The following is a 121774-nucleotide window of genomic DNA, read 5'->3' as shown; positions in this document are numbered from 1 at the left end:
GAATCCCTCCCGCATGGGATCGCAGCCCACGTTGGGGGAAGCGTCAAAAGCCTTTCTTCAGGGATTCTGTTGCTAATGACCAGGGGCCAGACGTGTCTAGCAGGCACTGGGGGTGGGCACGGTAGTAGCCAAGCGCTCGCCCCCAGGCCCACGGTGCCCCGAGAGTCTCTCTGGGCTTTGGGCATTACAGACGTTGCGCCCGCCTGGCACAGAACGTGCTCGGCTTTCTACGCCTGGACTCCTGTCGCCCCCGCGTCCAGCGGCTGCAGCACGACCCTGGTCTTCTCGCCCCTCCTGGGAATGGCAGAGCTGTTTGGCATGGGACTGTGGGCAGCAGGGCAGGGGGCCGGGCACTCTCCCATCGTCCCCGCAGTGGGGCTGCTGGACTCCGCCATGCAGGCACCTGGAAAGGAATCACCTTTTACTAACAGCGAGCAGCAGCGGCCGAGCAGGCTGAGAGCGTGACTCTGCCGTCCACGGGTCAGCCAGGCCTGGCATGGGGACCCCAGCCCTGGGCAGAGCAATCCCTTCCGAGGGGCCATGGGGAATTTTCCTTGTTCACAAGGAGATCGTTTGTACCGTGTTCCCCCTGCAGGCCGCGAGCCCGAGTGAAGGCCCAGTGGGGCTCAGAGGAAAAAACCCGCTGGCCCATTTGGGAGTCAGGTGCTGATGACAAGGGACGCTCTGAGCCTCTGCCCAACGAGCTTGTTTCCTCGCGGGACGGGCACGACGGCAGGACTTGCCACGCAGAGCCATGGCGTCTCCAACTGGCACAGGGCAGGGGCATGCCCAGAGGCAAACCTGCAGGCTGAGGGGCTGGAAGGGCCGGGTCTGGCCTACTCCCTGCACAGAGCACTCAGCGACACGACAAGGACAGTGGGCCAGGAGACCTAGTGTCTCTTCCGGCTCGGGCAGAGCCTCACTGCACCACAGGTCACGTCCCCGCCTCCTGCACCCCGCACCGGGCAGCGGGAGAACAAGCCCGCCCCGCTCAGGGATGATGGCCAGGAGCCGAGAGAGGCCTGCACGGGAGCAGAAGACCACAGCGCAGGACACATCAGACTGTCGAGGGTCCAGGTCAAAATGTATCTGGCCCAGCGCCTGGCCTTGGATCAAACCTTCTCCTCTGCCCCGTCCAGCCCGCCATGGATTCAGGCATCGCTCCCACGTCACACTCATGTAACCTGGCTCCCTTTCTCCCAGTGCCCCTTACTAGCCTGACCCCCAGCTCCCATAGCACTGCCCAAAGCGGCCTTGCCTCACCCTCACCCCAAGCGGTGCCCATGTCAGCCAGTCACCTGCCAGGGTGTCCTGGGACTCAGAGCCAGGTCAGCGCCTGCTGGGAGCTAATCACTGCACGCAGTACAGTGCAGTGCCCCAGGGACGGACGGGCTGAGCCTGCTGTGGGGAGCGGCAGCCTGGCTGGGGGCAGTGCATGGGGGCTGGGCTGTGGAGCTCCAGGGCTGGGACGAGGCCACCAGAGGCTTTGCAAATCCAGGTTATTTTGTGTGGAGCTGAGCTGCATCCAGAGCCCCAGGGTGCGTTTGTGCTTGAACCGGGCCCTAGAGAGCCATGTGCCCAGCTGGTAGAGTTCTTGTGCCCGCCCACCCCAGCCCAGGCTGCACAGGCTGGGCAGGTTATTCCAAAGTTCACTAAAATTTGCACCTGCCTCCAGATCAGCTGGACAGGCCAGTGTCCCAGCCCGGGGAGGCCTGGCCTGGCTGGCTCACTGGTTTGATCCAGCGTGGCCACTCCTGAGGCCAGGCCGGCATGAGAAGGGACAAGGTGCCAGTAATCACTAAGAGGAAGAGACTGGCTTCTTCCCTGCAGCTGCCCTCACTGTCATCCCGCAGCGAGGCGAGGCGAGGCTCCAGCGTGGCTGCGGCGGGGGAAGCAGGCTGCCCTGCAGCCGGCGCCCGTCTCTAGCCGAGCGTCTCACCTGCTCACTGAGGCATGCAGGTGTGCGAGGCTGTACAGGTCTGCGTCGGCCAGCTGGTGCATTGGCAATCAATGGGGAGTGAGGGCTGCACATGCTGGCCCAGCTCCCTCAACCCCTCCCTGCTCGCAGATGCCCAGTGGGACCCATGCAGTGATGCCGCACTCCAGTAGCACACACCGCAGCTACAGGGAGGCCAGCAGCATGCTCGTTGGGCGGCAGGAGTGCTGGCTCGAAGTGCTGGCCAAGGCACATGTTCATTTAATCTGTTCCGTGATAGCCTTGGGAGTAGGGGGGGCAGTGCCATGCTGTGGGGAGGCTGGAGCTCACCCCAGGATCTGGGCAGGCTGCTCCATGATGGCCAGCACTGTTGGTAATCTACAGAGAGCACCGCCTGGAAGAAAGGGGGGGGGGGTGATGCTGGCAGGCCAGGTGCCAGCTCATGCCAAGGTCCCCATGTCTCTATTGGACACTGACAGACCCAGGGCTGGAATCGCTGTAGTTCACGTGGGGGTTAATACTGATCAAATAGGTATGAGGATGATAAGGACGTGTTTGGTGGTTGGCCTCTAGTGAATGCCTGGGAGATGCCGCCTGCATTGATCTGTATTCCATACCATTGGAGTGGGTGGAGGGTGAGCCTCTATGAATCGCCACTAATGAGTGTGAGGAGCTGCTCTTCTGCAGAAGTTGTTACACCCGCTCCTGAAGGAGGAGACCCAGCGATACCAGACAGGCTCTGGTGGGATCCTGCGACTGGAAACTCCTACATCCGGATTGAGAAACTAAACGCTCTCCTGTTCTGCTCTCCTCCCCGTGAAGATGCGTCACCGAGTGGACTCCTCCGTCAGCTGAGTTTGCAGCTGAGAGCATTATGGCCAGAGGGGGATAAAACCCCCAGACAAAAGGAACTAGGTATCTGTGCTGCTTGGACTTGGGGGTGGGGGCGAGGAAGAAGTTTCCTAGGCATAAGCAAGGGATCCCCAGTGCTCAGCCTGGGTTAGCCCTAAAGGACAATAGAGCTTGCTGATTATAGACACCTCTGTTACCCTTTGAAAGCTAAGGCTAGGTCTACACTACAGCGGGGGTCCGACCTAAGATACGCAACTTCAGCTACGTGAATACCGTAGCTGAAGTTGCGTATTTTAGGTCGGCTTACCTAGCGGTGAGGACGCGGGAAAGTCGACCGCTGCCGCGCTGCCGCCGACTCCGCTGCCGCCTCCTGCCGAGGTGGATTTCCGGAGTCGACGGCAGAGCGATCAGGGATCGATTTTACCGCGTCTTCACTAGACGCGGTAAGCCGATCCCCGATAAACCGATTGCTACCCGCCGGATCGGCGGGTAGTGAAGACAAAGCCTAAGACTGTACCTCATTGGTGTGTGTCTCTATTCGCTTGCTTTAACCTTGTAAATAACTCTAGTTTTCTTCTCCTAGGTAATAAATCTTCATATAGTTTATTAGAGGATTGGCCACAAGCGTTGTCCTTGGTGAGAGCTAACATGCAATTGACCTGGGGCAAGTGACTGGTCCTTCGGGACTAGGGGTACCTGACTATTGCTGTGATTCTTGAACTTAAGAAGGGTCACCTGTCAGGGAGATACGCTGCCGTGGGTGGCAAGCCGGAGCGGAGTACCCTGGGGCTGGTGGGGCTCCATGTTCAGGCTGTCAGAGTAGCGGGGCAGTTTGCACTTGGGGCAGTTGGTTGGTTCGAAGTTCAGGGGTTTGTGCCCAGGTTTTTATCAGTCTGCCCTGAGGTTGGCACTCACACTTGGGAGCGCTACGGGGCAGAGGGTGTTCGGTAGCAGGAAGGGGCTGGGACACTTATCCAAGGAGTCGCCAGAGGGGGCTGTTTGGGGACTTTTTCCTGCTCCCGGTCATGGGCTGGGTGGGGAACTCTCCTCCCTTTCCTAGCCGCTGGGTAGGAGCGGGCTCCAGGACTCTCCCTTTGATTGTTCTGCCTCCCCTCCTGGGGAGTCTCCCAGTGGTTTTTTCTCGGTGCTCCCTAGGAGCCTTGGCGGTTCCCAGCCCCTGCTCTAGGGGTGAGTGGAGGGTGCTCCTGTGTCTGGCCTAGCTGGCACCTCACCTAGGCACCATGTGCCCGCTCGTGTGTGTCACAGGGACTCCACAGAGGACAGGATTCTGTTCCAGCCCCAGCGTGGGAGAAAGGCCTGGAGCCGGGGCTCTGGGACCCTGCCAGGAGGGAGGGGCCCAGAGCTCAGGCTGCAGCCCACGCCTGAACATCTACACCGCAATGAAACAGCCCCGCAGCCCGAGTCAGCTGGCAGGGGCCAGCCGCAGGGTCTAAGTGTAGACGTGCCCTGAAGGGCCTGGGGACGCTAACGGCTCTGGCTGATCTCCTGGCCTAGTGCTGCCCAGGAGGGGGCGAGTCCAGGGCTACCCAGAGAGTGCGGTGCCTGAGCAGGCTTCGGGCACCCTAGGCCGCCCTAGGGACCATGGTGCATGTGGCTGGCCCCCAGGAGAGGCCTGGCGGGTGAGGCGTGCGTGCCCGTGGCTGGGGAGGATGCAGTGCTGCGATGCCAGAGCAGGCCGGCCCGCCAGCGTCCCAGTCACCGTGTGCCAGGCAGCACGAGCACTAACACTTGCCGTTTGGCCCAGCGAGGGGCCGGGTCCCGTTCAGTGCTGCCTTCCCCTCTGGCTTCTCAGCGGCAGGTGTCCCCTCGGGCCTCTGGGAGTACTTGGCCTCCATGTCCTCCAGCCAGCCGGTGCTCCACTCCCAGGTGGGAAGGGGAAGGGGCTCCGCTCCAGCCCACGCCGCACCCTCCCAGCGCTCGGGACGGGGAAGGAGCCCATCCAGCGGGGAAGCGGGCGGCGAGAAGTCTGTGGGAAAGAGCAACCCCAGAGTTACGCTGCGAGGCTCAGGGAGGGGGTGGGCGAGAGTCGGTGACCCCAGGGACCCCCGGGCTGGTCTGCACCCCGCCCCACCGTCACTAGGGGTTACACTGGCATGGCAGGAGCAGCAGAAGGGCAGCGTGGCTGACGCAGCGCAGGGCAAAGGGCCAGGCCATTCCCAGTGTTCAGCAGGTGGCGCAGAGCTCGGAGCCCACTCCAGGGGCTGCCAGGGCACGTGCGTCTCAGACCAGGGACGGGCGTGACCCTGAAGCCCGGCCACTGCATGGGGACAAGCCTGACCTCGATGCTCACGTGGCTCCCCCCAGCCCAGGACAGGTGGCCTCGCGCTGCTAGTTGAGAAGTGGTGCTAGGGGCTGACAACACTGCCACTTCACTGGCATCGCACAGGGCTGGTGTCCCATCCATGGCGCTGGCACCGCCAGCTGGCACCTCAGGCAGTCAGGCCCTTCTGCAGACACAGGCCTCTCCTCAGAGCCTGCTCCCTTTGCAGCGTCCTGCAGGGCCCCTGGTCTGCAGCAGCCTCCCGCCCCCTGGCTCCCGTCCAGCTTCACCCTGGGACCAGCTGTGGCCCTTCCCCTCACAGGCACAGTGTAGGTGCGTGCCAGGCACACTGCGGAGCGGCCGCTGGAGTTAGGCTGGGAGTGACGCACAGGGCTGGCACTGCAGCGGGTGCTGGCGGGAGGAGGAGCTGCGCCTTGGGCCAGTGAAGCTGTTTCAGCTGGACAAGGTACAAGCAGCCCGGAGAGGCGCTAACCCAGCTGTTTCCCACTGGGCCCTGCAGGAAAGGCAGCTCCTGGAGCACTGTTGCCTGTGGACGAGGTGTGAGTTGTGTAAACGCGGGTGCCATAGGGCATGGCTGAGCTCAGTGCATCAAATACCCTGCATAGCTCCAGGGCCTCGGTGAGGGGCACATGGGCCCCTGAGAGCCCCCACCTTCAGTGAGGGGCAGGTGTATCCCTGAGAGCCCTCCACCCTCGGTGAGGGGCTGTGATGTTATGAGTATATTATAATATCTCATTGAAAGGTGACAGGGCCAGAAAAAGTTAATTAACTCACAGACTGACCTGACCCATGGCCGAACTTTAGAGATTGGTTAGGAAGATGCGTAAATGAATAGAGCTTTGAAATGCAAGTCTGCATGGTTAGAGATAGAAGGGTAGAGGTTTGCTCAGGGCTTGTGATGTAAGCAAACAAGTGTTGTCTATTGCTACAGCTTTGATTCAAAGATCGAAAAAGGAATATTAACATTTAGGAAGACCCTTGAGTGAAATAGCATTATTGTCTATATGTCTCTTTGACGGTTGTGGTAACCTGTATCTGAACTGTTCAATGGATAAATTGCCCTGTGCTAATTGCCATGATGTTGAGGAGAAGGAAAGTTAAGCCTATTGTTTTCTCAGGCCAAAAGGCTGCTGGAAATGTATAAAAACCCTGGGACACGATCCTTCTTCATCTCAGATCTGCTTTGGGTTTCAAGAGGGGGAAACCTTAAGCCATAAGGATTGAGATCCCCAGTCACCAACTGGAGTCACCCTGAACATGGACATTTGACTATAACCTATGGACTATATCTAAAAGGACTTTTGGCAACTACAAGCTCATCTCTGCTAAGTATCTGAACCTCAAGAATTGAATTCAAGTCTGTATGTATATTGATCTTTTAACCAACACTCTCTCTCTCTCTTTTCTTTTTTAATAAATTGTAGTTTAGTTAACAAGAATTGGCTATAAGTGTGTATTTTGGGTAAGATCTAAGTTATAATTGGACCTGGGTGTGTGGCTGATCCTTGGGGATTGGAAGAACCTTTTCTTTATATGATGAGATAAGATTTTCAGTAATCATCATCATATGTTTCACATGTGTGGCTGGATGGAGGCCTGAGGCTGGGTACTTTAAGGGAACTGCATTATTTGGACTTCTGAGTAACCAGTGAGGTACTATAGAAGCTGTTTTGTGCTGGCTTGGCTTGGTAAATCTAAGTATTGGAATATCCACCAGCTTCTGGGGTTTGTTTGCCCCGTTTTGTTTGCAGTTCACTCTAATTGAGTGACCTCAGCTGGCTCCCACGGGCAGCATCGTCACAGGGGCAGGTGGATATCCGAGAGCTCCTTGCCGAGGGGCTGGACGTAGCTGGGAGCAGTTCTGGGCCCAGTAACTAAGAGAATCATGTGGCTCCCCAAAGAGCTAAGGGGGGGGACACAGGCCCATCTGGCTCTCTAGCCAGCTTGTCAGCGATTCTGGGCAGGATACACCAAGACCGCGCGTCTCGTTTCCTTTTGCTATCTCGTCTGCTCCCACTGCTGTCGTTTCCGGTTAACGGTAGCTAGGGGACCTGGAGTGACAGCGGATTTACTGAAGCCCAGACCCTGAGCAGCAGGCGCAATGCAGTACACGCAGACACCTGAGGCTGCAGTGAGTGGGGCACGCTCTGGCCTGACCCCCCCGGCCGGGGCCCCTCTGCGGGGATGGCGGGCAGCGCATGGGCACAGTTGGGTTCTGCTAGTGTAACGCCAACAGACCCTGGTTGTCAGCGGGCAGGATCGAACTGGGGACCTCTGGAGCTTAGTGCATGAGCCTCTACTGCATGAGCTTAAAGCCAACTAGCTGTGAGCTAAGGCTGTAGCAGACTCATTAATCTCTCTCTCTAAGTGGTCTCGGTGCCACTAGATGGGACAGAACGCCACCCCCAGACGGTGTGTGGGTTACACTAGCAGTGGGTTACTACATGAGCAGCTCTTTGGCTGGCTGGGCAGAGCCGGGGGCATGTCCTGCCTGTGCCTCTGGGAGGTGAGTCAACGCCGCCTGGGGCATCGCAACCAGAATTCCCAACCCCTGAGAACCGACGTCCCCCTGGCGCCCGCCCAGGCTGGGCAGACAGAAACCTGCCTGTGCTGGTCACACAGAGGCAGGGCACAGGCTGTAACGTGCCCCTAATCTGCTAACCTGGGCGAACACCTCCCCGCCGGGCCCCGGACTCCAGGGACCATCAGCCCGCCCGCTGGAGAAGGAAGGCTGCACACCGCATACCGACCCCCAGGAGGCACGGGGCCCCCTGATTGCAAGGCCTCTGGATGCTCTCCCTGGGGGTGCACCTCCGCCCTGCACCTCCCCCTGCTGCCCATACTCTGTGCAGGTCCCTGCTTCTGCCGCTGCAACACAAACTGCTCTTTCCACATCTGGATGAGATGTCTCCCGCCTCAGGGAGAGAGATCTGGGGGGAGAGTGTGTCTGAGCAACCCCCCCACCCCAGCCCCCCAGGGCAGTGCCCCAAGCGTGGGGGCAAGCAGGGATCCCCACGGTGCAATGCAGCATAGGCCCAGACAAGTGCAATAGCCACGCGGGCGTCTGCCCTGCCCGTGGGAGAGCGAATCCTAGACCAGCCCAGCCCAACCTGCCCTGGCCAGCCTGGGGGTGCAAAATCAGGCCCCAGTGTCCTCTCTAAATGCAGCCTCTCCTCATACAGGAGCGGCTGCGCCGAGCGTGCCCCGAGGCTGGGCGCCGGCACACACTGCTGGATCTGTGTGCACAGGCCCGCCCTGACTAGCGCTGTCAGCTCCAGGGTACGGATTTCATGCCAGACCTTGCTCTACTCTGCCGGCCAGCACAGAGCCTGGAGCTGGGGGGACGCCCTGGCCAGCTTGGCCCTGAAGCTATGAGCCCGGCCAAGTCACCCTCCCCACACTGTCACTTTCCCAGGGGTTAGGTGCAGTGGTTCTTCAGAGCCCCCATTAATTAACATCTGCAGCCCCCTCTCCAGGGCAGGCCAAAGAGGTTTGGCAACTGAGCTCTTAGTTAATTGGCATTCTCGGTCCTAAGAGAAACAGAAAACTAACCTGCCCCCATCTGTCCCGGCCCCCCTCCAACTGCCCCCAAGGCCTGGCAGAAAGCAGGGCCTAGTGCAAGCGCTTTGAGCGCCTATCCCCCGGGCTCTCGGCACAGGCACGGGAGGGATCCATGTACCTGGGTAGGCCTGCTCGGCCTCGCTCGGGCTCAGCCCAAAGCAGAAGCTGTCCACGGCCACGGCCAGGGCCTGCGCGAAGTTGGCGTCCACGAGGAAGGAGCCGTCGGAGGAGCTGACCAGGCTGCAGCGTGTGCTGGTGAAGTTCTCCTCGGAGACCGAGCCCCAGCCGTTGAGCAGGGAGCCACCCAGCGAGCCCTCCGCCTCGCTGCGGCTGGACGAGGGCGTCCGGCAGTACCGGTGCAAGAAGGGCATGGACTGACAGCCGCCCCCCTCCGCGTCGGGGTCGTCGTCCTCTTCGGGGGCAGGCCCCGCCCCCAGCTCGGAGCGCAGCGGGCCGCAGATGTACCCGTAGGTGTGCGGGGGGGAGAAGGCGCTCTCCTGCCGGTGCCTTTGGAGAGAGAACGTGGAGCTGGCATTAACGTGGGCAGTAGCCTTAGACGGGAACTCACGGCCTCAGTGCAGAGAAGACTGGGCCTGGGCTCCCTTGGGGGACTCTGATCCCTGCCGCGGCAAAGCCTCGCTCCTGGGGGGGTCACGGCCAGCCCTTCACTTCCCAGTGACACGCAGTCCAGGGTCCCACCCACACTCCCCGGGGCCCATTCAGGGGCCAGGGGCCAGCCCGAGCTTATTGACACGTTCTCAGCCGTCAAACCTGCAGGGTGTGACCCCCAGCTCGTGGAGCGTAGCCGTGACTGAAATGGGGGACACCTGCCTGATGCACTAGAGCTGCTGGGGTGTGAAGCCTGCTGTGGCTCGATGCAATGGGGCTGGGTGCAGGGGGTCTGACGGGGCAGGGTTCGCGTCTTGGCTGACGTCCCCTTAGAGCCGTATGGCTGCAGGTACCAGCTGGTAGGTTTGGTTTTTCAATCCGGCCGGGCTCTGCGCTATGAATTGTCTGGGGCAGGGCTCTGGCCTGCGCTGTGCAGGGACCAGGCGAGATGATTACAGCGGTTCCCTTCTGGCCCTGGCACCTATGAAATAAACCCATTAAAAACACCCTGTTGCTCCTTACAGCGCTGCGGCTGCCCTGACCCCTCACAGCTGGAGCACACAGGCAAGTGAGGGTGAAGATATGTGTGTGTGCAGGCAGGTGTGTGCGGGCAGGTGTGTGAATGTGCAGGCGGGCATGTATGGGTCAGTGTGCAGGCAGATGCGTGTGTTTGTGGGGGTGAGTGTGCAGACAGGTGAGTACACGTGTGCAGGTGTGTGTGGGTGAGTGTGCAGGCGGGTGTGGTGAGTGTGCAGGTGGTTGTGGAGGTAAGTATGCAGGTGTGTGTGTATGCAGGCATGTGCTTGTGCGGGGGGGTGAGTGTGCAGGCAGGTATGGGTGGGTGGATGTGTGCAAGCAGGTGTGTGCATACAGGCAGGCGTGGGTGTGCAGGTAGGTGTGCATGGGGGTGTGAATGTAAAGGTGTGTGTGTGTGTAGGCAGGTGTTTGTGAGTGTGCAGGTGTGTGTGTGTGTGTGTGCAGGTGGCGGTGTGTGCAGGTGTGTGTAAGCGCAGGCAGCTGTGTGTTCGTTTTTCAGATGTGTGTGAGAGAGTGTGCAGGTGTGTGTGGGTGCAGGCAGCTGTGTGTGAATGTGCAGGCAGGTGTGTGTGCAGGTGAGGTGTGTGCAGATGGCTGCGTGTGAGTGTGCTGGTGTGTGTGCAGGTGGCAGTGTGTGTGTGCAAAGGTGTGTCTGTGTGCAGGTGTGTGTAAGTGGCTGTGTGTAAGTGTGCAGGTGCTTTTGTGTGTGCAAGTGTGTGTGTGTGTGTGTGTGTGAGTGTGAAGGTGTGGGTGTGTGCCTGCAGGCGGCTGTGTGTGTGTGCGTGCAGGTGGTTGTGTTTGTGTGTGTGTGTGCAGGCAGCTGTGTGTGAGTGTGCAGGTATGTGTGTGTGAGTGTGAGTGTGTGCGCATGCATGCAGGTATGTGTAGGCAGCGGTGTGTGAGTATGCAGGTGGGTGTGTGTGTGTCCAGGTGTGTGGGTATGTTCAGGGGTGTGTGTGTGTGTGTAGGCAGATGTATGTGTGTGTGCAGGTATGTGTGAGTGTGCAGGGGTGTGTGTGAGTGTGCAGGGGTATGTGTGAGAGTCTGCAGATGTGTGTATGTGCAAGTGTGTTTGTGTGTAGGTGGGTGTGGGTGCAGGCAGCTGTGTGTGAGTGTGAAGGCAGGTGTGTGTGGCTGCAGGTGGCTGTGTGGGTGCAAAGTTGTGTGTATGTGTGAGAGAGAGAGTGTGTGTGTAGGTGTGCGTGTGTAAGTGCAGGTGCCTTTGTTTGTACAGGTGTGTGTGTGAGTGTGAAGGTGCGTTTGTGTGCATGCAGGTGTGTGTGTGTGTGTGTGTGTGTGTGCAGGTATGTGTAGTCAGCTCTGTGTGAGTATGCAGGTGGGTGGGTGTGAGTGTCCAGGTGTGTGTGTGTGCAGGTGTGTGTGGGGGTGTGTGCAGGTAGCTGTACGTGTGTGTTCAGGTATGTGTGAGTGTGCAGAGGTGTGTGTGTGCAGGCAGGTGTGTGTGGCGGTGACTGTGTGTGTGCAGGTGTGTGTTTGGGTGTGTGTGCAGGTGGCTCGATGTGTGTAGGCAGGTATATACGAGTGTGCAGGCAGGCGGGTGTGAGTGTGCGGGTGAGTGTGTGCATGTGTGTGCAGGTGAGTGAGGGTGCGTGTGCATGGGTCTGTGTGAGTGTGCAGGTGTGTGTGAGTGTGCAGGTGTGAGTGTGCAGGGGTCTGTGTGAGTGTGCAGGTGTGTGTGTGTGAGTGTGCAGGTGGCTGTGTGCGGGAGTGTGCCGGTGGCTGTGTGTGCACAGAGGTGTGTGTGTGCAGGCAGGTGTGTGTGGCGGTGACTGTGTGTGTGCAGGTGTGTGTTTGGGTGTGTGTGCAGGTGGCTCGATGTGTGTAGGCAGGTGTATACGAGTGTGCAGGCAGGTGGGTGTGAGTGTGCGGGTGAGTGTGTGCATGTGTGTGCAGGTGAGTGAGGGTGCATGTGCAGGGGTCTGTGTGTGTGTGCAGGGGTCTGTGTGAGTGTGCAGGTGTGTGTGAGTGTGCAGGTGTGAGTGTGCAGGGGCCTGTGTGAGTGTGCAGGTGGGTGTGCAGCCTGCTTGGTGGAGCAGAGGGAGGGTGTGATACGAGGGTGGGTGCAGCAAGAGGTTGTGCCCGGCCACTGGGCCTTGCAGCAGGCTGGGGAGGGGATTCCAAGCTTGGCCGGCGCCTTTACCTCTGGCACTCGGCCTCCGCGCTGAGCTCCAGGTACGCGGCCACCTGGTCCGGTGTCAGCACGGCCTCCCCGTCGTCGCCGAGCGAGGGTGCGGGAGAGGCAGCGCGGTAGGGCAGCGAGGGTGAGGGCAGCACACTCCGAAGGGTGTTCTCTGTGCTTGGCTGCAACTCTCCAGCTGGGAAAGGCCTGGCTGCCTCCCCTCCGTCTCTGCTCCTGTAGGCACAGACACCATCAGTGTGGGGAGCCTGCCATGCTGGGCCCTGGCACATCCCCGTCATGACCTCGCCTGCCCCGTCTCCCCCAGTCCTGCTCAGCACCAGAGCCCCCCGGTCCTCCTTCAGACCCATGGGCTCCCATGGCGATGAAAGGCGCCTCGCTCTGCAGTGTGAAGCCCAGCACTTGTGGCAAACGTCCAGGGGCCGCTGTCAGCTGGGGGTTGGACAAACCCCTCCATCCTCCTAACACAGAGAACACAGTACCTGTTCTTCCGTCCCCAAGGCCGGCAAGCTCAGGGCGCCTGTGGGCCCACTAGCCTGGCCTGTCAGCACCTCCCGCCCCCATACAGAGGGCACTCTCACCCCATGCCTGGAGGGCCGGGGAGGAGGGACCAGGAAGTTCCTAACCACATTTGACACGTAGTTAAATGAATCCTCATGGGAAACGAGAACCAACCTATAGATAGTGAGGGCGGATTCCCACCCTGCTCTGGAACCAACCTATTGACAGCAAGGGGGGATTCCCGCCCTGCTCCGGAACCGACCTATAGACAGCGAGGGGGGATTCCTGCCCCGCTCCAGAACCGACCTATAGACAGCGAGGGGGGATTCCCGCCCCGCTCCGGAACCGACCTATAGATAGCGAGGGGGGATTCCTGCCTGGCTCCAGAACCGACCTATAGACAGCGAGTGGGGGATTCCCATCCCACTCTGGAACCGACCTTTATGTCATTTTAAGCACAAAGAAGGTAGAAGGCAGGGCCTGGCTTTACTCCCCCGTGGCCCCTACACACACTGCCTGTGCCAGCTTCAGGGCTGTGGGGGCAGCAGGTGACAAGTCCTAGGTGCTGCCGGAGGAATGGGCATGGGGGGTGCTGGACACAAGAGTGGTTGTGCGCTCCCCATCAGAGATTTGTGCTTGGTACTCGGTGGGCCGAGGTAACGCTCAAGCACCAGAAAGGAATCCCTGAGCCAACCACCGCCACCATTGGCTCCGAGCCCAGCACGGGCCCCATCCCCATGGGAAGCCAGATGTCAGGACCTGAGCCAGTATGAGAGGGACTGGCTGGGGCAACAGAGTCTGTCTAGCACAGTCTGGCACTCGCCTGCTGTCCAGACCCAGACAACCAGCTGTGAGAGGGGGCAGGAAACACCCCTTCGAACTTCCCACTGCAAGCGTCTCCTGGAGCCCCCGCCCGGCATGATGCCCCCACCCCGCCCGACAGCTCACCCGGCAGGCAAGGCGGGGTAAACAGGCACTTAGCATAAAATCAGAAGGCCCTTACTCTGGCAGCATGCCCTGGCCCTGGGGGCCGTGCGGAGTGGGAGGAGCTGGAGGGGGGGGCAATGTGCCAGTTCCGTGCAGTGAGCCTCTGGACTGCAGCAGCTTGGGGGAGCTGAAGGTTTTCAGCACTTTGGTATCCTCTCCTAGGAATAAAAACATGAGAAAATGATCAGCCAGCTGTCCAGCTCGCTGCCACCCCCCCACCTGCCAATCACCCACCTGGCCCCAGCCCCCTGCCACCTCTCCCAGCCCATCAACCAACTCCCCACCACCCCAACAGGCCCCAGATAACCAGACCCAACCCACCTACCCCAACAAGATACACTGGCTGGAAGCTGATGCTAGACAAATTCAAAAGAGCAAATTAACAGTGAAGGGTGATTAACCAATGGAACAATTTACCAGGAGTCATGGTGGATTCTCCATCACGGGCAATTTTTAAATCAAGGCTGGATGTTTTTCTGAAAGATCTGCTCTAGTTTTAGCAAGAGAATCCAGGGAAGTCCTATGGCCTGGGCTGTACACTCAGATTAATTGATCACAGTGGTCCCAACCAACTCTCCAGCTGCCCAAACCTCCCATCCAGCACCAACCAACGTCCCAGTGCCTCAACCCTTCCATTGGCTCCCAACTAACCAACTCCCCAGCCCCATACTGAATGACTGACCCCCAGCCCTTCACCAAGGCCTCTATCCCCTACTGACCAACTGATCCTCACCCAGCCTTTCACCACATCCCCGGGCCCGAGAAACCAACTGACCCATCAGCCACGCCCCATCAACTTCACCAACTCCCCATCCAATGTCCCAAGCCCTCACCCAACATGTCCACTTACCTGCAACCAACTCTCCAGTCTCCCAAGAGACTGACCTACCTACAGTCACCAAGCAACCAATTCCCACTCCACAAACCACTAACCTACCCACTGGCCCCAGCCCACTCAGGGCTGTCCCTAGCCATTTGGGTGCCCTATGCAGCCCCCCCCCCATGGGGGGCTGTGTGGGGCCCCAGCCCCCCCAGTGTCTGGGAGGCAGGAGCTGTGGGGGCCACTTTTAGGGGCCCCACAGGCCCAGAGTGGCCCAGGGGATTAGTGGGAGGCCAGGAGCAGCCCGCTCTGCTTCCCTCGCCCCGGTCCCAGCCGTGTTGCTCGGGGGAGGGGGTTTGGGGGAAGGGATCCCCCCCCCTGACTCACTGGCAGCGGCGGGAAGCAGAGCAGCCTGGCCCCAGCCTTTCCCCGCACTCACCGGCGGCGGGAAGCGGAGCGCTGCGGCTGGGAGCTGGCGGAGTAGAGCGGGCTGGGGCCAGGTTGCTCCGCTTCCCACCGCTGCCGGTGAGTGTGGGGTCGCTGGGGGAAGAGGTGGAATGGGGGTGGGCCGGGGGCGGAGCAGGGGGGAAGGGTAAGAGGCAGGGCGGAGGGAGTTGTCCCGGGCCCCACACACCCCTAGGGCTGAGGGGTAGGGCTGGTCGCTGGGGCTTTTGCTGCCACATATGCAGCACGCAGCAGCCTAGGGCACCATGAAATTAGGGGCAATTTGGTGCCCCAAATGTCATGGTGCCCTATGCAGCTGCATATGCTGCATATGCCTAAGGATGGCCCTGAGCCCACTAACCTACCCACCAGCTCCCCGCAACCAACTAACCTACCCACCAGTCCCCTAGCCCACTTCCTACCCACCAGCTCCCCGCAACCCACTAACCCTCCCACCAGTCCCGTAGCCCACTTCCTACCCACCAGCTCCCCGCAACCCACTAACCTACCCACCAGTCCCCTAGCCCACTTCCTACCCACCAGCTCCCCGCAACCCACTAACCTACCCACCAGTCCCCAAGCCCACTAACCTACCCACCAGCTCCCCGCAACCCACTAACCCACCCACCAGTCCCCTAGCCCACTTCCTACCCACCTGCTCCCCGCAACCCACTAACCCACCCACCAGTCCCCTAGCCCACTTCCTACCCACCTGCTCCCCGCAACCCACTAACCCTCCCACCAGTCCCCTAGCCCACTTCCTACCCACCAGCTCCCCGCAACCCACTAACCCACCCACCAGTCCCCTAGCCCGCTTCCTACCCACCTGCTCCCCGCAACCCACTAACCCACCCACCAGTCCCCTAGCCCGCTTCCTACCCACCTGCTCCCCACAACCCACTAACCCACCCACCAGTCCCCTAGCCCACTTCCTACCCACCAGCTCCCCGCAACCCACTAACCCACCCACCAGTCCCCTAGCCCGCTTCCTACCCACCTGCTCCCCGCAACCCACTAACCCACCCACCAGTCCCCTAGCCCACTTCCTACCCACCTGCTCCCCACAACCCACTAACCCTCCCACCAGTCCCCTAGCCCACTTCCTACCCACCAGCTCCCCGCAACCCACTAACCCACCCACCAGTCCCCTAGCCCACTTCCTACCCACCTGCTCCCCGCAACCCACTAACCCACCCACCAGTCCCCTAGCCCACTTCCTACCCACCTGCTCCACTAACCTACCCACCAGCTCCCCGCAACCAACTAACCTACCCACCAGTCCCCTAGCCCACTTCCTACCCACCAGCTCCCCGCAACCCACTAACCCACCCACCAGTCCCCTAGCCCACTTCCTACCCACCTGCTCCCCGCAACCCACTAACCTACCCACCAGTCCCCTAGCCCACTTCCTACCCACCAGCTCCCTGCAACCCACTAACCCACCCACCAGTCCCCTAGCCCACTTCCTACCCACCTGCTCCACTAACCTACCCACCAGCTCCCCGCAACCAACTAACCTACCCACCAGTCCCCTAGCCCACTTCCTACCCACCAGCTCCCCGCAACCCACTAACCCACCCACCAGTCCCCTAGCCCACTTCCTACCCACCTGCTCCCCGCAACCCACTAACCTACCCACCAGTCCCCTAGCCCACTTCCTACCCACCAGCTCCCTGCAACCCACTAACCCACCCACCAGTCCCCTAGCCCACTTCCTACCCACCTGCTCCACTAACCTACCCACCAGCTCCCCGCAACCAACTAACCTACCCACCAGTCCCCTAGCCCACTTCCTACCCACCAGCTCCCCGCAACCCACTAACCCACCCACCAGTCCCCTAGCCCACTTCCTACCCACCTGCTCCCCGCAACCCACTAACCTACCCACCAGTCCCCTAGCCCACTTCCTACCCACCAGCTCCCTGCAACCCACTAACCCACCCACCAGTCCCCTAGCCACTTCCTACCCACCTGCTCCACTAACCTACCCAACAGTCCCCATGTAACCCCTTTATCCCCCAGTCAACCCACCCCCTGACCAGGTTCCAGCAGCTCAGCTCCCCAGTGCCTCAGGCTGAAATCCCAAGGAGCATCCGGGTAAGCAGCCCAGCCAACGGACCCTCAGCGACCGCACACAGCGGATACTGAGGCTGTTCGGAGGCCTGGTGGCAGGCAGGCTACATGTGCACAAACGCCTAATCTTTTCATTCAGTGCAATGGGAAGCCCAAGACTGGCCCTGGCAGATGGGAACTGTTGTCCTGTTGGTTGGGGGCCAGCTTGCCGTGGGTCTCTCTCATCTGCCCCCTCTACAGGCTTATGGCTGGCAAGCCGTGCTAGGCCTCCTCCAACCTAGTACAGGCCTTTCCCAGTGCCGATTTCCCCCTGGGACCTTCTCCTCTCACACAGCACAGGCTCTGCCCCACATGCCGGCAGCCTGCTCCCTGCACAGATACATGCAGAAGATGGACGCAATACAAGGGTGAATAACGTGGTCTGTGGCACCAGGGGAGCTAGAGACATGGACCCTGGCCCGAGGCTGCCATTCCCTCCTCTAGCAGCAGGGACCTAAGGGTACATTGCTGACGTCCCTGCCTTGTCCATCTGTGCCTTTAGACTGCACTCAGCCCCCTCCTGCCCGGACCCTGCCAGCCCCTCGCCGAGGCATGAGGATCATGGGCAGAGGCTGCCCCTCGCCCACAAGCCGCCTCCTGAGCTCCGAGGCCGGCTCTCCTCACCCGGCCAGCAGACACTATCTCTTCCACCACCCCGGGGATGCCCTGTCTCATTTCCAATGCAGCTGAAAAGAATTGTCTTTGATGGCCATTCAGGGAGGCTTTGTGTGACACACACACACCCGCCACGGACGGACCATAACTAGGGTGACCAGATGTCCTGATTTTATAGGGACAGTCCTGATATTTGGGGCTTTTTCTTATATAGGCTCCTATTACCTCCCACTCCCGTCCCGATTTTTCACACTTGCTATCTGGTCAGCCTAGAATCATAGAATATCAGGGTTGGAAGGGACCTCAGGAGGTCATCTAATCCAACCCCCTGCTCAAAGCAGGACCAATCCCCAACTAAATCAGCCTAACCATAACTACTGAGGCTGAGGGAACTGGGATTGTTTAGTCTCCAGAAGAGAAGAGTGAGGGGGGATTTGATAGCTGCTTTCAACTACCTGAAGGGGGGTTCCAAAGAGGATAGAGCTAGACTGTTCTCAGTGGTGGCAGATGACAGAACAAGACGCAATGGTCTCAAGTTGCAGTGGGGGAGGTCTAGGTTGGATATTAGGAAACACTATTTCACTAGGAGGGTGGTGAAGCACTGGAATGCGTTACCTAGGGAGGTGGTGGAATCTCCTTCCTTAGAGGTTTTTAAGGTCAGGCCTGACAAAGCCCTGGCTGGGATGATTTAGTTGGGAATTGGTCCTGCTTTGAGCAGGGGGTTGGACTAGATGACCTCCTGAGGTCCCTTCCAACCCTGATATTCTATGATACTGTCCTTTTTGCTCCCTGTGTTATTCCACACAGATGCTGAAAGGCTGTCACTTGGGGAGCAGTGTTTGGCCAGCCCCCGTAGCCGTTCCTATTTGCTCCTAAGCCAGTTGCTAGGTGTTATCTGTCTCCTGTCACTGCCCCCCCCCCCGGTCCGATCCGATCCCAACGGGGGGAACCACATGGGCCCAGAAGAGAGAACAAAGGCACATTAACCACTCGGCACATGGCAGCTCCACCAGCTGTGGGGAAGGAGCGACAAGCAATGAGATTCCTCACAAGGCATGAGCCCTTCTCTCAACCTCAGCTGCTCTTAGCAGATCAAAGCACCTAGGCGATGCTTCTTCACGGTCCCCTGCACCGCAGGCTGGCCGGCCCCTTTGGTCTGTAGGTGTTCCCTGCACTCCTCGGCTTTGCAGAGTGCTCCCCGTCCGCGTGGTTGAGCACCCCGCCCTTCGGGCCTGGGCTCACAGCTCCTGCTCACTGCCAGCTCACCCTTCAAAGCAGGGCTGGGGAATCGTAGTGCCGCCGCAGGTGCGCCCGACGTCTCAGAGCTACCTCCCACCCTTTACAGGCGCCCTACAAATGTGGGCTCCGGGCTCTTCTGTCGGATGACGGAAGGGCTGGGAGTCTCAGGGGCTCAAGGGCTTTTTCTGCTTGTTGGTTACGTTGGATGATCAGCTGGGCCTGGGCCCGGCGGCTCGCTGGGACATGCTGTGAGCGCAGCGACGAGGTGAAGCCGGGTTGATAGGCAGTGAAGGGATTCATATCAGACTCTGTGTTTGGTTTGGTGCTGGGAACCGGCATCCCTAGGCCTCTGACAGCCCCCAGCCTCACCTTGGCGCCATCCAGGAAAGACCAACAAACCAGGGAAGGCCAGCCCTGATGTCTCTACTGCAGAGAAACCCAGGCAGAAACCCTCCCCTCCCCAGGAAACATCCCTCTGCCTGTCCCTGAGCGCCACAGAGATGCACCAAGGACTCTGGGCCGTGGAGTCTCCTGCAGCCACCTTTACATCTGGTAAGTGCCAGAGACTGCTTGGCCTCCTTCCCGTATGAAAAGCCCATTTCCTTGGCATCCCAGCAGCACCTCGCCAGGCTCCAGTGAACATGGCAGCGTCCCTGGCTGGGAGATCCGATGGCACTGATACGCTGTGAGGCTGATCCCCTCGGACCAGGTGTGCCACGGGAGTCTGAGAGGGGGCAGGGGCACTGGGGCCAATGGTGGGTTAGCCAACTGGGGGGCGCCTGGAAAAAATCCACCATGCAGAGGGAGCCTGGAGCCCTGGCCGCCTGCTGGGCGGGATGGGGAAAGCCCCCACGTCCCGACCCCACTCACCGGCAGCAACCCCCCAGCGGCTCTGGTCCCTGTCCCTGGCAGAAACCGCGGGACAGGGGAAGCCCCCCCACAACATCCCCCAACCCTGTCCCCGGCAGAAGCCATGTGATGGGGGAAGCCCTTCACGCAGCAGTCACTGAGCCCATCCCCGTCAGAAGCCCCTGGGTGGGGGAAACCCCAACGCCCCCCACCCTGTCCCTGGCAGAAACCACGGGGCGGCAGGGAAAGCCCCCCACGCCCGACCCCGCTCTCCAGCAGAAGCGCCAGGCGGGGCGGGAGACGCCCCAGTGCCCCGACCCTGGTCCCCTGCAGAAGTGTGGAGGATGGTGGGGGAAGCCCCAGTCCCCGGACCACCCTAAGGCCCTGGGACTGGAGGAGCTCTCACTCCCTTCTGCAGCCCTGGGGCCATGGCATGGGGAGAGAGCTTCTCTGGTCTTGGGGCTGCAGGGGCGGTGGGCAGAAAGGAGCAAAAGGGGGTGGGGGGCTGCAATGGGGGAGCAGAATGGGGGGGACCCTGGGTGGGGCAGACCAGGGGGAAGAGGCAGAAAGGGGTGGAACGGGGGCAGGGCTGCAGGCGGAAGGGGTGGGGAGGGGCCCAATGTTCCCTTTAATTTTCCCATCCATGTGCGGAATGAATTTTGCTGTGTGCACCAATATGGAGGTGATGTGTGGCCGGGGTGGGACCGAGTGGTCCAGCGTGTGGGAGGGGGCTAAGGGCTGGGGCAGGGGGTTAGGGTGCAGGGGGGTGAGGGCTCCGGCTGGGGGTGCGGGCTCTGGTGTGGGGCAGGGGATGAGGGGTTTGGGGTGCGGGCTCTGAGGTGGGGCCGGGGAGATCTCCCTCTCTCCCTGTTGCAGCCCTGGAGCTGGGGGGGGAGAGGCGTGTCTCCTCCCTGTGCCACAACCCCGGGGCTGGGGGAGCCTCAATGCGTGGCTCTTGGTGGCCTCCTGTGTGGCCACGCAGCTTAGCAGGAACTTATGAGGGGCCCTCCACTTGTTCCGGCTCAGGGCCCCAGGAAACCTTAATCCGCCTCTGGCTGGGGCAATGCAGGGCCAGAATGAGCAGCAGAAGGGCTGGATCCTGGCCTGGCTGACCCAAGGCGATGGACACTCAGTTAGACAGGCAGGCAGTGGCGGTGTGGGAGGAGCCCACACAGTTTGAGGGCTGGGGCCCGATAGAACCTGCCGAAGAGACTCCAAACCACCCTGGGACCCCCTCCCGCCAGTCACATTGCCAGGGACCAGGCTGAAGAGAGCTGCCGAAGGGAAGCGTGCCGGCGTCAGACGGGCCCCACAGCTAGCAAGTGGGAGTGGGGCAAGATGCGCAGGCTGGCGCAAAGGCCGTGCGAGGGGAGGCAGAATGTGTGTCCAAAGACCCCCTACAATCCATATAGGAGACAAGGACCACCTGCGGCTGGAAGATACAACAGCACTGGTCCCTCTGCAGGTTTGCTGGAGCCCTGGCGTGGCCTACAGCATTCTTGTTCGTGCCCTGGGCAGGCTGCATCTTTTTGGGCTCTTTGGGGCAAGGGCTGTCTCTCGCTCTGTGGCTGGGCAGCCTCTAGCCACTCCGTAATGAGCTCTGGGTCAGGGATGAAAAGCCCAGGATGTTCTCCCAGAGCGACCGATTCAGCCACAGCCCCTTCCTTGCAGACGCTGCCTCTGGAATGACTGCAGAGGATTTAAGCACCCGGGGCTGGAGGGAAAGGTAGAGGGGACTGCAGAGCTGTGTGGCTCACAAGGATACCTGCTCTCAATGGCAGCCTTGCCTCACCAGGCAACTGCCAGACTCTGAGAAGGCCCTGCAGCTGAGATCAGCCTGTCTGCTGGCGTTCCACCCGGCGTCACGGCAAAGACCAGGCCCAGCCAGCTACACAGCCCCAGACCAGAGAGCAGCTAACCCTGCAAACCCCTGTACCGAGCGCCGCGCCCCAGTGCAACTGCTACCAGATCACAATGGTAGTGCGGTCATTTCACATTGGTGCAAGCATGGGCGCCGACGCCGGGGGTGCTCCGGGGCTCAAGCACCCACAGAAAATACATCGAGGGTGCTCAGCACCCACCAGCCAGAGCTGTTTGGCAGGGCCATCGATCAGCTGTTTTGCGGCTGGCAGGTGGCACTTGGGAGAAGGCGGACAGCAGCGAGCAATGGGTTGGCCGGGGGCGGAGCTGGGGCAGGAAGAGGCGGATCAAGGGCAGGGTGGCGGGAGGGGGCAGGAAGAGGCAGAGTGAGGGAGGGGGCTCAGGGGCAGAGTGGGGATGGGGACTCAGGGTGGAGCGGGGATGGAGCACCCATGGGGAAAAATATAAGTCAGTTTTTGTGGGTGCAATTGACTGCACAGGGGCGGGGTAACAGGCCCCCCAACCTCCCTATGATGCACAGCTGCTCATGCCTCCCCCCCCGAGAGCTGGTTGCAAAGCCCTCAGCAAGGTGGGGCTCCTAAGGGCTCCACATGCCCAGCGATTTGGAGGTTCTCAAAGAATATAGAGACGAGACAGCTGAGCTGTGCCTAGAGCAGAGCCAACAGGCATTGGGGGCAGAGAGTCTGAATCGCTGCTTGGGGGAGCCTCCTCCCTCTGAGGATTTGCACTCCCCTCGGAGAGGCAGCGTGGCCCAGTGGGTAGAGCGCTAGCCTGGCTCTTGGGAGCCCGCCTGGGGGTCAGCTCCCAGCTCTGCCACAGACTGCCCTGGGTGAGTGTCTCAAGCCAGCAGTTCACCGGCTGGTACAGAACGTAGCCGACAGCTGTAACACCGAGCGAGGTCGGAGCAAGGGTTACATAAAAGCTGTGGATGAGTTTGAGACAGGCTCAACCCACCAGCTAAACACCCTCTCTGTCGGGGATCGCTATGGCAGGGGGCCAGAGCTGAGCCTGCCCCCCCCCCCACACGTTTCTCCTGTGGGCCATGGTGCCAGTGCGGGAGCAGGACTATACTGACCCCTGCTGCAGGGGTCTCGTGGCGATGCGCAGACCTGCGGCCGTCACATGACTGTTGGAAGCAAAGGAAGGGAGCCGGGGACCACAGCCACGGTGGAAGGGGCTGAACTGCAAACCAGAGGCCACGTGCCAGCGGCTCCTGTTACTATTTCTGTGCCCTTCACTGCCCTGATTCTGAGCCAAGGTTCCACATCTCACCAGTTTTACAGCGATGCTAACGGGCAGCTTGTCCACGGTCACCGCAGGCCAGGCAGAGCTGGGAGGAGAAGCCAAGTCTTTAAGTCTAAAAGAGCCAAAGCCCAGCTGCTCTGCCACACAGCATTTCCCTTTGTATAACAGCTGGGGCAAGGCCCTGCTTTACTGCTGGAGGGGTTTTACATCACAGCATTGTGAGCTGATGGGACCTGGGATGTTGCAGAAATGTTGGTTTTCTGTTGCATGTTTAGTGGTTGTAGCCTGGTTCCTGGGGCTGTGCCTTGAAAAGCAGGGGTGGGGGCAGACAGTGTTTGCGGCTGAAAGCGCCTGGGGGGGGGGGGGGGAAGACATGCAGGGAGGGACAGCCCCTGCCCGGTGAGCCCCAGGAAGAACAGAAGTGGATTTAATACATGTAGCGCTCTCCCAGTCGACTGGTTGTGCCTGCAGGGGATGGGCTGCCTCAGGGCATTGCTGCCGGGCTGTGAGCGGTTCCCCTGGAGGGCACGACATTGAATGCAGCCCAGCTCAGCAGGGGGCCGACTGTTCCCAGCCCGGGGGCCAGCCCCCCACCACAGGATTTCTCTTTTTAAAAAATATCATGATGTGGGGGTCAGTGTCTGATGTCTGGGGCCTGACTTGGGGTTTGGACCTTGTGGGGCTGAAACCGAGCCAGACCCAGTCTGGACCCATTACTCAGTCCCAGCAGGCGGGCCCAGCAGCCCAGCCCGCCCTGCCTTTGGGGCTGCAAGCCCCACTCCCAGCCACGGGGTGTGCCGAATGGGGGAGCAGCCCTAGTGAGTGGCTGGAGGGGCAGCGCCCAGCATAGTGCCTCCCCCCCCCCGTCCCTCCTGCAGCACTAGCATAGCCACTCTGCATCCCCGTGGCTGGGGGGCAGAGCTAGGGGTGCAGTAGGATGAGCACTGGGCAGGGCCGGGCTGGGGGATTCCCTACTGAAGAGCCCCGGCTGGCGGCTGTGCGTGGGGCGCTGGTGCCCCCTGCTGCCGATTCTCTAGTAGTGCAAGCCCTGGCAGAATGCAGAGCCACTCCGGCTGGTCTCTCCACTGGGCAGTGATGCCCTACGTGGCTGGGCAGTGAGATCTAGACATGGCCGCCCTGGCTGGCTCAGCGCCGCACGGAGCGCAGGAGAGGCAATGGATTTCCAAACTGTTCACAGCAGCCCAGGCATGGGGACGGTCAGGAAGGGGGTAACAGACTCCAGCCCTGCCCCCAGGCGTTTGCCGTCCCCCGGACGGGCCTGGAGCCCCAGGGAGGTGGCTTACAGAATCGCCTCCTTTTCTCCTGCCAGTCTCCTCATCTTGCCCAGGCCTGGATGCTGCCAGCTCTGCCCTAGGCCAGCCCAGGCTGCCATCTCAGAGGTGCCTCTGGGTAGGGTGGCTCTGCTCAGCGTGGTCCGTGGCATTGGAGGAAGGTGTCTGCAGCTAGGGCAAGAGATGCTCCAAGGAAGGAATCCACCTCACTCAGTGGCCAGGGCCAGCAGCAAGAGGCCAGGGACATGCCCCCAGCTGCAGGCCAGATATCCCGCTGTCCCTCGCTGGGGCCCGGCCTGGGATGGCAGCACCTGGCCACGGTTCCCAGTGCAGCTCCCCAGGCCATGCAGACCTCACAAGGCTCCCACACCTTCCCCTTGCTTGCCCCCAGCCTCTGGGAGAGTGGGGCCAGGGCGGCAGAGGGGGACCAGCCCTGGGGGACAAGGTGGAGCAGGAGCATGTGGACAGTGAGGGGGCAAGTGCCGAAGGATGAGGGCAGCTGGGGGAGCCCGAGCGTCTGGCAGTGTGAGGGGGTGGGGGTGGGGTGTACAGAGGAGCAGGAGAGGGGCCTGGGGGTACCCGAGGGGAGAGATGGGGGGCCTGTGAGAGTCCCTAGGGAGCAGCAGAGGAGGCTGAGTCTCCAGGCCCCAGACAAGCCCAGCCTTTGAGTTCCCTGGCCAGGCATGAGCCCCAGTGGGGGCCAAGTAGGCTGGCCCCCGGGCTTCTCCACCAACTGTCGGGGAAGCGATGCCAGCAAATGGCTCCAGCCAGCCGCAGTGTGTGGAGGGGGAAGGCCCTGGTTTCATGGCCAGAGGTTCACGGAAGACCAGGGAATATTACATCCCCTGCCCCCCACCGGAGAGTTCCACAGGGTAACACAGCCCCCCAGAAACTCCCCCACTAATGCAGCCCCCCAGACACTCCCCAGCCCAAGAGCTCCAGAGGGTAACACAGACCCCCAGAGACACGCCTGCTAACACAGCCCCCCAGACCTCCCACTAACAAAGTGCCCAGAGACTCCTGCCACTAATGCAGCCGTCCAGCACCACCTCCTCCGCTAACACAGCCTCCCCCCCAGAGAGCCTTGTAGGCTAACAGCCCCCCGTGCACCTCCCAGACTACGACAGGGCCCCATGGGTGAACCCAATCTCCCCCAAACTTCCTGCAGTGTCCCACAAGGTCCCATAGCACTCACAGGCCTGCAGAGCACCCAGGAAATTCTTCTGCACCCCACTGCTGCCTTGCAGAGCTGGAGTTCCAGGTGTCCTGACCTTCCCCAGCGCCCCTCCCTTCCAGCCCCCAGGCTACTGGGGAAGGGCAGCCTGGTCTGGTGCTGCAGCCTCAGCGCTCTGGGACCAGGGCTGGAGGAGGGTCCGTGGGGCAGGCCGCGGCTTTGCTCACCTTTGCCTGCGTGACGCTTTCCTGAGCTGCTGGTGCTGGGCGCTCTGCTAGGGCTGGTGGAGTATGCCGGGAGGCTGGGTGACAGCACAGGGGTGCTGTGCGCCTGCTGCAGCTCTGGGGGAGAAGGAGAGGAGGGGTGAGCAGTGGGACAGTGGTGGGGAATAACCAGAGCTGCCCCTCTCCTCGGGGCCCCTCTCAGGCCAGACCTGCTCTCAGCTGGAGCTGTGCAGACGGGGGTGAGCCCACTGAAGCCAGTGGTGGTGCCTGGAATCTGGCCCGCGACAGTGGCTGCTGCATTGGACTTGTCACCAAGCATGGAGGAGCCTGTGAGGAGGTTTTGGGCCCAGTCCCCACCCTGACTTCACTCTGTGACTGAGCCTGGGAATCCCCCTGCGCAGTCCCCCCGGCCTGCCCTGCTCTGCCCCCAGCACCGCTGGGACGGGGTGGTGCACGCTGCGCCACAGCTATTCGCTTCCTAGGGCCCCCAGGCTGCCCCGGCTTGGGGTACATCCACACTGCAGAGACTACACCAGCACAGCTATCCCGGCACAGCCGTGTCCCGTAGATGCAGCCAACGTTGGCAGAAGAGAACATTAGCTATGTGTGCAACACTGCCAGGCCAGGTGCCAGCTCACGCCAAGGCTCCCCGGCCTCCCTGACAAATGCCCAGCTGGAAACCAGCCTGGCTCACCAGTGTGTTAGCATTGTTACAACGGACGTTAGAGCTATAATGTGTTCGGTGTTGGGACTTTATGACATGCTTGTGAGTTGCTGCATGTGTTAATCTCACATATAACATCTGTATCCCATGTTATAGGGCAACATTTACGTATTTTCTCTGTAACTAGAGAACCGTTTGCTATGAACCTGCAAAGCCCCGAGTCATGAGGAAGCACGGCCAGGTGTGAAATACTCATTCACCACAAGAGGTGTTATCTGCTGCTCACACAAAAGGTCTACAGACACCAGACAAGCCATTGTGGGACATCAGTGCACGAAAGACTTCGCTGATTGCTCCCCTCATATCCCTGAAGAGTAGACGTGCTCGTCCTATCCCTTCGAACTCTGGGGGAAGGGAATAAAAATGCCTGGCCAGAAGGAACTTTATCTCTATGCTGCTTGAACTGTGCGGGGCAAAGACTTCTAAGGGTACGCAAGAGAGAGGCCATATAGAGCTTGCTGATTATAGAAACTTCTGTTACCTTTTAGAACCTAAAACTGTAACTCATTTGTGTGTGTGTTTACTGCTTTAACCCTGTCCTTAACCCTGTCTTTTTCTTCTCCAATAAATCTTTAGTTAGTTTATTATAGGATTGGCTACAGCCGTTGTCTTGGGTTTGAGATCTGAGGCGTCACTGACCTGGGGTAAGTGACTTGTCCTTTGTGACTGGAGATAACCTGAGTGTTGTGGTTTTTGGTGTAAGGGACCATCTATCACAAAAGCAAGATGGACTGGAGTGCCCAAGGGGACTGTCTGTGACTCCATGGTTAGGCTGTTACAGTGTTGGAGGAGTTCACACTTGTCACTGGGTTGGTGAATTCTAACTGTGAAACACAGCACCAGTTTGGGGTTTGTGCCCTGGTTTGTGCCAGTCTGTCCTGGGTTGGCACTCATGGTTGTGAGCCACTCCAGACAGCCTGACAACGTCAATGGAAGCCCTCTTCTGTCAGCATAGCTGTGTCTACTCCGGGGGTTAGGTGGGCAGAGCTACCCCGGTCAGGGTGTGGTTGGTTCACACCCCTGACTGACGTAGCTATGCCGATATAACTTTCAAGCCTATGAGTCTGTCTACACTGCAGCTGCAGGTGTGTTTGCAGAAAGGGCAGATCTAGCTAGATCAAAGCAAGGTCGGGTAACAGCAGTAGTGAAGCCAGGGCAGCATGGGGGTGGTATAGGCTAGCCCTGCCCACCCAGGACCCCGGGTACATTCTCTGCTGGTGCTGCCGCAACTTCGCTGCTGCTGTTCCCCGAGGTAGCTTCGATCTAGCTAGATCTGCCCGTACTGCAATCGCAGACATCCCCTTACACGGGTGCTGAGCAGGGCCCTGACTGGCCCCAGAGGACAGGGAGGGGCCATGCGGATTCCTAGAGTCATGGATTCGAAGGCCAGAAGGGATCATTGTGATTGTCTAGTAGCTTGGCCAGCGTAGAGATCCCTGAACGTGTTTGCGACTCCATGATGAGCCAAATCTGGCGCGTGACAGGGCAGGATGCCAGTGAGGGACAGGTGTCTGTCGACAGCATCCAGCCATCGTGTTGTAGGTCCTCCGGGGTGTCCTTTCCGTCCAGCTCCAAATCGAAGGTGATTTTTGCAGGGAAGCTGGTAGGCATTCGGAGCAGATGACCGTGTCCCCTTAGAGCGCTGGGCGACTGAGAGAGCGGGACCTGTGTAGCTAGAAAATGGGTCTCTTCATTCAACTTGAGTTTGAACCATTTGATATTTTTGATATTCAGAAATGCTTCATCTGACTGGTGTCCAGCTTCTTTTCAGTCTTGTTTCAGTCCGTGTTTTGTGCATTGCTTGATTACAAATGTTATTGAGCTTACAACACGTGACCATATCACCTCCCAAATGAGCCATGCAACACTGTTCAAACACGGCTAAGGTGTTAATGGAGATCCAGGGCTTCTTAGCCATTTTGGGGACCAAGGACTGTCATAGCAATATGACCACAAAGCTCTTATGGGAGTCAAAGTTGTCACCCTCGAGGAATCTTCTGCCAGGAACAACGTGGCCTCCTTCTATAAACACTTGTGGAGCTCACCCCCAAGAAAGATCTTTCATTTGGTGTGGTCGACTCCAGTTCTGATCAGCTACTCAGTGCAGAGGTGGAGTGTGTGGCACGCTGGAGGGAACATGTCAGCCAGCTGGTAAATACACTCTCAGCTTTGTGGGACCCTGACATTAAGGCTGCTGCTGAGTTGACCCATTCCATGCAAAACGATCCTGGCAAATCCACCAAAATCCACAGAGATGTAAAGACACATAAGGGAAACCAGGCAGCAGGAATCTGTGGCATTCCTGTGGAACTGTTATCTGGGATCTGAAGCCCATCCAGGCGGAGGGAGAACCAGTATACTTTGGCAGTCTCAACCCTGTTTGAGATTTCAATTGCACTGCGGTTTCGAATGCTATTGAATTTTAAGTTGGATCATTTGAATTCTGGTAACCCAATCATCGCTTTGCCTATGCTCGTTAATCTAAGACAGAAACGTGCAGAGACTAATTAGTGGTCGCTGTTGCCAGGCTTGGTAGACCGGTGAGTTCTGCAGTTGCTGATGGACGATTTCCAGCTATGAGAGATTATGAACTCAATCATCTTCTTTGTTCAACCGTCCTTCCTCGACCAAGGAAATCGGTGAATTCGCTTCCTATGAAACCAGGTGTCAGTGGTGCTGAAGCAATGTTTATAGTGGGGGTGTTGAAGGTGGAAACCATGTGTTTGAGTTGTTATTACTACTTCAAGACAGGGGGTGCTGCAGCACCCCCAGCACCCCTAGTTCCAGCACCTAGGCCAGGTGTTCCTAGAGGCCTGGGTCGGAAAGAGCTAGGCTCAGCGCCCAGGCAAACACCAGTTACTGGGCTAGATGACGGGGCACCTGGATGAGGGTCTCTGGAGAAGTCAGAACAAGTGATCCTGATGGACCTTAAATTCTCTGGAACTCTGTAGGGCAGGAGGGACGGGGTGTGACACTGCACCCCATATTCTTCACAGTAATATTATTATGATATGATTATGGTATAATTATGGTGCATTTTGTACCAGATGGGTCATGTGAAGTGTGATAAATGAAGTATGTGGGGGGGTAGCTCCCTTTGATGGACACCCAGCCAGCCAGTTAGCTGTAAAATCCCTCTTGGTAGCTGTTCTCCACTTGCTTTACCTGTAAAGGGTTAAAAAGTCCCCCAGGTAAAGAAAAAGAAAAAGAAAAAGTGAGCACCTGACCAAAAGATCCAATGGGAAGCTAGAACTTTTTAAAATTGGGAAAGAAACTTTCCCTTTGTCTGTTGTTCTCCGGAGAAGGAGACACAGAGCAGCAATGCTATAAGCAGCAATGCTGTGTAAGGCTTGAACCAGGTATAAAAATTCATCTTCCATACCTAGAAGAAATCATCGGACAGGGCATGTTTAAATAGACACGATTAGGTTTATTTCTTTATTTTGGCTTGTGGATCTCCTCTGTGCTAACCCCAGATGCTTTTGTTTTGCTTGCAACCTTTAAGCTGAACCTCAAGAGAGCTATCTTGACGCTTAATTTTTGTAATTATTTCTTTTACGATTTAGCAAAATGCCTAAGTTCCAGATGTATTTTCTTCCTTTTTGTTTTTAATAAAATTTACCCTTTTTAAGAACAGGATTGGATTTTTGGTGTCCTAAGAGGTTTGTGCACATGTTGTTTGATTAGCTGGTAGCAACAGCTAATTTCCTTTGTTTTCTTTCTCAGCTCTTCCCCGGAGGGGGGTGAAAGGGCTTGAGGATACCCCACAGGGAGGAATTCCCCAGTGCTCCTTCCTGGGTCCAAGGGGTTTTTTTTTTGCATTTGGGTGGTGGCAGTGTTTACCAAGCCAAGGTCAGAGAAAAGCTGTAACCTTGGGAGTTTAATACAAGCCTGGAGCGGCCAGTATTAATTTTCAAAATCCTTGCGGGCCCCACTTCTGTACTCAAAGTGACAGAGTGGGGATTCAGCCTTGACATGAGGCGTCATTGGAAAAGTTATGATTTGCTGAATATGATTATCCTATTTGTATGCATGTATCATTTTTGTATCTGAAGTTATGAATATTGACTATGTACCTGTATTTCAATCGTGCTTACGCTTGATGACACCCACAACTAGCCTTTCTGGTACAACAATGAAGAAGCCAGAGAGTGCTGATGGCCCATCAGCAAAGACAATGGACCCTGAAAGAAACTTAACCTTCCTGTGAATGTTCCAGACAGCCTGTAAGTAATGACTGCTATGACTCAGCAAGGTATGCAAGGGCATATGACCAGGCCACATGACTCTGGACTCCATCTTCGGATGTCCGTGTTTTTCCACAAACTGAGTTTGGGACAAAGGGTTCCCGCCATATGTTAAAGATCTGTAAGGCAGTGGGCAGCACAGCTTCGGGGAGAGGTGACCAGCCCTCTGTGGAGAAAGAAGTGGTTCGGAACTATTTAGAAAAACTGGACGAGCACAAGTCCATGGGGCCGGATGCGCTGCATCCGAGGGTGCTAAAGGAGTTGGCGGATGTGATTGCAGAGCCATTGGCCATTATCTTTGAAAACTCATGGCGATCGGGGGAGGTCCCGGATGACTGGAAAAAGGCTAATGTAGTGTCCATCTTTAAAAAAGGGAAGGAGGAGGATCCGGGGAACTACAGGCCAGTCAGCCTCACCTCAGTCCCTGGAAAAATCATGGAGCAAGTCCTCAAGGAATCAATTCTGAAGCACTTAGAGGAGAGGAAAGTGATCAGGAACAGTCAGCATGGATTCACCAAAGTCAAGTCATGCCTGACTAACATAATTGCCTTCTATAACGAGATAACTGGCTCTGTGGATGAGGCTAAAGCAGTGGACGTGTTATTTCTTGACTTTAGCAAAGCTTTTGATATGGTCTCCCACAGAATTCTTGCTGGCAAGTTAAAGAAGTATGGGCTGGATGAATGGACTATAAGGTGGATAGAAAACTGGCTAGATCGTCGGGCTCAACGGGTAGTGATCAATGGCTCCATGTCTAGTTGGCAGCCGGTATCAAGTAGAGTGCCCCAAGGGTCGGTCCTGGGGCTGGTTTTGTTCAATATCTTCATTAATGATCTGGAGGATAGCGTGGACTGCACCCTCAGCAAGTTTGCAGATGACACTAAACTGGGAGGAGTGGTAGACACGCTGGAGGGTAGGGATAGGATACAGAGGGACCTAGACAAATTAGAGGATTGGGCCAAAAGAAATCTGATGAGGTTCAACAAGGACAAGTGCAGAGTCCTGCACTTAGGACGGAAGAATCCCATGCACTGTTACAGACTAGGGACCGAATGGCTAGGCAGCAGTTCTGCAGAAAAGGACCTAGGGGTTAGGGTGGATGAGAAGATGGATATGAGTCGACAGTGTGCCCTTGTTGCCAAGAAGGCTAATGGCATTTTGGGCTGTATAAGTAGGGGCATTGCCAGCAGATCGAGGGACGTGATCATTCCCCTCTATTCAACATTGGTGAGGCCTCATCTGGAGTACTGTGTCCAGTTTTGGGCCCCACATTACAAGAAGGATGTGGAAAAATTGGAAAGAGTCCAGCGGAGGGCAACAAAAATGATTAGGGGGCTGGAGCACATAACTTATGAGAAGCTGAGGGAACTGGGATTATTTAGTCTGCAGAAGAGAAGAATGAGAGGGGATTTGATAGCTGCTTTCAACTACCTGAAAGGGGGTTACAAAGAGGCTGGATCTAGACTGTTCTCAGTGGTAGCAGATGACAGAACAAGGAGTAATGGTCTCAAGTTACAGTGGGAGAGGTTTAGGTTGGATATTAGGAAAAACTTTTTCACTAGGAGGGTGGTGAAGGACTGGAATGGGTTACCTAGGGAGGTGGTGGAATCTCCTTCCTTAGAGGTTTTTAAGGCCCAGCTTGACAAAGCCCTGGCTGGGATGATTTAGTTGGGGATTGGTCCTGCTTTGAGCAGGGGGTTGGACTAGATGACGTCCTGAGGTCTCTTCCAACCCTGATATTCTATGATTCTATGATTCTGTGAAGGCAGGGAGTGACGTCATCTGTTGTTCTTCGCGCCCCACACAAGAGGACTCCGGAAAACACCTGCGGATCAAAGACTGAACTGGGGAAGTGCTGGACTCAGGCTAAGGGATCTCTAGCCTGTGTATGAAAACCCTGGGGCTTCCAAGCTGCAAAACAAGTGTAGCTTGTGCCTTAAGAATCTGCCAACCTGCTCGTATCATCAGCCAGGGTGAGAATTTGCTAATTCATATCCTGTCTTTCTAGTGCTTAGTTTGCATTTTTGTTTATTTGCTAGGTGATCTGCTTTGATCTGTTTGCTATCCCTTTTAATCACTTAAAATCTATCTTTTTGTAGGTCATAAACTTGTTTTCTGTTTTAATCTGAACCAGTAAGTTTGGAATGAAGTGCTTGGGAATCTTAGCTCAAGGGGCAGGGGCTGTTGCATTTCCTGTCCACATTGAGGGGCGAACTCTATGAGCTTGCACTGTACAGTCCCCTGTGCAGCACAAGATGGTATAATTTTGGGTTTGTACTCCGGAGTGGGGGGGGGGGGGGGGCAGTCCTAGGCTGGGAAGCTGGTGGTTATTTTGGCTGTAGCCTCTCTATTGTTGGTTCATGCAGTGGCTGGTCAGACAGCCTGCATATAACTCCAGCTGGGTGTGTCCCTACCTGTGCGAATGCTGGTGGAAGTGTAGGACCGGGAGCAGCACACTGGGAAAAGGATCCCAGGCTCGTGAGTCAGAGGGCTCATTGGTACCCCAGTCCCAGGTGGCACCCCGGGGGGATCCCATCACATGGGGATCTCACTCCACCAGTGAATCCTGCGCTAGAGTGGCCAGGCCAACTGTCCTGGGGTGAGGTGTTGGCTCCCCACAGCATGTAGTGTCCCTGCTGCCCACTCAAGCGCACGTGTCTGGGGCGGGGGCCAAAGTCACTCCCCGGTGCTGCCTCCCCCTCCACTGGACTCTGGATGCACTTGTCTTGGCTGAAATCCCCAAAGGCAGAGCAGCTGGGGCCCAAGCTGCAGACAGTGCCTGGGACGGAGGAGCGGCTACGCTGTCACCCAGCGACCTGCACCCCAGCACGGCACAGCACCCTGGGGCAGCTCAGGGAGGGAGCGCTCACCGCACAGCTCATGGCAAGTAACTAGGGTCCATTGGCTTTCTCTAACCTCCCTGGTGCTGGCTTGTCCCTGAACTCTGGAGATAATTTAATTCCGGCCTCCCTCAGCACCCCTTCCACAGCAGCCTCCCTCTCCCACATTGGCAGCCCCTCTGAAGGCAGTGAGGCTGCTGGGATCAGCACGTGTTTCCCTCCCCGGGGTTTGCCAGGAGCTGGATGCAAGGACAGGGTGCAGCTGGCATGTGGGACAGTGGTGGTGGGTGGCACAGGCTGAGGGGACGCAGGGCAGGGCTGTTGCTGTGGGCATGGGGGGGTGGTACGATGCCAGCAATACTTTGCGCTGCCCGAGGGCTGTTCAGCCATTGGACTCAGAGCACAGAGGTGTGGGGGGAGGGGGAGGGCTCTGGTCCCCACTGCTCAGTGTGGGACAGGCCCAGACAGGGGCACACACACAACCCAGGAGCCCTGGCTTCCGTGTCTGTCCCCTGCTGCTCTGTGCTACTGCTGGACTGGGCTCCTGACCCCCTGCTGTCAGTGTGGTCCTGGCCCCCTCCCCGGGGCACACACCAGCCCCGTGCTCCCTCAGCCAGTGCCGCAGGAAGCCAGACAGCACTGGCCAGTGCTCCCGCTGCTCCCTTCCTCCGGCGCCCTCCTTTGCCGCGGGGCCTGGGGAAGGGACAGGCTGGGCCAGTGCGCTGCCCTTCTCCCGACACCCTGCTGGAAGCCATACTGGAGCTCACAGGGCTCGTTCCGGGTGCAGATCCAGACCCCGGTGTGAAGCCAGGACAAGGGCAAAGAACGAAGAAAGGCCATGGCCAACCGCCAGGGCAGGGGAGCGCCTGGGCGAGTCCCCTCCATGGGCAGGCCCAGCTGGGCTGCGACGCCAGCAGAACAGCCGCAGGGCTGCTTTGGGGAGCAGGCCCATGCCCAGACCTTGGGGGGGGTGGGGGTGGGAATGCCAGGGGCACGGCACCGGGCTGTGGCCGGGCTGTTTGGCGGGGCATACGCCCAGTGGGATGGCCACGCTGGGGAAAGGCTGAGCTTGTTGGGGACTGCGGCAGGCTAAGGTCGATGGCGGTCCCGGCGTCTGGGCTGGTGTCAGCACGTGCAGGGCGCAGTGTGGCAGGGCAGCGAGTTGCCACAGGCTCAGCGGATCAGGAGGGAAACGCCAATCCTACCCGCTGGGCCAGTGTGCCCGCGTGGCACCCTGCAGCCCCTGAATGCAGGCCCAGCCACCCTGAGGTCAGAGCCCCTAGCTCCCAGCTGGGACTTCCCACAGCCCTTACCTCTCTTGCTGCTGCTCTCCAAGGGACCCTGCAGGGTGAGGCCGGGGGGCCCGGGGCCCGCTGGCTTCCACAGCCCTCTCTTTTCGGCTCCCCCCGCACAGCCGCTCTCCATGCCGAGGCTCTGCCTGTAACGGGGCCCGAGCCTGGGGTCAGTGGGTCCCCCGGGCTCCGCGGCTCTGCGGTGAGGGCCAGGGGTGCTGGGCAGCGGAGGGCGGTGGAAGGTTTGCATGTCCTTGGCAGGAAGGTCGACATAGAGCACCCTGTACAGGCTGCTGCTGTCGGGCCCCCGTGGGACGGCCAGGATCTGGGAGCTCTGGCTTGGCCTGTCAAAGGACACGGCTGCAGAGAGAGAAAGGGGAGAGACGGTGTGTTAGGCTCCCGGCGCCATGAGCCTCTCCCCCCGCCCCCCCGCCCCACAGACACACCCAGCCCGCAGCTCTCCCTCCCCCCGCCCCACAGACACACCCAGCCCGCAGCTCTCCCCCCCGCCCCACAGACACACCCAGCCCGCAGCTCTCCCCCCCGCCCCACAGACACACCCAGCCCGCAGCTCTCCCGCTCTGCCCCACAGACACACCCAGCCAGCAGCTCTCCCCCCCACCCCACAGACACACCCAGCCCGCAGCTCTCCCCCCCGCCCCACAGACACACCCAGCCCGCAGCTCTCCCCCCTACCCCCTGCCCCACAGACACACCCAGCCCGCAGCTCTCCCGCCCCGCCCCACAGACACACCCAGCCCGCAGCTCTCCCCCCTACCCCCTGCCCCACAGACACACCCAGCCCGCAGTTCTCCCGCCCCGCCCCACAGACACACCCAGCCCGCAGCTCTCCCCCCTACCCCCTGCCCCACAGACACACCCAGCCCGCAGCTCTCCCCCCCACCCCACAGACACACCCAGCCCGCAGCTCTCCCACCGCCCCACAGACACACCCAGCCCGCAGCTCTCCCACCACCCCACAGACACACCCAGCCCACAGCTCTCCCCCCGCCCCACAGACACACCCAGCTTGCAGCTCTCCCCGCTGCCCCACAGACACACCCAGCCCACAGCTCTCCTCCCCCAGCCCCATGCACCGACAGACACACCCAGCCCACAGCTCTCCCCCCCACCCCCGGCCCCACAGACACACCCAGCCCACAACTCTCCCCCCCCCGCCCCACACACCGACAGACACACCCAGCCCACAGCTCTTCCCCCCGCCCCCCACACCGACAGACACACCCAGCCCACAGCTCTCCCCCCTGCCCCATGCACCCACAAACACACCCAGCCCACAGCTCTCCCACAGCCCCACAGACACACCCAGCCTGCAGCTCTCCTCCCCCAGCCCAACAGACACACCCAGCCCGCAGCTCTCTCCCCCGCCCCCTGCCCCACAGACACACCCAGCCCGCAGCTCTCCCCCCACCCCCGGCCCCACAGACACACCCAGCCTGCAGCTCTTCCCCCCGCCCCACAGACACACCCAGCCCGCAGCTCCCCCCCTCTCCCCGTAGCACACATGGACCCTGCACACACCCCAAAGGCACACCCAGTCTACAGCACACACCCCCTGCACACTCATACCCAAAGCACATCCAGCCTGCAGCTTACACCCACCTTCCTGGCCCGGGGCTGGGGGGATAACTGTGCAGTGGGGTCTGTCTCCCCGAGTGGCAGCTCCCCTGCAGGGCTGGCCCAGCCTTCCCTCCTGCCCTGCCTCAGGCCTGCCCCAGCTGCAGGGTCCCTGCAGGGCTGCCCTGAAGTGCTGAGCTCGGAGACTCCTGTGCGAGGGAGCAGGCCTCCCTGGTGTGGCGGAGCCCAGGGCCAGACACCTGGCACTAGCACCAAGTGATGCCCAGGGCTCACGAGCAGCACTGGATGGGGCCTTGTGGCTCAGACTCTGGCCTGCAGACCGGGGTTCCCTTCCTGGCTCTCCCAGGACCTCAGGCAAGCTGCCTCCTGTTTCTGTGCAAGCTGCTTTACTGACAGCTAGGGTTGCCAGGCATCCAGAACGCCCGGTCAAAAAGGGACCTGGCGGCTCCAGTCAGCACCAACCAGGCCGTTAAAAATCTGGTCGGCGGCGCAGCAGGGGCCCGGGGCTAAGGCAGGCTCCCTGCCTGCCCTGGCTCCACAAGGCTCCGGGAAGTGGCCACCAGGTCCCTGCGGCCCCTAGGCGCATGGATGGCCAGGCAGACTCTGCCCGCTGCCGGCGTCCGAGTGACGGCTTAGCAGCTCCCATTGGCCAGGAGCCGTGACCAATGGGAGCTGCAGTAAGTGCTGCCGGGACCCCGAATTCCCTCCCGCACCCCAACCCCCTGCCCCAGCCCAGAGTCCCCTTCCGCACACAAACTCCCTCCTGGAGCCCGCACCCCACACCCCCTCCCAAACCCCAGACCCCAGGCCCCTCCTGCACCCCAAACCCTTCATCCCCGGCCCAACCCCAGAGTCTGCACCCGCCCCACACCACAACCCCCTGCCCCAGCCCAGAGCCCCCTCCTGCACCCTAAACCCCTCATCCCCGGCCCCACCCCAGAGCCCGAACCCCCAGCCAGAACCTTCACCCCCTCCCACACCTCAACCCCCCACCCCAGCCCTGAGCCCCCTCCCACACCCAAACTCCTTCCTGGAGCCCGCACCCCACCACACCCCAACCCCCTGCCCCAGCCCAGAGCCCCCTCCTGCACCCCAAACCCCTCATCCCTGGCCTCATCCCAGAGCCCACACTCCCAGCCAGAGCCCTCACCCCCTCCCGCACCCTAACCCCCTGCCCCAGCCCAGAGCCCCCCCCCACACCCTGAACCCCTCATTTCTGGCCCCACCCCACAGCCCACACCCCCATCTGGAGCTCTCACCCTCCCCATCCCCCAACCCCTGCCCCAGCCCGGAGCCCCATCCTGCACCCCAAACCGCTCATCCCCGGCCCCACCCCAGAGCCCACACCCCCAGCCAGAGCCTTCACCCTTCCCCGCACCTCAACCCTCTGAGCCAGCCCGGTGAAAGTGAGTGATGGTGGGGGAGAGCGAGCAACGGAGGGAGGGGGGATGGAGCGAGTGGGGGACGGGGCCTCGGAGAAGGGGCAGGGCAGGGCGGGGGTGGGGCAGGAGTGGTCAGTTTTGTGTGATTAGAAAGTTGGCAAGCCTACTGACAGCCCTCCCCCCATGGAGGTGTGGGGCTCAGTTAAAGCCCCTAAGTGCCGGCTGCCCCCCAGATACTGGCTGTAGGTAGTGCAGGCCTGGGGCTGACGTGTGTTTGGAGCCAGACGCTGCCGTGGCATTCAAGTGCAAGCTGAAAGGCCCCAGTCAGGAACCCCAGGCATTCCATCGCCTCCCCCGCAATGAACCAGGCTCCACCCCCACTGCTAGCTCCCCAGTCCTCCGGGGAGCCTTCGGGGGAACACCAGGGAGACCAGCCCTGAATTTCTCACAGCAAAACCCAGCTCCTGGGATCCCGCACACGGAGCTCAGCCGGCCCGCGGCCGGGCTCCTGGGATCCCGCACACGGAGCTCAGCCGGCCCGTGCCGGGCTCCTGGGATCCCGCACACGGAGCTCAGCCGGCCCGCGGCCGGGCTCCTGGGATCCCGCACACGGAGCTCAGCCGGCCCGTGCCGGGCTCCTGGGATCCCGCACACGGAGCTCAGCCGGCCCGCGGCCGGGCTCCTGGGATCCCGCACACGGAGCTCAGCCGGCCCGTGCCGGGCTCCTGGGATCCCGCACACGGAGCTCAGCCGGCCCGCGGCCGGGCTCCTGGGATCCCGCACACGGAGCTCAGCCGGCCCGCGGCCGGGCTCCTGGGATCCCGCACACGGAGCTCAGCCGGCCCGTGCCGGGCTCCTGGGATCCCGCACACGGAGCTCAGCCGGCCCGCGGCCGGGCTCCTGGGATCCCGCACACGGAGCTCAGCCGGCCCGTGCCGGGCTCCTGGGATCCCGCACACGGAGCTCAGCCGGCCCGTGCCGGGCTCCTGGGATCCCGCACACGGAGCTCAGCCGGCCCGCGGCCGGGCTCCTGGGATCCCGCACACGGAGCTCAGCCGGCCCGTGCCGGGCTCCTGGGATCCCGCACACGGAGCTCAGCCGGCCCGCGGCCGGGCTCCTGGGATCCCGCACACGGAGCGTCATCTTCTCTGCGGAAGGTCCTGACTTTGCCCTGAAGGTGCAGCGAGAGGTCTGGGCTGGTCAGCGCGGGAGCCTCTGTCCGGGCAGGGAATGGCCAGGAGCAGAGCAGAGCGGCGCGGCGCGGCGCGGCAGGGACTCACTGGAGCGGTGGAAGTCCAGGCTGTCTTTGGTCTCAGACCACAGGAGCTGGCTGCTCGACCTGCTGCTGCTGCTGCTGCTGAAGGTCTTGGAGCAGGAGGTGGCTTTCCATCTGTCAGCCAGCCACGGGGAGTCACTCACGTCCATCCTGGGGTTGGGGAGGGGAGGAGACGTACAGGTGAAGGCACCAGGTGGGAACTTTGCTGTCACCTGCAGCAGCTCTGGAGAGCCCCAGCACATCGGGCTGGGTGAGTCTGTGGCACCTTCCTCCTGTGTTCGTGTGGAAGGGGCTAGCACAGGGCTAGTGCCCCGCTCCAGCCCTGGCCATGGGAGGGGAGCACTGTGCTGTTACTGGGCCAGCGCCGCTCCTTTATGCTCTCAGGCAGTGAAGAGGGAGTGGGAAGATCCTCTGCGTCCCCAGCCTGGGGAGCCCCAGCAGGTACGGCCTGCCTCCCCCGGCAGGGGTGTGTCAGGGTGGGCAGCTGCCAGGTTCGGGCTCCCTCCTGCTGGCAGGTGCAGCGCAGCACCCACCCGAGAGGGGGATCTGGTCATCTGTTGTAGGGAAAAGCCCCAGCGCTGCGTAACTCACAGCACCCTGGGCACCTGCCTCTCTCTGCACAGGGGTGTTAGCTTGGCAGCCTCTCATCACAGAGCCATCACATGCTCCCCAGCAGAGACCAGCCAGCTCTGCTCCCCTTCCAGCCTGCCCTCATCCCCTTGTGCCTGCAGGACCATCACAGGGCACAGGTGGGGCTGGCAGGGGCTGCTGAAAACTGTAAGCTGTTTGGTGTCTTACAGAGGGTCATATGTGGGGCCCAGGGCTGGGATAGAAAGGGGATGCAGGTTACGATTGAGGGGCTGCATGTGGGGCTGTGACGTTATTGACATAAACTGGGACCATATAGATCATTGTTGCAACCAAGGTCCTGTAGTGACACCCAAATCGTGTATAAAGGGGGTCAAATGGGGTGTCTAAGACAAGGTTATGGTTTACTGGTTATGATTATGCTGTCTATATGGGTGTATCAGTTTTGTAGTTGAAATTATGAATATTGGCTCTATACTGTCTGTATGGCAAACTTATGCTATGCTTCTGGGTGACATCCCAGACAAGCTGGGATTAGCTCTGCCTAGCCTGCTTGATGGCCCATTAAGGACCATCAGCTATACAATGGACCCATTGAGAGAAGGCAAATGTGCCTTCAGAATCAGCAAAGTATGCAGGGACTGGCCCATGTGACTCCAGGCTCCATTTTGCTGTAATTTTCCACAGTAAGAACAAAGCGGTGTTCTTACACCTGGAAAAGACTATATAAGGCTGATGCCTCATCTCCATTTGGTCTTCAGTCCTGCTTCATACCTCTGGAGGAACTTTGCTACAAGCTGAAGCTTTGAACAAAGGACTGAGGACCCATCCCAGGGGGGATGTATTCCAGAGACTTGATTTGAACCTGCAGTTTATTCTATCGCTGCTGCAAGCCTGAACCAAGAACGTTGCCATTACTGTATGTAATTGATCCCATTTAACCAATTCTAACTCCCATCCCTATCTTTTTCCTTTTATGAATAAACCTTTAGATTTTAGATTCTAAAGGATTGGCAACAGCGTGATTTGTGGGTAAGATCTGATTTGTATATTGACCTGGGTCTGGGGCTTGGTCCTTTGGGATCAGGAGAACCTTTTTCTTTTACTGGGGTCTTGGTTTGCATAACCATTTGTCCCCATAACGAGTGGCACTGGTGGTAATACTGGGAAACTGGAGTGTCTAAGGAGATTGCTTGTGAGACTTGCGGTTAGCCAGTGGGGTGAGACCGAAGTCCTCTTAGTCTGGCTGGTTTGGTTTGCCTTAGAGGTGGAAAACCCCCAGCCTTGGGCTGTAACTGCCCTGTTTGAGCAATTTGTCCTGAGTTGGCACTCTCAGTTGGGTTCCGCCAGAACCGCATTGTCACAGGGGCCCAGGGCTGGGACAGCAGGGGGTTGGGGGTCGGGATTGAGGGGCACCAGCAGAGCTGTGGGGGGAGCCCAGGGCTGGGGTTGCAGGGGCTGCGGGTTGCGATCGAGGGGCCCCGGCAGAGCTGTGGGGGGAGCCCAGGGCTGGGGTAGCAGGGGCTGTGGGTCGGGATTGAGGGGCACCGGCAGAGCTGTGGGGGGAGCCCAGGGCTGGGGTAGCGGGGGCTGCGGGTCGGGATTGAGGGGCACCGGCAGAGCTGTGTGTGGGGAGCCCAGGGCTGGGGTTGCAGGGGGCTGCGGGTCGGGATTGAGGGGCACCGGCAGAGCTGTGTGTGGGGAGCCCAGGGCTGGGGTAGCGGGGGCTGCGGGTCGGGATTGAGGGGCACCGGCAGAGCTGTGGGGGGAGCCCAGGGCTGGGGTAGCGGGGGCTGCGGGTCGGGATTGAGGGGCACCGGCAGAGCTGTGTGTGGGGAGCCCAGGGCTGGGGTTGCAGGGGGCTGCGGGTCGGGATTGAGGGGCACTGGCAGAGCTGTGGGGGGAGCCCAGGGCTGGGGTTGCAGGGGGCTGCGGGTCGGGATTGAGGGGCACCGGCAGAGCTGTGGGGGGAGCCCAGGGCTGGGGTAGCAGGGGCTGTGGGTCGGGATTGAGGGGCACCGGCAGAGCTGTGTGTGGGGAGCCCAGGGCTGGGATAGCAGGGGGCTGCAGGTCAGGAATAAAGCAGGAATCTTCCCTGTCAGTGGGCCGCCCTCGGGCTTGCTGAGTGGGGATACAGGCCAGCCCATGCCGTGGGGATCAAAACCATTTTCTCCAGGCAGGTTACTGCCCGTGGTAGGGCCGAGCCATCACTCACCTGTGCTTGACGATGGTGTCTTCACTGGAGTATCGGCACAGACCTGGGAGAGAGGCAGGGAGGTTGTTAGTTGCCCAGCGATGGCTCCTTGCAATGACCAGGGTGCTCCCCTACCAGCAGACTGTCCTGAGCTGAATGGCGCCCGTTTGCTGCCCCTCTTGGCCATCTTTCTCAGCAGGCCCCTGTCTTCCCCTGCCTGAGTTTCATCTCGTCCCCACGGCTGATTGCAACCCGGTCTCGCCATGCTGGGGACTCGGCCAGCTCCTCACCGGACCCAGCACCAGTCTCTGGATAACTCCTGGGCTCCCACAGCACTGAGATAGGGAACCCCTGGGGTTCACCCCAGACCACCCAGGGCAGGGGCCCTGCTGATCTCCTGCACTGACAGGCCCCTTTCTGGGGACATCTCCCAGGGTAGCGCTTGGGCAGAAATCAGAGCCGTCTAAGACCAAGCCCCAGTGTAATGTCCAGGGCTGTGTGGGGGCTGCAGGGCCCAGCGAGTGGGGGTGAGGGTGGGGAGCCCTGCTTTAGCTGGACTGGCCTGAGCCCCTAAGGGCTGGGGTTTCTCAAACTCACTGAGCCCAGGCATAATGTGTCGTTCCAGGGCCCCTGCTGCCCCCCACCCCCATGCTAGTGACTGCTGGGAGACAGCTGGGCTCCGAGTTCCATAGCCCCAGATTCGCGCTCACCTTTGCCCAGGGCATGCTGCTGTTCTCGGCTGTAATGCCTGGCATGGTGCTGGCACAGGTAGACAGCCAGCACCATCAGCACGAGCCAGAGCAGCGAGCCCACACTAGCGATGAAGACAGGCTGGCGAATCACTGCCAGGATGTGGCTGACGGAGAGCACCGCCGGGGTCCTGGCCATCTTTCCCACCAAGGGCTCTGGGAAGGAAGGGGTGGATCAGAGGTTGAGGTGACAGGCAGAGGGGCTGCAGCAGAGACCTCGTCCAACGCAGAGCCATGCCTTGGGTATAGCTGACCTGCTCACCCGCCTGCCCACAGGACACCGAAAGGTTAACAGCAAAGGCCCAGCCGCAGCAGGAGAGTGGGTCAGGCTCCAGGCCCTCTTTGCTACCACGGCGCCTGCTCCCCTCAGCAACACCTGGGCTGCTGCTTGGAGGGGCACAAGAGCCTCCTGCCTGCACAGCTCCAGGGCTGGGGTCCACCCTCTGTGCGGGCGTCGCTGGGGAGCCAGGCTGAGAGCTGGGATAATGCTGGGGGCAGGAGAGACAGGCCCAGCTAGTAGAGGGAGCCAGGCTGTGGGGCTGGGCAGGTCCCGCCACTCCGGGCACACCCCCAGGGCCTGTGGTTCGGAGCCCAGTGAGCGGCACACCTGGCAGAAAGGGAGCGGGCTGGGCCATGGCCAAGGTGACCCAACGAGAGGCAGGCAGAGCCGGGAACAGAACCGGATTCCAGACAGCCAGCTCCCGGCTCGAACCATCAGCCAACATACCCTAGTCCCGGGTGCCAGCCAAGCCCCCGCGGAAAGCCAGCACTGTCTGGGGGCTCACGTGAAATGAGTCGAATGCAGAGAAGAAAAATATCCCTCCCAAGTGCTGCCTGAGCCAATGGTGCACTGGGCAGGCGTCAGAGAAGGGACACAGACCAAGGAGCATGACCTCCGTGCTGCCCCCCAGAGGGTCCCTGCCGTCTTCCCTAAAACTCCAGTCTGGCCAGCTGGCAATGGTGCCAAGCGTCCAGGTGACTGAAGCAGGGTTTCTAAGGGAAGCAGTTGAGCACAGCCAGCAGGCCAGTGTGCCAGCGTGGGGAGCCAGAACGTCAAAGGGAGGGCAAGTGAGCGAGCGATCTGTCTGTCCCACCATCCCCAGCCGGCTCTCTGATCACAGGGCTCACCGGCTCCCTCTGGGCCCATCACGGGGATGTGGGGGTTTCCTGCTGGACAAAGAGCTCTACGAACAAAACATTTCTGACCTACGCTGCTGCATGTGGCATTGCTGGGCGCCCCGAGCCCAGCTCCATTGAAGGCTGCCACCTGGATACAGTATTTAACCCCAGCCGGCAGCAAGACTGTTTCCAGACTGTGTGTCCCTCCATCCACGGTCCTGTTAGAGCGATGGTGAGTTTCATTGCCCAGGTACCAGACCTGTAACACACCCAGACAGAGCTAGCACGGCTGTGACAAACCCAGACCTGTCATACACCCAGACAGAGATACAACCAGGTACACCCCCCACCATCCCAGGCCCCATGGAAAGCTGTGACCCCCCCACTGCCCCGGGCCCCACAGACAGCTATCACCTCCACTGCCTCAGGCCCCATGGATAGCTGTGACCCTCACCACCCCAGGCCCCACAGACAACTGTGACCCGCACTGCCCTGGGCCCCACAGACAGCTGTGACCTGCTCCGCCCTGGACCCTTTGGATAGCTGTGACCCCCACTGCCCCGGGCCCTACGGATAGCTGTGACCCGCACTGCCCCAAGCCCCATGGATAGCTGTGACCCCCACCACCTCAGGCCCCATGGATAGCTGTGACCCCCACTGCCCCGGGCCCCACGGACAGCTGTGACCCCCACTGCCCCAGGCATCATGAATAGCTGTGACCTGCTCCACCCCAAGCCCCATGGATAACTGTGACTCCCACCGCCCCAAGCCCCACACATAGCTGTGATCCCCACATCCCAGGCCCCACAGACAGCTGTGACCCCCACCGCCATGGACAGCTGTGATCCCCACCACCCCAAGTCCCACAGACAGCTGTGACCCTCACTGCCCTGGGTCCCATGGACAGCTGTGACCCCCACCGCCCCAGACCCCATGGATAGCTGTGACCTGTACTGCCCCAGGCCCCACAGACAGCTGTGACCCCCACCGCCATGGACAGCTGTGTTCCCCACCACCCCAAGTCCCACAGACAGCTGTGACCCTCACTGCCCTGGGTCCCATGGACAGCTGTGACCCCCACCGCCCCAGACCCCATGGATAGCTGTGACCTGTACTGCCCCAGGCCCCATGGACAGCTGTGACCCCCACCACCTCAGGCCCCATGGATAGCTGTGACCCCCACTGCCCCGGGCCCCACGGACAGCTGTGACCCCCACTGCTCCAGGCCCCATGGACAGCTGTGACCCGCACCACCTGGGCCCCACAGATAGCTGTGATCTGCTCCGCCCGGGCCCCCTGGATAGCTGTGATCCCCACCACCCCGGGCCCCCTGGATAGCTGTGATCCCCACCACCCCAGGCCCCATGGACAGCTGTGACCCCCACTGCCCCAGGCCTCATGAATAGCTGTGACCTGCTCCACCCCAAGCCCCATGGATAACTGTGACTCCCACCGCCCAAGCCCCACACATAGCTGTGATCCCCACATCCCAGGCCCCACAGACAGCTGTGACCCCCACCGCCATGGACAGCTGTGATCCCCACCACCCCAAGTCCCACAGACAGCTGTGACCCTCACTGCCCTGGGTCCCATGGACAGCTGTGACCCCCACCGCCCCAGACCCCATGGATAGCTGTGACCTGTACTGCCCCAGGCCTCATGGACAGCTGTGACCCCCACTGCCCCAGGCCTCATGAATAACTGTGACCTGCTCCACCCCAAGCCCCATGGATAACTGTGACTCCCACCGCCCCAAGCCCCACACATAGCTGTGATCCCCACATCCCAGGCCCCACAGACAGCTGTGACCCCCACCGCCATGGACAGCTGTGATCCCCACCACCCCAAGTCCCACAGACAGCTGTGACCCTCACTGCCCTGGGTCCCATGGACAGCTGTGACCCCCACCGCCCCAGACCCCATGGATAGCTGTGACCTGTACTGCCCCAGGCCCCATGGACAGCTGTGACCCCCACTGCCCCAGGCCTCATGAATAGCTGTGACCTGCTCCACCCCAAGCCCCATGGATAACTGTGACTCCCACCGCCCCAAGCCCCACACATAGCTGTGATCCCCACATCCCAGGCCCCACAGACAGCTGTGACCCCCACCGCCATGGACAGCTGTGATCCCCACCACCCCAAGTCCCACAGACAGCTGTGACCCTCACTGCCCTGGGTCCCATGGACAGCTGTGACCCCCACCGCCCCAGACCCCATGGATAGCTGTGACCTGTACTGCCCCAGGCCCCATGGACAGCTGTGACCCCCACTGCCCCAGGCCCCACGGACAGCTGTGACCCCCACTGCTCCAGGCCCCATGGACAGCTGTGACCCGCACCACCTGGGCCCCACAGACAGCTGTGATCTGCTCCGCCCGGGCCCCCTGGATAGCTGTGATCCCCACCACCCCAGGCCCCCTGGATAGCTGTGATCCCCACCACCCCAGGCCCCATGGACAGCTGGGACCCCCACTGCCCCAGGCCTCATGAATAGCTGGGACCTGCTCCACCCCAAGCCCCATGGATAACTGTGACTCCCACCGCCCCAAGCCCCACACATAGCTGTGATCCCCACATCCCAGGCCCCACAGACAGCTGTGACCCCCACCGCCATGGACAGCTGTGATCCCCACCACCCCAAGTCCCACAGACAGCTGTGACCCTCACTGCCCTGGGCCCCATGGACAGCTGTGACCCCCACCGCCCCAGACCCCATGGATTGCTGTGACCTGTACTGCCCCAGGCCCCATGGACAGCTGTGACCCCCACCGCCCCAGACCCCATGGATTGCTGTGACCTGTACTGCCCCAGGCCCCATGGACAGCTGTGACCCCCACCGCCCCAGACCCCATGGATAGCTGTGACCTGTACTGCCCCAGGCCCCATGGACAGCTGTGACCCCCACCGCCCCAGACCCCATGGATAGCTGTGACCTGTACTGCCCCAGGCCCCATGGACATCTGTGACCCCCACCGCCCCAGACCCCATGGATTGCTGTGACCTGTACTGCCCCAGGCCCCATGGACAGCTGTGACCCCCACCACCCCAGGCCCCACAAGCAGCCCCAGGAACTCCAAGCAAAAGCTGCTCCAAAGGCAGGACTGCACAGGCACTGAGGGGCCTCAGCTGGTGCAGCTCCTCTGCCAGGCGCCCCCAGGTCCTGTGTAAGGGGCATCGCTCATTGCAGCTCTGCCCAGCTGGCACACGGCCCCTGGGGGCTGCTTCCAGCCCCGACCAGAGCAGCCCCCGAGATCCCTGCACGAACAAACACTGACTCCTGCGAATGCTCCTGAAAGTGACTGAGAGGGCGTGTCACTCTGGCAGGATGCAGCCCAGCCCGGCAGCACTCCCAGGGCACACGGCCCTGCTTCCTGGCACCCTCCCGGTCACCTCCCCACCTTCGGGCGAGATCCCTCCGCGAGCCAGAGCTCCCGCCAGGTTCCTACTAGCTGCAGCCTGGCCAAGCCAGGCCGATTTAGCTCTTTAACCTCCGCCCCCACCGTGAGCACCGAGCACGTCAGCGTCATGCTGGGCCTGAGCCGTCGCCCCGGCACATCCTCACCTTGTAGCCCCGGATGATGCCGTTGTGTGCGTGGTGGGGAGGGGGGTCCCAGCTGATGAGCGCTGTGCCATTCCCATCCTCCACTGCCGTGATGGTGACATGCTGAGGAGCTGCGCTAGGCACTGAGGACAAGAGAGAGCCACTGAAAACCTCCTTGGGCAGCGCGGGGCCGGGCTGCTCTCCGGACACGGAGCCTGTGGTCCCTGGAGCCAGGCCCCGCACTCCGAGCACTGGAGTGTGAGGCGGAGGCAGAGGTGAAAGCCGGTATGCCCCGGTACGGGGTACCGGCAAGAGCCGGTGCGCCGTACCGGGGGGCCCGGCTTCCCCAGGCGGCAATTTAAAGGGCCTGGGGCTCCCAGTAGCGGCTGGAGCCCCGGGCCCTTTAAATTGCCGCCAGAGCCCCACTGCTGGAGCCCTGGGGTAGTGGCGGCAGGGCTCTGGGGGTTATTTAAAGGGCCGGGGCTCCCGCTGCCTCTATGGCCCCGGCCCTTTAAATAGCCGCCGGACCCCCGCCGCCGCTACCCCAGGGCTCCGGCGGCTATTTAAAGGGCCGGGGCGGTAGAGGCAGGGGAGCCCCGGGACCTTTAAATAGCCACCAGAGCCCCGCTGCCAGAGCCCCTGGGTAGCAGCGGCAGCCGGGGGCTCTGGCAGCGGTTTAAAGGGCCCAGGGCGGTAGCAGTGGCCGAGCCCTGGGCCCTTTAAACTGCTGCCGGAGCCCCCAGCTGCCGCTGCTACGCCGGTGGGGGAGGGGGAGGGCACTTACCGGTACAGAGCGGGCCGGGGCTGGCTCTGACCCCCCCATCCCCGCCCCTTCCGCCCGAGGCCCCGCCCCATTCCGGGGGGTCAGACCCGGCCCCAACCCAGCCCCGTACCGGTAAGTCCCTATTTCTACTTTCACCCCTGGGTGGAGGGCAGCAGAGCTGTGGTCCCTGAGGTCTCCCACCAGCACCAAGATGCCTGTCTGGGCTTCGGGCTGGTATCGCTAGAGAGGCAGGGCAGGTCATGGGGCCATGCAGAGAGGCGGTGACTGCAGATGAAGGTACCGACCTGGGCTCCTGGTGCCCAGGGGTCCTTTGAGATTGTGCATGGTGCTGCTCCTCCTCCCCATCCTCTTCCTTGTCCCTGCCTGTCCCCTCTAGCAGGACAGTGACAGACCCCAGCCTTGGCACTTCCCCACACGGCCCCCACACAAGATCCCTGGACGGTGCAGCCTTGGGGTGCCGGGGCACACTGGGGCACCCGCCGCGCCATTCACCCAGGGGATGCACAACAGCTGAATGGGCAGGTTCCCGTGTGCTCCAGCGGGACCCCCTGCCCATGCTCTCCCGGCGAGGCATCGGCCTTGTAAGGAGCAGCGCCATGGAGAAGGACCTGCAGGCAGCCATGCGCCAAGCCCTCAGACCCGCCCAGCGTGTCACTCCTGGACTCCCTGCCAGGCCAGCAGCCCCTCTAGAACCCGTGTGACCTTGTTCTGCAGAGCAAGCCGAGTCAGGGCCCGGAGCTGGAGGGACTGGGGGCGCCTCGGGCTGTACCTTCCTCCGGGATCCAGAGGTGCCTGATGTTGCTGTCCGGGCCATGGACCTTCCCGGCATAGGGCCGAACCTTGAACTCATACTTGTAGCCTCTCTTGAGGGCTGGGATGATGATGCTGTGCTCCCTGGGCACCTTCCATTCAACCCAGTCCGTGCTGACCGGCAGCAGGGAGCGGTACAGCACAGCATGACCCTCGGTGTGCTGGGACGGGCGGATCACCTGAAAGGCAACCGTGGTCAGTGGGGGCGCAGGCCAGACCAGCAGAGATCTGCTCAACCCCCCAGCCTGCCCATATCCGAGTCTCCTGGTGCTTGCCTTGGGCAAGGGGCTTGGGACAGGCTGCCAGAGCTGCATCAGCAGGACTATGCGCTGGGAGAAGCCAGCTCAGAGTGTGGTTGCTATGGCAAAAAGTGCTGTACAAATGTTGATAGATGGGAGGGCGGGAGGATGGGCCAGTGGATGGATGAGTTGGTAGATGGGTGGCTGGGGGGATGGGAGGGTCAGAGGGTGGATGGCTGGTTGGGTTCAGTGGATGGGATGAAAAGATGGGTGGGAGAGTCGGTGGGTGGGTAAGTAGCTGGGGGTGGGATGGATGGATGGGTGGGTGGGAGAGTCGGCGGGTGGGTAAGTAGCTGGGGGTGGGATGGATGGGTGGTTAGATGGATGGGTGAGTGGGAGAGTCGGTGGGTGGGTAAGTAGCTGGGGGTGGGATGGATGGGTGAGTGGGAGAGTCGGTGGGTGGGTAAGTAGCTGGGGGTGGGGTGGATGGGTGGTTAGATGGATGGGTGAGTGGGAGAGTCGGTGGGTGGGTAAGTAGCTGGGGGTGGGATGGATGGGTGAGTGGGAGAGTCGGTGGGTGGGTAAGTAGCTGGGGGTGGGGTGGATGGGTGGTTAGATGGATGGGTGGGTGGGAGAGTCGGTGGGTGGGTAAGTAGCTGTGGTGGGGTGGATGGGTGGTTAGATGGATGGGTGGGTGGGAGGGTCGGTGGGTGGGTAAGTAGCTGGGGGTGGGATGGATGGGTGGATAGATGGATGGATGGGTGGGAGAATCGGTGGGTGGGTAAGTAGCTGGGGGGTAGGATGGATGGATGGATGGATGGATGGGAGAGTCGGTGGGTGGGTAAGTAGCTGGGAGATGGGGTGGATGGGTGGTTCGGTGGGTGGGTAAGTAGCTGAGGGTGGGATGGATGGGTGGATGGGAGAGTCGGTGGGTGGGTAAGTAGCTGGGGGTGGGATGGATGGGTGAGTGGGAGAGTCGGTGGGTGGGTAAGTAGCTGGGGGTGGGGTGGATGGGTGGTTAGATGGATGGGTGAGTGGGAGAGTCGGTGGGTGGGTAAGTAGCTGGGGGTGGGATGGATGGGTGAGTGGGAGAGTCGGTGGGTGGGTAAGTAGCTGGGGGTGGGGTGGATGGGTGGTTAGATGGATGGGTGGGTGGGAGAGTCGGTGGGTGGGTAAGTAGCTGTGGTGGGGTGGATGGGTGGTTAGATGGATGGGTGGGTGGGAGGGTCGGTGGGTGGGTAAGTAGCTGGGGGTGGGATGGATGGGTGGATAGATGGATGGATGGGTGGGAGAATCGGTGGGTGGGTAAGTAGCTGGGGGGTAGGATGGATGGATGGATGGATGGATGGATGGGAGAGTCGGTGGGTGGGTAAGTAGCTGGGAGATGGGGTGGATGGGTGGTTCGGTGGGTGGGTAAGTAGCTGAGGGTGGGATGGATGGGTGGATGGGAGAGTCGGTGGGTGGGTAAGTAGCTGGGGGTGGGATGGATGGGTGGTTAGATGGATGGGTGGGTCAGAGAGTCGGTGGGTGGGTAATCACTGGGCCGCATCAGGACGAGTACCAGCAGACTGGACAGACGGCATCATAGTGCCCCTGTGCCAGGGTAACAAATCTCATACCGAGTGTAGCAGCTACAGGCTGATCTCATTACTATCAGCCCCTGAAAGATCTTCACTCATGTCCTGCTTGATAGGATGCAGCCCACGCCTTAACAGACATTGTTGCTCACAATCATCATGTTTCGCTGATGGGCAGTCGATAATGGACACTCTCTGTACCCTATTCCACTGGCAGGTCAGCACTCTGGCTCGCACTGAAAGGATTTGGCGTCCCAGATGTTCTGCTACATCTGGTGTGTGATCTTCACACTGGTCCTGGTGCGAGAGTGTCCTTTGGTTCACGGCTTTCAGCACATTTCTATACAGACTCAGGTATGCGGCAGGGACGTGTTATTACAGTGGTTCTCAAATTTTTGTACTGGTGACCCCTTCCACATAGCAAGCCTCTGAGTGCGACCCCCCTTATAAATTAACAATACTTTAAAATATATTTAACACCATTAATAATGCTGGATGCAAAGCGGGGTTTGGGGTGGAATCTGACAGCTTGTGACCCCCCCATGTAATAACTTTGCGACCCCCTGAGGGGTCCCAATCCCCAGTTTGAGAACCCCTGTGTTATTGCAAATGCTCTATTGACATACAATGGGGTGTATGCCTTGACTCTCCCTGGCACTGCCTGTAGAGCCAGCCCAAAGATTTGTGGATTCCCAGGATTGACCCAGATCTGGGAACTTCCCTCTACAATGCCTGGTACGATGCCATCAGCCATGGTCACTCTGGCTGAAGCAATGGTCCTCAGTAGCCTATGAGCTATGATGTGGGTGGCTAGGAGGGTAGTTAACTGGGTGGGTGGGTGGGTGGATGGACGAGAGAGGTGGATGGTGGATAGGAGGGTGGGTGGATGGACGGATGGATGAGTGGGGGGGTGGGTAGATAAATATACAAGGGGTGGGTGGATGAATACAGGAGGGGGGTGGGTATGTGGGTGGGTGCTGCCCACTGGGCCGGACTCTGAACTGAGCTGACAATTCAGGACACAGTTTGAGCACCTGGCCGATGGAGCATGCAGGGGGCACTCTCTACCTTGCAGTATCTGCACACGGACTGAGCGACTGATTGACATTTGCAATGGCGCCTGACTCAGTTCCCATTTGCCTTCCACCACTGGGCAGCGTCGGTGCCAGACATTGCGGAGCACAGGCCCGACTGTATCAGGGAACATGCCAATGGTGAGCCCGGGGGTCTGCCTGGCCCTGCTGGGGAGACCTTGCAGCACTTGGCTACCATCCTTCAGGCCTCGCAGCCTCTCGCTGGGGGGGTCCTGTCCTTGTGCCCTTTTCACAGGCAGAGCCAAAGCCCCTCAGTCCTGCCTGCAACCTGCCCAATGGCCCGGATGGCATTCGTGCATTACCCACGATCGCCTCCATGAGGGAGGATGGCTTTCAAGGCTGCTGTCCCCATGCCGCTCTGCCGGTGGAGCTGGGGGATCCTGCCACAGCTCTCTCCGCTCTCCTCACTGGGCCTGTCCGTGCATGCTGGGAATGGTGGGGATCCGAGCAGCACTGGGGCAGGGCAAGGCCTAGCCCGGCCAGGCTGCCCAGGGGGACAGAGCTCAGCGAGGCCCTGCTGGAAGGGGCTGGGTGTGGCCAGCACTTTCCCATTCACAGGCTGGGAGTGCAGGGGCAGCTCCCCATTCCCTCCTGCTCCTTCAGGACACGGTGCCGCTGGCTGTAATTCCTGGTGTCCTGGTGGGGTGCGGGGCTTGTCCTGGGTGACACATTCCCTGGACTTTGCCTCCGCTTTTGAACTCTGGGGCCGTTTGTGGGCCGGGAGCACCATGCTGCGCCCATCCCTGAGAGGGGGGCTGTCACCTGGGCAGAAGCAGACCATGTCACCCGCGACTCTCTCTGCTCCCTGCCCTGATCAAATGCACTGCAACATGGCTAGGCGCTCGCCCTTCCAGCAGGGGGTTGGCTCGGACAGGCCCTGAGCTGCTTCGGGACCTGCACAAGCGCAGGCAGGGCCTGGGGTGAGAACAGGCAACGGGAACACAAGGGTGTATGTTCCCCTGGCTGCCTCAGTTCCCACGTATATTAAGCACTGGGAGCCGACAAAATGGAAGCCCCGTTTCCATAGGAAGGCAACATGAGGATGTGAAAACAACATGAAGTCAGCACACCAGGGATAGACCCTGGGGGCCATCCAGACTCTGGAGATCAGCAATGGATTTGGGGGGATATAAGGAGAAGGCAGAAGGGCCCTCGTTACACTGCACTGGGAAGCAAAAAGGACAGAGCTCTTTACATTCACGAAGGAGGGATCCTGGCCAGGTTGGCTGGAGACGCTGGGAGATTGCCTTGGAGAGAAAAACTACTTCAAACTAGGGTTTGGCCAGGTACAGTTCAGCGGAGACTCTATGAAATGGGTTATACCGTTTGGTTTCTATGGAACCATTTCTGACTCTATGATTAACTTGCCGGCAAGTTAAAGAAGTATGGGCTGGATGAATGGACTATAAGGTGGATAGAAAGCTGGCTAGATCATTGGGCTCAACGGGTAATGATCAATGGCTCCATGTCTAGTTGGCAGCCAGTATCAAGCGGAGTGCCCCAAGGGTCGGTCCTGGGGCTGGTTTTGTTCAATATCTTCATTAATGATCTGGAGGATGGCGTGGACTGCACTCTCAGCAAGTTTGTCGATGACACTAAACTGGGAGGAGTGGTAGACACGCTAGAGGGTAGGGATAGGATACAGAGGGACCTAGACAAATTAGAGGATTGGGCCAAAAGAAATCTGATGAGGTTCAACAAGGACAAGTGCAGAGTCCTGCACTTAGGACGGAAGAATCCCATGCACTGCTACAGACTAGGGACCGAGTGGCTAGGCAGCAGTTCTGCAGAAAAGGACTGTGACGAAGTGGGACTGTTCTTAATGTTTTCCTCAGTTTCCCCTATGCAGTTCTTAAGTATCTAGGTGGTGGGATAAGGGTGTATGGTTGCTACAGAGCAAAGGGCCAGTGCACATAAATGCCCGACACTCTGTCTCCTAGCAACTGATGGCCTGGGCCCCTCCTCTGCAAAGGTGCCAACTGAAGGTGTTGGAGACAAAGGGATCAGGTGACCTCCTGGCCCAGGAAAGAGACAAAGCCCAGAGAGGGAGGGGCTGGACGGGGGTTGGAGTTGGGAGCTAGCTGGGGACTGGAAGGGAGGGCAGACGGGGGTCTGCCTCGCTGGGCCCCAGAATGGACCCGGCGGAGGGGTCCCGTTCGCTGGACCTACAAGCTCTGTTTTAGACCGTGTTCCTGTTGTCTAATACACCTCTGTTTTACTGGCTAGCTGAGAGTCACGTCTGACTGCGAAGTGGGGGTGCAGGACCCTTTGGCTTCCCCAGGACCCCACCTGGGCGGACTCGCTGTGGGAAGTGCACAGAGGGGCATATGCTGAATGCTCCCAGGAGAGACCCAGGAGGTGAAGCCGTGTGAGCTTCTTGCCCTGAAGACGGTCTGCTCCGAGGGAGAGGAGGCTCCCCAAAGTCTTGACTGGCTTTGTGGGGAGCAGTTCCAGAGCATCGCCTGGGGACTCCGTGACAAGGACCTAGGGGTTACAGTGGACGAGAAGCTGGATATGAATCAACAGTGTGCCCTTATTGCTGTTGGGGAGGAGGGATAGCTCAGTGATTTGAGCATTGGTGTACTTAAACCCAGGGTTGTGAGTTCAATCCTTGAGGGGGCCACTTAGGGATCTAGGGCAAAATCAGTACTTGGTCCTGCTAATGAAGGCAGGGGGCTGGACTCAATGACCTTTCAGGGTCCTTTCTAATTCTATGAGATAGGTATATCTTCATATATTATTATTTTGGGCTGTATAAGAAGGGGCATTGCCAGCAGATCGAGGGACGTGATCATTCCCCTCTATTCGACATTGGTGAGGCCTCATCTGGAGTACTGTGTCCAGTTTTGGGCCCCACACTACAAGAAGGATGTGGAAAAATTGGAAAGAGTCCAGCGGAGGGCAACAAAAATGATTAGGGGGCTGGAGCACATGACTTATGAGGAGAAGCTGAGGGAACTGGGATTGTTTAGTCTGCAGAAGAGAAGAATGAGGGGGGATTTGATAGCTGCTTTCAACTACCTGAAAGGGGGTTCCAAAGAGGATGGATCTAGACTGTTCTCAGAGGTACCAGATGACAGAACAAGGAGTAATGGTCTCAAGTTGTAGTGGGAGAGGTTTAGGTTGGATATTAGGAAAAACTTTTTCACTAGGAGGGTGGTGAAGCACTGGAATGGGTTACCTAGGGAGGTGGTGGAATCTCCTTCCTTAGAGGTTTTTAAGGTCAGGCTTGACGAAGCCCTGGCTGGGATGATTTAGTTGGGGATTGGTCCTGCTTTGAGCAGGGGGTTGGACTAGATGACCCCCTGAGGTCCCTTCCAACCCTGATAGTCTATGATTCTATGATCATTACTTACGAGTAAGGCTAAGTTTTTGTCACGGTTATTTTTAGTAAAAGTCACAGACAGTTCATGGGCAATAAACAAAAATTCATGGAGCCCGTGACCTGTTCATGACTTTACTAAAAATAACCGGGGGGCAGGAGGCCGCTGGAGACAGCAGGCCAGTAATTTCTGTGAGTGTCCAGGGGGCACGGGCTGGGCACCACAGGGGCCGCTCTGAGGACTCGCGGGTTGGTGCCTATCGCTAACCCGCACCAAGAGGGTGAGGTTTGGGAAGGCCTGTCAGACAGGGCTCGTGTGGCCAGAGGTTGCTGGTTTCAAGGACCTGAGCTACAGCAGGCACAGACAAGCCCACTTCACACTAAGGGCCTCCAAATCCTGGATGCCCCTGGGGAGAGCCACCCTCACCACTCCCCACCCGTTCCCGAGCCAGGCAGAGGGGCTGCCCAGGGCTCGCTGGCAGACACTCCAGGCCGGGGTCCCAGTGCACTTAGCACTAGTGGAGACTCCTCACTCACCTTCCAGTGCAGGTAGACGGCGGATGAGGAGGGGAGCGCAGTGCTGTTGTCCAGGTACAGCTGGACGTCCATCATCTCCCGCGGGACGTCCTTCGGCCACTCCCTCTGGCCAGTGTCCAGGGGGTCTACGGGCAAGAAAGGGACAAGCGTGGGGTTGGGGGCATGGGCAACAGGAACTCCCCGGGGCAATACCACCCCCAGTGAGCACCTTTAGAAGTTGCTCCCTCTCCCCTCTGACAACCCCAGCCTATGGGCTGTTACCATGTGCTGGCAGCCCAGACACCCAGCTAATGGACACTGCAGGGCCCCCAGCCCAGACATCTGTAATGCACAGTCCCACCTACAACATGGGAGGGTCTATCTCTTGTTCAGGGCCATGTCCAGCCCATGGGGAAGGGGGTCTGTGACTCAGGGCCCCTCCCAGTCGGAGCTGTCCCATAGACATCAGGGCAGAGCACCCTTGGGAAAGGCCAGTGGTAGGGTGACCAGGTGTCTGGTTATCAACCGGAACACTCGGTCGAAATGGGATCCTGACAGCTCCGGTCAGCTCTGCTGACTGGGCCATTGACTGTCCGGTTGGCGGTGCTGCGCAGGAGGGTTAAGGTAGGTTCCCTGCTAGCCTCCACGCCGCGTGGCTCCTGGGAAGCAGCTGGTATGTTTGTCCCCCCTTCGGCTCCTATGTGTAGGGGCAGCCAGGGGGCTCCGCACGCTGCCCCCACCCCAAGCGCTGCCTCCGCAGCTCCCATTGGCTGGGAAACGTGGCCAATGGGAGCTGCGAGGGTGGCACCTGCGGACGGGGCAGCGTGCAGAGCCGCCTGGCCATGCCTCCACGTAGGAGCCGGAGGGGGCATGCTGCTGCTTCCGGGAGCTGCTTGAGGTAAGTGCCACCTGGAGCCTGCACTCCTGACCCCTTCCCGGGCCCCAACCCCCTGCCCCAGCCCTGATCCTCCTCCCGCCCTCCGAACCCCTCAATCCCAGCCTAGAGCACCCTCATCCCCAGCCCCACCCCAGAGCCTGCACCCCCAGCTGGAACCTGCACCCCTTCCCGCAGCCCTGCCCCAGCCCTGATCCCCCTCCCACCCTCCGAATCCCTCAGTCCCAGCCCAGAGCACCCTCCTGCATCCCAAACCCCTCATCCCAGCGCCACCACACAGTCCGCACTCCCAGCCAAAGACCTCACCACCCCCATGCCCCAACCCCCTGCCCCACCCCTGATCCCCCTCCCACACACTGAACCCCTCGGTCCCAGCCCGGAGCCCCCTCCTGCACCCCAAATCCCTCATCCCTGGCCCCACCCCAGAGCCCACACCCCCAGCTGGAGCCTTCACCCCCCCGCACCCCAACCCCCTGAGCCAGCCTGGTTAAAATGAGCGAGTGAGGCTGGGGAGAGTGAGCGACGGGGGGGAGGCGATGGAGTGAGCGGGAGCAGGGCCTTGGAGAAGGGGCAGGGTATGGGTGGGACTTTGGAGGAGGGACGGGGCAAGGGTGTTCAGTTTTGTGCTAGTAAAAAGTTGGCAACCCTAGCCAGTGGGGAGACCACAGGCCCCAGGAATCGAACTGGAAGCCGGGAAGGGTGAACGGAGCCGAGCCGGGGGAGACTCTGCTGTAGCTTCAACCCCCTCCATGAAGCAAGCCCCCAGAGAAGCAGAGCTGGAGGGGGCAGGGGCTGGGCCAGCCATGAAGTGACGCGCCCAATCCTGCACACACTCAAGCAGCGGAGTCACTCGGGCCATGCAAGGTGTGCTTCCCCGGTGTGTCTGCAGATCGGGCCCTGCCAAGGAAGCGACAGGAGTTCCCAGCAGCCAGGGGCATTGTCTCCTGATGGAACATCCAAGTGCTACTGCGCCCCGATCCCTGGGCCTGTGGTAGCGCAGGGGTAAGTAGCACAGAAAGGGGCTTTCTTGGAGCTCATGTGGGGCTGTTTCAGGCAGTTCAGGGCATTGGCCTGCCCCTCTCCAGATGCTGGGACCCCAGCCTGTCAAGTCTTGGGGAGCAGAGGAGAGAATCACACCAGGGCTGCTCAGAGAGGGCCAGAGCTGATGGGGCTGGTGGGTGGGCAGGGCAGGGATGTTACGTGTGCCCAGTGGCAGGTGACAGCTTTCCGCCTCCCCCAGTTCCCGGGGCATGCAGGAAGCAGGGTGTGCTGGGCACTAAGGTCTCTCTGCTGCCCATGGGCATGGCCCAGCCCTGGCATGCTGCTGGCCGTGAAGGCCACATGGAGCTGCTTACCCTGCACAGTGAGCGAGGCCTTGGCCGAGGCGGTGCCCACCTGGTTCTGGGCCGTGCAGATGTACCTGCCGGAGTCAAACGTCGTCACATAATGAATCCGCAAGGTGTTCTCCTCGTCCACCTCGTGCCTGGGCGTGGGAGACAGAACAGCTGCTGTGAGCTGCATGGAACAGGGACTGGCGGCCACTCGGTGTTTGTGCCAAGCCCTGTCCTGGCTGGCCTGTAGGCCCCATCGTTATGCACATGACTATTAATAACAACAATAAACCATGGGTGAGCGGGACATGGGCAGCAGGGCTCTGGGCCCTAAACACAGGGAGCCCCCAGCTGCCTGGGCCCCTGGGCCGGAGCCTGGGATCTTGCATTTGCAGCAACCACTGAACATGGTTCCCTCTGCCTCATCAGAGCCAGTGGAGCCGCTATTCCAAGGGGTGGGAATTGCTCATGCTCATGACCAGTAACAATACCAGGCTGTACCCCACTCTGCCCACCTCCAGGAGAACAGGAACAGGTGACAGGCTGGGTTTGCCTCCATTGATCCCTCCGGGTGCTGTATCGAACAGGCACAGTTCCCCCTCTCCCCCGCGGCCTTAAGTGAGCCTGGCATCCTCTACCTACCTTGCAGCAATGGGCTATGGGAATTACTCAGAGCTTGGAGTGATGGGTATTCGGATACTCGCCCTGCTAGCTGGGGGGTCAGCGCCAAAGCTCAGAAGCCTCCAAATATACATCACATACCTGCCCCAGGGCAGCTCTCCGTGCTCCTTGTGCCACCATACTTTGGGCAGTGGGTCCCCCTCAACACCACACCCCAGCTGGACGGTGCTGCCAAATTTGGCCACAATATCACTGGGTCTGCGAGTGAACGTTGGCTTTTCTGGGGAGGGAGAAGCAGAGATCTCAGTGACACAGCCCTGCTCTGCTGGGAGATGGAGCTCTGGGCTGTGAGAATTAGAGTCAGTGACACATGTTACAGGATCCAAGCCCCACAACCTCCTGTGCCCCCAGGAGGTCTCCACCCCCACCACGGTGGTCCTCAAACTTTTGAGGGTCATGCCCTCCCTTACCCCTGACTGTGCCCCCTCCCCTCCCAGAGCTGGGGCCGGGAGTGGCTCGGGGGGGAGGGATGTGGACAGGGGTAAGGGGGCCGAGGCTGGAGCTGCAACTAGGGCTGGGTGGGGCTGGGAGTGGGGCCGGGAATGGAGTCGCAGCCAGGGGCTGAGGCAGAGGGCGGGGGCGGGGCAGGGCTGGGAGCAGAGCAGCAGCTGGGCCATGGTGGGGCAGGCAGCCGAGCCCCTGGCCAAGTTCCGAGCTGTGCCAAGGCTGGGGATGGGACCAGGTGCAGGGCCGGGAGCCGAGGCTATGCCTGGGGATGGGGCCAGACCAGAGCTGGGGAGGGGTGGGCACTCCCTTCCCGCCCCCTGTGGGGACTGGCCCAGACCCGCCATGCCCCCCCCCCCCATTTTCCTCCATGCCACCCTGGGGGGAGTACCTCTATCCTACCAGCATGTGCAGCCCTCAGGGAATAAGGACAGTCAGAAAGGGGAAGGACGTGGCTCTCAGCAGCCATTGCCTGCATTGGGGGTGTTGCGATAACTGGATCTATAAATGTATCCTTACTGTGAGCACAACTGTGAAAAGCAGTGAAAGTTCATAGATGCTACAGTAACCTGTAACAACAAATGTTGGAGGGAAAAGCTGCCAAAGGGAGACCGAGACTGAATGTGTCAAATGAAAAGGCCCCTGATATAATGCTAGCACCCACTGTCCACAGAACCCACATCTCTAACATGACAACCCCAACCTCCGCCACACTGCTTTCCACACTGAATGTGCCAAATCTATGTACCCCTGTCAGCCTACCTCTAACCACTACCTCACAGGCCCCTCTCAGAGCCAGGATTCCTGAGCTCCACTATTCTATTGCTGTCTAACAAACAGTTGTGTGACCCATTGAGATAGTGTGTGTCAAGCCCCCGTCTAGCAGCAGGTCCACAGGGCACATGGCAATTGCTGCTGTAGCTCCCAGGTTGGGGTCAGTCCCTGCTGGTGACCCCCGGGGGTGTGTGTGTTACTACTGTACGTGATAAGCTTTGGCTTTCTCGTTTAGTTCACTGAGGGAGCAAACATCCTTTAAAATGGGGTTCATAGTTTAAAACACAGCATGTCAATTATGGTGTGCCAGAATTTCAATCATTTCTCTCCTATTCGATTGCCCGTTGCCAGGGCAGAAGGTGTGTGTGTGTGTGGGCTCTGGGAGAGGCTGGCTTGACACAAGCCCTGTCCACACTGCTGTTTATAAGCATGGAGGAAGGGATAGCTCAATGGTTTGAGCATTGGCCTGCTAAAACCAGGGTTGTGAGTTCAATCCTTGAGGGGGCCATTTAGGGATCTGGGGTAAAAATCTGTCCGGTGATTGGTCCTGATTGGGCAAGGGGTTGGACTAGATAACCTCCTGAGGTCCCTTCCAATCCTGATATTCTATGATTCTAAATGGTTTCCCATGTGGCTGAACTGGGAGGAAGTGACACAGCAATTCCGAGAGGTTGGAGTTCAAAGGGAGCCATCTCCTGGAAATCTGCAGCTAAGGCTGGGACTTGTCTCCAGGGAAAGCAATGTGGGAGAGAAGCCAGTCCCGTGAGTCTCTAAACCATGCACTGGCTTGTGCTTTGACATGGTTGTCACAAGAGTCCTGCAGCTTGAGTCAGGCCCAGGGACTGGTTTTGGAAGCCTCTGATATTCTCCAGGACTCGGGGTGCAGGCTCCAAACCAGGAGCCATGGAGTGAAGCTGCAAATGGAGCAAGCTCCCAGGGAGAGACCTGTGTGTTCAGAGAGGCCAGGCTGCCCCCAAGAAGGGCTCCCCAAGGATGGAGACATTCCAGGTCAAGGAGGCTGGGCACCAAGGAGGGGCCTCAGGGCCGCCTGCTCTCCCAGCACATCCTGGCCATTATGGCAGAGATCACTTGGCTAGGAATCTCCTCCCCCAAGGGGAACGGCCCTTTCCATGCAGGGAGCCAGGGGCAGCCGGCAGCACTCCTGGGCGCTTGGCTTCAGAAGCTCCAGGGAGTGTCGCCTGGGTCCCAGCCAGCCTGAACTGGTCCCCTCGCCCTGGGGAGCAGGATGCCTTGGGTGCTGTCATCAAACCTGCTGCTGCCCTGCGAGGGGGAGCTGCTGTTATGGTCTAGGAGAACCAGCCCCCTCATGGGTGCCGGCCTGCTAGTAATGCCCCTCAGACGGTGACCGCACTGGGCATCCTGGGCACAGGCCATATGGGTTCTACCAGTGGTCTCATTGGTCACCTGGCTGGTTTTCTGGTACCCCCTGTGTGCCAAAGTGGGGATTTTCCCTAATGTTTTGTATGAATACTGTGTGTGCCTCAGTTTCCCCTATGTGCTGCATGGTTAACTAGGTGGGAAGGAAAGGTTGTTTACTCTTTGCAGAGATCCAGGTGAGACTGACCCTGGCTGTCTGGGGCCTGGGCCTAGGGGAAGTCCCTGAAGACAGTGACCACTCGAATTCCCTGGACATTTGGCACCTAGCAACTAAGGACTATGGATGGCCCAACCTCCTTAGGAAGCCAGTCAGGTGTGACCAGCTGGAGAACAAAGGGCCAAGGGGGAGGCCAGATGACTGTGTTTGCCTGGGAACAAGGGCAAAGGACTGAGGAGGGGCCAGGTGGGGTTGTTAAGGGTGGGCTGCTGGAAGTGTGTGACGGGGAGTCGCTTCTGGACTGGGACTACAGAGCCTCAGAGGGGTTCTGGACTCTGCACTGACCCAGCTGGACTTTGCTGTAACTTCCCATTCACTGTGTTAACTAAGGATGTCCTGCACTCTGTTCCTGCTGTCACACTGGCTGGGAGTCACTCGAGTCAGGAAGCTGGGGGTGCATTGCTTCCTTTGGGTGTGCAAGTCCTACTCAGGTGGACTGGCTGCAGTTTGCTCATGGCGTGAAGCTGGGGGGCTGAAGGCTCTGAGGTTCGGTCCCAGGAGGCAGGGAAGCCAAGGGGCTTACCCCAGTGAGAGAGTGACCCAAAGGGGGCTGACGCACTGAAGGGGTCCTCTCAGGGAGTGTCCCAGAGCTGTTGGTCTGTGACGCCATGGCAGCTGCTTGGCTATCAGCCGAGCGCCAGGCCCAGTGGGCAAGGCCCAAGGAGGGGACTGTCTCCTTACCCAGGACAGACACCAGGGCAGCTTTGCTCTCTCGTTGGCCTGCCTGGTTGGAAGCCACACACACATACAGCCCCGCATCACTTCTCTGGGCGTGCACCATCAGGAGCTTCCCGCTGGAGACCTGCAAGGAGGGAGAGAGGGAGTCAGGGCAGCCAGAGCCAGCCCCAGTGCAGGAACTCGGCATCTGGGGGGAGCTTAGCTTGTGCCCCCATGTACTGGGCCAGCAGCAGTAATGGAGGCACCCCACCAAGTCCAGTACAACAGAGAGACGGCTGAAAGCGAGAGAGTGAGAGAGCGCGTATTTGGGCTACAGAGTGACAGACCTGACTACCCACACGGGGCTGAGGTAGCGCCGTCCCAGCCCTGGGAAGAGGGGGCCAAAGCGGCTCTGTTTGAACTCTGGGACAGGAAGCCGGTGGCCAAGGCAGCTCTGTCCCAGCCCGAGGGCCAGGGGCCAAAGCGGGTCTGTTCGAACCCTGGGACTGGAAGCTGGGGGCTGAGGCGGCTCCCCCCGTCTGCAGGCAGCAAATGCCGTGAGGCTTGGTGCTCTAGCATGCAACCAAGCCCCCTGCTCGGTGCTGGAGGTGGGAAAAGCCAGGGCAGGGTAGCGTGTGAGGAGGGGGGAGAGGACCGAGCTTACCTCGTAATGGCCAGCCTTCTGGCTTATGGGGACCCCGTCCTTCTTCCAGGAGATGGTGGGCTCGGGATGCCCCCTCGGGGGCGCACACTCTAACAGCACCTGCTCCCCCACCGTCACCAGCAGGTTGCTGGGCTGCAGCCGGAAATCTTCCCGCAGTGCTGCAAGGAGACCAAATATGAGCCAAACCACAGAGCAAGGCCTCCAGCCCTCCTGCTGCCCCGGCCCGAGAGGCAGAATCTGGCCCAGCGACTCCCCTGGCCTTGAGCCCCGTTTCTCTTTTGGCACATCCGCCTGCTCCTGCCAGTGGGTAGGGCCTGTGGGGGGAGGGGCACACGGACTCTTCCTTGGACCCGGGCTGGTGGGTGCCCTCACCCACCTGGGATGGCTTCTGCTCCTTGCTGGGATTTGCCCAGGGTTTTGTGAGCATCTGGCTGAAAATCCATGAGCAGCGAATGGAATGTGGCCCTGTCCGTCATGTCTATTCAGCCAGCTGCCCCATAGCCACGCTAGGCACCCTCCAGCCTCCTGCTCTTCCCTGAGCCTGGCTGTCACGGTCCTGTACCAGGTATGGACGGGCTACGGAGCTTCCTGCTGAGTGAGCCCCCCAACTGTGTTCAGCATCAGGCCCTCTGGTGCTCCGCCCCATGGCTCAGGGGAGCTGAAATAAGGTACGTTACACACAGTGCCACCAAGTGGCTGAACAGTATAATACAGTTTAGCATGCCATTCCATCTCCCCCTCTAAGTTCTACATACCTACCGTTTACACTAAATACACGATCATGCTGTCTTTGAACTTCAGTGCCAATCAGTCTGTTAAGTGTCTCTGAATCACACTGGTTTTCTAATTACACGACCCAAACCCGTAACTACGTGGTCATCTGGCTGTCCAGTAGTTACAACAGCTGGCTGTGGTCGGTCTAGAACCCTTGAGTCTTCCTTTTCTTGTTTTGCATCCGCCAGCTGTAGCGTTTGCTCTGTTGTTGATTGTTCTTTCTGAGGAACAAATTGTAGATGTCGATGGTTTCTGTTGAACTCTCCACTGTTGGTCTTGATCACATATGTCCTGGGTGATGAATTCTTTTTCTTTACAACAGCGCCTTGGCAGTGCAGACACTGTGCCGAACACCTGCAGGGAGGGGCCGGTGCAGTCACCCAGCACTGATACGCAATCAGATCTTCCACACAGGCTGTGTTTTGCCTGTTCTTGGGTGAGGCCGGGTAGATCCGTGGCACCCTCCCGTGAACAGAAGGAGTAAAAGACAAGCTTCCCCTTACTTCTCCTTTCCTATGGCTGGATTTTCGTTCCGGGCTCAGAGTCTGGCAGTGCCCAGCTAAGCTGCAGGGATTTCAGGTGCTCTGTTGCTCACCACAAATAAACAAGGGGAGTGCTGAGTCCCCATCTGAATTTGACTCTCCTTTTCCCACACAAGGTCCACCAGGCAGCCTGGTTTGATCCCGTCTGGCAGCTCCTGTGTTCCAAAGTGACCGGCTCAGACCATGAGTCCCACGGACCCTCTGGAAGCCGGGTTCAGATCCCCCTCATCCACGGACAGGACCATGAAGCCTTAGCCAAGGGCGCCAGAACCTTTGTAGAAGTGGAGAGCCACCAGCACTGGAACCGGGAGGAGGGGGCCATGCACCCCACTTTTTAACATGGGCATAGTTTGGAGGGCAGAAGGGATGGCGTTGCCCCCCCAAACTACACCCATATGGTTATGGCCCCTGGCTCCCCCCCGTAGTAAGAGGAGGCCCTAAGATATAAACCTTGGTATCAGAGGCCCAGTATGAGACCTAAGGCCTGAACTAAAGTAATGGTCAAGACTTTGCTAACATAAAGCAAAGTTAAGCTGTGAGCCAGAGGAAGGCCCTGCTCACAAAAGCTGGCAAGGAAAGGGCTGATGCTGCAAGAAGATACATACCTAAAAGGTACTAAACACTAGATATCAGAACACTCCAATACTTGTACATTCCACACATAACCAGGAACAAGCTGACCCATCCCAATGACAGGGCCAAAAGGGGAATATGATGGATAGAGTTGTTTTGTTCGAACCAACATGTACAAGGTGAGAGGCGGCACCTTACTACGTAGAGGGGTTGTACCTTGCTGCGTAGAGGGGTTGCACCTCAATACGTCAGGAGTGATGTGTAACTTGTTTGTATCTGTATAAGAATGCATCCCTGAGTGAATATCTTTGTCCGGCCTAGGGGGCAGTGAAAAGTCCCGCCACTGACTGAGCTGAGTCCATTGTCAAGGGAGCACATATGTACTGGCTAGCCGCACCTTAGCAGCACCTTGGACTTCGTTTGCCCGGGAGTTGGAGACTGTGTATCTCTAAAGGCAATAAACCTGGCCGACGTGCCTTCGTACCTTACTAGAGTCTGTGGTCATTGGGGGTTCTCTCGGGGTCTGCTGTGTCAGCTATCTGCGCAGAGCTGGGGCAGCACACAGAGGGAACACACGCACGCAGCCGATTGATATCAACATTGAACAGAGCAGAGCACCACATCGAAAGCATCTGACAACACTGGTGACCCCGACCGCTGATCTGGTGAGTAAGCGAGCTGTCCGCTGTAGGAACCGCGATCTAACATGGCAGAAAACCTCGAGCTAGGAAACCCCCTTATCCCCTCCCTTTATATCCCCACAGAGTTTGATAACTTGTGGACCTGCTGAATTGCCAGTAAGGGGGGTCCATATGAATTTAAAAAGAATGGGGAAACATGGACTGGCATATGTAGAGCGATAGTAGAAACCGAGGCTCTAAAAAATAAAAGTAAAAAAGCAATAAAAGAAGCTACACAGCCCTGAAATGCTCCAACCGCCCTTGCAGGGTGGCAAGCAGCCCAGAAACAACCAGTACAGGAACAAAATAAAACATTGGAAACAGCTGCAAAAAACCTACAAAAAATACATGTGCCGTCCCCTGTTATAAATATTGGTGGTAAACAGCAGGCTTCAGGTAGCTACCCTGTGCCTGAAGAATGGGGACAAAAGTGAAAAAAGGTGGTCCTATTAAAATTAAAAGATGAAACGGGGTCCACTGCATTGCAACCACCACCTTATAATAAAATCCAGGTTCCAGTTAAACTTAAACTGAGACCTAAACTGGTGCCTGTCAAAACGGGACAAGTAAGTGCACAGAAGGAAAGAGTAGCACATAATACTTTCACAGAATTGGTAAATCAGATGAAGGAAAATATGGAACAGTTCACAGAGCACATTAGGAGACAGGAGCTGCGACTCCATCGCAGGGGAGTAAATAAAAAAGAATTTCAAAGTAAAAAACCAAAATTAAGTGGGTTAACACCTAAAATTGATGCATTAACACATGGAGTTGCCCAAAACCAGTTAACTGCAGCAAAAAAGGGCACTCCCGCCATCCATTTGGCATGCACACAAAAGCAACAGACATTGGGGGAACAAATTCAGGTTTTACAAGAGCAGGTAACTACCCCCATTCTCCTCTCAAAGCCAGGATAAAAAACAGGGGCACGGTTCCTAACTGTGCAGGTTCCCAACTGCTTTAACCCACGGAACCACACTCCGCGCTCATATCTGAAAACAGAACCTTCTTTCTCAAATATTTTTACATACTGGTTAAGTTTTGTCCTTTATATGCTTTCTTAGTTTGCTAAACTTGCTGCTGCTGCCTGTACTTTCAAATATCTTGATAGAGTTAATCTCTCTTGGCTCAGGTCTCGCTACCTTCCTAGGTTGCTCTTCACCCCCCCCTTTCCCCCGCCTCACCTCAATTCTGCTCTCTCTCTTTGTTTTAAAAGTTAAAAGTTATAGTTTTCACAAAAACCTCCAAAATATAAAACAATTAAAACAATTTTAATTGCTTTTTAAATTCTTTTAATTCTTGGTGTCAGAAATCTGTATCTTTGTCCGGCCTAGGGGGCAGTGAAAAGTCCTGCCACTGACTGAGCTGAGTCCATTGTCAAGGGAGCACATATGTACTGGCTAGCCGCACCTTAGCAGCACCTCGGACTTTGTTTGCCCGGGAGCTGGAGACTGTGTATCTCTAAAGGCAATAAACCTGGCCGACGTGCCTTCGTACCTTACTAGAGTCTGTGGTCATTGGGGGGTCTCTCGGGGTCTGCTGTGTCAGCTATCTGCGCAGAGCTGGGGCAGCACACAGAGGGAACACGCGCACGCAGCCGATTGATATCAACATTGAACAGAGCAGAGCACCACACCGAAAGCATCTGCCAACACCCCCGAGTTCTGGCAGTGTTGACTTAGCCCCACCAGCCCCAGCTCCAGCAAGGGCTCTGAAAGCTCCTCTCATGCCTGTGCCGGCAGAGGAGGAGAAAGTGGATCAGGCCAGCACGTCATACAACAAGCCAGGACTTTACCCAGGGCTTCATTAGTGTTGCTAATAAAAGCATCTCCCAAACCAGGTTTACCCATATGAATACACCTCTACCTCGATATAACGCGACCCGATATAACACGAATTCGGATATAACGTGGTAAAGCAGCGGATCAAAGCAAGTTCAATATAACGCGGTTTCACCTATAACGCGGTCAGATTTTTTGGCTCCCGAGGACAGCGTTATATCGAGGTAGAGGTGTATTTATAACCCGCCGACACCAGGACAGGGCCCTGGTCTGAGCTGTGGGAACCAGAGACTTAATGGAGCCTGATCGGTAACGAAGTGTTAATTGGAAAGGCTCTGGGCCTGCCCAGCAGAGAGGATTGCATTGCATCACTAATGAAATGTGGGTTCTTGTGCTGAGCAACCCTTGCAAGAGGAAATATTGTGGGAGGGGGCCCGAGGGGGGACCGGCTGCTACAGTCCAGAGCTGCAGCTGCCAAAAATGCAGACAGCCCCCTTACATGGGGGTTCAGGCAGCAGACATGCAGTGAGGGAGCAGCGAGCGTGCGGCAGGGGAGCAGCGAGCATGTGCAGCTCATCTGGCCCAGAGCAGGGACTGTCCTCCAGGATTTCACCTGCCAGGTCAGTGATGATGAGAAAGTCCAGGTCACTTTACCCCATTGCAGGAAGCCTGGAGGCAGCTGAGCTTCAACACATGACAGACAATGACCAACGTGATGCTGGAATCGGGGCTGGGGGGCACAGGGTATGATAAATAAAGGGGGGGTAGCTCCCTTTTATGGACACCCAGCCAGCCAGTTAGCTATAAAATCCCTGTTAGTAGCTGTTCTCTACTTGCTTTACCTGTAAAGGGTTAAAAAAAATCATAGGTAAAAGGGAGGGAGTGGGCACCTGACCAAAAGAGCCAATGGGAGGGCTAGAAATTTTCAAAATTGGGAAAAAACTTTCCCTTTGTCTGTCTGTTGTTGTTCTCCGGAGAGAGGAGACACAGAGCTGTAAGAAGCTAAACCAGGTACGAAAAATCATCAAATCATACCTAGGAATTACTTATCTGAAACCCCAGATATGTAAGTAAATCAGGGAATATCTAGGAAGATGCGATTAGGGTTATTTCTTTTATTTCTTACTGGCTTGTGGACTCCTTTGTGCTAACCCCCAACCGCTTTTGTTTTGCTTGCAACCATTAAGCTGGACCTCAAGAAAACCATTTTGATGCTTAATTATTATATTTGCTCTTTTTAAATCTAGCAACAGCCTAAGTTCCAGATGTATTTTCTTTCTTTTTGTTTTTAATAAAATTTACCTTTTTTGAGAACAGGATTGGGTTTTTGTGTCCTAGGAGGTTTGTGCATATGTTGTTAATCAGCTGGTGGCAACAGCTGATTTCCTTTGTTTTCTTTCTCAGCTCTTCCCTGGAAGGGGGGTGGGGGTGAAAGGGCTTGAGGGTACCCCACAGCGAGAAATTCCCAAGTGCGCCTTCCTGGGTCCAAAGGGTTTTTTTGCACTTGGGTAGTGGCAGTATCTACCCATCCAAGGTCCCAACAAGTCCTAAACTTGGGAGTTTAATACAAGCCTGGAGTGGCCAGTATTAATTTTTAGAATCCTTGCGGGCCACCACCTTCTGCACTCGAAGTGCCAGAGTGGGGAATCAGCCATGACAGCCCCTGAACCAAAAAATTCATTAGTCACTCCGCTCTACTTCCTACTGATCTGCAAAGCGTCTCCCACTCAGCGGGCACTGAGTGAATAACCATCATCCCCATGGCATGGAGGCCTTGGAAAGTTACCTTATAAATAGCAGGCGAGTTGCCTGTGGAGTTTCAGCACATTCTTCCCAGTCCAGTTGCAATGAGCGTCTCCCTGAGTTTTACTCAGGTTCCGGACAGAGAGACAACGTACCAGATGGCAGTGCCTGGGCCAGAGCTCCAGATACGGCAGGAAATTGGCTCATTTGCCTTCCCATCCAAGCACAGACCAGACAAAGAGAAGTACCCTTCAGTCGATACATTCCTCTTCTCCAACCAAAGCCCAGTGCAAGGGCATACTTGGAAGGCTATGCTTTAGGGAGCTGGCATGCAGAAGGCTACCCCTGCTGTCTCATAGTGGTGACATGGGGACCTCTCAACATATCTGTGTGACTCAGCCTGAGCAGGGGCTGAGAGGCTGCATTGGAGCGAGCTACCTACCACCCAGGACTCTCAATTTCCAGCTTTCGCTTCATTTCTTGTGTGAAAACTCTTGATGGGCCCAACCCTACTTCAGTAGAAGTTGAGAGTGCTCAGCGCCATTCAGATTAGGCCCCCTGTGGCTACCCCTGAGTGGGACATGGGAAATTGCTGCTGGCATTATTTATCCTCTTTCACTGATGCATCATGGGTTAATATTGTTTGTTCCCCAGCTGATTTGTTAAATCAAAGAGCTGGGGGAAAGCTGTGTATTCATAGAATATCAGGGGTGGAAGGGACCTCAGTAGGTCATCTAGTCCAACCCCCTGCTCAAGGCGGGACCAATCCCCAACTAAATCCCCAAATTGCCCACTTAAGGATTGAACTCACAACCCTGGGTTTAGCAGGCCAATGCTCAAACCACTGAGCTATCCCTCCCCTCCGTTGTTAGCAGACTCAGCAAAGCACCGAAAGCAAAGTCAAATCTCTCGGCTGCCCAGTAAGCACGGCCATTTCCAGGCACTCAATCCAGTGAGCAGCTCCTAACGCCTTACCGGCAATGTACAGGGACGCGTTCTTGCTGCTGGCTGTGCCCAGGTGGTTCGTGGCTACACAGGTGTACACCCCTTCGTCGGACTGGCCCTTCCGCTGGTTGAGGCGGAGGAAGAAGAGCGACCCATCGGGCAGAAGGGTGCGCTGGGAATAAACGTTGTCTTTGCTCGTTTCCACATACTCCCCATTGCGGTACCACTCAATAGTGGGTGCCGGGCTCCCTGCCACGCGGCAGTTCAGGGTGGCAGGCTGGTCCCAACGAACCACCAAGTCTGTTGGGTGATCAATGATGTAGGGCGGGAACTCCTCAGAATGGGACTTTGACCCTAGGGATAAAATGGCAGAACATGACATCATCCAACTTCTCTTTCGCCGCATCCTCCCCCATCACGCTGCCACCACACGTCACATCACAGCCTCACTATCACCAGTGGGAAGCCCTGGCCAGTCATTCTCTTACACCCTTTCTAAAGCCGCTCTTTGAGGTGTTTCCAGGGGCTAGACTGAGTGGCTCAGCTGGGTTTAGATTCTGAGATCCCAGCAACCAAACGTCCCCCGACCCTCCTCCAGCTCAGCTCCAGCATTTCTATGGAAGATGGCTGCTGCCTGAGCTAATCTCTGGTGACAAACTGTCATTTCCAGGTGGGCCCCTGAAGGAGAACAATTCCCACCATCTTACCCCCAGGCCCCTTCAGTCCTGCCGAAGCAGGATATTAATTATTAACAGTATTATTGTTTGCATTGCCATAGACCTAGGCCTAGGCGCTGACTTTCTTCTTTCTGGGTGGGTTTTCCACCCCTGCTCTGCTCCAAGGCCCTGCCTCCATTGTGGCCCTTCCTCCAAGGCCCCACCCTTGCTCCGCCTCTTCCTGCCCCACACCCGCTGCCGAACAGCTGATAGGTGGGCCCACCAAAGAGCTGAAGGGCAGGGGGCTGGTGGGTGCTGAGCACCCACTATTTTTTTTCCTCTGGGTGGTCCAGCCCCAGAGCAACCATGGAGTTGGCGCCTATGGACCTAGGAGCCCCAGCCCTGGGCCTGAGCCCCAGCATGCTAGGGGCTGTAGAAACAGAACAAAAAGACAGTCCCTGCCCCAAAGAACTTCCAAGCTAAGTAAAGCGCAGGAAACCCCATCTGATGCTGGGCGTCGCCAGGCAGGCTCCACTCCCATTCGCTGGACACTGGCCCAAGGGGCAGGGTTACAGCGCAACTGTCATTGATCACTTCTCTTTGGCCCAAAGGGATCGAAACACCACAGACCGGGTCATGACAGGACTCTGCACTTGTCCTTGTTGAACCTCATCAGATTTCTTTTGGCCCAATCCTCCAATTTGTCTAGGTCACTCTGGACCCTATCCCTACTCTCCAGCGTATCTACCTCTCCCCCCAGCTTAGTGTCATCTGCGAACTTGCTGAGGGTGCAATCCATCCCATCATCCAGATCATAATAAAGATGTTGAACAAAAACTGGACACAATAATCTAAGACAATTTGACAATTGGAGAATTGGCGCTCTGGCTGGGGGAACAAGCCCAAGAAGCAGCCTGAGCTCTTGGTCCCGTGAGCCCACCATGCTGCACAGAGGACTCAGCCACAGATCCAGGGGAAGGAGATGCCAGGCCAGTCAGCCTCACCTCAGTCCCTGGAAAAATCATGGAGCAGGTCCTCAAGGAATCCATTTTAAAGCACTTCGAGAAGAGGAAAGTGATCAGGAACAGTCAGCATGGATTCACCAAGGGAAAGTCATGCCTGACTAACCTAATTGCCTTCTATGATGAGATAACTGGCTCTGTGGATGAGGGGAAAGCAGTGGATGTGTTATTCCTTGACTTTAGCAAAGCTTTTGATACGGTCTCCCACAGTATTCTTGCCAGCAAGTTAAAGAAGTATGGGCTGGATGAATGGACTATAAGGTGGATAGAAAGCTGGCTAGATGGTCGGGCTCAAGGGGTAGTGATCAACGGCTCCATGTCTAGTTGGCAGCCGGTATCAAGCGGAGTGCCCCAAGGGTCGGTCCTGGGGCTGGTTTTGTTCAATATCTTCATTAATGATCTGGAGGATGGCGTGGACTGCACCCTCAGCAAGTTTGCAGATGACAGTAAACAGGGAGGAGTGGTAGATACACTGGAGGGTAGGGATAGGATACAGAGGGACCTAGACAAATTAGAGGATTGGGCCAAAAGAAATCTGATGAGGTTCAACAAGGACAAGTGCAGAGTCCTGCACTTAGGACGGAAGAATCCCATGCACTGCTACAGACTAGAGACCGAGTGGCTAGGCAGCAGTTCTGCAGAAAAGGACCTAGGGGTTACATTGGACGAGAAGCTGGATATGAGTCAACAGTGTGCCCTTGTTGACAAGAAGGCTAACAGCATTTTGGGCTGTATAAGTAGGAGCATTCCCAGCAGATCGAGGGACGCTATCATTCCCCTCTATTCAACATTGGTGAGGCCTCATCTGGAGTACTGTGTCCAGTTTTGGGCCCCACACTACAAGAAGGATGTGGAAAAATTGGAAAGAGTCCAGCCGAGGGCAACAAAAATGATTAGGGGTCTAGAGCACATGACTTATGAGGAGAGGCTGAGGGAACTGGGATTATTTAGTCTAGAGAAGAGAAGAATGAGGGGGGATTCAGGGTACAAAATATATCGGAAGGACAGAACAGGTCGTGCTGGTGGGGGAGTGGCACTATATGTGAAAGAAAGCGTAGAATCAAATGAAGTAAAAATCTTAAATGAACTAAATTGTACTATAGAATCTCTATGGAATGTAATTCCATGCTTGAAAAATAAGAATATAGCAGTAGGGCTATATTACAGACCACCTGACCAGGGAGATTAGAGAGGCTATTAAAATAAAAAAGCAAATAATACTAATGGGGGATTTCAACTATCCCCATATTGACTGGGTACATATCACCTCAGGAAGGGATGCTGAGATAAAGTTTCTTGACACCTTAAATGACTGCTTCTTGGAGCAGCTAGTCCTGGAACCCACAAGGGAAGAGGCAATTCTTGATTTAGTCCTAAGTGGAACACAGGGTCAGGTCCAAAAAGTGAATATAGCTGGACCGCTTGGTAATAGTGAACAGAATATAATTACATTTAACATCCCTGTGGTGGGGAAAACTCCACAGCAGCCCAACACTGTAGCATTTAATTTCAGAAAGGGGAACTATACAAAAATGAGGAGGTTAGTTCAACAGAAATTAAAAGGTACAGCGCCAAAAGTGAATCACTGCAAGCTGCATGGAAACTTTTTAAAGACACCATAATAGAGGCTCAACTTAAATGTATACCCCAAATGAAAAAACATAGTAAGAGAACCAAAAAAGTGCCACCGTGGCTAAACAACAAAGTAAAAGAAGCAGTGAGAGGCAAAAAGGCATCCTTTAAAAAGTGGAAGATAAATCGTAATGACAAAAATAGAAAAGAGCATAAACTCTGGCAAATGACGTGTAATCATATAATTAGAAAGACCAAAAAGGAATTTGAAGAACAGCTAGCCAAAGACTCCAAAAGAAATAACAAAAAATCTTTTAAATACATCAGAAGCAGGAAGCCTGCTAAACAACCAGTGAGGCCACTGGACGATCGAGATGCTAAAGGAGCACTCAAAGATGATAAGGGCATTGAGGAGAAACTAAATGAATTCTTTGCATCAGTCTTCACTGTTGAGGATGTGAAGGAAATTCCCAAACCTGAGCCATTCTTTTTGGATGATAGATCTGAGGAACTGTCCCAAATGGAGGTGTCATTAGAGACGGTTTTACAGTAATAAGTCTCCAGGACCTGATGGTATTCACCCAAGAGTTCTGAAGGAACTCAAATGTGAAATTGCAGGACTACTAACTGTCATCTGTAACCTATCATTTAAATCAGCTTCTGTACCAAATGACTGGAGGATAGCTAATGTGACGCCAATTTTTAAAAAGGGCTCCAGAGGTGACCCCGGCAACTACAGGCCAATAAGCCTCACTTCAGTACCGGGCAAATTTGTTGAAACTATCGTAAAGAACAAACATAATTTATTGGGAAATAGTCAACATGGTTTTTGTAAAGGGAAATCATGCCTTACCAATCTACTAGAATTCTTTGAGGAGGTCAACAAGCATTTGGACAAAGGAGATCCAGTGGATATAGTGTACTTGGATTTTCAGAAAGCCATTGACAAGGTCCCTCACCAAAGGGTCTTAAGCAAAATAAGCTGTCATTGGATAAGAGGGAAGGTTCTCTCCTGGATTGGTAACTGGTTAAAAGATAGGAAACGAACGGTAGGAATAAATGGTCAGTTTTCAGACTGGAGAGAGGTAAATAGTGGTGTCCCCCAGGGGACAGTCTTATTTAACATATTCCTATTTAACATATTCATAAACGATCTGGAAAAAGGGGTAAACAGTGAGGTGGCAAAATTTGCAGATGATACAAAACTACTCAAGATAGTTAAGTTCCAGGCAGACTGCGAAGAGCTACAAAAGGATCTCACAAAACTGGGCGACTCAAGAAAAAGATCTTGGAGTCATTGTGGATAGTTCTCTGAGATCATCCACTCAATGTGCAATGGCAGTCAAAAAAGCGAACAGAATGTTGGGAATCATTAAGAAAGGGATAGATAATAAGACAGAAAATATCATATTGCCTCTATATAAATCCATGGTACGCCCACACCTTGAATACTGCATGCAGATGTGGTCGCCCCATCTCAAAAAATATATATTTAAATTGGAAAAGGTTCAGAAAAGGGCAACAAAAATGATTAGGGGTATAGAACGGCTTCTGTATGAGGAGAGATTAATAGACTGGGACTTTTCAGCTTGGAAAAGAGGCGACTAAGGGGGGATATGATAGAGGTCTATAAAATCATGAGTGGTATAGAGAAAGCAAATAAGGAAGTGTTATTTACTCCTCATAATACAAGAACAAGGGGCCACCAAATGAAATTAATAGGTAGCAGGTTTAAAACAAACACAAGAAAGTATTTTTTCACGCAACACACTGTCAACCTCTGGAACTCCTTGCCAGAGGGTGTTGTGAAGGCCAATACTTTAACGGGGTTCAAAAGGGAGCTAGATAGGTCCATCAATGGCTATTAGCCAGGATGGGCAGGAATGGTGTCCCTAGCCTCTGTTTGCCAGAGATTGGGTGACAGGGGATGGATCACTTGATGATAACCTGTCTGTTCATTCCCTTTGGGGCACCTGCCATTGGCCACTGTCAGAGGACAGGATACTGGGCTTGATGGACATTTGGTCTGACCCAGTATGGCCATTCTTATGATTTGATAGCTGCTTTCAACTACCTGAAGGGGGGTTTCAAAGAGGATGGATCTAGACTGTTCTCAGTGGTAGCAGATGACAGAACAAGGAGTAATGGTCTCAAGTTGCAGTTGGGGAGGTTTTGGTTGGATATTAGGAAAAACTTTTTCACTAGGAGGGTGGTGAAGCACTGGAATGGGTTACCTAGGGAGGTTGGTGGAATCTCCTTCCTTAGAGGTTTTCAAGGTCAGGCTTGACGAAGCCCTGGCTGGGATGAGTTAGTTGGGGATTGGTCCTACTTTGAGCAGGGGGTTGGACTAGATGACCTCCTGAGGTCCCTTCCAATCCTGATATTCTATGATTCTATGATTCTGTGCCTGAACGGTGGCTGGGGCCGCTGGAGCTGTATGTGGCCGACCAAGGTGACTGCTGCTGATACAGCTGAGAACGGTGTTGGAGCGAGTCCTGGGTGGGAGTTAAAACCCAGCATTAGCATGGGGAGTCCCCACCTGACAGTGCTGTCTGTAGCCATCTCTAACACCTCCCCAGCTTCCCTCTGGCTGGTTTCCCTTTGCACGGACGAGCCAGGCAGCAAAGCCTCTGTCTCCGCTCTCATTAGCACTAGGTCCACTGGCCACTGGCACAGAAAAAAGAGTGATGCACAAGAGGGCCGGCTCTCCCCTGTCCGGAATTAGCTACAGCCATGCAAGTCATACACACCAGTTCCTGGGCTGCCGGCGGCTCGCTGGCCCCACTGGAGCAATGCTGAGTCACACCAGCTGGGAGACCAGCCGCCCCAGTGCTGTTCAGACACCACCCCGTGGGCAGTGAGGCCAGGCCCCAGCCTCGCTGTAACCCTGCCCTGGCTGGGCTGACACCAGGGGGTGAGTAGGACATGGTGATGCTGGACAGTGGGTCACCATCCCTGGGGCTGCAGCTCCCACCTTGGGGAAAGCCAGCACCGCTGCTGCCTTCCTACTGCTCTATAGTCTCTGCCCCCTCTCGCACAGATCCAGGTGCGGCTTTGTTGTAGCGTAGTCCCTACATCGCAGAGAGGCGCTGGCCTGGGAGGGGGCTGAGGCTGGGGGGGGAACTGCTGTCCTTTGCCCATTGCTGCTGGCCTCCTCTCTGCCTCTGGGCAAGAAGCATCTCCTCTCCCCCTCTGCTGGCTGGGTAGCTGGAGGGCAGCCCCGCGTCCCAAGGCATGGGCTCCCCGGTGAGTAGCAGTATGCGATGTGAGTGCAGTGAATGAGGGTGTTTAGCCAGCAGGTGGCGCTGTTCACGTCCATGGTCACAGCCCCACCCCTAAAGTTGAGCAGGTTTTTGCTAGTTCCTTTAATGAGGTTTTGATTTTCTGCAGAATGGGAAGGTTGAAAAGCGTTCACAGTGGGTGGGAACAAACCCACGTGCACTGCCACTGCCCAGTGCTAGTGGCCTGGGGGTAGCATGGTCTAGTGGACAGGGCCCAGCACAGGGGCCAGCAATGGGCTCCATTCCTGCCGCTGACACCTACTGCCCTTAACGACCCTTTGCTAAGTACAGGCAGCCCTGGAGGCGCTGCATGTCAATCCCCTTCCCCGGGGACGGTCAGGAAACTAGCACTCAGAAAGGCTAACAGAGTGACTCCTGCCCAGGAGTAGCACTTAGCACCCCAAGCCAATGGTTGAGCTCCTGGAGCACCAGTCCCTTCCTCCGCTCAGCACCCCACGGCCTCTTAGCCCCTCTCCTCCAGCCGACAGTGTCTGGTTCGCATGCAGTGGACGCGGCTTGCAGTGGGCTCCCTGGCCCGTGTGGCTGTCCTGGGGCCTGGGCTGGTGTCGGGGAGCCGCGTGGTACTGCCGGGACAACACTGCGCTGTGCCTGGGACAGTCAGTGGCCCCACTGCCGTCATGCGCTACATATGCCCCAAAAGCTATTGCAGAAGGAGAACAGACAGAGGCTTCGCGGCGAGCTGGGCCGGAGGGGGAGCCCAAGGCATGGGGCTTGTGTAGTTCACTGGACAGGCCCACGCCATCCCCGCCGGGCTGGCCTGGGGCTGCCATCCTCTCTCTGCTGGGCCCGAGCTCCGTGGAAGCAAAACTGCTCCGAAAATGGCAAGTCAAGTGTCAGAGAGTGGCCAGGACGGGGTTTGTGACCAGCGAGTCCTGGTTTCCAAATGGGAACTGCACTCCTCAGCGGCTGTGCGGAGTCCCTGGCTGAGGGTGCTCTCCCCTGGGGGCTGGTGTCCGTCCCCCCCCCCGCCTCCAGCTTTTCTCTCCTTCCCTCTTTGACAGGGAACTTTTCCATGTGAATGTGTCTGCAGAAAGTGACCCGCCCTGGGAGCAGGGCTGCACAATCGCAGCATTGTCCTGCCTGGAGAACAGCCCTGACAGGCAGTGAATCGCGCACGGCCCCACAGAACCAGAGCACGGGGGGAGGCTCCAGAAAACAAACCAGGGGCCATTGATCCCTGGGTGAGATCCCTCCCCAGGAGCACAGGCCCCTCCTGACACAATGCAAGGACGCGTCCCGGACCCACCCCCTGGCGTCAGCCCAGCCAGGGCAGGGTTACAGCGAAGCTAGGGGCCTGGCCTCACTGCCCGTGGGGTCGTGTCTGAACAGCACTGGGGCGGCTGTTGTCAGCAGGTCACCAGAGAGCTCATTTCATGATGTACATGTACCCCTCACCAGAACCCATGCGGGATAGCACAAACAATTACAACCCATCTCGGGACCAACATGGCTACAGCTAGTCTGACCTCCTGTACAGCACAGGCCAGACACCTGCCCCAAATAATCCCTAGGGCAGAGCTTTGAGAAAAACAGCCCATCTTGATTTCAACATTGTCACTTGTCAGTGAGGGAGAATCCACCACGATCCTTGGTAAATTGTTCCAAAGGTTAATTACTCTCACCGTTAAAAACTCACGCCTCATTTCCAATCCGAATTTGTCTAGCTTTAGCTGCCAGCCATTGGATCACATTAGACCTTTCTCTGCTAGACTGAAGAGCCCATTAGTAAATGTTTGTTCCTCCCCATGTAGGTACCTATAGACTGTGATCAAGTCACCCCTTAACCTTCTTTGTTAAGCTAAATAGACTAAGCTCTTTGAGTCTCTCACTATAAGGCAGGTTTTCTAATCCTTAAATCATTCTGGTGGCTCCTCTCTGACCCCTCTCCAATTTATCACCATCCTTCTTGAATTGTGAGCACAGAACTGGACACAGGACTTTAGCAGCAGTGCCAAATTCAGAGGTCAAATAACTTCTCTAATCCTACTTGAGATTCCTGTTTATGCATCCCAGGATCACATTAGCTCTTTGGCCACAGCGTTGCACTGGGAGCTCATGTTCAGCTGATTCATAGAATACCAGGGTTAGAAGGGACCTCAGGAGGTCATCTAGTCCAACCCCCTGCTCAAAGCAGGACCAATCCCCAGACAGATTTATGTCCCGGATCCCTAAATGGCCCCCTCAAGGATTGAACTCATAACCCTGGGTTTAACAGGCCAATGCTCAAACCACTGAGCTATCCCTCCCCCTTATCCACCATGACCCCCAAATATTTTTCAGAGTCACTGCTTCCCAGGACAGAGTCATCCTGTAAGTATGGCCTACCGTCTTGATTCCTAAATGCACACATTTACATTTAGTTGTATTACAATGTATATTGTTTGCTTGCACCTAGCTTACCAAGTGATCAGACCACACTGAATCAGTGACCTGTCCTTTTCATTATTTATCACTCCCCCAATTTCTGTGCCATCTGAAAACTTTATCAGTGATGATTTTATGTTTTCTTCCAGGTCATTGATAAAAATGTTAAATAGTGTTGGGCCAAGAACCGAACCCTGCGGGACCCCACTAGAAACATCCCCAATTGATGATGATTCCCTGTTTACAGTTACATTTTGAGACTTATCAGATAGCCAGCTTTTAATCCATTTAATATGTGCCATGTTAATTGTAAATTGTTTTAGTTTTCTAATCAAAATGTTGTGTGGTGCCAAGTGAAATGCATTACAGAAGTCTAAGTATATCCCATGACCACTGTTACCTTTATCACTTGCAGTCTCATCAAAAAAAGATATTGTTAGTTTGACAGGATCTATTTTCTGTAAGCCTGTATTGATTGTTCTTAACTCTGCTGGCCATAGATTTTTCCTTGTGTCCCTTTGCTTCCCTTATCGATTTACTACAGTTCCTAACTTCTGATTTATATCAATTACTATCAACTTCCAACTATCCACTGACAGATCCCATTATCCTGAAAGCCCCTCGTTGGGATGTGTCATTCCATATCCTACCCTTGTGCCTGCACAAGGCACCGAGGCTGCTGTAGTAGTCAGTGAACCAGGGGACGGGTCTCCCCAATCACAACAGCACAGAGCAGCAGAGGTCAGATGGTGTGCAGCAGTGAGCCCAGGGCTGGAAGCCAGCACTTGCTGACTCTAGCCCAACCCCTGGGCTGCTGACTTCCTTTTCTAATAATACTGCACATCCACTACACTTTGCAGGCCACTTAGCCAGACTGCCCTACCCCTGCGAGGTCTGGAGAGTTGTTAACACCCTGCCTGGTCAGCAGACGGGTTAGGTGACGTGCCCAGCGTCCAGGCTCAGAACCAGGCATTCATGCCAGGCCCAGTGCAGTAGTACCACGCTCCCAGCCAAGTCACTCTGGGCCTGATTCTCAGCCACGCAAAGGCCCCATGCTGACAGGAAAAGGGGCCTTAGTGTAGGAGCAGGTCACATTTCCTGATGCTGCCGGAGCGCTGCGATGGAGCCCCAATCCACTTTTCCTGTGGTGGTAGAGAAGGCCCCTCCATTGAGCCGCATTGGCATCCTCTGACTGTCCCTCCCCTCCCCCACATTTCTGGGTGTGGGGCCTTGGACTGTGATGTGCTGGGCCATTGCCTCCCTGCACCAGGGCCCTGAGGGTGGGGCCAGGTCAGGGGAATCATGGGATTTGTTCTTCACCTTGGAATCTGAATATATATATAAACATGGGCAGGTCCTTACTGGTGAAGGGGATGTGAGGTTGTGTCTGCAGCTGCTGGAGATGCACACAAGGGTCATAATATTAGAACAGAACATAAGAACGGCCATACTGGGACAGACTAATGGTCCATCTAGCCCAGTGTCCTGTCTTCTAACAATGGCCAGTGCCAGGTGCTTTACAGCGAATAAACAGAACAGGGCAATTTATCGAGTGATCCATCCCCTGTCATACAGTCCCAGCTTCTGGCAGTCAGAGGTTTAGGGTCACCCAGAGCATAGGGTTGCATCCCTGCCCATCTTGATTAATAGCCATTGATGGACCTATCCTCCATGAACGTATCTCATTCCTTTTTTAACTCAGTTATTCTTTGGGCTTTTGCAATGTCTCCTGGCAACGAGTTCCACAGGTTAACTATGCGTTGTGTGAAGAAATACTTCCTTATGTTTGTTTTAAACTTGCTGTCTATTAATTTCATTATGGGTCCTGATTCTTGTGTTATGTGATGGGGTAAATAGCACTTCCTTATTCACTTTCTCCACACCAGTCATGATTTTATAGACTGCTATCATATCCCCCTTAGTCGTCCCTTTTCCAACCTGAACAGTTCCAGCCTTTTTAATCTCTCCTCATAGGGAAGCTGTTCCATACCCCTAATCATTTCTGTTGCCCTTCTCTGCACCTTTTCCAATTCTAATATATATTTTTTGAGATGGGGCGACCACATCTTCACACAGTATTCAAAAGTACCATGGATTTATATAGTGGCATTATGATAATTTCTGTATTATTGTCTATCTGTTTCCTAATGGTTCCTAACATTCTGTTCGCTTTTTTGACTGGTAATAGCTAATTTAGAGCCCATCATATTATATGTATAGTTGGGATTTATCAGCCTTGAATGTCATCTGCCATTTTGTTGCCCAGTCACCCGGTTTTGTGAGATCCCTTTGTAGCTCTTCGCAGTCTGCTTTGGACTTAACTATCTTGAGTAGTTTTGTATCATCTGCAAACTTTGCCACCTCACTGTTTACCCGTTTTCCCAGATCACTTATGAATATGCTGAACAGCACTGGTCCCAGGACAGACCCCTGGGGGACACCCCTATTTATCTTTCTTCATTGTGAAAACTGACCATTTATTCCTACCCTTTGTTTCCAGTCTTTTAACCAGTTACCAATCCACGAGAGGACCTGCCCTCTTATCCCACGACAGCTGAGTTTTCTTAAGAGCCTTAGGTGAGGGACCTTATCAAAGGCTTTCTGAAAGTCCAGCTACATGCATCAGTCACTAAAAGCCCATAGTGCCAAAGAGCAGGACAGGGATGTGCCCCCGTGACTGCAGTGCCTGGGTCCCAGCCACAGCCTGGGCTCCGTGAGGACCCGACGAGGGCCATACAACCTGCAGCCCCTGGGGTGAGATTGAGCCCTGGGTGTGATGGGGTGGAGGTGACACTGGAGCTGGCTGCAGCAGGGCTCCAAGGTGCACAAACCAGAGCAGTAGCTCTCCCGCACGGTGTAGAGCGCCGCGTGCTCTCAGCCAGCTCTGACAGCCCTCAGCCCTCAGCCTGACCCCACTGCCTGGCCTGCAGCTTGCCGCAGGGACCACCCTCCCCACCGGAACTGTGGCAGTTTCTGTGGAGGCCTGATGGGGGAGCAGGGGGCTTTCGTACCCACTTGCACAGTGGACAGCAAGAATCTGGCACCGGGGTCCATTCTGCTCCCGGAGACACTGCTGAGGCTTCTTACCTAGCATAAGGTACAGCTGCAAAATCCCAGAGGCCTCAGCCCAGGCGAGAAGGGTGCTGGGTGATGCCAAGAGAGCAGGGAACTGCTGGGGGATCAAAGAAACTGAAGCGTGCCCCACAGTTAGAGGAGAAGAAGGCTGGGCCAGTGCTTTGCGCACTAGCCTGCCACAGAGACAACCGGAGTCAAGTCCCTGCTCCCCCCAGGCTTCCTGTGTGACTCTAGGCCCTCCTCTTCCTCAGCCCAAACAAAGAGAAACGTCTGTCCCAAGCAGAGCTCTGCTCTGGCCCTGTAAAGGGAGAAATGCCAGAGCCTCCATGGAGTCCACTAGGGACTTTGCTAGTGATTTTCCCCTGGAAGGCGTTCAGGTACTCCAGTGATGGGTGGCAGGACAAAACCCTAACACAGAGAGCAAGCTAGTTCACCCGGGTAATGGGGGTTCACATCACTGCCCTAGATCGTGGGGGTTGTGTGGATAAATTCAGCCAAATCTATCCAGCACTCCAATCCCATGACAATGGGGCCATGTCAGTACCAGAGACATGGGATCTGATCCTGCCACTAACATGTGAGCGTTCCTTCCTTACAGGGCTAGGGTTATTGCCACCTTTCCAATTGCTGGTAACTGGCCCCCGAAGCCCCCCCCCCACTTCTTCCCCCCAAGGCCCCGCCCTTGCACCACCTCTTCCCCCAAAGCCATGCCCCTTCTCTGCCTCTTCCCCCAGGCCCCACCCCTTCTCTGCCTCTTCTTCCAAGGTCCCGCCCCCATGGCTCACTCCTCTCCCTCTCCCCTCATCGCTTGGCTCCGTCTGCTCCGGGGCTTGGACAGGAGCTGCTGCAGCCTGACAAAGAGCCTGCTTGCAGGTAGGAGGTGGCCCTGGCTGAGCAGGGACTGGCACAGGTTAATGACCTGGCGCCTGCCCCCGCCCTGTGGTAACCAGACTTTTGGTGTCCGGTCAGTACATCTGACTGGACACTGCCAGGTCCCCTTTTCAACTGGCCTTTCTGGTCGAAACCTGGCAACCCTAAATGGCACCTGGACACAGAAGCCAAAAACCGGAGTGTCCGGGTAAAACTCAGACGGGTGACAACACTACAAGGCCTGGTGTCCCAGGGACTGTCTTAAGAGTAGGGAGCTTGGCATGAACAAGGGTGGCGGGAACAGAACCAGGAGCATCAGACAAATGGCTGACATGGCAGAAGGTGAAATGTTACATTTGTTATTGCGTTCTGCTGCAGAACATGAGCAAGCTGCTATATGCACCAGGGCTGGTCTGGGTGTGTTCACCGCACGGCGTGGGATTCAGTAGAGCCCGGCCACACCAGTGACGAGGAGGCTGCAAGAATGAAAAATTTGGGAAGCACTTGCCTTATACGAGGTGCCGGCACTACAAGGGCAGAGTTAAGGGTATTGGACTCAGCATTTCCATGTTGTTGTAGGTTTGTGTCTGTGTAACATTAACTTTGAATTTCCTCCTTTTCAGCTGTTTATGTTATTTTAAAACACACCAATGCTGCATTCTGCTTTCTTTCCCGTCTCGCTCCTGATTCCTGTTTACAGCCCTAACTGCAGGAAATGAAGGCGCTTTTGTCTGGGAATTACTCTCCGTTCTGTACAGTAGCTGCAGGGTCCGACCCCTGGAGCGAATGCTCAGCGACACCAGCCAGGACAGCGGTGGGAGCTGGGCCGTTGGGAACGTTTCGAGCCCGTGTGAAAGAGGATAATTTGCAGTGACTCAAAGCTGCATTGTCCCTATTCAGAGTTCCAGAACCGCTCTGTCTAAGTGTTTCCAATGCTTCCTTCACCCGCCTGTGAAGGGACAAAAAGCGGCTTTGCCACCTCTGTGAGCAGAGACTGAGCCGGCTGGTGGGTCTGTGCCGACCCCGGGCAGACACGGCTGCACCCCAGCTCAGCGCTCAGAGCACTGCGCTGCCAGCATTGGTACCTGAGCTGAACACAGAGCGATGCAGATAGAGAAAAGCAGCCTCTGACCTCGAGGCACTCGCAGTTTGAGATGCACAAAAGAAATGGAAAGAGGCAAGACAACAGCTCCATCCCAAGGGATCAGCGTTTCCCTGGTTGGTCTGCTCTGGTGTTCGGAGCTGCTCAGCAACCGGCTGATGGGCCAGACCCAGGAGCTGTGCTACATGGGAAAGAACCTCCAATAAAATAGGGTTCAAGACAACCCCAGCCTGGCAGACTGTCCTCCCCCGGCCACACCCGGTGGCCACTGCACATTGCCCGGCTCTCTTGTGCCGATCTCAGGGGAAAGGCAATTCCAAGCCGTAGGAAATAGCTCGCCACGGGCAGTGCGAGCACTCGCTCCTCCAAGGACACCAGCAGGAGTTCTAAGGCAGGGGGTTCCCATCTTACCCGCAGACAGTGCGGAGAAGGAAAGTAACAGACTGTCCCTGCCTGCCCCGGTCAGCCCTGCTGGCTATAACCTGGCACAAGGACAGTGCCAGGGGCCTGGCCCTGGGAACGAACTCACCTTCCAGCTGCAGCAAGGCTGCGCCCAGCAGGAGCCTCTGCAGTGCAATCCGCGGTGCTGCCATGCTCTCCCAGTCGCTGGGACGGTCGGTGCAGATGGACTCGAGGCGAAGGGTGAACCTGTTCACTCGCCCCTTAGCTGCTGCGCTGCACCTGGGCCTGAGGCTCTGCAGCTCCCACCGGTTTGTCCCCCACACACCTCAGAAGGCTTCTCTCCCTGCCGGGTGCAGGCTGGTGCCTGTTTGCTGAGTGGAGGGGAGTGTGTGTGAACTCCAGCTTTGTTGCCTGCAACTTCAGTTTGAAAATAGGGCTGCTTAATGAGCCCTCGTCAGAGCGCAGGCAGGAGGGGGCGAGCACAAACCTTCCTGTTTCCTGCTGCATGGCAGGAGAGCTGGGATCCGCCCCTGCCAAGCCAGCGCCACAGACAAACAAGCCCCTTGCCATAGGAATTCTCTTTTTTTATAGCTAACTAGCTGCCCGCCCGCAGCCCCCAGCCCCAGGCCCGGTTGTATTTACAGCCCATGTCCTGTGCTGTGTCCCTGTCTAAACGAGCGGGCGCAAAATGAGAGTAGGTTTCTTCTCTGCTCCACCCTTCCCCGGATCCCTGGTCTGCCAGACTAAACAAGCAGGAGCATTTGCTGCACTCCAGACAGACAGACAGTCAGACAGACAGACATTTACCAGGGTGACAGTCCCAGGCTGGGACTGCTTTTTACTCTACCGTTGAGCTTTACACATAGGCAGTTTTGTAGCATCCCATCCCCTGAATACAGGGTATAGTGTTGCCCAGCAGTTACATCACAGACTCACGCCTTAGGAGGTGTAGGCTGTAGTCTCGGCTCTGTCACACGTGTGCTGCTCCAGGCGGGTAGCACTGACCTACCACACTGGGAGGGCTTCTTCATTAATGCTGGTGAAGTGCTTTGAGATCCTCGGATGGAAAGTGCTACAGAAGGCAGTGCCAAAGTGCAAATCAGTGCTAGAAGGAGGCAAAGGGCTGGGTGGGCCACAAGACTGGTGCTGTGCCAATGTCGGTGCATGCCTCATTGTGGCTAGCCCTGGGCTGCCCCAGGTCCCAGTCCCATGGCATGTCCAGGCACCATTCCCTATCCAGAGAGCCATGGTCATCCTGCTGTGCAGAGACTGGTCTCAGAGCACACACAGAGCTTGGAGCGCTGCTGCTCTCGGGGAGGCGATCAGCAGTGCGGGGCCGATAACTGTCTGGCAGATTTGACACATCAGACACATGGCTCCCGTTGGGTCGAACCAAACCCGTTTTTTTTTTTTTAAATGTCGACAAATTGGAAACACCCTTGTTTTGTTTTAGGCATTTTTAACAAAAGCAAAGGAACTAAGGGCTAGAGTCACAGACCTGGAGGAGGGCAAGGAGGTGGTGGTCCTGTGCCCCCTGACACCCTTGAGTCCAGTCGTTAGAGAACTCACCATGCTGGTATCCCCACTCTAGACAGGGACTTGAGCCCAGCTCTGCCCCCTGCTGGGTGAGTAGCCCAACCCCCGGGCCGCAGTGCGGGCCTCTCACCTTCGCTTGTTGACGCTGTTCCACATGGCATCAAATCCTTGCCCAGGCCTTGGGCCAGAGCGAGACACTGAGAATGACTCTGTAGCCCAGTGGGTGGGGCACTGAGCTGGGGATGAGGGGGACAAGCCTGGGCTCCAGTTCCTGCTCCCCTGAATACTGAATTATTATACAAAGTGAAGCAGCTTCAGCAGGAGAGCCTGAGAGTGACCACCCGCCAGTAGTCCATAACTGGGGGGTCTGAACATGGGTGCGCTATCCACTGGCTAATGTCACGGAAGGGAATGGGACCGGAATCCCCTTGGGAATCCAGTCCAAAGCCCCAAGACACTTCACTTGGGAACAATTGAAACCCCACACATCCCAAAACCAGGAGTCCAGCCCCCAAAGCATGAGACTGGCTTCCAATCAGGAGATTCTGAAAAATAACACACTGCGGGGTGGGGGTGGGGCTTTGCTTTCTGGGGTCCAAGCACGGAGGTTGCACTCGGACCACATTTTTCCACATCTCTCCACTCTGGAACCAGGCTCCTTTTTTCTATGAAGGCCGAGTTTTATTCTCCTGGTTCCAGGCGCGGGGACTTCGAGAAAAACACCAACTATCACGAGACTTGAGATAAAATTGCAAGAGTTGGTGACGCCTTGAATTGACTAGAAGTTGCTTAGCTCTTGCCCCAGCCAGGACGGCGCATCGAAGCCCCGCGCCGTAATGTGGCCCCGCCTGCCCTAGCTCCACAGGTGTTTAGTGCAGGGCAGAGGCCGGTAGACGCTGTGCTGCCCGGAGGCGGTGTCTGCACTTGATTTTGCACCATTTCCAATTGGAGGCAGGCTGGCCCCAGACCTTCCAACCAGTGTCAGTGAACCCCGTGTGGCACCGGACAAGGTAAAATATCGGAGGCTGCTGGTGTTTTTCTAAGGCAGTCCCCCCCGCCCCGCTGCCCTCAGCAGAGCGGCGCCGGCGCCAGTGACGACGGGAGATTGGAGGGAAAGAGGCGAGTGCAGACAAGGCCCCGAGTGCACAGAGCCGCACTGGGATGTTCGGCCAGTCCCCGCAAAGGGAAACACCCCACTCGGAGCACACGCAGCATGCCTGCTGCAGAACCAGACTGCGCAGAGGGCCCCTGCGCCGAGCGCACTGGAGACTGGGTCACACCACGGGGGCAGGAGGGCCGGGAGGAGTTTGCATCATCCCATTTTAAACGGTTACTACCGAGGTTCGATCCCAAGGACTATTCCTATCGTTCACCCTGTGAAACTGTCCCCACGGCAGGACTTGGCAGGGAGCAGGGGCTCACAATAGCAGGACATTCCAGAGCAGACAGGAAGTGCTGCAATGAATGTAAACAGAACATGCTTAAGGAGAACACGGCTGCCTAGCAGGAGAGGCGTTGGGGCAGTTCTAGCCAGCCCTGGTTTGGTTCTCAGACGCTCTCTCACTCCCAGCTCTCAGCCCCTGGCAGGTGGCAACTCTCTAACAGTCAGGGGGTCCCTCGGATGGCTTCAGAAATCCACCCTCCTGGCCAGGGCATGAGCTTGCGGTGCCAGATCCTGCAGGGAGGGACTGGGTGAGTGTGTGCATCAGTGAGGTACTTGTTCGGAGACAGTGAACCCTTGTCCTTTGTCGCCTGCCCCAAGAAGGGTCTGAGCCATCGATGGCAGCTCTGGGGAGGGCAATTGGAGACTGCTGTGCAGTGTGCACCTGCACTGAGCATGGTGCGTAATACGCCCCCCTCTGCACTAGCTTCCCACTGGGAGCAGAGGCGGTCAACGTTTTTGGCAGCAAAGCCCATTGTAACTGCAGCCTGAGAGACGCTGGTCACTGGTGAATGATAAGAGCATTGTCAGAGGTGTGTTAACTGGCCATCGGACAAGACAGGGAAACGTGGCCCTGATTACAAGGAGGAGTTTGTTTAGAAGCACTCACAAGAGAATCCTTTATAGAACTAATCCACCCCAGCACACGGCAGCCACAGTCAGACAATTCGAAAGAGGGTAACGGGCTTTGGGGAGATGCTCCCCTAACACCCGCTCTCAATTTGGTCCATAAGAGGCAGGGGTCAGTGCAAGGAGGATGCATTTGCAGCATGGTGCAGTTGCAAACGAATGGAAATAAGCAGCATGTGCAATTGGAAGGAAGGAGTTTTCACACAAAAGTGGGGCCCTAGTCTGAGAACGACACCCAAGTCTGCCACGTGCGTGTGCAGGTGCCACACACACTTTGCTCACTAACACAGACCTCCTGTCCTGTCCTGCCTGGGCCGTTGGGTGTGTAATGTCTGTGCCTCTCACAGCTCCTGGTCCCCTCAACCTCTGCACCCACCGAAAGAACCGCTGAGCTTCTCCTAGATGCTCTGTGATCTGGGCAGGGCAAGCCTGGTGCACGTTCCTCTTGCTCTGTAGGAACTCGACCTTCTGCCGTGTCATTGGCAGGTGATTTACCTGGGCTGAGCAATGCATTCTGTGGCCTCTCTGCATTGACCGTGACATCAGATGTGCAGAACTTCCAGCCTCGGCGAGGAAGATTGTGGCTTATGAGCAACATGGGCCCCGATTTGGCTGCTGACCTCAGTTGAACTTGAACACCTGACTCTGGAAGGCTGAGCCGTCTCCCCCAGACATGCCATTTCCTCCAGCTGCTCCCTGGCACGCAGCACCACGAGCTGTGCTGAGCCCTTTAACCTCAACACACCCAGCAGGTGCGGCTGGGTGCTCCTTAACCCCCTGTTCTGTAGCGTGGGGTTTGTACACCCCATCGCAATCTGACACCACACAGCTCGCTCCTCTAACAGGCCTTATCCCGCATGAGAATGACCCTCCCAGCTCTGACACCCCCAAACCCCAACACTCCCTGCAACAACCTACACTAGCACCCTCTTCAACCCCCAAACCCTGACACTAACCCAGCCCCATTCTACCCCCCAATCCTGACACCAAAACCCCTTCTACCCCCACACACCGACCGACCAAACCACAAACCCAAACAAACCCTGAAAATCCATGGTAAGAAAATACATTAATAACGGTGAACTAACGATATTTAATCTCGCCCTCCCCCAGCAGAGATTTCACCCCAAAAAGGGAGAAGTGCCACAAACTCCATGAAGTTCACTAGGAACTTTGCTGTTGTTCTTGATTTGACATGGAAGCTGGCAGAATAAAGCCATGTGATAGACAGACCGACTGACCTGAAGACGAGCTCTGCATGGCTCAAAAGCTTCTCTCTCTCACCAATGGAAGTTGGTCCAATAAAAGCTATCACCTCACCCGCCTTGTTTCTCTAATATCCTGAGACCCAGACGGCTACAACAACACTGCATATGACAGACGGACAGATCAGACAAAGGCAGAACGAGCCAATGCCTGGAAGCTGGAGTCAGCCAAGTTCAAACAGGAAATAAGATGCAGTGGCTACCAGTGAGGGGAATTCCCAGAGTGCAAGGGATGTGGGGGCTCTACTCTGACCAGTCTGAGCCATGAGCTTGGTGCAGGGATCTTGTGGTGAAGTTCTGTGCCGGCAGGTCAGCCTGGGTGATCAGACCGGTCCTTTCGGCCGAGAGCTCACCGCATCTCCACGATCTGCCTGCGGAGGTCCTTGTGGGGAGATGGGGGGGAGGCGGCACTAATTGCTATAAAGGGCAAAAGGATTTTTTCACCCTCTCAAGATCCCGGGCTGGCTGAGAGGATTGGAGGGAAACCCCAAAGTTCAGCTGTGGGCAGAGAGGTGCTGGCTTTCCTGGGTCTCAAGCAGAGATTTAGGCACTGCTGGGCTGGGGTCACGGGGCGGCAGGGCCTTGCCCAGGGGCACATGGGGAATCGGTGGCAGCGTTTGTCTATTTGGGTTTCTGCATTGATCAAAGTGTAGCCCAGGGCTCCCACGCCCTGCCCCAACCCACCTGAGAGAAACCTGCTCACCCCACGGTGTCCCGCCCCCCACAGAAAGGAGCTGCCCATTGGCACCACAGCGATGGGACCATTAGAAAGAGTCCCTCAATGCTCTGCAATGGCTGGCAGGCTGTTCAGCCAGGGGCTGGGGGTGCTACACAGGCGGGGGCATGGTCACTGTGAATGGGGCACAGGGCAGGGAAGGAGAGACGAGCTTTACTCTGGTCTTAGTCTCCTGTTTTCTGGCGTACTCAGGACCCCCCCAGCCCTCCGCGACACGTGCTCCTCCTTGGAGCGCAGGCAACGGCCGCTTTGAGGGAGGGCGGCTCATCGCATGGCAGAGTTCTGCACGGCCTCACGTCAGGGGCCGAGCCTGGGGCCTCAGGCGTGGGAGCTGCTTGCTCTTCCTGGGGAGGGGGAGGGGGGGCGATGGGAAAGGCCAGGATTGCCAGATGACTCACGTTTCCAGCTCCCATTGTGTTCGATCTGGCCCACTGTTGCCATTAGATGATCTGCTGAGTGTGGCTCTGCAGATCAGGGCTGGGACAGGAAGCGTCCCTGTCGCCTCTCCATCCTGGGGTCGCTGGGGAGCAGTGGGGGGGCGGGGGGGGGAGGGAACCGGCAGCTGCAGGCAGGATTTTTATATCTGCTAAAGGCTGGGGGTGGGGGAAACCCCCCACCTGGAACTGTCACAGAACTGAAGCTGCAGGGGGACCCCCCACCGGATACACAACTGAGGCTGCTGGGGGGAGCCCCCACCCAGCACAGAAGCGAGGCCAGAGGGGGGGTCACATCTGGCACAGAAGCCCCCCAGTCCACTGCCCCCCCCACACCCAGCACCCTGACCCACTCACCCCAAGCTCTATTGCTCCCTCACCCAAATACGAGTAACCCTGTACTCAAATCCATACTGGGCCTCTCTCCGCTGCTCCCAGCCCTATTGTGTCCCTCCCCAGAGCCAGTCTGTGCTCCCTGCTCCTTAGCCAAGAAGGGCCAGGGCTGAGCCGTGTTGGGCCTATGAGGGTGGTGGGTCAGGGCCTGAAAATCATGAGATTAGCTTACAAATCACAAGACTATGCACTCCGAACAACACTGGCTCTTGTCCTTCGCCTTCTGGGGCCTGCGCTGTTGGGGGATGGGGCAGGTTCAGGACTGACATTCTTTGCAAAGGACACGGAGATTCTCATGCCATCCCCTGACTCCAGGCACTGGCGCTTTGGGGAAACACCAGCTACGACGGGACTCTCCATGCAATTGACAGTGCAGGCGACACTGGAATACTGTCTGCAGATGGGGGCACGGGGAGCTGGGGGGGCCTGGGCTGCGAAGTTACAGCAGCAGCTCGCTGGCAGACTGGAGCAGCATTCTGCCCAGGCTGCAGGGCACCTGCTTAGCAGGCTCCCAGCTAGGCCAGCTCATGGGCACATCTGGCTCGCCTGCCCGCTGTGCTGTAGAGGTGTGAAAGTGCCACACGTCCTGGGCAGGGCCACATGCGTTGCTGACTCCCTCCGGGAAAGGAGCTGGAGCAGAGCCCAGAGCCTGCAGCAGCAGGACGGGGTCAGGTCACTTCTCATGGTCAGCTAGAGGACGCGGGCAGATGGGCCAGCCCCACCCCACATGCCCTGAGCAGTTAGGGGGAGGGCACAGAGGGCAGCTGGGCCTTGCCCAGAGCTTCCAGCCTGTCCCCCAGCTGAGGAGGGGAATGCCACAGTGGGAGCTCAGCCCTGCTTGCATGGGAACAGGGATGGACCTGGCAGAGGGCCCAGCCTGCTGCTGCAGGGAGCAAGCTCAAATGCAGCCTGGTCCTGGGGCTGGGGGGGGATCAGCCCGGGGAGCATGACCACAACCAGGCTGGGAGAGCAGCCCAGCCCTCAGGAGGGAGCCCTGACCAGCTTGGCCACGCAGGGACAGACCCCGGCATTGCAGCAGGGCCTCTGGACTCACACCGCACCCAAGCCCCAGTGACACTGCATGGGCCAGGAGGTGCCTCTGTGGGGACTAAGGGCCGAGGCTGGGCCGGGTGAGTGGAGACTGGGCTGGTGGTGGCTCTGTCAGGTGAGACACGGCTGCTCTGCACACTGACGGGTCAGGGACGCAGGACATTCTCCTACACAGCCTGCGGGGAGGCAGGACAACCAAGCAACGGGGCCTGGTGGGAGGCCAGTGGAGGCCGAGCTCCCCCACCCTCCAAGCGTAGAACCTCCCTGAGTCTGCACTGAAATACCCCGGCTCCTGTCCCAGCCCCTCTAAGTCTGCCTCCTCCCCCTGCCCTTCAGGGAAAGAACCACAACTCAACTCACTAGGCTCCTGGGGGCACGGTCTGGGATGGGACCTGGCATGGGACTGCTCTGCCAAACTGGCACTGCTGGCAGGCATAGCAGTAAGGGCACTGGCTCCCCTCCCAGCTGAGAGCCACGCACACACACATGCATACACATACACACACATGCACACGCCTCCCACCTCCCTCCATGCTCCCCAGCCAGATCACACCTTGTTTGTCATGTCAGCAGGGTCTGAATGAATGCTTCCCTGACAGCTAGCTGGGAGGGGAAGAGACTCTGGGTGTGTTTACGTCAATACATAACTGCTCCTGCTCTGATTATATATTCAACAGGTTCAACAGTGTGGAAGCAGAGAAAGAACTGACAGGAAGGGGATGCAATGCATGACAGTTCGTTAGCAAGAGTCAGCCTAACTGTAACCCTAATAACGCGAGATTTGTAGAAGTGAGGAATGTGTGAGGCGAGTGGGAAAGAACTGTGTGAGAAGTTGTTGCGACCTTGTGTAGATAATATGGAATGTAGACTAAGAGTCTACATTAGTGAGCAAAACAAGATATCAGAATGACCTATGTATAAACAAAATGCAGCTGTTGCTCATTATTGTCTGTAACAAAAGGTATAAATGCTTGGTGTAATTGTTTACCTGTTGAGAGACCTGTTTAGCTCTCTCCCTCTATGCAATTGATAGAGAGAAAGAAAATAAAGCATCTGATTTGCTGTACCCAAACAAAAAGTGAGAACTCTGTTATTCTCCGACAATTTGGGGGCTCGTCCGGGATGGCAACGCCCGCAGAGGTACCGGCAACTGCTACGGATCGTTCCCCTTCGAACCCCATGGCGCCACAATAGAGGTAGGAGACCTTTTGAAATCTCTATTGGGGTGTCGGAGGAGGACTGTCCGTGGGGCCGTCTGTCCCTGTTGGGCTCACGCCATCCGAACTTATTGACTGTGCAGCAAGGTCAGATGCAGAGCGGCTTAGGGGAATTGTTTGCCGCTCCCTGAACGCATATGCGAGGTGCATAGGTATGCACCGGTGTTGAGGGGTTGTTACCGCCTCAGCAGGAGGGGTTTTTACCGCCTCGAGTGATGCATCGAGGTACTTGGGAATAGTACCTGGAGGTACTTGGGAATAGTACCTGGAATAAGGCCTTGGGTGTGTGTGTGTGTGTGTGTGTGTGTGTGTGTGTGTGTGTGTGTGTGTGTGTGTGTGTGTGTGTGTGTGTGTGTGTGTGTGTGTGTGTGTGTGTGTGTACACCAGTGTGAATTGAGAGTTACCGGAAGACGCCCAGAGTACTCTGCGAAGTCTTTTGGCTAGTGACCAGAACTACTCTAATGCAAGCCCGGTAACTAGAGGATCTTTTAGGAGATCCGACCCACGGTGGGCTAACTCGGCCTGGCATCGTCCGGCAAGGAGGCTACCTGGGTCTAGGAGTGTGTGAACCCATCTTCCCTCCCCTTTTCCTCTCTGTGTGAGCCACTGACAGTCTGATCATCTCACTGGATGCAACAGAGTAAGCGGCGCCGTCTCTCTGAGACTAGCCGACGCTCTTTGCTGAAGGGAGGTGTAGGAGGGTCGTGGCCATCCTCGTTAGCCTCTCCTGTGTGAGTACCCTGAAGGGAGAGATCCTTAGTTTATGTGCCCCTAGAGCGGACAGGGCATCCTCCCTGTGTGTGTGATTGGAAAATGGGTGGGGGACAGTCTAAGGATTCCCTCTCACCCCCTAAGGGTACCCCAGCTTATTTCATGTACGTACATTATGGTCCTAAAACCTGCAGGTATTTAGAGAATTGGAATCAACAGTGTCAACGTGATCAACTTTGGCGGGTGTTGGGTACAAATCACCTTGGTACTGAATGCAGGGGTAGTGAAATATGGTTACCAATGTTGTAATTATTGTAGGAATACAGGAAAGCAGGACTGTGCTTAACCTGTCCCAAATGAGGGGGCCACCCTCAGTTGAGAACCCCGTTAAGCTAGGGGCTCGAATGTCAGAGCCCTGTGAAAGGAAAAAGGGTGGGGACAGATATGCCCCATCAGAAGGCTGTACAGCTTCAAGGGTCCTCCCCCCTGTTCAAAGACTAAAACTAAATAGGCTTCATTAGGAGTCTCTTTATTATGTTAAATGCCCAAACACAGCTGAAATCAGTTGTGGTAGGAGTATGTTTGTACCCTGCCTGCTAAGAACTCAGTGGTTTGAGCATTGGCCTGCTAAACCCAAGGTTGTGAGTTCAATCCTTGAGGGGGCCATTTGGGGATTTAGTTGGGGTTGGGACTAGATGACCTCCTGAGGTCCCTTCCAACCCTGATAGCCTATATGCTAACTAAAAATCACTGAGAGCTGCAATCACTTGAGATGGGGCAGTGTTTCTGCCCAGACTGCAAAGCTGAAAATTACTAGGAGACTGATGGACAGAGATCAAAGCAGAGGGGCAGGTGGCAGCAGCAGGCGGCTGCCAGTCAGCTGATGAATGAGTGGCTGGTGTGATGAGCGGCCAGCAGGGTGGCAGCGGAGAAGCACGATGAGCGCGGTGAGCAGGTGGCCGGCAGGGTGGCTGGCAGAGAGGCGTGGCAAGCGAGTGCCCAAGCAGCGGAGCAAGTAAGGTACGTCTTTACCCCACCCAGAATCACAGTGCTCCAAAGTCAGGAACTGCCAGAAGGTCACCTGAGCAACCTGACTCAGACCCTTGTACTCATGCACCCAATCTTTAGTTACATCAGCACATGCCAGCTTTTCCAGAGGACCCCTCCTCATCAGTGCCCAGGCTGGGCAGTGCTCGCTGAACCAGGCAGCTAGTCCCCTTCCTTATTGACTGCCCGCTGTTCAGACCCTGCTCTGAAGGCAGGGGAATCCTTTGCTCCTGGGCCTCACTATGGCACTCAGCACTGGAGCATCGGAGTACTTCCCAAACATTAATTTACTCCTCTTCCCAACTGTAAGGATAAGGCCTTCGTCTGCAGCCAAATTAAAAGAACAGCCGAGCCGCAACCATTAGCTGAGAAGCAGGAAGTCACATCCTCACATTCCATCTAAATGACATTAAACCAATGTCATATCAGGCTGTTAAGAAGGAGACCCCGTCCTAATGGCCCCCACTATCACCAGATAAAGAAACAGATCTTAAGATGGTTAAAGAAAACTTAGTTTGAAAGCATCGCCCCTGTCTGTCAAGAAATCACTTATCAATAGTTGTGGTTGTGAAATCCTCATTTCTTTATTGTTTTGTCATTATGGTCCCCACTTTCCTATTGTTTATCTGTATGGTCTCGGTCTGGTTCTTTGATTGTTTCTGTCTGTTACATAATTCATTTTGCTAGGGGTAAATTAATTAAGATGGTGGGGTAGGATTGGTTGGAGAATTTTGTTACCCTATGGTAGGATTGGTTAGTAAAAATTTAGTATAATGATTGGTTAAGGTATAGCTAAACAGGACACAAATTTCACTATATAAAGTGGGGTCCAAAAGGAAGTTCTTTGGGAACCAACTACAGGTCACCCCCCTAAAGATCAGAGCTGCCAGACCTCAACACTCTGCCAATGACACCGTGCAGAGACTGGAGTCCCCCAGACGGACCTGATCCTGACTGGCCATCAAGAAAAGTTCAGCTGTCTTATTGGGAGTTTTAATCAGTTTTAATCAGTTTGCCCAGTACTGAAGTCAGGCTTACCAGCCTGTAATTGCCAGGATCACCTGTGGAGCCCTCTTTAAAAATTGGCGTCACATTAGCTATCCTCCAGTCATTTGGTACAGAAGCTGATTTAAATGATAGGTTACAGACTAAAGTTAGTAGTTCTGCAATGTCACATTTGAGTTCCTTCAGAACTCTTGGGTGAATACCATCTGGTCCTGGTGACTTATTACTGTTTGGTTTATCAATTTGTTCCAAAACCTCCTCTAATGACACCTTAATCTGGGATTGTTTCTCAGATTTGTCACCTAAAAAGAATGTGCACAATAGTTTCTGTTTGAATGTGTCAAACTTCAGCTGCCAGCCACTGGATCTTTTCTGCCTTGATCTGCCAGAGGGAAGAGGTCTTTACCAGCAGAAATATCCCTCCTGCATAGGGGATTGTGATTGTGATCAAGTCACCTATTCCCCTTTACTTTGATAAGCTAGAGACACTGAACTTCGTAAGCCTCTTGGATTGTGAGCTGTCTGGGACAGGGACATGATTTCGTCATGTGCGTGTGCAGCTCTATGAATAACAGCGATCCTACCAGAGCTGGAGCCTGGAGCTTTCCTGCAGGGCCTCTCTCGTAAGCCTTTCCTCTAATTCAGGAAGATTGTAGCGTTAAATAAGCAATGCCCTGTCCCACTGCCATCCATCAGAGTATGCAAACATGATCATTGTGAGATGTGAGCTCCTTAGGGAGGGACTGGCTTCATTCGTGTCTTCTCCAGGGCTGAGCACGTGGTCAAAGGTAAGAACTCACACCTGACCAGTAGTCAGAGGAATAAATAGTAAAGAAACTAGTTCCCAAGTGTGGGTGCCAGATGGTATCCGGAGCCCAAGTCCCATTGAGAGTCATGGGAACCTGTGCTCCTAAGTCCCGCAGCCCCTTTTGAGGATCCTGCTGTGAAGGACTCTGTCCTCTTGCATAGACCATGAGTCAGTAAATTCTCCCCTCTGAAACTCCACTCTGTGTCGAGCATCACTCCGAGATGCCCTAGAGGCCCAGTCGCTAAAGTCTCTCTAATGCACGCACAGTCAGAAATCCTGCTGGAGGAATATCCCACAAGGACGTGTTCTCAGCACACCCAGCCCCAAACAACCAAGTACCACTACAGCTGCAAGCCAACAAGTTACAAAAGAAAAGCTGACAGCACTTTACAAAAGAAAAGCTGACAGCGCTTCACACACACAGCAGAGTCTTTCCTTTTGTCGTCAGCCAGCCAGGCTCCCCATACCTTTACATACAGACAGAGAGAATTATTCCAATGGCAGGCGCTCACTGCATGAACAGACCCGACTCTCTCTGCGCAGCCCTCCTGAGTTACAAAAATCAGCCATAAGTATAAAGCACACGTCTCCCAGCTACTGGGTGATGATAATAAAGATGCTATTTAATCTCAGCCAGTTACAATGATGCATAATATAGAAAATAAGGCAGGTGACTCTTAAACTCTTAGAGAGGGATTTCTTATCTAGGAAATATGGGGCTGGTGAGAAGAAGTCGGTGTGATGGGTTCCTCCTGGGGTGCCACCTGGGACCAGGGTACCACTGAGCCCACTGACCCTCCAGCCTGGGCTCCCTCTCAGCACTGTACTGCTGTGACAATCTGCAGACCACTCCGGGTCCTACACTCCCACCAGCATTCACGCAGACAGGGACACACCCAGCTGCAGTTACATGCAGGTTCTGACCAGCCACTGCATGAACCAACAATAGAGAGGCTACAGCCAAGATACCCCCCAGCTTCCCAGCCTTGTACCCCAGAGCTCTACCATCCTGCCTTGGTCAAAAACCTGACCAGTATGAATTTATTACTCAGTTTGCCCCTCCCTCAATGTGGAGAGGAATATGCACACTTGTGTTAACCAAGCTGAGATTTTTTCCCCAGACACTTCACTCAAAGGCACACTGGTTTAGATAAAGCAAAAAATCCCCAAGTTTATTAACTACAAAAAGATAGATTTTAAGTGATTATAAGGGATAGCAAACACATCAAAGCAGATTACCTAGCAAATAAACAAAACTACAAACTAAGCCTAAAATACTAGAAAGATTGGGTATGAATTAGCAAATTCTCACCCTGGCTGATGATACGAGCAATCCACCAGGTTTCCATACACAGGCTAGACATCCTTTTAGCCCGAGACCAGCACTTCCCCCAGTTCAGTCTTTGTTTCTCAGATGTTTCCAGGGGTGTCCTTGTGTGGGGAGTGAGGCCCCCAGATGATGTCACACCCCACCTAATATAGCTTTACTATATGGCAGGAACCCTTTGTTCCAAACTCAGTTCACAGCCCAGTTTGTGGTAAAATACAGGTACCCAAAATGGAGTTCAGTATCATGTGGTCTGGTCACATGCCCTTGCTGAGTCATAGCAGCCATTACTTACAGGCCGGATGAAACATTTACAGGAAGGCTAAGTCCTTTCATGGTCCATTGTCTTTGCTGATGGGCCATCAGCCCTGTCTAGCTTCTTCATTGTTTACCTGAGAGGCTAGCTGTGGGTGTTACTCAGAGTAAGCATATTTGGAATACAGATACATAGTAAATATTTATAACTTCAGATACAAAAAGGATACATGCATACAAATAGGATAATCATATTTAGCAAATCATAACTTTTCCAATGACACCTCACATGATCCATCTGGTACAAAATGCATCATAATTATGTCATAACTACATCATAATCATACAACTATGAAGACTATGGGCTGCAGTGTCACAGTCAGTATCTATAAACACAGTACGTTCATTAACTTTCTTACACAACCAGAATGATCCTGTGATCCTGGACTCACATGAGTCGTCCTTCCTCCCATGTATAGGGCTTGGAAAGGGTTTCATTTCAGGATTCATCCACAATCAGTTGCAAAGTGTTACAAGAGCTCTAAGCTTTAAGCCACCCTCTGTGACCACATTCCCACAGCAAGGGACTGTGTCTCCACATGCAGGACATGACAAACACCCACTGCCTTTGGTCTACCCGGATCCTGCAGGGCGGGGCAGCAGGCTCCAGGAATGGGGAGCAGGAGAATAGCTGGCTGTGATCCAGCTGCAGACTAATGTGACGGAGCTGCTGGAGTCAGGGCAGCCCATGCTGCATTTAAGACTCTCGATTTTCATGCACAATGGACCAAAGTTATTCTGAAGGAGGCAGCTGCCATTACTAGCAGAATGCTAGACGGTATTATGCTGTTCAGCCACTAGGTGGTGCAGTGCGTAAAATACTTATTAAATGAATCTCCAGTCAGCACCTCTAGTGCGCATCTCTCTGGGAAGGGAGCGCTGTAGTCAGTCTGTATCTGCTACTCGTGCAGTACTGTATCTGCTCTGCAACCTACCGTGTACAAGGTGTATATGACAGGTCCCAGATCTCAAACCAAACATGCACAGTTTCTGGGTTTAAACCTGGCGCTAGGAATGTCCATGAGCAGAGCTGGTGATTCCAAAGCACCAGCGTGGGTAGCCAGGTCACCTCCTGGGGCGGGACGGGTTCCTTTCCTTTGCCAAACCCTATCCCTAAAGGAAGGAAGCCCACTACCACAATGGACAAGAACTGGTGCCCCCTGCTCTCCTGTCTGCATAGTACAGGCATCTGTGATCGGCCTCTGATGTCACATACCAGGCAATGCAGGGCAAGGAGGGCCAGGCAGCAACAGCCTGGAGTGTTGATATTTAGAGGCCACAGGAATAGATATCTGAGAAATGGTCTAAGGAGTACCTGCAGCAAGGCAAACAGTGCTGTGCTGTTGTATTACACCTGCAGTGTGACTCAGACACAGGCTTTGGGTTGGCAGAAGTCAGCTTTTCCAGTCTGCAGAAAAAAGATATTACGCCAGGGTGCTCGCGTGGTTGGCTGGTTCACCCTGCTGGGTACACACCGTGTGCGCACGGTGCACAACATCTGTGTGAAAGCCAGGTTGGGTGGCAGCATTTGTGCACACGTCCCAAAGGAAAATGTTCCCGCGTTCTGTCCAACACCAGTGTATTCTCCTGCTGTTAGTTTCTGAGGGCATAAAGCAGTGGTCTCAAACTTTTGTATTGGTGACCCCTTTTGCACAGCAAGCCTCTGAGCACGATCACCCCTTATACATTAAAAACACATTTTTTTTATATTTACCACTATTATAAATGCTGGAGGTGAAGCGGGGATTGGGAAGGAGGCTGACAGCTCACGTCCCCCATGTAATAACCTCGCGACCCCCTGAGGGGTCATGACCCCCGGCTTGAGAACCCCTCGTGTAAAGGATCAGTGTGAGCCCCCTGGAAGTTCTTGGGGCTTGGGTCACAAGTACAGCTCTGAAATCAGGTGATCTGAGCTTTGGGGATCAGTTTTGAAAGCCATGAAGAATAAAGAGAAGGCCCTGGCTGGTCACTGACTTTCAGGACAGAGATTGACCTAGGCAATGGGTTAGTGACTGGTCAGTACAAACGGAGAGCACTTCCTCCTCTCCGACCACCTCGTTCTCTTCTAATATGGCCTGGTAATTACACCTCTCTTCTCCAGTTGTCCCCCAGACCGCGCTCATTAGTTTGATCACCATTTTACTGGGAAGTGTCAGGCTCTTGAAACTTTGGTGAGAAAGTGCATTGATTCACCTGCCTGGCTTCTATCTGAAGAGCTACTTGGAAACAACGGAAAGAGACACAGTATCTATGAGGATTGGAGGTGGCGGCAGTGAGAACACCGACGGGGTCAGCATAGACTCAAGGACAAATATGATCAAATCCCCCTAAAAACACCTCTGTGGTGCCCACCAGTTTTGAGTTCCTCCCCCGGATTTCCCAGTACGTCCTGTCTCCTAGCTTGTAAGGTCTTTGGGGCAGGGACTGTCTGTTTGCCATGAATGGCTCTGAGCACTGGTATCTAACAAAGAATAAATAATAATAAACAAGCAGTTTCCTCCCCAGGCTCGGAGAATCCAGCGCCGCCACACCAGTTCTCCCAGTGCAGTCACTACTCCTACCCCCATCACCAGTTCTCACCCCCGTCACTATATCAACCCCCCAATCATTGCTCTGACCCATCCCGATCACCCAGACCTCCCTTTCCGTCCCTTCAGCCATTGCTTGTGCATATAGGCTGAGACAAGCTTTTACAAGGAGGTAAATATTTGGAGTGTCTTTCACCGGCCTCTAAATCCCTGGGGTGCAGCATCCTCTCAGCCGAACAATTCCCCAGAGGTGAGAGGAAGTAAAAGAACCATCCCGCAGCCTGGCAGCTCTTCCCACATGCGCTGCAGTGACAACAACCACTTGGGGCAGCCAGGTGTTTGTGGGGCGTGCTGCTCCCCGGGCTGCCTGCCTCTAGCCAAGCCGGCTGTGGGACTCAGCAGTCTGGTGAAAGGTGCTTACCTCGCAGCCGGTGCCGCTGCCTGTGCTGGTGGTGCTGGAGCTGCCTCGTCTGCCTGTTGGGCCCCTGCAGGCCCCTCCTCCCCTGTCCCTCTGGCCAGGTGCAGTGACACTGGCACACCTGGGAGCCCCAGCTCCAGGGGAGGGAAGCCAAGCCCAGCAGGAGGAGTGCCGAGAGCATCTCGAGGAGAAACGCTCCCAGCCAGATCCTGGCTCCGAGAAGCAACTTCCCACAAGAAGTTCTTTCCAGTCAAAGGATCCAAAGGCGAGGCTCCTGCCCCCGCCCTGCCTGCACGGCTCTCCCCTCTGCCTGGCTCCAGCCCCTCCGCTGGGGAAGGTATTGGGAATTTGTTATGAAGCATGTTTTTCAGCTGCTTTTGTACTTTTTTTCCTCCTTTTTTCCCCCCTTCTTCTTTTTGAAGTTGTGGACAATGGGGGAGGAAGGCATGTAGGCCCCATGCTGTGAGGGGGCTGCGTGGCGCCACAGGGGCTGCTTTCTCTGCACCATCTGTGACATCAGAACAGCGAGGGGGGGAGCAGCACCACCAGGAGTTGGGCGCAATATTGTGAAGAACTAAATTAACTGATCAGTGGAGAAAAGGCAAACAGCGTCTTTGTGGTTCCTTCACAGCACCAGCCATCTCTGCCTTTAACCCCTTTCTCTGCCGTGCCTGCGCTCTCAGCCAGCCCAGCGAGACTGGCTCCATAAAGGAATGCCCCCCGCTTTAGAAAAGGCTGTTTTCAAACAAAATTGACCGTCCCCTGATAGATTTAACCGCTTGTCGGCTGCTCCTTTGTCAAACTGGAGTGAGATGGTGCAGCTCGGAGGGGGCCTAAGACATGTTCATTTGTCACAAGGAGACAGGCACTTTAAATGGTTACAATTACAGTTATTGCACTGGCTCCAATTATTTCATCATTCCACTGCTGAAAATCAGGGGGGCTCCTTTTGTTCTTATGGTTCAATCCAGTTTTTCCTCCAGCCCAGTTTCCCTTTCCCCTTGTTTTCTGGGACTTTTTATTCACTCAGAAAGATTTAACAAACATAATTAAATGAAAGAGATGTGTACCCAGTTAGCTCCTGTGCAAAGCCATCTATCTTCCCAGCTCCGCCTAGCTCCTCCCCACCCAGCCATCCGCCCACCCAGAATGCAGATGCCCAACAAGCAAAGCTCTCTCCTCCGGGCGCCTGCCTGCCCCCAGCTCCCAGTGAGCAGAGCCATCAGCACCCCGCCTCAGCTCCAGAGGCAGAGCCGCATCACCTCATCTCTGTGGCTTAGTGCCTTGAGGGCTGACCCCAAACTTGAAAGTGCCCAAAGCGTGGGGCTGCTGGACTGCACAACTCCGGTGTGGCCCATGAACAGACAAGGGCCTGTCAGAAGCTTCCTTCCCCATTGCCCAGGGCTGCCCAGTTGTGGGTTTGGTTTGGGCTCATCGTGACACAGAAGGAGTCACAGCCTGGTTGACAAATGTCTGCTGTGAATTCAGTGCACTCCTGTAGATTCATAGCTGACAAGGCCAGAAGGGCCCATCCTGACCATCCAGTCTGACCCCCTGCATAGCCCAGGCCAGAGACATCTTCTCCCCTCCCCGCCCCGCCTCAGTGACTCCTGCTCCAGCCCAGCATTTGTGGGTGGGACACCTGATCTCGAGGTAAAGGTTTCTGGAGATGGAGCCTTAGCCGCATTGCTGGGTAAGCTGTTCCAGTGACTAATTCCCCTCCCTGTGAAACAGTTATTTCCAGTTTGAATTTGTCCAGTGTCAGCGTCCAGCTATTGGCTCACGTTCTGCCTTTGCTTGGAGATTAGAGAATCATCTGCTCTCAGAAATCTCCTCCCCATGTAGGCACTTGTAGACCCCAACCAAGGCACATCTTAGTCTTCCCGTTGTTAAGCTAAATAGATTGAGCCCCTTCAATCTCTCTCATTATCAGGCATTCATTCTTGTGGTTTTTCTGTGAACCCTCTCCAATTTATCAATATCCTTTGGCTGGGTGGATGCCATTTCAGTAATGGTCTCACTAGTGCCCAATACAGAGCTAAGCCCCAACTCCCTGCTGCTGCTTGATTTCCCTTTTATACATCCCTGGGTCACGTCAGCGCCTTTTGTCACAATGCTGCACTGGGAGCTTGTGCTCGGCTGATTATCGGCAATGACCTCAAGGTCCTTTTCAGTCATTGTCGTTGGTACTCACCAAAAGTCAGAGTCTCACGAACTTTAGCCCCAGTGTGAGTGGGACGGTGTTGCTAATTACTCTCCTGCTTAAGAAGTGTCTGTAGTCCAGTCAGAGAGCAGACACAGTATTAAGTGACTAGCCACATGCTACAAATAATGAAGAGGAACTTGCTGGAGTGAATGGGGGCTACAGCTGTCCACTGGAATGACTTGGTGAATACTTATGAGTAACGAAGAGGCTCCTAGAGACCAGGATCAGGACATGAACAGACAAAAATGATTTATACAAATGGAATAATTCTGCCGGATCTAATTACAGCAACGACTGTGGGGTGTGTGAGACCGTGCAATGCAAAGCCTTCCTGTGATGTGCGGGGGAGGGCTGAATTGTGGTTGCTGCTGCAACATCACCTTACAGCAGATTTACAGTCTGAAAAGGGACGCTATAAAAATGGCATCATGGGCTCCACGTGGGCCTTGTCTCTCGGTGTCTCCACATCTGTCACAAGGCTGCTTTTCAAACTGCAGACTCGAAGCTGAAGCTGGAGCTGAAAGTCAAACTGTACACTGGCAAACCCCCACATCCCCGCCACTTCCATGGCTATCAGTGCTGGCTAACATTGCGCCGGCAAATATCCAACAAGACGCTGCGACAGTTAGGGAGTACATAAAGATCATGGCAAATCCCACACTACCACCCCACCCTGGCTGAGAACGGCCCCCTTGCCTCCGACTCAAATCAAGAAAACCCATCTGGACTCGTGCCCCAGCCCTCCTTGCGGAAGAGAAGGACATTCACAGAAGATGGTCTGAAGCCTGGACAGCTGCCAACGCATCAAAGAAAAATCTAATCAATGACCCAACTGTGCAAGTGCCGGGCTTTCCTCCCCACAGCACGTACGGACAGCTCTAACCCACGCATGCTTACTTCGTAGAGGGAAAGTGAGGGAATTGCCGAACGGCAACTGTGGCATGGTGCAAACTATTGGACACATCACAGATGACTGCCCAATCCATGTTCATCCTGGAGGTGTTGCAGCCATTCACATGCCTACCTCCTCTGCTCTGGATAAGAGACCTTAAGATCCAACTGGAGCCACTCCGTTGCTTTCACTGTTCCACTATCGCATATAAAAGAAGATGATGGGCAAACTCTCCTAATGCAGGCAGAGCTTAATCACAGAATATCAGGGTTGGAAGGGACCCCCTGCTCAAAGCAGAACCAACCCCCAGACAGATTTTTGCTCCAGATCCCTAAATGGCCCCCTCCAGGATTGGGCTCACAACCCTGGGTTTAGCAGGCCAATGCTCAAACCACTGAGCTATCCCTCCCCCTTGCTCCTGACATCCTCCTGCACACCTCCCTCTGGCACCTCATTGCAGCCTTGCCATCCCTGCTGGTCCATTCTGGCCTGTGTCTCCTGGGGCACCCTATAACACGGCGGAACAATCACTGGCACAGTGCCTCCTGCTGGTTGGTCTGGAAATTAGCTCTTCCAGCTTCGGAGTGCCTCCTGCTGGCCAGTGTCTCCCTTGCTGCCCCCTGCTTCTCCCTTTTCTCCACCACACCTTAGTTCAGGCCCCGCATCCCTCCCGGCCTGCAGTGCCCCTTTGCTCAGGCACTGCCCCCGGCAGTAACCCATACTCAGGGGTCCTCCCCTCCCTGAGGAACCCCAATTCCCTAAAGCCCACCTTGCCTCAGTGACCAACTGCCAGTCTTCATCTAGCCCCTTCCCTCAGGGGCAAACTGCAGTCTGAAGTGGCCACTCATCATTGGCAAGGGGGTTTGGACCTGCTACCTTTTCCTGGCCTGGCTGCACCGCTGCAGCCTCAGTACCACCACAGGCCCTTTTAGCTCGGCCTCAGCCTGGACACTTGCCTGGCCAGAGTTCCCCAGCTCTGCTCTATTTGAGATACCCTTCTCTAGCCAGCAGCCAGGTCCTTCCCACTCCACCACTAGAGTGAGACTCCCGCTGCCTAGCTCCCAGCCCTTTTATCAGGGCCAGCTGGACCCTAATTGGGTGAGGCCACACCTGCGGCTGCCTACCCAATCAGCCTCCCTTGGCTGCTTTCAGCCCCAGCCCTCTCCAAGGGCTGGCTTGTAACCCTTTCTGAGTCAGAGCGGGGTGACCGCCCCTCTAAACACCTGCATGCCCTGCCAGAGAGCCGGGACCCTCTTCCCAGCTCCTGGTCCACTCTGCCTTTGGACAGCTTCATGAAGCAAAGCTCTGTCCTTTTCAGCTCTGCAGAGTTTAGCTTCCTTTCCCTGGACAGCTTCCCTACCTCCTCTTCCCTGAGGTGTTCACAACTAACCTTCTCTGTTGGCTCCTGTTCTCTTCCCCCAAAGAGCCCGGGACATTTTTCTCTTGTATTTCTTTCTACAACACTTGTTTCTACCGCTGTCGTCACTTGCTGGAACTTCGCCACTTCCCTGTTCCACACGCGCTGCCATCGAGATGTCACCATTACTGGATTCGCTGCACCTCTGGCTTCACTGAGTGCAGCCCCGTGGTGTGTCGGGCCTCCTGCCCTCACCTCTCCCAGGACAGAATGCTACAGCTCTCTCACCCTTGGCACGGGCCCTGGGCTACTGCACCCTCGGTATCCACCAGGCTTCCCCAGCAGGGCTGACAGGGGTCGGCACCATGGGCGCCAGAACAAGGTGGCCAGGGCCCCATCACTTTTAAAGTGGGAGGGCTGTGCCCTTCCACCTGTTACCAGCTGTAAGGGTGAGTGACGGAGGGAGGGGGCAGAGAGAAGTGAATCGGAGCGCCGGGTCTTGGGGGGAAGAGATGGAGCGAGGGCTGGGCCTCAGGGAGAAGGGGCAATGTGAGGGCGGGGCCTCAGGGGGAAGGAGCAGCGCGGGGGGACAGAACCATGGTTCGGGCACCAGTGGCCCTCCTCCCGACTTTTAGGGAGCTTCTGTCACCCCATGTCAGCACCGTAGTGCTTCCCTCCAGAAGTCTGTGACCGGTGGTGAGTACAGTGGCCAGGCAGCCGTCTCACAACGAAGCTGTGTGTAGATTACTGGTCGGAACAATGCATTCAGAAGAAAGGATTGTCAAAGCAGCCAGTCCACACACGGCTCTCGTCCCTAGAGTTCTGCTGCCCCCTGACAGTGACCTTGGCAGGCCCAGCTTCTTTAGCCACCCCAGCGAGTGCCTGTGTCAGTCTGGACAGCTCCCCTGCAACTGCCTCTTCTCTGACAGGAGAGAGTCTCTTTCATCCAGCCACAGTGCCTTTGCACTTGGATTTCCAGGCTTTGGGCTCTGCTTGTCAAAAACCAGCCTGCTACTGAGCCAGACTCCTCTGAGCCAGTGGCTCTGCCATCGTCCCCTAACAACCCCCAAGTGTTTGCTGAGGGGCGGCTTATCTTGAGCTATTCTACTTCCTTTCTGCTTGTTTTCCTTACATCCACTACTGAACTAAACCAAGGTATCCCCATGGTAACATCCTGGTTACAGCAGAGCTGGTATGGCTGGTCACTAAGGGGTTAAAGGAAGGTGTCAATCAGCGAAGTCTTGATTAATATGGAGTCTCTTGGTGTCACACACACGGGAGGCTGCCTTGGTTGTTGATTCCCAGGAAGGAGCCAACTTTCCAGCGGCCTCCTCTTGTGTTGCTTCAGTTTCCCATAGTTAGCATGCCCCATTGCCTGGCCATCCAGGGCTGGGCTGGGCTCCCCAAGGGGACGGTCGGTACATTGGGCAGCTCCCAGGAGCTGAGAGCTCCAGTTCCCCCCTTTGACACTGTACACCCATAAATCACCATGGGATGGAGTGACACTAATGCTGGTTGGCAAATTTCAACAAAACCCATTTCTTGTTCATTTTTGTCTAAATGTTCATTTCCCTCTGAAGCTGCCCACTGAAAATCTCCGGCTGTGAGCAGGCACTTCCCCCACAAATCTTCACTTCACCAGAAACCCCATTTGCCACTGAGAAGTGCCAATGACAACATTTTGACCAGCCCTAACTGACACCATGTGATTCAGCCTGAGTGCGGGGCCGTGCAGCTCGGCATTGGCCCAGGAGCAGAGCTGGGGCATCATAGGGCCTTGGAGCATCTGACATTGGGCCCAGTTTCCCCTCTGCTCCATGGGGTAAATACACGGCACTAGCCTTTCTCTTGGCCATGCTCCCTTCCACCTCCACGCCTGCTGCGCTGCACTGGCCATCGCAGGGACTAGGCAGAGGGGCCTTAGCCTGCTTCCCCACCCATCCCGCCCGCACAGGCCGCTGTTCCTTGTGCACACAACCTGGCAATGCAGGTGGCCAGTACAGGTCAGGAAGGTGGCGCCTTAGGGTCCCGAGTGAGTGCTCTAAACTCAGTGAAAAACTGTTCTGAGCTGGGAACATTTTACACTCAATTTGCACTGGTGTAAATGCACAAGGCGCAGGGCAACAGAGAATCACGCCCTTTGTGTACAGGGAAGTTGCTGTGCAAAGGGCTCTGTGCACATTAAAGTTTCTAGGTTAGACAGCTGTGAAGGAGAACACGACAGTAATGGAACATTCTGTAAGTCAGGGGGCCCTGCCGTCTTCCATCAGTGTGACGCACACAACTGCAGGTAGACAGCATGTGCAGGGACGCGCACAACTCAGTATGTGCAACACACATCCAGCACGTGCAGGTATGCTGTCTGTCTGTCTGTCCTAGCTCATCTCTGTGTATTGCTGTCTGTCTGTCCCGGGCTCATCACTGTGCTATAGCCCCTTCCAGCAGAGGATCTCCAAACACTCCCAGGCCCTGGTCATTCTCATGCTGCAGTGGGGAAGTTGAGCCCTGGAGAGGCTGAGTGACGTGCTCAAGTTCTCCCAGGGAGTAAGCAGCTGAGCCAGGAATTGAACCTGAGGCCTGATTGCCAGCTCTGCCCACTAGGCACACCCTCACTCCCCCCTCCCCGACTGACACAAAGGACTGTCATTGATCTGTTACCCATAACCCCCAATGAGGGCTGGAGGCTGTACAGGCCTTTGTGCCCCGCCCCCGTCTGGGGCTGGCAGCGGAAGGGGCTCCCTCCCCATCTGATCACTTCTCAGCCCAGCTGCCCTGTGCCTTGGAGCACGTCCGCCCCCGCTTTCACCTGTGAACCGGCGCAGTGGGGGCTGTGCAGACACACTCCTGCCTGGCAGGCAGGTAGCCCCACACAGCTCCGAGCAGCAGGGGCCTTTTTTCTCTGGGGTTGACCTTTAAATTGGTCCCTAATCATCCCACCGGGAGGACGGGGCTTTCGGATGCCTCCCGAGGAGAGGCCATTTGCCCGGAGCCACGGGCCTTTGTTGGCCTGGTGTGCACGCTGACAGCTCGCGAGGGAAGGGGAGCACAGCAAGGGCAGCTGGCTGGGAAAGCCCCCCCGCTCCCTCCCTGCAGGTGAGCACGTTGGGGGATGCCTTTCTTCCCCACGGAGCTTATTGTTTCCCTTGGCAAAGGCGATGCGCTGTTCCCATGGCAACCGGTGGGCCAGCCCCGGCCTCTGGCCCATTCACCTCCCTGCTGCCAAGCCTGCGCCCTGAAAGGAAGGATGGAGTCTGGGGATGTTTCTCTGAGTTAGTTAACATAGAGCGTCCACCTCATTTGCAGGCTGCCCAGTCCAGGGGGGCATGTCGGGGAGGGGGCGAGCCGCCGGGTGGGGTGGGGGGGGGTTGTGCTTCAACAAAGAGCAAAGCAATAATGTGCTGAGGCTCTGACCGACTTCTGCTTGGCTGCCGCTCAATGGAGGTGGCCCAGGCTGCAGGGAAGGGGCTTCTCTTTGTGCCTCGTTCCCAGCTGGCATCTGACAAAGGGGGCTGCTCCGAGCCCCCAGTGAAATACTGCTCCAGCCCCGCTTTGTTCCACTGATTTTCCCACTAGTCTGGGGGAGTGGTGGGGGGAGGGGATGTGTGTGAACAAGGCAGGGCGCTGCAGAGCCGGGGGAGCCGCCACGCTGGAGATGGGCTGTGGTGGAGCTCACACAGCGCTGGCTGGTGAACGTGGAGCCAGGGGAATGGCTGTGTGGGCCTGCAGCCGCCTAGCCAATTACTGCGCAGCCTCTGAGATCCCTCCAGGGCCCAACCTCCCCAGTCTGCCTCTGCAGTGACCCAGGCTGCCCCCGAGGCATTTAACCCTCCTAGCATTCCCCACCAGGGCCCATTCCCCATGCCAGGGCCCAGGCAAAGCCCCGTGTGCGGCAGGCTCTCTGTACAGCTGAGGCCTGCTCTCCTGGGGCACGTGGCAGGGACTGGCTCCGGACCAGCTCTCTGGATTTCTTCTCACTTCCCCCCTGGGGCAGAGGGCAGGGCTGGGGCTGATGTGGGTGCTAATCCTGCAGGGGTAGATGCCCTAGACTAGAAACTGGTTTAGATGCCTTATTCATAAATGATCTGGAGAAAGGGGTAAACAGTGAGGTGGCAAAGTTTGCAGATGATACTAAACTGCTAAAGATAGTTAAGTCCAAATCAGACTGTGAAGAACTTCAAAAAGATCTCACCAAACTAAGTGATTGGGCAACAAAATGGCAAATGAAATTTAATGTGGATAAATGTAAAGTAATGCACATTGGAAAAAATAACCCCAACTATACATACAATATGATGGGGGCTAATTTAGCTACAACAAGTCAGGAAAAAGATCTTGGAGTCATCATGGATAGTTCTCTGAAAATGTCCACGCAGTGTGCAGAGGCGGTCAAAAAAGCAAACAGGATGTTAGGAATCATTAAAAAGGGGATAGAGAATAAGACTGAGAATATATTATTGCCCTTATATAAATCGATGGTACGCCCTCATCTCGAATACTGTGTACAGATGTGGTCTCCTCATCTCAAAAAAGATATACTGGCACTAGAAAAGGTTCAGAAAAGGGCAACTAAAATGATTAAGGGTTTGGAACGGGTCCCATATGAGGAGAGATTAAAGAGGCTAGGACTCTTCAGCTTGGAAAAGAGGAGACTAAGGGGGGGATATGATAGAGGTATATAAAATCGTGAGTGATGTGGAGAAAGTGGATAAGGAAAAGTTATTTACTTATTCCCATAATACAAGAACTAGGGGTCATCAAATGAAATTAATAGGCAGCAGGTTTAAAACAAATAAAAGGAAGTTCTTCTTCACGCAGCGCACAGTCAACTTGTGGAACTCCTTACCTGAGGAGGTTGTGAAGGCTAGGACTATAACAGAGTTTAAAAGAGAACTGGATAAATTCATGGTGGTTAAGTCCATTAATGGCTACTAGCCAGGACGGGTAAGGAATGGTGTCCCTAGCCTCTGTCTGTCAGAGGGTGGAGATGGATGGCAGGAGAGAGATCACTTGATCATTGCCTGCTAGGTTCACTCCCTCTGGGGCACCTGGCATTGGCCACTGTCGGCAGACAGGATACTGGGCTAGATGGACCTTTGGTCTGACCCGGTACGGCCGTTCTTATGAGCCACGTTCCTTGGAGCTTTTCCACCTCCTGGTGTCCAATAATGGTTTAAGCAAAAGGCCCTTGTGTGGCCATGGGGACACCAACCAGGGCCACAGAGACACTGGTGCCATGGCAGCGCTCAGGGCCTGAGTCTCTGCACCTGCGGCAGGAACAGAGTGGAGGTGGCTTTAAGCCAGCTTGGGGCTTCCCCTATTCTGGAGCCAGTGGGGGTTGACCCTGGCACAAATTAGAGCAGCTGCAGTCCAGATGCCTGTGTCCCCAAAGGGCCCTTCCAGCAACTGGGACTAGCTGGAGCTCAGCAGCACTGCAGCCATGCTGCCCTGGTTCCTGCCACAGCCCCTGCAGAGCCCCAGCCCAGGCTGCGGGGAAGGGGCGGCTGGTGAGCAGAGGCCTCTGTCTAGGGCTAGGCACAGAGAGTGCACCCCAGCACAGGCAGTGGCAATACCTGTGTAACCCTTCTGCCCGTCTGAGTTGGCAGCAACAAGGGCCGGGTTCAGTATCTAGGGGTTCCATTTCAATAACGCAATGCAAAACCGGTTCAAGCCCCCACCCAGTGACCTGGGACAATTACATACCTCTCCCTCCCCGGGTGCCTCTAAGAGACAATACTTCCCCTCTCGCAAGCATGGAGCCTGAGTGTAGCAAAAGCCTTTTAATAAAGGAAGGAAACAATGCGGCATTATGTTGGGGAAACACCACAAACAGGATTCATAACACAAACCATGAGCAAAAGACCCACCCCCAAGTAAGTTTGGCAGTCCTTTTCCCCTCAGGGTCTTAAGTCCAGCAACCCTAAAATCACCCAAAAGTCCAATACCCCAAAAGTCTGCGTCCCTGGTCAGTGCAGCCCCAGAGTTCAAAAGTTTATCTGCAGAGTTTTACCTCCCAGCCTGGGGGTGTTAAAGGGCACCTTACATGGTCCGAGGCTGACTGCCCCACCTCTTCGTGGGGTTCTGCTGCAGCCTTCACCACGAGCCACTCCAGCCATCCCGCGAACTGCTCCACTCCGCCGGCCACTCCCCCAGCTGCTCTAGCCATCCCGCAAACTGCTCTGCTAGCCGCTCAGCAACATATCTTCAGGCCCCCCCACAGCACTCAGTAATTTCAGCTTGTAGTAGGGGAGCTTTAGTGCCCCAAATGAATTCAGCACAGCAGCCTGTAACTAGACACCTAATAGAATCAAAATTAGCTCTGATATGCCACCATGGAGAGAGATGGTACAATTGGTGTTTCAGGTCCATCAGGTACTAATACCTATCCCCAGTCTCTCTCCATTCACTGGGTTTTGGAACCCATGTCCCTTGTCTAGCGAGTGCTACTTAGTTGATGGCTAGTCCCTCTGTCATAAAACAGTTCCACTGTCCTTGATTCACGTAATCAGGGTAACAACACTTTATTCTTCCTGCCCCAATAACAGAGAAACTGGGGATCCCACAGCAGCCAAAGCGACCATTTGGGCTGCTGTGGGCTCATGCTAAATGGGGTGAGTGTGCCTATGCAAACAAGATCAGCCCCTGAAGTTCTTTTCCACAACTCGCCACAATTCACCACCAGATGTCAGGGTACTGCTCATCCTGACTCTGCTTACATTTGCTCCCGCTCAGCCCTGACTGCATGGAGAAGGGGCCAGGCCCCGTTCACCAGTTCTTGGCCTCTTTGCTGGGCCTGTCGCCAGGGGCCACATGGGGAGGTAGAGCTGGGGTTACGGACAACTGTCCGCTAGGAGCTGGACTGAGAGGCACTGACCCATGTCACACAGGCCCCCAACAGCCAGCCCCAAGCCCCCAGTCACTGCCAGCTGAAGCCAGATCTGAACCGGTGACCTTGGGGTGGAGGCCTCCATACCCTGTTACCTCACACAGAGCTTGGTAATCAGGTGAAGCTAGGAAACAGCACTGTCTGTGAGCAGCTGGCTCCTGCGCTAAGCCCTGGGCAATGGAGGGCCAGGAAAGGCACCCCTCTCATCCGCTGAAAATGGCCGGCAGGCCCCCCTGACCCCTGCCAGCTGGAGATGGTGCCGCATGCGCTCTGCTCTAGGGCCCTGCAGAGAGGCCAGGTGAGCAGTGGAGTAAGGCAATGCTCTCAGAGGTGTGTTCTTTCTACAGGGCCCTGGAGGGGAGGGAATGAGCATCCTGGCTCTGGCAATGGGGGGAGACACTAGGGAGCGTTTCTTCCTGGGGGAAGCTTGCTCTGGATGCTTGTGGCCCAGTGACTGCGCTGGGCTCAGAGTGAATCAGTCCAACTCACTTTTCCTGCTGTCCTGCCCCGGGGCCTTTGCGCCTCTTTCCTCTCCGCTCCCATGGAGCCCAGGGAGTGGAGTAGATGGAGGAGCAGTTTGGAATCCACAGGAGCACAAGGCTACGAATGCCGTACATATTCCCATCCCCACCTCACTGATTGTCCGGCCCAGGCCTCCAACCCATCCATGGTGTTTTGAGGCATCTGCCCATTCTGAAGAGCCTGCAGGAGCTGAGGAAAACTATGAGGGCTCCCTGGACTAGAGGAGTGATCCCTGCAGCAGGGACGCCAGCCCGTTAGCCCAGGAAAGGCAAAAGGAGGTGGAGGTACCCTGGTCTCCATGCACAGAGCCTTCCAGCTGCTCCTCACAGTCACTCCAAACACCTACAGGTGCAAGAGAAATGTGAGAGTCAATGGAGGCACCAAGGGACATGGGAAAGCTATAAAGGGCTGAGGGTAGCATTCATAGGGTGCTACAAGAGATTAAAACCACATTTATTAATAGGTTAGATGAGGTTTTTGATCAACATAGTCTCCACTCTCCCCACCCCCACATGAAGCTAGAATTAGGAGTAGCCCCAAGCCAGAAGCAAACCCACAGCTGTGCTTTGTCTCTATTCTTCAGCAGCACTTGCTAACCTTTGGGCTAGCAGATGTGAAGGGCTTTAACCTGCTACAATAAATCAAACTCCTGCAGCAGAGCCAGGTGTCTTAGCCACCTGCCTGCACGCCTCTCATTAGCTACCTAATATACTCTCTACAGCTGCAGAAAAAGTGTTTCACTGCATATAGTGGCATTCTTTATTGCTGATCACAGAGGAGTTTGATTCTGGGGCAATTTTTTTCAGCAGATCACAAACCTCCATGTGACCCAAACTCCCTACCTCACACCAAATGGGCTTGGGTCCTGTAGGTTTAGCTGGGAAGAGGCAGCACCACCCCTTACTCCATTGCTATTGATTATGGTGGTAGCACCTCTGGCAGCTGCAAAATGGCAAGGAGAGGGAAGGGACGATATTGGGGTTAATAGAGCCCGGAATAGGGGTCACTTGATGTTGGTGACCTTCTAGTCTCCGTTCCCAATACAACCAACACCCAAATTGCTTCAACAGAGACAAGTCTCAGGGATATAAAATGAACCTCTCAGAATCAGCCACTCCTCTTATGTGGGAGCTCTTCTTCTTCCAATGGGAATCCATTTTCCATTCTGAATTGCCTGGGGAGCCATAAAGCATTTAGTTATATGGGCCCGGCCAACCTTAAAGTGTTTGATTTAAAGGTAAAAGCTTCAGTGAGACAGAGCAGCAGGAGAGCCAGGCAGATGAAGGGATCAGCCATTAACCTTCGGGGGCAGACATGCAGTGTGCCTGCTCCAAATGTGTTGTATACAGCATGTGTGTAATTAACCCTGCAGGGCAGCTCTCCTCTGCACAACCCATTTCACTGCGGGGAAGAGGGCACTAAGTAATGCCACTAAGGAGAGAGGGAGAGAGATGGGTAGGAAAATGATGTCTTGAGTGGACCTGGAGCACTGTCATACCACGTGCTAGCGGACCAAGTAGGGACTGGGAGTAAGTCCCATAAAAATTCGATCCCTGACTCTGCCATTAACTCCTGATGTGACCTTGATGTGCCTCAGTTTCTCCACCAGTGAGGGGGGATACTGATACCCACCCATGTAGAGCACTGGGAAATTCTCCGACGATGCACATGATTCTTTCCCTTTATTTATCACTTTTGAGCCCCTCATTTTGAAATGAGCCCAGTCCCTGTGTCCCTTTGAGCACAGCACAGGCCAGACTCAAAAGCATCACCCAAAGCAGTGTGTGGATGCACACACCGAACAAGCAGCTATAGGGTTCATGCAGTGCCTGACGCGTTTTCCTTCACTCCCCAACCAGTGTCGACTAGAAAAGCATCTCCTTTCGCATGAGACCAGAATGAGCAATTTCAGCCCCAAGAGTAAATGGGGGATTTGAATGACAGCACTTCCTCCCCCATAGCTACAGCCTGGTGTGACCGCTGAGGTCTCCACTGGGTAAGGTGGTGCCCAGCCATGTGTCACATCACTGTGGAGCCACATTAGGGACCCATCTGTCTCACAGTCATGGCATAGGCTGCAGCCCCCTAGAGAAAGGCTAGGTGTCTCAGCGCTCTCTGGCTGAGACGCTGGGAGCCATGTTTAAGCCGCTGAGATTCCCCCTATTTCTGACGTGAAACAGATGGTTGTTGCATTCTATCCAAACCAGAGACTGTCCCCAGGCGCGGCTGGGGATGAACTTAAACGAGCTCCACATTACCTGTCTCCACTGCCCTTCAACTGAGTATCTGTGAATGCCCCTGCTGGCTTTTTATTAAACCACCCAGACTGGCTTGGAATTTACTTAATCCTGCAAATAAAGTCAACAACTTCCCAGCCATCTGTGGGGGCGGAGGGGAGCAGGCATCACATTTGCACCTACCAGCCATCCAGTTCAGTGCGGCTTCAGCCCTGCAGTAAAACGAAGTGTTTCATGCCCTAAGAATCCTGGCCTGGGATCTGTACCCAGGGCTCTGTACCCAGGGCTCTGTACCCAGGGCTGTTTACTGGAAAGATGGAGATGTGTCAGAAATTCAGCCCCAGCGCAAGAGCCTCCTGATCCCATGACACTCACTTCAGTGTCTCTTTGCTCAGAAACAACGCAGTCATTCTTGGGATGGTCAACAAAGCAGCTCCAGGTCTGTGCATCCTAATATACCCTCAGCTGCCCCTGGGGGCAGGGCTAACCCCGGGCAACTTTCCAGGGAGTTACCCACGGGACAGCCAGGATGGGCTGGGGAGCACCCACTGAAGACAGGGGCAAAGAGGAAGTGCTCGTATTCCTGGGATGGTGACAGGGGTTCCAACTTCCTTAAAACTTAGATAATCATAACGGTTCCTTCTAGCCTTAAAAATCTCCGTCTATTGTCTCCCTCAGGAGATCATCCACCTTCCATGGCATGGCACTCAGTATAGCCCCTCAATTGGTAAGTATCTACAGGGGTAGACATGATTTCCATGCTCTCCACTCTAGCAGATAGGCAGAACATGAGCCAACAGCTGGAAACTGAAGCTAGCCAAATTCACAGGGGGTATAAGATGCAAATTTTAACAATGGAGGTAACGAACCACTGGAACAATTTAGCAAGGGATGTGGTGGATTCTGATGGAGGTTGGGTGTCTCTGTCTAAAAGATCTTCTCTAGCTCAACCATAAGGTGTTGGGCTGGGTGCAGGAGTCACTGAGGGGGCTAGTCAGCAGGTCTGGCTAGATGGTCATCATGGCCACCTTTGGCCTTAAAATCTACGAACCCGTGAAAGTGTTTTGGGATCTGATGATATCCCTTCTGATGGGAAGCTGATGATATCCCTTCAGTTCTTTGCTTGGCCATTGGTCAGTAGCGAAAGCTCAGCAAATGGGCCTGAACCATGGGACAGTATGGCCCTGGTCCAAGACTTATCACTTGCTGCAGGGAGGGATGTGAACGATACATGAAATGGGTTAAAGTATCTGAATAGAAGACTCTAGAAACAGGCTGCCAAGCTGAGAATAAGGGCTGAGAGAACCCACCCCCCAGGAGCTGGAAATGGCTGTCATTCACCCTGCACATAGGACCAGCATAAGGGGCTCTGTCCTCAGGCCCCCATATAGAGGCCAAGGATGGCATGGAGGCCGCAGGCCCCTCCAGGTCAGGGCTGAGGCCCACTGGTGAGGGGAGGAGCACGTCAGGCTGTTGTTCTCTGGCTGTTGTTCTCTGGGGCATCCCCTTTCACCTGCTGCTCGTGGATTGCTCAGCTGGAGGAGGCAGCACTGGTTGGATGCAGGGAAATCAGGGCAAAGAGGAGCTCTGCTCAGGTGAGAGAGACATTGTCACAGGGAGCCCAAGAGCTGGGAACATTTGGGCGGTTTCACCCACTGCAGACACACTGAAGAACAAACCCCCATCATGCTTCTGTAAAGGCCCTACTCCCGTGGCACTGTCCAGAGCCAGGACTCAGCAAAGGGAAGAAGCCTCCTGGCCTCCAGTCACCAAGAACAATGCAGGAAGCTGGGGAGACTGTGGCCAATTAGAACAGCTGGAGCAGGCCCCCTGGCCACAGTCACCTGAGAAGGGGCCAGCTGTGTGTGTGATGGGCACTGAGGCTGGGTGCTAGCTCTGCACACCTGGGCCCATGCAGAGAGCACAATCAGGCAGCAGGCTGGGGACTGACCTGCTTACCGTGGTTCAGAGGGAATACAGGAACCTCAGCACCCTGCGTGCCAGGCGGGGGGATGTCTCTGAGGAGAGGGGGCTGCTGGGCTGGGGAACCAGGCTGGGATCTCCTCTTGGCTTTGTGCTTTGGTTTAGCTCTTCTGCACTTTAGAAACCACAAAACCAACTGACCTTGTTTGTTACTGAGGCATCTGACGGACTCCACCCGCTCGCGGGGAGCCAACGCTGCAGGTTTGGGAGACTGTGAGGGGAATCTGAAGAGCAAGGAAAACGGCAGGAAGAGTAACCCCAAAGCACCCACGACTCCTGTGCTGTGCACCGTGCAGGGGAGGGTCTCTGTGTGCGACAGGGAGGGAGTGATCCTTGTTCCTTCCCTTCCAGGGACTGCCCTGGCTCAGTGCCGTCTGCCTCCTCTGTAGAACATGGATCACTGCAGACGGAGAGGAGGAGTTTGAGCTCTCCTGTTCTAGAGGCCAGTTATTGCATCACAAACCTCTACCCTGTTGGTCTCTGCTCACTAAGGCCTGGCCCTCCACTGCTAAAGTCAATAGGAGCTCTGTCATTGACTCCAGTGGCTGCCAGATCTACCCCAAAGAGCAGAAGGTTTGTGGCAGGTGCACTAGGTGTGGTATGTGGCAGGTGCACAAGCCGGGGTAGGGGAGGAGGTGCACTAGCTGTGGTATGTGGCAGGTGCACTAGCCGGGTACGTGGCAGGTGCACTAGCCAGGGTATGTGGCAGGTGCACTAGCTGTGGTATGTGGCAGGTGCACTAGCAGGGTATGTGGCAGGTGCACTAGCTGTGGTATGTGGCAGGTGCACAAGCCGGGGTAGGAGAGGAGGTGCACTAGCCGGGGGAGAGGAGAAGATGTCACCATTAGCCCACGAGCACTGACCCACATTTACTGACAAGCAATGGGGAAAAGAATCTATCACCCCCCAGTGAAGAGAGCCATCGCCTTCATGTTGCATTTGAAGCTCTTGATCAAAACGCAGCTAAACTCCCTTAAAAATCCTCCTGAATCCTCCTCGTTGTTCAAGTTTGGACGTAAACAAGGAAGTGGTTCATTTTGTTACAGTTCAGTTTTTCCCATTCTTCGGCTTATAGTCATGGTGAGAGCCTTCCTTTCTCCCCCTCCTGCCCCGTCCTCTACCTCCAAGCCATCTAGGCCGGAACTAATAGGATTGACTCTGTTTCATTAATTCCCTTTTCTGTAGCCTGGTTGGATTGCCACCACACGTAGCCCCATCTTTCCCAACATTGATCAAGGCTTAAGGAATGCAGGGAGCCAATGTGAATAGCAATAGCAATTGGTCTGCAAGTCGAGGTGACTCATGTTTGCAAAGAGATTCTTACAGGAGACGGTTCAGCGCTGTGTTTTGCTGCTATCCCTTCACACAGGCAGCCGCCTTGTGAGCTGGACTTTCAGAATACTCTTGTTGGCCTGGCTCCTCGCAGTGAAACGTTTTGTGAGGCAGGTGGGAAATTCTAATGAGCTGGAAAACAGGTGAGGGGTCCCTGCTGGAACTGGGTGTTCCATAGCACCCTGTGTCTGGACAGCACAGGAGTTTGCTGGAGTGGAGCCCAGCACCGAAGCTCTTCTGGCTTTCAGTGCCTTGCGTTTCTGGGAGTGGATGGTGGCAGGTGACTGCCATGCCAGGCTTTGGATGTGACACAGAGCTGGGCTGGGGCACATCTTTGTTAATTCTAGCCGGGTTACTGCTTGGAAGCAAGAGTGACTAACAGGGCACTATGGGACAGACACCCAGGAGAGGATCCTCAGACAAACAGCTTTAAGTACCTGGGTCTCCAGCGGCCCCGTCTCTGGCCCAACCACCCTCAGGCCCAGAGCTCTTGAACTCACCCGGCCTCTCCTTGTATAATCTGGCTGGCCTCCACTGTGGACTTCCCTCTGAAGGCAGACACTGCCCCCTGAAGGCAGACACTGCCCCAGGGCAAGGAGCAGCCAGAAGGGGTATGTGTTGAACAAAAGGACGAGAACGGAGATAGAGGGAAAGAAGCAAGGCTGGAGGACAGCTGACCTACAGCAGCAGCTGCATCGCCAAAGACGGCAGTGCTGGAGAGCTCACTGCCTGTTGTGCTGCTTTGCTGCAGAAGCCCAGAGTCTGTTCTGTGGCCTGCTAACCAATGAAGGCCCCTAAGGAGTGGTCTAGTCCCTGGGACAGAACACAGGGTCCGACATCTGAGCCCTGGGACATCTGTCTGAAATGTGCCAGAACCAGCAAACCCCAGCTCTGCTGTGAGACTGACTCCAGCCCCCGGGAGCTCTTGCTGATAGGGACCTGCTGTTACCATCACGGCAGAGATTTATCCAAACAGCTCGTTGCTCTGAGATCGCTGAGCGAGATGCAGCCCTGGGGGCATCTCCCCACTGGCCTCAGCAGTACGGTTTGAGCCAGTCAGGGGGAGAAATGAAATATGGTGCAGAAAGGCCAGCAAGATGGAGACAGGAGGCAGTGCCCTCACTGCGACTGCGGGCACGCCCAGGGGGAAAGGGCCCAGGACAAGGCTAAGACAAAGGGAGGGCAAATAGCTGGGCCCCGCTGAGGTGCCCTGCCATCCCAAAACGGTGAGGGGCTGCCAGAGGCAGAAAGCATGGCCAAGCACCCTTCCTCCGTGTTCAGTTACACAGAGAGGCCACCCTGCATGTGCCTTCATGCCACCGCTGAAGGTAGATAGAGAGATGGCTGTGGGTGCAGCGCTCACTGTCACATCCCACCAATCACATGCTAGCCTAGCAGAGGCAATCAGCCTAGGGCAAGGCATCTCCAGTTTACCCCCGCCCCCCAGAAGGGAAAGCTGCCTAGGGAACGGTAATGCACAGACCACACACTGGGGAAGACAATCCAGAGAGTGTGATTGTGCACCAGGTACCAGGTACCAGCGTCGAGGAAGGGCATCTAGATACCCATGGGGATACTGGCTGTTGCACGGTAAACGGGAGCCAATGGAAACTGAAACTTGTTCCCACCAGCATTGCTGAGCCAGAAGGTGCCCAGGCAAGTGCCTCCACAAGTGGAGAAAGAAATGACGAGAATGAGGATCTGGGCATCTCCGAGGAAGCTGGCGAGTCAGCGACAGGAGGGTCTCTGCAGCAGGAAGAGCCCAGGAGGGCTTTTAGTGACAGAATGAGACAAAAAGGCGGATGCCTTCTGCCTCAGGTGAGATCCTTTCTACACAGCCGAACCCCCTGGCTGCTTCCGGAGGGTTTGGGCCAATATGCTGCCCCGAGAGCTGCACACCAGGGCCAGCCCTGTCTGAAGAGCTGCCTTGGGTGGATTCCGTTTGGGGTCAGTTCCTCACTAGAAACATTTCAGTGGAAAGGTTTGTGCTCCGACAGGGGGTAGGATGCAGGGCAATGACAGGTGGAGTTCTCCTGCACGGGAGGCAGGAGCAGGCTGGCTGACGTGCTTGCCCCGATGAGGGAGTCAGGCTGAAAATGACTCAAAGAAGGGAGACACGGTGGGGGAGGGAATATCTCTTATTGGACCACACTCTGTTGGTGAGAGAGTGTCACGTTGTCTGGAGTAGCTCACAGCTGTGAGTGCCTATCTCAGGGCAGACTGTCAGGAACAGGTCCGACACCCCAAGCTGGCGGTGTGTTCTATTAGAAGTAACAGAGGAGGAGAAGACCCTCGGAGTATTGATTGATCACAGGATGACTATGAGCCGCCGATGTGATATGGCCATGAAAAAAGCTAATGTGGTCTTGGGATGCATCAGGCGAGGTATTTCCAGTAGAGATAGGGGTGTTAGTACCATTATACAAGGCACTTGTGAGACCTCATCTAGAATACTGTGTGCAGTTCTGGTCTCCCATGTTTAAGAAGGATGAATTCAAACTGGAACAGGTACAGAGAAGGGTTACTAGGATGATCCGAGGAATGGAAAACCTGTCTTCTGAAAAGAGACTCAAGGAGCTCAGCTTGTTTAGCCAAACCAAAAGAAGGCTTAGGGGAGATATGATTGCTCTCTATAAATATATCAGAGGGATAAATACCAGGGAGGGAGAGGAATTATTTAAGCTCAGTACCAATGTGGACACAAGAACAAATGGATATAAACTGGCCATCAGGAAGTTTAGACTTGAAATTAGACAAAGATTTCTAACCATAGAATCATAGAATCATAGAATATCAGGGTTGGAAGGGACCTCAGGAGGTCATCTAGTCCAACCCCCTGCTCAAAGCAGGACCAATCCCCAACTAAATCATCCCAGCCAGGGCTTTGTCAAGCCGGGCCTTAAAAACCTCCAAGGAAGGAGATTCCACCACCTCCCTAGGTAACGCATTCCAGTGCTTCACCACCCTCCTAGTGAAATAGTGTTTCCTAATATCCAACCTAGACCTCCCCCACTGCAACTTGAGACCATTGCTCCTTGTTCTGTCATCTGCCACCACTGAGAACAGCCGAGCTCCATCCTCTTTGGAACCCCCCTTCAGGTAGTTGAAAGCAGCTATCAAATCCCCCCTCATTCTTCTCTTCTGGAGACTAAACAATCCCAGTTCCCTCAGCCTCTCCTCATAAGTCATGTGCTCCAGACCCCTAATCATTTTTGTTGCCCTCTGCTGGACTCTTTCCAATTTTTCCACATCAGAGGAGTGAAGTTCTGGAACAGCCTTCCAAGGGGAGCAGTGGGGGCAAAAGACATATCTGGCTAAGACTAAGCTTGATAAATTTATGGAGGGGATGGTATGCTGGGATAGCCTAATTTTGGCAATTAGTTGTTTTTTGACTATTAGCGGTAAATATGCCCAATGGCCTGTGATGGGACACTAGATAGGGTGGGATCTGAGTTACTACAGAGAATTCTTTCCTGGGTGCTGGCTGGTGAGTCTTGCACACATGCTCAGGGTTTAGCTGGTCGCCATATTTGGGGTCGGGAAGGAATTTTCCTCCAGGGCAGATTGGCAGAGGCCCTGGGGTTTTTTCACCTTCCTCTGCAGCGTGGGGCACAGGTCACCCGCTGGAGGATTCTCTGCACCTTGAAGTCTTTAAACTTTGATTTGAGGACTTCAGTGGCTCAGGCATAGGTTAGGGGTTTGTTACAGGAGTGGGTGGGTGAGCTTCTGTGGCTTGCGTTGTGCAGGAGGTCAGACTAGGCGATCATAATGGTCCCTTCTGACCTTAAACTCTATGACCCTATGA

General features: G+C 56.2%; 1 protein-coding gene across 1 annotated transcript; it reads right to left on the bottom strand.

Annotated features, from left to right (window-relative positions):
* Positions 1 to 227: 227 nt before the first annotated feature.
* On the bottom strand, positions 228 to 100738 carry ROBO4 (roundabout guidance receptor 4). Its single transcript, XM_065417285.1, has 20 exons — positions 100561 to 100738; positions 69362 to 69685; positions 62294 to 62451; positions 61654 to 61774; positions 58221 to 58359; positions 57483 to 57610; positions 55254 to 55378; positions 48444 to 48663; positions 46912 to 47033; positions 43436 to 43607; positions 42191 to 42385; positions 41502 to 41544; positions 38703 to 38848; positions 34463 to 34801; positions 25342 to 25455; positions 13460 to 13601; positions 11959 to 12171; positions 8770 to 9158; positions 4542 to 4775; positions 228 to 403 (listed from the first exon to the last, which is right to left on the bottom strand). Exons 1-20 carry the CDS (start codon positions 100736 to 100738, stop codon positions 228 to 230), a joined length of 3678 nt encoding a protein of 1225 aa, XP_065273357.1.
* Positions 100739 to 121774: the final 21036 nt, after the last annotated feature.

Source organism: Emys orbicularis, chromosome 15 (assembly GCF_028017835.1).
Source record: "Emys orbicularis isolate rEmyOrb1 chromosome 15, rEmyOrb1.hap1, whole genome shotgun sequence".
In the NCBI taxonomy this organism is placed as follows: domain Eukaryota; kingdom Metazoa; phylum Chordata; order Testudines; family Emydidae; genus Emys; species Emys orbicularis.
Note: the sequence above shows the minus strand (reverse complement) of the source record. Positions and strands in the feature narration are given on the sequence as shown.

Bases quoted from the DNA above. Each gene is read 5' to 3' on its own strand.
- ROBO4 (XM_065417285.1), bottom strand. From the start codon at position 100,738: ATGCTCTCGGCACTCCTCCTGCTGGGCTTGGCTTCCCTCCCCTGGAGC. The intron at 58,360-61,653 runs GTAAGGAGACAG...CTCCCTCCCCAG, and splicing joins TGCCCTGGTGTCTGTCCTGG to AAAAGCCAACGTTCACTCGC. The intron at 48,664-55,253 runs GTGAGTGAGGAG...GTTGCCTTTCAG, and splicing joins CCGTCTACCTGCACTGGAAG to GTGATCCGCCCGTCCCAGCA.